Here is a 129,380-nt window from a genome sequence, read left to right as displayed (position 1 = left end):
CTCCAACTTCAGAAGCAAGAACGATGTAATTTTAAGTAACAACTAAGCTGTATGTATATTTTTTGTAATAGCACAACTACATAAATGACCGGGGGGGGGGGGGGGGGGGGGTAAACATTGCCTAAAATCGCAAGTCACAAGCTCTGTTGTTCGGGAAGCAAATACAAATATGATTTTATTTTTTAGTTTTTTATTTTTTATTTTATTTTTTGTGTTGTAAGAAAACTGGGATTGATGTCGATTTTGTAGTAATGAAAAAGACAAACTGGCACAAAATGCAACGGAAGTTTAAGCCGATATAGTCGTAATAAATTTAAGGTGGTAAAGAAGTGTTATTTTTTTTAGATGTAAGCATTATACCCAACAGTTATGGAGAGGATTTCAACAAATCACCAGATAACATGAAGCCACGTATAGCAAAAATAGTGTTTGCAAAATAATCCGTATAAGTTTAAATAAAATTTCAACACAATCTGCAAAACACTTAGTAAAAACAGATTACACAATATAAAATACTTAACAGTAAAATACTTAAAACCAGTAAACTACAGAAATTGAAAATGAACAGAAACAGTGTTGGAAGAATAAAAATATTTTCAGAATATAGTCGAGCCCACTTAGTTCAAAGTGTGCCCTTAAGGAAATTATTCCCCTCACAGTACTCGAGGTTGATGGAATATCCCCTCCCAGGATAGAACGATTATCTTACCAGAATACTAGTACTCCAAATTCAGGTAGCGGCGAACCACTCAACGGCAGTGTATCACACATAATAAAACAAGAGAGTTTTGGAGAGAAAGGTTTTTATTTTGTTTTTGAGCGCAGAAAATTCATTATGAATTCTGGAACAAATCAGGAATTTATAGCAGTTGGAGGTACTGATTCTGAATGTTTGCAACCATTCAGATCAGTCACCAGGTTTTTGGAGGGAAATTCGAAAATATCCGGGAAGAGAAAAACGGACCGGGTTGGTCACAAGTCGCGGGTCAGGGTCGATCCGCATTGGATGTTTTTTTTGGTTTTTTTTTCCCCTATTTAATTAAATAATTAATTAAATAATTAAAGAAAAGTTTGTCCAAAAAGATAATCAATCAATCGATCCAAATCCAAAGTCAAAGCCAAAGCCGAAGTCGAGCCGAGCGAGCCACGACGACGGCACGAGGGGTCCTTGCCCCCTCAACCCTTTTAGCGACTAGAGAAGGTGTAATGTAATATATATACACTTCTCTTTTTCCTATGTGGGACAAATGTTTTAACCAAAGCAAAAAGGACCTTTTACATTCCCTTCACTTTTCATCCCATCGTTTCCCATTCACCAATATCAAAACCCAACAATCCCCCACATGAATGGGGAATGGCCATAATATAAAAGAATGCGCGGACAAGTGTGATATACAAGCGAAGATTTGACTGCATCTGGATAAGTAGGTTTCCCTTTGAACTTTCCGTAGTGAACTTATATCAGATATACTCGATCAATCGGTAAATTTGATATCTTTGAACCGTCGAACTTTGTTGTATACCTAGACAACATAAGTCACACAATCAACCCTCAACCGTTTATGGTTCTCACGGTTGTGTTCGTTTCAGCCATGAACACCGCCTGGTTTCATGAGTGCATAGAGAATGGGCCTTCACTGTCATTCCCCTTTAAAGCGGCTTACACTTAACACTCACGTAGGTGATTTCTAAACATGTGGTCCTATATGTCACGCCCCGAACCATGGCCTGGACGTAACACGGCACTCGGTGCCTGACTGCATGTGACCGAGCGAACCACATGACTTGCTGAATCATCATGATGCATAACATAAGCGGAATATAACGTTAATGCATGATGAGCCTTTATAAAACATGGTAAGTCATAATACTTAATAAAATACTTGTTTAAACATAAGTGAGCCAAAATGGCTATACGACTCCAAATGTCTGACATGACATAACTGACTTGTCTAGTCTATGAAACCTCTATCATGAGTCTGACTGGAAAACATACTTACTGGGACAAGGCCCCCAGCATACCTTTAGATGCATAATTAATCATAAAATAAAAGTTGACTAAACCCCAAATGAGATGGGGCTCACCAATAAGCTGATACGAATGTTGTCCTACTGAGCAGATGTGTCGTCCTGTATATCAATACCTGCATCGTGAAATGCAGGCCCCCGGGCAATAAAAAGGGGACGTCAGCACATTGAATATACTGGTATGTAAAGCAACCGAGAGAAACAACATGGGACATAGAACAACATGATAAGAACTGAAACTGAAAACTTGGACATGAACATGTGCATGAGCATGAGTATATATATATTTATAACATGAGTAAAACATGATAAGTAGGGAGAGCATTTCATAAACCGACACATGATATCACCACGTGGATACGTGGAGTCTGGTACCTCGCCGGACCAGCAGAGCCCCTATACCTTGCCAGGGTATAAGGTAATAACGTACCTGATGGAACCATTCAGTGTGAAATTAAGGTATCGTCCTAACTGGGCGGAGCGATCCTTGTCCTATGGTGGCTACATAGTTTCAGGCTATCTGAGCCTTCTCGGTAATTCGTGCAACTCCCAAAAACATGAACATAATATAGTTGGCTAAAAAGCCCATGACTTTCGTGAATTTACTTGTACTTGTCTTGAAATCATGATTTCACGAAATAACTTGTAAACATGTTTTCATGAAATAGCTTGTAAACATGTACTTGATCATGAGAAATACAATAGTTCATAATCATATATTTGTAATTGACTTGAAAACATGCTTGTGATTTGTAAAATAAAACCATACAATTTCATATGAACATAATGAGAACATATGAGGAGGAATTCATGATTCATGGATTAAGCTAGGATCCCTAATGTCCATAATGGAAGATTAGGAAATACAATAACGAACATAGATACGGAATTCATGTACATGCATACATAATTACGGGCTACCAATATGTTGGGTTTAATGCCCTAGGATTTGAACTTCATAGATTTTACGAAACGGATCATGGGGAAGAACGTAGAGATTCCCACATGTGGATGGAAGTTCTACATACCTTAACTTCCCCGCTTTTGAGCGTATCACAATGCCCTTCAATCCCTTCAACTTCAATCTATAGCAATACAAGCCATAGGGATTCTATATTAGCAACAATATCCATGTTTTGTTCATCTAAGCATTTTATCAAACACTTAGTGGACATGAAGCTCTATAACCCTCATTAATGGTATTTTCTTCACCCAATCCCCATTCTATTAATTCTAGCTAATTCTACAATCTCAATTAGATGTAATTAACATAATTCTTCATCAACCATATGAATACAACAATCCCAAGTCAACAATCCAACAACTCTAGCATAGTTCATATAATTCTCTTCATCAAACCCAATTATTATTCTCCCAAGAATTCATCAATTCACAACCATAAATGATTAGAGAGTAGAAACATTACCTTTCAAGAGTAGTAATCACGAAATCAACATCCCCAAGTTCGATTCTTAGCTTAGAATGACGGCAACAACTTGTACTACACTTTATCCTTCACGAGCTTCGGGATTCGGGGCCTTAAACTTGGTTGATTCTCTACTTTCTCTCTCTAGCTCTCCTCTCTCTCACTTTCTCTCTCTAAAAATCTGAAATTTGTGGATATGGAGGCTGCTAGGGTTTTCATTTTCCTTAAATACTAAGGGGAAATGGGTTTGGCCCAACTTGAAAACGGGTTGGGACCTTTCTGTCTTACAACGTCCATATCTCCCTATCCCGATGTCTCCTGTGAACCCGCAACCTATGGTTGGAAAGGTATTTAAATTATCTACAACTTTCGTTCTTTGAGTTTTCCCAAATTCCCAATTTATGATAGGGTTATGGCCTCCCGAAGTCAGGTGACCCGAAACGTACATACGGACCAAGATACGGTCACTGTTACGGTCCCGTAACACAAAGGACGGACCGTAACTTGGTGAAAATTTCCAGTGAGGTTCTGGAAATTTTTGGTGTGTTACGGTCCACTGTTACGGCCCGTAACACGAAGTACGGCCCGTAACGTCACCGTTACGCTGGCAGAATTTCCAGCGAGCAGGCTTCAGTAAAATGGGCATAACTCTTTGCACAGATGTCCGTTTGACCCCCGTAAGATACCGTTGGAAAGATATTTCAAAGGGATACAACTTTCATCAAGGAAGTTTTCTCAAATTCCCAACGGATTTTCATGAAATTTTACTGGAAGGCAGACGTATCGAAAACTTAGCCGATTCTATAGGATTTCAAGTGCCTTACTATTAGCCATATTGAGACGATCATATCTCCTTGCTCCGATCTCTGATTGGCTTGGTCCTTACATCATTAGAAAGGTATTTCTACATACTACAACCTCATTGGTGTTTCTTTCCCAAATTCCAAACCGATCAAGGAGTTATCGCTGCCCGAAATAGGCCTATCAACCATTTTCGCAAAACGTTCAAACCTTTAGTGTTTCCACTAGAACTCTAATGATATGAGCTTAAACTTAGTTCCAAGATGCGGGGTGTTACACTATAGCCACATTATCTGGTCATACACTGCCAGATTTAGATAATCATTAAAAATCTTAATGCTTTATTAACTCATTAGCAAGCCATAAAATTTTATCCTTATTTCTGAACACTGTCTTCATCCGAGAATGGGTTGAGTTATTTGACAATGTTGAACCGTCAGTCACAACTTTGTTTGATCTCCTTGAACCTAGCTCTTGGGATCTCTAGTCTGCTAGGTAGAGTTACTGCCATGATGACTTGTCCTCGGCCTTAACTCCATTCTCATTGATGATCTACTAACTCCCTCTCTAGATAAGCCTTTTATAAGCGGATCCGCTACGTTATCTCTTGACTTTACATAGTTAATCGTGATAACTCCACTAGAGAGGAGTTGTCTAACGGTATTGTGTCTCCGTCGTATGTGATGAGATTTTCCGTTATACATTACGCTCCCTGCCCTACCTATTGCTGCTTGACTGTCACAATGTATACATATAGGAGTCAAAGGTTTGGGCCAGAATGGAATATCTTCTAAGAAATTTCGGAGCCATTCAGCTTCTTCACCGGCCTTGTCTAAAGCTATGAATTTAGATTCCATAGTGGAACGGGCGATGCAAGTCTGTTTGGATGATTTCCAAGACACTTCTCCACTCCCAATTGTGAAAACATATCCACTCGTGGATTTAACTTCAGACGATCCAGTGATCCAATTTGCATCACTATATCCCTCAATCACTTCGGGATATTTATTATAATGCAAAGCACAGTCTTGAGTATGTTTCAGATACCCTAAAACTCGTTTCATTTCCATCCAATGCGTGTGATTGGGATTACTTGTAAACCAACTCAGTTTGCTAATGGCACATGCTATATCTGGTTGTGTACAATTCATGATATACATCAGACTTCCCAACATTCTCTCATAGTCCCCTTGTGATTTACTTTCACCTTCATTCTTTTGAAGTGCGTAACTCACATCAATTGGAGTTCTGCAATCTTGAAATCCAAGTACTTGAACTTGTCAAGTACTTTCTCTATGTAGTGAGACTGTGATAATGATATACCTTGTGGAGTTCTATGAATTCTGATTCCTAGGATTACATCAGCAACTCCTAAGTCTTTCATGTCAAATTTGCTAGCCAGTATGCGCTTTGTAGCGTTTATATCTGCCATATCCTTTCTCATTATCAGCATGTCATCAACATACAAACAAATAATGACTTCGTGGCCTAGAGTGTTTTTAATGTAAACACATTTATCACAATCATTGATTTTAAAGCCATTTGCCAACATGGTTTGGTCAAATTTAGCATGTCATTGTTTGGGTGCTTGTTTAAGTCCATAAAACGACTTTACTAGTTTGCACACTTTCTTTTCTTTACCAGGAACCACAAAACCCTCGGGTTGTTCCATGTAAATTTATTCCTCCAAATCACCATTTAAGAAAGTTGTTTTAACGTCCATTTGGTGAATTTCAAGACCATACACGGCTGCCATAGCCACTAACACCCGAATGGACGTTATTCTTGTTACAGGCGAGTATGTGTCAAAATAATCAAGACCTTCTTTTTGTCTATAACCTTTGACCACAAGCCTTGCCTTATATTTGTCAATAGTGCCATCAGCTTTCATTTTCCTTTTAAAAATCCATTTAGAACCTAAAGGCTTGTTTCTAGGAGGAAGATCAACCACTTCCCATGTGTGGTTATCTAAGATTGATTGAATCTCACTATTGACTGTCTCTTTCCAAAATGTTGAATCAGGAGATGACATAGCCGCCTTGAAATTTTGAGGCTCATTTTCAAGCAGGAATGTCACAAAATCTAGACCGAATGAAGTAGATGTCCTTTGACGTTTGCTAGGGGCATTCTCCATTGGTTCTTCCCGTGGTCGTTTAAATCTTTCATTCGATGACTCGCATTCAATTTTATACGGATAGATGTTTTCAAAGAATTCAGCATTATCAGATTCAATTACCGCCTTGGATCTTCTTCGCTAGGGGCATTCTCCATTGGTTCTTCCCGTGGCTGTTTAAATCTTTCATTCGACCACTCGCATTCAATTTTATACGGATAGATGTTTTCAAAGAATTCAGCATTATCAGATTCAATTACCGTATTATTATGAATTTCGGGATTGTCAGAATCATGAACCAAAAATCTACATGTTTTACTGTTTATTGCATATCCAATGAAAACACAGTCCACGGTTTTTTATCCTATTTTCACCCTTTTGGGTAAAGGAACTTGTACCTTTGCTAGACACCCCCACACTTTAAAATATTTCAAGTTGGGTTTTCTTCCTTTCCATTTTTCATAAGGAATAGTGTGTGTTTTGTTGTGGAGTACTCTGTTGAGTATTCGGTTAGCTGTAAGGATAGCTTCCCCCCACAAATTCTGCGGTAAACTGGAATTGATTAGTAAAGCATTCATCATTTCTTTCAATGTCTGATTTTCCTTTCCGCAACTCCATTGGATTGTGGTGTGTAAGGGGCAGTAGTTTGATGGATGATTCCATATTCTAAACATATTTCTGCAAAAGGAGATTCGTATTCCCCACCCCTATCACTTCTAATCATTTTAATCTTTTTATTCAATTGATTTTCGACTTCATTCTTATATTGCTTAAATGCTTCTATTGCTTCATCCTTACTATTTAGCAAATAAACATAACAATATCGAGTGCAATCGTCAATAAAAGTTATGAAATACTTTTTCCCACCGCGAGATGGTATTGACTTCATATCACAAATGTCAGTGTGGATTAAGTCTAAAGGATTTGAATTCTTTTGAACAGACTTATACGAATGCTTAACAAACTTTGATTCAACACATATTTGACATTTAGATATATTACACTCAAATTTAGGCAATATTTCAAGAATGATTAATCATTTTTCGCAAGGTTTTGTAATTGACATGTCCTAAACGAACATGCCATAAATTATTTGACTCCAATAAGTATGAAGAAGCAGATTTTCCATTAATACTGTCAACAACCATTACATTAAGTTTGAAGAGGCCCTCGGTGAGGTAGCCCTTTCCTACAAACATGTCATTCTTACTAAGTACAAATTTATCACTAACCAGCACGCACTTAAACCCATTTTTCACGAGTAGTGCAGCTGAAACTAGGTTCTTCCTAATTGTTGGAATGTGCATGACGTTGTTGAGAGTCAGCACCTTTCTGGATGTCATTTTCAACAGAACCTTTCCATATCCTTCAACTTTGGCTGTTGCAGTATTTCCCATGTATAGCTCCTCTTCGGGTCCAGCGGGAGTGTAGGTTGCAAATGCTTCCTTAACGGCACACACATGTCGAGTGGCGCCAGAATCAAGCCACCACTCCTTTGGGTTACCAACCAGGCTGCACTCAGACAGCATTGCACACAGGTCATCAACATCTTCCACCATGTTTGCCTGACCCTTGTTTTTCTCTTTGTCCTTCTTGGGGGCACGACAGTCGGGAGCTTTATGGCCTGCTTTATCACAATTATAACAGTTGCCCTTGAACTTTTTCTTGTTAGGAACCTTCTCCTTTCCAGAAGGCCTCTTCCTTTTCTTGTTCTTTTTCGGAGCAGCATCTTCAACGACATTTGCCCCTTCAATCGGTGAACTCTTACGGTACCTCTTCTCAGCGATTTTGTTATCTCCCTCGATCTTGAGACGAATCACAAGATCCTCCAACTTCATTTCCTTTCTCTTGTGCTTAAGATAATTCTTGAAATCTTTCCATGAGGGCGGCAACTTCTCAATCATTGCAGCCACTTGGAACGCTTCATTCACTACCATACCTTCAGCAATAAGGTCATGGAAGATAAGTTGAAGCTCTTGAACTTGGGTCCCAACGGTTTTTCCATCCACCATTTTGTAGTCTAGGAATTTGGCAACCACAAACTTCTTCAAGCAAGCATCTTCGGTTTTGTACTTTTTTTCAAGCGCACTCCATAGTTCTTTGGAGGTCTTTACTGCACTGTAGACGTTGTACAAGTCATCTTCTAAGGCACTCAAAATGTAGCCTTTGCACAAAAAATCAGCATGTTTCCAAGCCTCAGTAACCATGAACATTTGGTTCTCAGGCATGTCGGCGGCAGGCACGGGAGGGTCCTCACTGGTGAACTTTTGCATGCCAAGGGTGGTAAGCCAAAAGAACATTCTTTGCTGCCATCCTTTAAAGTTGGCACCGGTGAACTTCGCAGGTTTCTCAGCCAGTGGCACAGCGGTACGGGTTGTAGGAGTAACCGCTAGTGAAATATTCGCAGAGGGAGTTCCAGTCGCAGAGGGAGTTCCAGTCTCAATTGCCATTATTTCTTTGTCACAGATCGACAAACTGTTTTAGTTAATAAAACCAGAATAGCATTTAAATCACAAACTTAAACGATGAAGATTTTATTTCTTCAAATCGCAGTATAATTATGATCTTTGGTAGTCCAACGAAGTTTTTATATCTTCGAGTCAGAATACTAATATTCATATGGAGTAGAAAACTACACAAGTTTTAATCTCCTTAAACAGAATACAAATTATAATATTATATTTAATTTCCTTAAGATTGTTTGCAAAATAATCTGTATAAGTTTAAATAAAGTTTCAACACAATCTGTAAAACACTTAGTAAAAATAGATTACACAGTATAAAATACTTAACAGTATAAAATACTTAACAGTAAAATACTTAAAACCAGTAAACTACAGAAACTGAAAATGAACAGAAACAGTGTTGGAAGAATAAAAATATTTTCAGAATATAATCGAGCCCACTTAGTTCAAAGTGTGTCCTTAAGGAAATTATTCCCCTCACAGTACTCGAGGTTGATGGAATATCCCCTCCCAGGATAGAACGATTATCTTACCAGAATAGTAGTACTCCAAATTCAGGTAGTGGCGAACCACTCAACGGCAGTGTATCACACAGAATAAAACAAGAGAGTTTTGGAGAGAAAGGTTTTTATTTTATTTTTTAGCGCAGAAAATTCATTATGAATTCTGGAATAAATCAGGAATTTATAGGAGTTGGAGGTACTGATTCTGAATGTTTACAACCATTTAGATCAGTCACCAGGTTTTTGGAGGGAAATTCAAAAATATCCAGGAAGAGAAAAACGGACCGGGTCGGTCACAAGTCGCGGGTCAGGGTCGATCCGCATTGGATGTTTTTTTTTGGTTTTTTTTTCCTATTTAATTAAATAAATAAATAATTAATTAAATAATTAAAGAAAAGTTTGTCCAAAAAGATAATCAAATCCGAAGTCGAGCCGAGCGACGAAGGCGCGAGAGGTCCTTGCCCCCTCAACCCTTTTAGCGACTAAAAAAGGTGTAATGTAATATATACACCTCTCTTTTCCTCTCTTTTTTCTATGTGGGACAAATGTTTTAACCAAAGTAAAAGGGACCATTTACATTCCCTTCACTTTTCAGCCCGTCATTTTCCATTCACCACTATCAAAACCCAACAAATAGTACTAATAGAAAGAGCTTGCTTCATTGGAGAATTTTCACAAACAGGTAGAGAATCAAATACTGAAGAAAGAACTAACAAAGTCATATACTTTGTGAACAGTCCAGATGTAGGGCAATTAAATACAATTACATTCAATAACTCATCCGATTTTTGTTTTCAGTTACGTAATAATATAATTCTCATTCTAGTGAAACACATAATGAATGACTAAAGTGAAGTGGGACAATGTGCCAGAGAAACAGCTATATAACCATTCTTTTTAATACTTGAACTTTCTAAGGCACCAACAGTCATTCTCCTCAAAAGTTTCAAAAAATTAACGACAGCGAGAATTAGATTAATCCGGTTGAACATTGATACTTGCTTGAGAAAACAGAGAAATCTAACATGCTAATAAGGAAGTGGTATAAGTTGATAAGCGCAGGCGATCACTTCCCAGCTGTCCATCCACGCGTTGGACTGTCAGTGCAAGCAGTCAGGCAAAGAACTGCGTTGTAAAACAGGGGCTGTAAGAACCTAATTATTAAAAGACCGATATACCCTCGGGACCCTGAGGTGCCTGCTTATGGCCGCTTATGTATTAGTATTAGTAGTAGATAGAAAAGGCAATTTGTCTATATTTGTTACTTTCGCGTTATTTCTTCGTTTACTTCTTGATTTCTTCTAAGTCCAAATAAATGAAAGCTTCCACGTGGGCAACTTATCATGGCTAATTTACTCAAGCTTTGAATGTGAGAAAAGTGAATACTTATCTCAATTTGATATAATGATTAAACGTTCCTTGATACTTAATTAACGGTAACTATAGTTCTCTTGCTGAGCTCATTGGCGGCTATCCCTATTCAAGCAAAGGTAAAATCCTACCCGCACCGGGTGTTTAAACCGGATCATACAACTTAGCATACTTGAAAGATTTAATGTAATTTTAAATTACATGTTAATTGACCATATGAAATGCATGAATTGACTTGGTGTAAATGCTAAGTGTGGATAAATTTTTACCATTCAATCAATTTATTGGACAAACTACTATCCAATGATTACATCCTTGTAATCTCTTTGATTGCCTTATCTATTTCTGGTTTTCTTATTTTCTTTTCATTGGACAAGTCTCGTAAACTAACTTTTAAGATTGAACTAGACTCAACGTTCAATTTTTTCATGGTATCAAATTGACGGAACCCCATGTGATTTCATACACGCTCCAACGCTCCAGTTAACCAGGCAAAGAATGTTACTTATAAATTATCCCACAGTAGTTGAGGGAAAGTCTTGGACAATTTTCCTGCTTGCGTTCTTCAGCGGCGCTCGCCAGATGTATCACTCATCCCGCTCCTAAGATAAGGAGTACTCTTGTGTGTTCAATCTTTACGGGAATGAACCGCATATGAGCTAACTTTTGTGGTCCATTTTCTTATCGTCGAAGAAGAGCACATTCACTGTAGTTACACGGAAATGATCAAATGCATTTCGGTTTCTGCCCAAACATAAAAACAATATAATGTTTAGTCGTCCAGGCCTTCCACAGCCACAAACCCACACCCCTCACATCTACACACAAACAAAACAAGTTGAATATATTTCCTGCATGTCACATTCCATTGAAAACAATCCATCAAAGGGCAAAACAAAAATTGAAAGATAAGGCAGACACAGATGTGAAGGTAGCCCACACCCACCAAAATCCTGAAAATGAGGCTCGCTCATACAGATGCAATCAGCAACACGTACCCAGAGAAGGGCAATAAGGCAAGCAATCAGACAAAAAGAGCAACATATCCAGGGCGAAGCTGAAGTTCTAGCTACGAGTTTGGCATAACCCATTAGCTTGGCCCAAAACCTTATATTTCTGTTAAGAAATCTACTTAATTGCAAATAACTTATTCAGAACTCAATAAGCTGCATTTTCTAATATTCAGAACCCATAACTAAAATTTTGGATCTTCCTCTGAACATATCAACCCTAATACAGCAAAAGCATATTTCTAGAGGCAGCTACCAGAACACTACTTAAACGACAAAACAAACTACAGGCAACTTCGAGCAGAAGTTTAATAAGTGGGGTTGGCCACGCGGATTTTCTCATGCCTAGCTATGTTCCTCTCTTTTAAAGATGAATTATGGAGTTTAATATTCAGGACTTCCAGTCATTTGTTAATTCTCCTTTTTAACAAGGAAAAGCTGTTGCTACAATATCCAACCTACATTGAAAAGTTGACATCAAGAACTTCAAGCAAGTTATCGCTTGCAAATTGCAATATTCCCTCTTCCAGAAGCATGTCTGCTTGTCAATTAAGTGACTCCTGCAAAAGCATTTGTTTCTAATTGCTCTAGCTCTACAATCAATAATGCCTGCTTTACTCAAAAAGAAAAGGGAAAAAAGGAGCTTTTACTACTGCATTGTTCAGTTTTAGCTATTTTTTCACTGAGAAGCTTAGCGTTCAAAAGCATTTTCTCAGCTTTCACATTTTGCTCTGAAATGAATCCACAAATAAGCCACTGTCTTGGTATTCTTCCACAGTAAATCAACATATAAGTGCTCTCGTGGCATCAACTTTTTTTTTTTAGATTATCCTCTTTTTGCGTTTCTCCATATTTGAAACTTAATAAAAGAAACTCACATGTATGGTTTTGTTGAATAGTGCTTTTAGTTACTGCAGTAATTTTCTTGTTAGAATAATAGGTAGATTAGTTATAGGGTGAGTCTACTTTATTTGAATTTAAAATTTTAGAAAGAGATTAGGTTGTTGAGTTTTATTAGGCTTTTTAAAATTGTTCTGCCGATTTTCTGCTATCAAGTTGGCTATTTAAAGCCCTCCTATGCTTAATAATTAATAAAATATAGAGAGACTTTTTCAATCGACACTTTCAAACCTTTTTGCGGCCCCATCTTTAGAAACCCAACAGTGGTATCAGAGCCTCATTGATTTTTAAACAATACCTTTTAACCCCGTGCCTATTTTCAACACAAAGGGCTATTTTCAATCAATATCAATTTTTTTTACTAATATCAGTTTTAATCTATTTTCAAACATGGCAAGCAGCAATCTCTCTGTCAATGCCCAACAAATCTTCACTAATGAAAACTATCAAATTTGATTAGTGAAGTTCAAGTGCTACTTTGAAACTTATGATTTATGGGATGTTGACATGTTGTGATAGGAAGAAAAATCCTTACAACAATTTTTTGCAAATCCTACAATTCTTCAAATTGAAAAACTTTCAAAAGAGCTTTTAAACAAAACAAGGTTATTGAGGGTTCTTTTTATGCACAAACCCAAAAAAAAAGAAAAAGAAAAAAGAAGAAGAAAATTCATGTCACAAAAGTGTGCAAATCCAGAGACGCTCAAAACAATCCTCAAGCACAAAAATAAAAGCAGAAATTGAGGAGGAGCAACTTTTTAAAATTGCAGCAACTGAAGCAAAGGAGTGTTGAATATTGCTTTTAGTTACTGCAGTAATTTTCTTGTTAGAATAATAGGTAGATTAGTTATAGAATGAGTCTACTTTATTTGAATTTAAAATTTTAAAAAGAGATTAGGTTGTTGAGTTTTATTAGGCTTCTTAAAATTGTTCAGCAGATTTTATGTTATCAAGTTGGCTATTTAAAGCCCTCCTATGCTTAATAAAATTATACAGAGACTTTTTCAATAACACTTTCAAACCTTTTTGCTGCCCCATCTTTTAAAAACCCAGCAGGTTTCTTCACCGGAATTTCAAACATTGCAGTGCTAAGGTTGCCGGCTTTATCAGGGAGGATAACTTTATTTCGGGCAGCATTACCAGTTTTTTTTTCCTTTCACTTTTTCCCTTTTATGGTTTCCAAGCTGAAAAAATAAACACGACCAACAACAACATACCCAATGTAATCCCAAAAGTGGGGTCTGGGAAGGGTAGGATGTACGCAGACCTTACCTCTACCTTGCTATTAATAAACAGGAAATGTACCCAGTCCGAAGTTAAACTTATGGCATATGCTTATCGCATATACGCTGATTCATCAGACTGAATGAGTCAGCTTCAAGAAGCTAAAGAAGGATATAATAGTAAGAATCAAGATATCAACCCCATCATGATCCATAATTACTAATATAACTCTTGCAAAGCTGCCTGATAGGATTCCCTCTCGTTCCTATCCAATCCCTCTCTTTCAGAAAAGCACAAACAAAACAAGCAAACAACAACAACTATGAATCAGTCCCAAACAAGTTGGGATTGACTATATGGATCCTCACTGCATCATTTAAGCACACACAGAAGAAGCCAAAATTATACAACAACAACATACCCTGTTGTTGTTGTTGTTGATCAGTTGGTGCCACGAAAAATGTGAAGCATATGATCCAGTTAATTCAAAAAAAAAAAAAAAAAAAGGAACAACTACGCGTGAGTCCCAAACAAGTTGGGGTCGGCTATATGAATCCCCACTTCTTTCACTCAAAGCTCATTTCATAACATCATCATACTAAATAATGCATAGTCAACTCATCAATTATTAGCAAGTCACGAGAAGCCATGATTCATAGCAAAACAACGAATCCTAAATTTGTATTAAGCCAGTCACCACATTCTGATTATTAACGATATAAGTTTCAACAAAGTTTTCATATAGAAAAAAGAAATGCCACTGTTTCATAGCATCTTCAGAAAGTACAAAAAGGAATCCAAAAGAACCAGAAAAATAAAAGGGAAGCAGTTAAATCTTGTACTTGGCTTTGGCTACCTCTGCTTCATTTGGGAAAAAACCCATGAGCCTGCCAGCAGAGTTCTGGTAAGCGTACATGAAACCACCCATTAGCCCAATCAAACCTCCGGTAACCATCGACGGCCCCCTAATCCCTGGCTTTATTCCTGCCCAAATTCCAAAACTTATCGGTAACATAGGGGATATTTAGCTTATGTGAAATAAATTAAAGTAAATATATAATTCTTAAGAAAAGATATACCATCGGATCTAATTGCATCTAACTTTTGATTGATCTTTGATTAACGTCAACGCTAACTTCTGAATTTTGCATAACTTTCAAACTAAAGCCATAGTTTTTTAGATTTTGGCTGTCTCCTTTATATTGTTTACTCAAATTCAAAGATAAACAGACTAAATTCTAAATCCAAGTCACTATATTATTTTTGGTGATAGAAGAACTATACACAACCTCGTTAACAATATAGTAGTTTAATTAGCAAAAGGAGGTATAATGATAAATAAATAGTGATAATCAAAATTAAGCTTACTTGATTCAAGGTAAGTTAACTTTGACCTCAATAGCAGAATTTTCCCAAACTAAATATTTTCTACGTGCATTTTAAATGCGACCAGGTAGCTAAAGGGGCTTACTTGAAATGCTAGTGTGAAGTTGTGTTGGGACGATCTGAGCATATTAATTATGCCTTGTTGATGATATATGTATGTTTTACATACTAGAAAAGCATAGTTTACCTCTGTATATATTGAAAGTTCATAGGCTTAATACATAGCTATCCCCTTAAACTTGCCACCATATTTCATTTAGATACTCAAACTAAGCCATGTTCAAATTGAACACCTTAACTCCTGATAAAGTGCTCCTCCAATTAAACATTTTCGGTTCAAATTTTCAAATCTTTTTGCGTATTTTTTCTTTCGTCTATTAGGTAGTTAAAGTTAACCACATAAAATTTTTCATTTCCTTTAATTATTCAATAAGCCGTAAAACCTCACGTGTTTTCTGCTTGAGGTTGATGCATATAATTAAAGGAGATAGATAGAGATATTTTACATGGTCAACTTACCTACCTAATAGACGAATGAAAGCACACGCAAAAGTTGTGTTATTTCATTTCAGCTAAGTATGTAGTAGAATAATTGATAGTAAGAAAGGAGATAAAAGTAGTTACCAGAGAGATAACCAACGGTAACGGAAATGCCGGTAATGGTGGTTAAACGGAGGTAATCGAGTGTGTTGAAATTGGCAACGGTTTTAGTAAACGGTGGGTTTCGATCTACAACCGGGTATTCGGGTTTTGCTGATGCTGTAATGTCTGTGTTCATCTTACTCTTTTCGGGTCACTCGCCGGTAACGGGTCACTAGGATGATTTTCGTCGATCGGGAAAAAGGGAAAAGCAAGTAAGTTCAGTTGATGTATATGTTTCGTCTTTGGTAATGGGCTGGCCCTTTTTGATCAATGAGGCCCATGATTCCATCTATCAGAGAACTCATGCACTCCAATAGCCCATTCATAAGGTAAAAATTTGGGAAAACAACACAAAATACATCTAAAATGTAAAATATTAACCGCCGGGCAATTCGCAAGTGGTCTTTAAATTTTGTCCATTATATTTGAAATCTTTAAATTTTGCCCTTCGGCTAAAATCCATGTGTTCCAGGTTCGAACCCCCACTCAGTCAAAAAATTTTAAAAAATTCGCAAGGCAGAGTTTAAATTTCGCTATGCCCCCACCGGCATACACTTGTTAAGGAATTACCAAAGTTATGTCGGACCTGGCATACTTATGCCTTATGGGCAGACTTGGCATAAGTATGCCGGGTCCGGCATAACTTTGGTAATTCCTTCACAAGTTTATGTCCGGTCCGACATACTTATGGGCAAACTTTTAGTTAAGCCTTAACTAAAAGTCATTTCCTAGTTATGCCCCATAAGGCATAACTTTTCCTTAAGACATAGACTTTGTCTTATAAGACAAATTTTTAGTTATGTCTTAAGGAAAAGTTCCACCTTATGGGGCTTACTTTTAGTTATGCCTTATGGGGCATACTTTTAGTTGTGCCTTAACTAAAAGTCTGCCCCATAAGGCATAACTAGGAAAAGACTTTTAGTTAAGGCTTAACTAAAAGTTTGCCCATTAAAAGATTGCTCATAAGTATGCCGGACCCGGCATAAACTTGTTAAGGATTTGCCAAAGTTATGCCGGACCCGGCATACTTATGCCCATTCTGCCCATAAGGCATGAGTATGTCGGGTCCGGTATAACTTTGGTAATTCCTTAATAAGTGTATGCCGGGTCAGGCATACACGCGACCCAAACCTTGCCTCGCAATTTTTTTTTTAATTTATGCTTGAGCGGGGGTTCGAACCTAGAACCTCATGATTTTTGCGTGAACGCTCAGGGTTGCAACACGAAGGGCAAAAATTAAAGACCAGCAATATGAGGGGCATAATTTAAAGACCACAAATATGAGGGGCAAAATTTAAAGACCACCCCAAAAGAAGGGCAATCCACGCAAAAAAATGTTAACCGCCCATACTAATTTCGCTTCTTACCCAACGGGCCTAAAACATTTACTTTGCGACTAATTGCTCAATATATTTATATATCATCATGGTATCATAGAGGACTAAGAGAAAGACTGAAGCAATCTTTCATGATACCATCACAATATATGTATATAAGATGATGATATCAGAGGTTCTTTTTTAGAAAAGTGTGTCTTTTGAATAAATGAACATGATACCATCTTAATATATTTATATACCATGTTGGTATCATAATTTTGGGGACATCTCGAGTAAATAGTTTTAGGGGCATGAAAGTAACAACATATGGACGGGTAATTATTTTATTTTCAGAGGACGACGACATTTTTTTCCAAAAAACTATGCCCGCTAGACATAAATTTGGTTTTGAAGAGTGAAATAAAGAGGACAAACCGTGCAATGTCTTCATCTATGATTATTGTACTCCGTCACTTGTCCACTTTTATCTTTGCACGTCCCTTAAGAATTAATAAACGAAGTATGTAGTTTGCTATAATATCCATATTAATTAGTGTATAGTTTTATTGGACTTGGAGAATGATTAGGAAATACGTAACTAATGTTAAGGGTAAAACAAGGAAAAAAAAGTTTGTATTTCCTTAATATGCTAAAGTAAACTAGTAAAAGTGAAAATTTATTTTTAATATAATAAATAAGTAAAAGTGAACGGAGGGAGTAATTGGTAGCGCATTCACAAGGTAAATGTTTCGCGGAAGGCCTCTTTGCACTCATTTTAATTTATAGTCGGGTTTTTCAAAATATTTAATTGGCAGTCATTGTACATGAACTTCAGTTGGTCCTAATCCGAATTCTATTGTACATTAAATATACAATAATGAAGTACTTATAATATTTGAATCGAAACCTATTAAACTATAAAAGTAACAACGCCATCAACTCGCGTATACAACAATTCATGGATGAAATAAAACATCATAAAAAATAACCATGAAAAAGTGTGTTTTAGATTTCGAATATAAGAAGTGAGTATAAATTAAGTGATTGTTATTGGATGAAAACATTAGCTATAATGAAAATTGATAGTTCAAACTTCATAAAAACTACTTTTAATTTCAAAAGTATATGTTTAAAATTTCAGACATACACGTTTCAAGTTTGATTTTGGTAAGCCAAACTTTATATGCGCATGTCAAAAGTTTGGCCGAATATTCGCTTGCACAAGCAATATGCTAAACTTCACATAAAATTTATAATTTCATACCCGAATTTTTGCAATTTCAATTTGAAACGACTAGACTTACAAAAATTTATGACCAACTCTACCATGGTTGTTGTGGACTGGTCCATAGTATTTAAGCATCTACTATGATCGAGAAGAGGTCATGGTCACCAAATTATTTCTCCGTTAATTACGGCGTAAAAGTAACAGCCATTTTCGATTCCTAAGGAGGTCACAAATCAATCAACCAAAATTAATTTTCTAGTAGGACCATTGATTGTAACATCTAATTACTTATGTCGAGCGGGTGATTAGATTAGATATCGAAGCTCAATATATGACCCCTTATATATATTAAAAAAGAGCCGGTTGGGCTCCTTTTTCGTCATCCAACCGGCTCCTTTTTCGTCGTCCTATATATGGGCCCCATATATATATTAAAAAACAACAACTAATATTAAAAAAAAAAAAAAATTGGGCTTCATATTAAACACCAACCAGTATTAAAAAAAAAAAAAAAAAAAAAAAATGGAACCCACCACATCCAAACTCACGGGAAAAAAAAAGTGGACCCCATATTAACAAAAATCAAGCAATATTAAAAAAAAAGTGAATCCCATATTAAAAAACAAACAATGTTAAAAAAAAAAAAAAGGTGCTTAGAAAATCAAACAATTAAATCAATAATGATAGATTCATTGTCACATGCGTATCAACCCATTAGTGGGAGCAAATGAAATTATTGTACAGCAACATACTTAAAATACTTATATATTAAAATAAGATAGAATTTAATTACTTTTTCATTTTTTTCTTACTCTAATAAATGTGAAAATAGATTAATGTCATAAAAGAAAAAATACTATTAAATGGAGATCAAATAATTAATAAGGTAAATTAGTGAAATTATAATTTTAACTGACGGTTCCTTAAAAAATCATGTAAAAAATAACATGACAAGTAAAATGAGTTAAACAAAAAATATTTATTAAAAATTAAAAAATAGAAGTTCTTTATGGACTCATATTAAACACCAACCAGTATTCAAAAAAACGAATAAAAAAAAAGTAGAACCCACCACATCCAAACTCACGGGGAAAAAAAGTGGACCCCATATTAACAAAATCAGGCAACATTAAAAAAAAAAGTGAATCCCATATTAAAAAAACAAACAATGTTAAAAAAAAAAAGGTCCTTAGAAAATCAAACAATTAAATCAATAATGATGGATTCATTGTCACATGCGTATCAACCCATTAGTGAGAGCAAATGAAATTATTGTACAACAACATACTTGAAATACTTATATAATAAAATAACATAGAATTTAGTTACTTTTTCATTTTTCCCTTACTCTAATAAATGTGAAAAGAGATTAATGTCATAAAAGAAAAAATAATATTAAATGGAGATCAAATAATTAATAACGTAAATTAATGAAATTATAATTCTAATTAACGTTTCCTTAAAAAAACGTGTAAAAAATAACATGACAGGTAAAATGAGTTAAACAAAAAATATTTACTGAAAATTATAAAATGGTAGTTCTTCATTTAAATAGAAAATCAAATTTCTACTTTGTTTCATTTTAAACATGTAAAATTAATATAATAATTTGAATTAGAATTATCCAAATCAAAATTTGATTAAAAAAAATTATATGTACTACTTTACTATTACTACTATATAAAAGATCCGATTTATAGAGGCAAGATCGTCGTCCGTGTTCGCTCCTACATTTTTATTTAAGGGCAAAAAAATCCTTTGTGGTCCCACCCACTTTTTTATTTAAGGGTAAAAAAATGACGTTTTATATTTTATATTACCAACTCTTCTAAAAGGTAGATAGAAATATTTTATTATATTTATATTTTTCTGCTATATAGAAGTATCGGTTTTACCCATGCTTCGTCGTCAGTCACTCTTAACAAAAAAAAAAGGTGGACCCCACCCCCTCCAAACTCATGAAAAAAAGGTGGACCCCACCCTCTCCAAACTCATGAAAAAAAAAAAGTGGATCCCATATTAAAAAAAAAAAAGGCAACATAAAAAATAAAAATAAAAACGTGCACCCCATATATTAAAAAATCAAACAATATTCATGTAATTTTCAAAGTATCCCCATCAAGTCAATAATAGTGGATTCATTGTCACATGCATATTAACCCATTAGTGAGACCAAATGAAATTATTGCAAGCAAAAAACATGGACCCCATATTATTACTTTTCTTCAAAATATTTAATTGTCGTATTGCTATTCCGCCATGTCATTTATTTGTTATGTTTACTAAAATAAATATACTTAAAATTTATATATTTAAAAAATAAGATACAATTTAATTACTTTTTTATTTTTATTCTGACTCTAATAAATGTGAAAAGAGATTAATATCAAATGAAGATCAAATAATGAATAAGGTAAATTAGTCAAATTCTAATTCTAATTCACGTTTCCTTAAAAAACCATGCAAAAGACAACATGACAAGTAAAATGAGCTAAACCGAGAATATTTACCAAAAATTAAAAAATAGCATTTTTTCGTTTAAATAGAAAATAAATTTCTACTTTGTTTCGTTTTAAACATGTAAAATTAATTTAATAATTTGAATTAGAATTATCCAAATCAAAATTTGATAAAAAATAATAAGTATTTTACACCTTTAAATTAATCGAATCAAAATTGAAAGTATTAACTGATGCTTAAATATTGCTATTATTTTATCTCAAAGAGAGGAAAATAATTTTCTTTTAAACGATTCTTCTCTTTTAAAAAGTATTAATAAATTTCCGTAGCAAACATGAATATAATAAAGTTTTAGATACGGAGCACAAATTACAATGTTATATTAATCGTATTTTGAACGCAGTGTGTGTGTGTATATATATATATATATTATCACTATCTAAACAGAACTACATATATATAGATACACTATAATCCGAAGTATTGGGCCCGTGCGCAGCACGGGCATAGGCCATCTAGTATCAATATATTCTAACAAATTGTAAATAACATGTTTTGTTTAACAAGTTACTAACTCGTCGTTGTAAAAAGTAATACTGTTTTAATGATAATTTATAATCATCTTTTAAATGATCTAATAGTGTGAAAGAAATTTCACACATTGTAGTAGTAAGCTCGCTCTTAACTAAATGAGGTTGGTGGCAACTGGAAATGTATAAGAATCTCAAAAAGTACTATAATGTAATTAAAATACTCGACATTAAGTAAAAAACTTAAGATTAACTGATTAAGGGAATACTCCCTCCAGGTAAATAAGAGTGTTCACTTTTTTTTGTTGGTTAAAAATAATTATCCACTTATCAAATCAAGAAATAATTAATCTTATTCTTTCAAAATTATCCGTATTTAATGTTAAGTGATCAAATCACAATACATATTTAATTAAGGATAATTTAGTTAAATTATTTATTTTTACTTAAGAATTAATATTTTTTAAACGATATGCAAATGACTAAATGAACACTTTTTTTAATAAACATCGTGCAGGCTTGGCATGGATGTTAGTACTTTTAAATCGGTGTTTCTTGTAATCAGTATCCTCTCTCTCCGTCTCCACAAACCAATCAAACACGGCAACCTCAATTTTACTTCATGCTAATGACCAACGTAACCTCACCTACCTAACCAAAAAAAAAAACATTTATAAGCATATGCCTGTCTGGCTATGAGAATTTTTAACTTTATTTGAAAATTAGTGTTTGGACATAAAAAATTTAAATATAACTTGAAGCTGTATTTGAAATTTGAAAAATAACTAAAATTTTATTTTCACCTTTTTACTTTCAATACTCCTATATTCAAACAACCTAGTAAAAGTTATAACGAAACACAACTCCAACTTCAGCTCTAATTTCAAAATTCCGAGAGAAGTGGAAAATATTTAATTTTCATGGCCAAACGCCTACTAATTTTTACACAAAACCAATGAAGATAGTACGTTATATGTCTTTGACATACACTATCAGTTAACCATGACTATAACTTGTATGTTTTATTACCGCAACTTATGCCGTAATTATGATATATATTCGATGTCATGAGTTTGTTTTTCCCTCTAACAACCCGAGGCGGAACTAAGAGATGCAAGAGATTCATTCGAAGTCCTTCACTGTAAGATTACCTTGTATATACAAACTAGTCATTTTTTTTTGCGCGGATTGCCCTTCTTTTGGGTGATCTTTAAATTTTGCCCCTCATATTTGTGGTCTTTAAATTATGCCCCTCATATTGCTGGTCTTTAATTTTTACCCTTCGCATTGCAACTCTAAGCTTTCACGCAGAAACCATGAGGTTCTGAGTTCGAACCCCCGCTCAAGCATAAATTAAAAAAAAAATTGCAAGACAAGGTTTGGGTCGCGTGTATGCCGGACCCGGCATATACTTGTTAAGGAATTACCAAATTTATGCCGGACCCGGCATACTCATGCCTTTATGGGCAGACTTGGCATTAGTATGCCGGGTCCGGCATAACTTTGGTAATTCCTTCACAAGTTTATGCCGGTGGGGGCATACTTTTAATGGGCAAACTTTTATGCCGGACCCGGCATAAACTTGTGAAGGAATTACCAAAGTTATGCCGGGTCCGGCATAAGTTTGGTAATTCCTTAATAAGTTTATGCTGGTGGGGGCATATTTTTAATAGGCAAACTTTTATGCCAGGACCCGGCATAAACTTGTGAAGGAATTACCAAAGTTATGTCGGACCCGGCATACTTATGCCAAGTCTGCCCATAAGTAATAAGTATGCCGGGTCCGGCATAACTTTGTTAATTCCTTCACAAGTGTATGCCGGTGGGGGTATAGCGAAATTTAAACTCTGCCTTCGATTTTTTTTTAAAATTTTGACTGTGTGGGGGTTCGAACCTGGAACCCATGGGGTTTAGCCGAAGGGCAAAATTTAAAGATTTCAAATATGAGGGACAAAATTTAAAGACCACTCCAAAAGAAGGGCAATTCTGCGAATTGCTCCAAACTAGTTGTCGGAGGCCCGTGCTAAGCCCGGGCCCAAACTCAAGATATAATAATAATATATAATTTCTTATCAATAAATATAATTTGTACCACATTTGTCTGCGAAATAATTAATTTAATGTAATTACAGTTAATCCTATCTTATTGATAAGTTTTTATAATTATTAAAGTTTTTTCGTCATATAATTGAATAATTTTTAAAGAAAAAGTTATTTATGAGAAAGCAAGTTTGGTAGGAAAATTAGCAAATATCAAAGGGATGCAAATGATTCAATATTCTATAAACATGATAAAGTATGTTTATTACAATTTGGCAAGATTATAAACTGAAAAATATTTTTGTATTTTTATAATTTTGTGAGATTGAGATTTTTAATTATAGATAGAAATAGATTTCTTTGGGTATTTATTTTGTGTGTTGAGGCTTTATGCTAGTTAAATGGGGGCGTTAACTTTATTTTTAGACGAAATTCAAGAAATAACCAAAATAATTTGGTGAACCTCAAGAATAATCGCATATTGACTAATGATGCTACCTTCATTTTCAACAATATACAAGACCATTGACTAATTTTACTTCACAGATTTGTAAGCACATGTGATTTCACTAAAGAAGCAAAATTTTAGAGGTTTAAAATAAATAGAGAGAAAAATAGGGAGAGAAAAATATGACATGAGATGCATGTTTAAATGTAAAATAAGACATAATAAATGCTTCAATTGAAAATAAAATTGGGTTCCAAAGTTACCTCAATTTTACCGGTCTAAGGAAAAATTAATAATGTAAAAGGTACTTAATGTCTTAATCTGATTTAAATTACATGGTGTTTTTAACTTGGACACACCCTTAAATAAATTACTCACCCCAAAAAGTAAAAAGTTTTTTTCTCTAAATTATCTATAATTAAATACTATCAATCTAATATGATTTCTTGATTATGTAAAAATTATATAAATAAGGGTAAATCTTGAAAAAAAAAATCTTGCTTGATTATATAAAAGAATATTTATTTCAAACTAAATATAAAAACTAAAACCATCATATATTATGGATCAAATGATTAATCTAATAAGCGGCAAGAAGAGATTTTTTTAAAAAGTTACACAACGCAACCAATTATAAAACCAGTATGGTGAGCACTATTATGTATAAATATTTTCCTTGTCGTAAGATCTTTAAATTTTACTCGAGTGGATAGAGTTTATAAGAAATACAACTTATTTTACAAGGTAAATCTCATAGTTATTTCTTTGAATAAATGAGTTTGGATTTATGAATTTCTTTTAAAAAGTGAACTTAAGATGTAAAGTTCATCAGCCTAATAGAGATAAAGAAAATTTAATGACAAAGTAAACAAAGCATAAAATTATTTATAAAAGTTAATATATTTATTATATATATAATTATAAAAATTATGCATATTGTGTTTACCGGGTTGACTTGATTTTTTCTTCGGTTTGTTTTTCATAAAACGAAATCAAACCAAATATTATCGATTTTTTAAAATTTAAAATCAAATCAAAACCCAAACAACTATCTATTTATTTAATCGATTTGATTCAATTTACGATTTGAATCGATTTTTAACCAAACCGTGAACACCCCTATCGACTTATAGTTTATCCCTCATTTTTAACCTCCAAATATCACGTGCAATTTCCTTCTTGGAAGAAGCTTTAGGTTTTTTATTAAGCCGTTTATTGTAGAACTTTGCTTCATATGTTGAAAAAAAAAATCCCTTAAAGCTATTAAAGTTTTACTAATATTACTTTTATAAAAACATAAACAAAGAAGAAAAGACCATGAAATGAAACCGATTAAAACAAAGAGATGGCAGACAATGGTTTGGCCGTCCACGTAGTTTATGTTTGGACTATATCGTGTTAAGCAACTATTTGCGTCTAATTTTTTAAAGTTACAAAGGACACCAATTATATATAAAAACCCATGAGGAAGTATCAGAAATGAATTAGGACAAAAATGAAAAAATGCAAGGAAATGTGAGCAGCCACGTGTAACACCCTTATTCGATGCTATGAGGATGTGAGGACGACAAAAACCTCACATCCTCACTTATATATAATAGTAATTTAAAAATATATAGAATTCCCTTGGCTATTTGTATCTTCTGTTATATTTTAAATCCCCATGATAGAAATCCTAGTTCCACCACTACTAACACCCATGCTGGCCTAAAATAATATGCACTCTATAACCATTTAACTTCTCAGATGAAGCAATTTATCCAACACAAAAAACAGAGACAAACTGAAACAAAATTCATGCCTGCACCTTGCAAGTAATGGATTTTCTTCCACAAAAGGAACATAAAAGATCCTGAACATATTTTTAGCACTATTCTCCTCCATCAACTAAAGTTAATATATATAACATTTTTTCCAAGGACAATGACCTCTGCCCTCTTTTCTAAGCCTAATATCTGCAAAAACCAGAGAAGAAAAAACTTTGAACATTCTTACATGTAAGCATTTGTGTATCATATTTCCTAATTTGCCAAGTTACGTTTGCCCGGCTACGTGGAGGATCTATTTCTGATATTCTCTATTCTTGCTATATGTACCACATCAGTGAAAAACTTCAACGTGCTGCCTTTGAAGTAGACTAGTATACCTAAATGTGTATCCGGACTTATAGAACTTCAGATACACTGCTCGTTACTGCAGATGCGAATGGACTGTCTGGCAGGTTGTCTGGTTGATTGCTGCATTAGTACAAAACAAAAAAGACCTAAAATGAGCCCAAGCGAAGTACACAGTTCAATTTGCCAAGATATATGAAGATTAAGTCAACAATGAGATTCGGAACATGAAAATGACTCACAAACCCCACGATTGGACAACCTAATCAGTAACCAAAACTGTCATGTTACAAACAAAAATTAATCGTGGACCTACCTTCGAACTATTTGACATACGTTTTGGACCTGTCTTCAGGAAAATTATGCAGTGACATAATGCGATGTAAATACTCTAGGATCTTTTGGAATGATATGACAGCAAATGGAAAGAGTAAAAACATCCTGACAATCATTTTTTTTTTTTGATAACTGTAGTGTCCAGGCCAGCTTGCGCGCACCTAGACTAATTCCACAGATCACCTGCTAGCTCCCACCAACACAAGTAGAGGTGGGCATAAATCACCGAAAACCCAATTCCCGAGCCAAACCGGGATTTACCCTGTTGAAGTTTGATTTATCGTGGACCAAATTTTGAAAGTTCAGTATTTGGTATCTACTTTCAACTACCGATTACCGAAATCGAATTTTGAAAATACCAAACCGAATAACGAACGCTCACCCCTAAGCACAAGTGCCGGATAACCCTGTCCACCAAGGCTGACATAGTTGGAAAGAAATCACCTAGTATTTTTGTCTTTTCTGAGATTTGAACCTGAGACCTCATGGTTCTTAAAACCCACTTCATTGACCACTAGGCCACACTCTTGGGTGCTCATTTTTTTCAACTTCTTAAAATCAGTTGCCAAGCAAGCAACATCAAAGTAAGAAGAGAGGACTTGTTATCAGATTTTAATCCAGAAAATACTGAGAGATAATGCAAATTCACTAGCATCAGAACCAATTTAATATAACACCAGTGCATACCTCTCGTCATCAGCATCATGGCTTCCTGAATACTTGAAGTTATCTTCATCCGAGGACCCGCTGTTCCGAACATCTAATAGATGGCTGGAACGTTCTGCTGACATTTGCAGTACAGAAAATTACTAAATAACTGAAGGTATGTATGTAGCTAAAGTAAATAACAACAAAAAGAGTGTATATACACACGTTGAGAAATGTTAAATTCGTCCATGGGAGGGCGAAAATAGGACAGACTGGCCATGGGTCTTCGCGATAATTGCAGCTGTGCAAGTCGCCTAGACTCGAGTTCAAGGACTTGCTCTTCCATTAAATGTTTCCTTAGCAGTCTGGGGGACTTAAATCCTGTTGGCAGTCCATGATATGTATTAGATAAAGAAAGCAAATGCAGAGAGCAGAAAAAAGCTGAATTTATAAAATGGCTTTACAGATATGAATGTTCATCCACAACGTTCAGGCAGTGACACACAGAATATTTTGTATGTTAGGTTTTTGGGTTTTTCCTTCCTATGTGGAATTGGATTAATAAAACCCAATCCAATTAGGTTTTTGGGTTTTCCCTTCCTATGTGGAATTGGATTAATAAAACCTAATCCAATTTGGACCAGACCAATTTTGCCCAAAATTTCCTCTATATATTAGGTCTTATTTTGAGAACACAAGAGTGAATTCATAGCAGCCATATAGAGAGAAAAACGTGAGAGAGAAAGCAGATTTTCGTCCAGAAATTTTCTGGTACAGCAGTCCGCTTTAAATTGCGTTTCCCGATTCGTTAACCGTTGGATCGTGCTGAAATTTGAACTGGGGGTTCTCAACATCTGGTTCTTCGAGACACTTTATGCTTCAAAGACTGGCAATAATAAGTTGTTCCTACTGAAACAATTGATGAGTATTAGATACAAAGAGGGTAGCCCTATTTCTGATCATATCAATGATTTTCAGGGTGTTCTTGATCAGCTGTCTGGAATGGGTGTCAAGTTTGATGAAGAAATACAGGGACTTTGGCTTCTTAATACTCTGCCAGACTCTTGGGAAACTCTTCGAGTTTCTTTGACTAATTCTGCTCCCAGTGATGGTGTAACTATGGAATATGCTAAGAGTGGTGTTTTGAATGAAGAGATGAGAAGAAGATCTCAAGTTTTGTCTTCTTCAACTTCACACTCAGATGTTTTGGTTACTTAAGACAGGGGGAGAAATAACTTCAAAGGTCAGAATGACAGAGGCAAAAGTAGAAGCAAGTCAAGATCATTCAGGTACAAGAATCTTACATGTGACTATTGTCACTTGAAAGGGCATATCAAGAAACATTGCTACAAGTTTAAGAGAGACCAGAAAAAGCAAAAGAAAGAAGGCGATAATGAAAATCGTGTCGCTGTTATTGCTGAAAATGATCTTCTTGTCGCTTGTGGTAAAAATGATATCAATATTGTTTGTGATGAGTCTACCTGGTTTGTGGATTTAGGTGCCACTTCTCATGTCACGCCAAAGAAGGAATTATTTTCTTTTTATACTCTGGGTAATTTTGAAAATTTACGAATGGGCAATAATAGTGAGGTTAAGGTACTTAGCATTGGCACAGTTTATTTGAAAAGTAAGGATGGTTCGAGGTTGGTTCTTAACAATGTCAAGCATGCTCCAGATGTTCGGCTGAATTTAATTTCTGTAAGAAAACTTGATGATGAGGGTTATGATCAAACCGTTAGTGGTGGCCAGTGGAAGCTAATTAGAGGTTCAATGGTTGTGGCTCGAGGTTACAAGATGTCTGACTTGTACTTATTTCAGGGCTCCATTTGTGGTGACTCAGTAAATTTAGTGGAGAATGATACTTCATCAGAATTATGGCATAGAAGGCTGAGTCATATGAGCGAGAAGGGGATTGATAACTTGGCTAAGAAGAATTTGCTTTCTGGAGTGAAACAAGCAAAGTTGTTCATTGCTTAGCCGGGAAACATAAAAGAGTTTCTTTTCAGAGTCATTCACCTTCAAGAAAGCTGGATTTGCTGGAGTTGGTACATTCTGATTTGTGTGGTCCTTTTAAAGTAAGCTCTCGTGGTGGTGCACTTTACTTTGTGAATTTTATTGATGATCATTCTCGCAAACTCTGGGTATTTCCTTTGAAGTCCAAGGATCAAGTACTTGATCTGTTCAAGACTTTTCAGGCCTTGGTTGAGAGACAGACAGGGAAGAAACTAAAATGCATCCGCTCAGACAATGGTGGTGAATACATTGGTCCCTTTGATAATTATTGTAGACAGCAGGGTATTCGGCATCAAAAAACTCCTCCAAAGACTCCTCAGTTAAATGGTTTAGCAGAGAGGATGAACAAAACTCTAGTTGAGAGGGTTAGATGTTTGCTTTCAGATGCTAAGCTACCAAATTCATTTTGGGCAGAAGCACTTAATACTGCTGCTTATGTTATCAATTTATCTCCTACTGTTGCTTTGGATGGTGATGTCCCTGATAGAATTTGGTTTGGTAAGGATGTCTCTTATGCTCATCTGAGAGTCTTCGGGTGTAAATGTGCATGTTCCTAAGGATGAGAGGTCAAAGCTGGAAGTTAAAACTAGGGAGTGTATCTTCATTGGTTATGGTTAAGACGAATTTGGCTATCGTTTCTATGATCCAGTTGAGAAGAAACTTGTTAAAAGCCGTGATGTTGTGTTCTTTGAAGACCAGACAATTGAAGATTTTGACAAAGCTGAGAAGGTTGATTTTCAGAGCAATGAAAGCTTAGTTAATGTTGATCCGGTTCCTGTGACTATTGCACCTGAAGAAAATCTTCAAAATAATGAAGATCAAGTTGATAATGAAGATAGTGATCATGTTCAGAATGACCAGCATGATGTTGTTGATGCTCCAGTGGAAGATGATGTGGTTGGCCAGCAACCAACTGCTATTGATGCTCCTGAGAGTTTTCTCAGAAGATCTATTAAAGAGAAAGTACCTTCATCTCGTTATTCTCCCAATGAGTTTGTACTCTTGACTGATGGGGGAGAACCTGAAAGTTTTGATGAGGCCATGGATAGTGAAGAAAAGGAAAGGTGGTTTGATGCTATGCAAGATGAGATTAAATCCTTGCATGATAATCATACATTTGATCTGGTTAAGCTTCCTACAGACAGAAAAACTTTGAAAAACAGGTGGGTTTTTAGGGTGAAACATGAAGATGGTAACCCAATTCCACGATACAAGGCTAGATTGGTTGTCAAGGGCTTTAATCAGAAGAAGGGAGTTGATTTTGATGAAATATTTTCTCCAGTTGTGAAGATGTCATTCATTCAGGTTGTCCTAGGCTTGGCTGCGAGACTAGATTTAGAGTGTTGCTTGATCGCCGGGATGGCAGTTTCCTCCACATAGTCGGGAGGGGGAGAATTGTTAGGTTTTTGGATTTTCCCTTCCTATGTGGAATTGGATTAATAAACCCAATCCAATTAGGTTTTTGGGTTTTCCCTTCCTATGTGGAATTGGATTAATAAAACTCAATCCAATTAGGTTTTTAGGTTTTCCCTTCCTATGTAGAATTGGATTAATAAAACCCAATCTAATTTGGACCAGGCCAATTTTGCCCAAAATTTCCTCTATATATAGGATCAATTTAGGTCTTATTTTGAGAACACAAGAGTGAATTCATAGCAGCCATATAGAGAGAAAAACGTGAGAGAGAAAGCAGATTTTCGTCCAGAAATTTTTTGCTACAGCAGTCCGCTTTAAATTGCGTTTCCCGATTCGTTAACCGTTGGATCGTGCTGAAATTTGAACTGGGGGTTCTCAACATCTGGTTCTTCGATTTCAACGGTGGAGATCGAATTTTGTGGTCTGTAGCTCCAGTTTTTGAGTACGAACAGTAGCTCATTTTTGGGGGCGATTTCTCTCCTTTCTTCACTAGTTTTGGTGTTATCTTTTATGAATTGTTGCTCCGTGCTTGGCTTTGTTGTTGTAGCCATTTGGAGAACATTGTTGTAACTCTTGTTGTTTATAGTGGAGCTTTTGTGGGCCGGAGGGCTGTGGATGTTTCCCCTTCACATTGAAAGGGTTTTACCACGTAAATTTGGTGTCTCTTCCATTCGATTTATTTTTGCTTGCTTTGCTATTTTATTGTTGGTATAGCTGCTGCCCGAATTTCCATTTGTGCTAGTGTTTATTGTCTTCTCTTGGTTCAAATAGTGTGGGAAGTTTCGACTTGGGTATTTCTTCCGCTATTACTTCGTCGTGCAATTTGGTTATTGTTTGTTTCTTCCTAACATTGTAAGCCGTGTTCGACATTTAGAGAAGTGAACAAATGAAATAGAAACATTAGTTTTTCAAAATTAGGGTCCTAAAATAGCTTATGTTATGCTGATCCTCTGCTATGTCGATTCTCAATTTGGTGGATATTAAAGGCTCGATTCTCTGCAGCATCTAAAATATTTGCAGACCAACGGATCCAGATTACTTTCCAACCAGTGACCTCTGCTAGGAAAACAACACTCTTGAACACTGCACTAGGAACATTGTTGGTCAAGTAGAGTCATTTTAAGTTACCTACACTTATTTGTTATTTTTTGCATATTATTTATATGTATATTTAGTAAAAAAATTCTATGAGGCAATAGGTGCATCCACCTTGCTAGAAGGATTAAAAAAAAAAAACCTCATTCAGTCTACAATTGAGCAAAATTTTAGGTGCAAATTCTTACTTGCATGACGCCCAGAATCAAAATCAGCATGCTGTAAGTGGTAAAATATCGATGACTCCAGCTTCTCCTGGTACTTCCTGCAGGAGAGGAAATAAGATTAGAAGAGAAGAAATATTGAGTTAAACAGGAATGATCATTGTGAACTAGTAGAAGTACATCATATCTACAATAAAAACTATATTCTCCGGTAATACCAAAATAGTAAAGACCAGTAATGATGAACAAAATGCAATAGTAGGAGTGGCAAACCGGCGGGTCGGATCTGATATGGGTGGGTCGAAAACGGGTTAAACAAAACGGATATAATATCTGCCCCGCCCGTATTTTACATGGATAAAAAATGGGTTAACCAACAGATAATATGGATATCCATATTATCCATGGCTTGACGAATAGTCAAGTGAGAACACAAGCTAAGAGCCAAAATAAGTTTAGACTCCGATAAAGCAAGAACTCATGAAAATAACAAGTGGACAAATAGCTATTGATGGATATCCATTTTTTTAGTAGATAATATGGATAATATCCATATTTGATCTATTTTTAAAAAGTTGGTTATCCAACCATATCTAATGGGGTCGGATTAGATGGTTACTTATTTTTTAAAACCATTTTGCTAGCCCTATGCAGGAGCAGTTCACTTCATAGCTACAAGAGAGTTCAAGGAAATGTAAGAAAAGAAGAAGCTAAATTGTTTGTGCAACACAAGGCTTCTCTTACTAAAGCATCCATAGAGTTACAAAGGCCATCGTATTCTAGCAATCTAGACGTGTCATAAGGTATTGGAGAATGATTAGAACCGATAGAGCATGTAAGAAAAGAGAGAGCCGTTATCCAGGTTGACTTCAATGAGTTCAACCAAGAGCCTATAAAAGTACCTTTCGGGTAGCTTTGGCTTCTCCCTATAAGGTTTGACAAGGACCCGAGCACCACATACATAATGTGGATTTCCTGTTGACAAAACCATTTTTACGGTATCCGCGCTGAAGAAGGTAACAAATCCAAACATCCGTTTCTGCTGACACGGCATTCTTACGTCTTGAACTGGCCCGAAAGTGCTGGAAACAAACACCAAAGATAATCAGAGAAGTATTGAATGCAAAATAAAAGGCAAAGCACATAAACGTCAAATGTTGGGTTGCATACTTGAAGTAATCAGAGACATCTTCCTCCGTAAAAGTGCTCTCAGCAGGGAATGTCAAATATATTTGACGTGAACCATTCACAATAGGACCGGGATCACTTCTTTCACCATGAGGGTCCATGTACCTTGATGCATCTTCAGCCAGTACTACAGAATGTTGTCCATGAGGCCTGTAACATAGCATCCAAACATATTAGAAATTACATACGATTGTTTGACTAAGGGAAAATGACAAAATGGTCCCTTATGCTTGAGGGTAGGTTCAAAATAGTCCATTAAGCATGCACTGAACGGTTTTGGTCCCTTAACTTAGTCAAAAGTTAACACTTTCAGTCTCCGTCAAATATTTAACAATATATGTTCGTTAGATTTGACAGAAAAAGTCGAAAAAGAGATTTAACCATAAACACCAACAAAGTCTCATCAAATCCTAAACTATGCAACTCAAAAAAATTGCACTAGACACTAAAAGATATTAAAAAGAACAGCAGAAATTACACCTCAAAAGTAGCACCACACTCCAGAAATAAATTAAAAATAGCATAAACTACAAAAATTGTACCTCTAAATGTGAATTCCCCATTATTTCCTTTCTTTTTTTTTATATATAGTTTCTTGCAGAAATGCAAGGTAAGGCTGCGTACAATAGACCCTTGTGGTCCGGCCCTTCCCCGGACCCCGCGCATAGCGGGAGCCTAGTGCACCGGGCTGCCCTTTTTGCCCTTTATAGTTTCCGTCACATCTAATAGACAGAGTTTGGTAAATATTTGACAGAGAGTAAAAGTCTTATCTTTTGACAAACTTAGAGGACCAAAACAGTTAAGGACATACTTAAGGGACTGCTTTGAACCTACCCTCAAACATAAGGGACAATTTTTGTCGTTTTCTCGTTTGACTAAATAAGCAAAAATGCAAGAGTCCAAGTAAAACACCTTTCAATAAGATGAACAAACTTCAATCGAGCAAGAAGCTTTGTCAAATTATAGCCAGCTTTACCATGTCTTTGGCTCTCGGTTAGATAACCTTCCGCTTGGAGAGTTCTCCCATACTTCTCATAATACATCATGGGCAGGGATGCAATTGAAACAGGATGCCCTTTCTTATATTTCAAGAGCTCCGTTATCTCTAGCTCTAATTTCTCTAGGGAACCAGGCGAAAGTACTTCGTCTTCATCACCATATTCACATATATTAGGGCCAATCATATGCGGGTAGCTCTCGGACAATGGATGACCGTGAAAGTACTGACAGCTGGTACCGTTTCTACAGAACCCCTTGTTGAAATAGTGGCAAGCCTTAACCGGAAATTTAAGTGGACTCAGAAAATTTCTGCTGCGCCTGATAAAGGCTGCTTCTGGATAGCAGTAATCACTTGGGTAATTCAAATTTTCAGAGTCCAATGTTTCTTCGTGCCGGAGGAACTGTTGCGGAGGCTCATAGACGGAGTAAGGAGTTTCAGTTAAATAAGCCGATGAAAATGAACATGGTGAAAGAGGTGAAAGGTGTGAAAACTGTAGTACAGGATCTGCTATACTGACTGGACTAATAGAAGGATTGCGAAATGCTGGAGTTGAGTTTAGTTTAAGTGCATCTTTTGCTTTTTGGATCACGTTGTGAATTAAGGTATCAGGGCCTAATGCTAATCGAATCATTTCTTGATCGGGATAGTCTTGCAAGTAAATATAGCCAATAATCTTCCTTGTAACATGTTCAGGTTCAACTCTCATGATTCTTTCATGCACAAGTCTCGCTGCCTCAAAAGGGTCCATTGCAGCGAGCTACTGTATCATGTGTAACAAAAAGCAAAAAGAGGCTGTTATAAGGGATACCATGTACAAGCCAAATAACGGTACACCAAATGATCATAGGAAGCAACACAAGCAAGCCAACAATGAGTGTCTAATACCATATATAGCTGTTATATTTACATAATATCTCAACCAACAGAGAACATTACATATGAGCTAACACTGCTATGCTATGGAGTACCGTAAACAAAGGTAGATGAAGTGTATTTTTTCATGACCAAGGTGGTTGGACTGTACTACCTATGGGTTCAACCGAACTAGTGGCAGGATGTTCACTAAGGGGACTCAAAATATAAAGAAGTAACCACACGAATAATTCATGGGGATTCAACATATAGTATATATATAATAATTTTTTTTACCTACCTAAATCCAGCGAAGTGGTGTCAATTTGGATTAAGTGGCTCCACCACTAAGATGAACCGAGTATTTTGACAATAGATATATATGCGAAAAACTACTAAAATTTCAACAAAATATTGTCTACTTAACCATTCTAAAAACCTTAAGGTTCAACTACATTTTCAAAGTTGGAACCTTTTTTTTTTTTCTTTTTCGGAATGGGAGAATAATTAAAATTAGAACATAATCAGTTCATGTTAAAAGATGACTTCTTTAACAGAGTAGTTGAAACAGGAACAACAAAGGCTGCTTCTATTCCACTAGTATATTAATCAACCATTTTCATAATAGGAGATGAAGAAAACTGGAAATGACAGAAAGAAAAAACTGGTACACTACCAAGGGAAGAAAACACACTATAATCTTTAAGAATTATTTTCTTAAAATTTGGCCAAAGAAATTGTCAAATATCAAACATCACTCAAGCACCTGAATCTAGATAATTTTGAACAAGGGAGACAAGCAAAATCTTTTTATTTTTTTTCTTCAGATTTTTGAAGAGTCCAAAAGGAGAATAATACTACACACATAATAACACACTGACAAAAATTAAAGTCTTGACAAGTGTAAAATTAAATGGAGAAACAAGAATGGCAAAAAACTGAATAAATAAACAAGAAAAAAAGAGGAGATTCAACATACCCTTATAGGGAAAAAAAGAACTTTCTTTGTTTAGAAACTGAACAGTCAGAGTAAATCAGACATATATGCTTTCATCACTCCTTGAAGAATGTTTTACAGAAACAACACCTTTTTTAACACTCTGGCAAGTTGCAACTGCTTGCTTTCATCACTACAAATACACTGGGATAAAGTGCTGACTGATTCAAAAAAGAAAAATCTTGTTTTTATTTTTATTTTTGTTTTTTACGGGAATTAGAAAATCACTTTTGTGATAAGTATGGTTTTGAAATCCAGCTAGCAGTTACCAACCCAAATTTTTTTCCTAGATTTACGAAGGTTGAGTACAGCTAAAAATCATGTAACGTTACAAAATTACCCCCACCACCATAATGAACTTCTTTTTTATTTTTATTTTTGGGGAAAGATAATTATCCATTAGACAACTTTCGGAGATTCCAATGTTTAGAGAGAGTAAAAAAAGCAGATGCATTGTCTTTTGTCCCACCCCGTGGTTTGGTCTCTTCTTTGGATCAATTTGATTTTTATTTGGTTCAAATTACACAATATGGGATGGTTTGATTCTTGGATTAAATTATTTCCGGATTATAGCTCTGCAATTATAATTTTTGACTGATTTTTTTGATTCGGGAGATGGGATAAAATAATTTTAAATTTGATAGGATAAGGTGGATATTCAAAATTAAGTTTGTAATTAAATTTATACCGTGTTTGGTTGATGGTATAAATCATTTCTGAGAAAAATTTATGTCGTCAATGAAATATAATATAAATATAATTTTAAACTTAATACTGAGATATTCACCTTATCCCAAGTACCAAAAAACCCAATAATCTTTTATTTCAACGGTTCTATCTCTTTCTCTCTCTCATTTTTTTTTTTTTTTTGTGCGCTTGTGTTATGTAGAGGCCCCTAATATTATAATTTTAAAAATAAGACACGTTAATAACGATAATTTGATGACATAAAATTACCTAAATGAAGGTTATAATGATTGTCCAATAAAGTATCATCAATTGTCTAAAGTGTTCAGCTATTTGACATTCTAGAAGATAGAATGTGCAGAATAAGGATAAAGATTATTGTCGTGTAAACTTAGTTGGAATTCCGTTCTAACTAAAGATTCTTCAATGGCAGGAAAATTAGGAACGGAAGGCTTTAAGGGGGCCATAAATATAGGTTGTTGAAATCTTCTTGTGTTACAAAAATACAAAATAAAGTAGTGGGTATTAGGAGCTTAGTGCACCGAGTATCCTTAAATAACGGATTTGGAAAGATAATCTTTTGTGCCAACTACAAATAACAACAATAACATATACAAAGTAATGTCATAATGACGTTTAGAAAGGGTAGAGTGTACGCAGACTTTATCCCTACCCCGTAGAGATAGACGAATAGACCCGACTCGAGTAAAGCATTTCAAAACAATTTGAAAAAGAGAATACATAAATGAAAGCAGTAACAACAACGAATAAATGCGATACGAAAAGCGGTACATAGCATTCAGAAAAAGGAACAGTAACAACAACAAAATAATGCGACAACCGAAACACAAGAAACACAGGTGCTAACAAAAAATCAAGAATAAGAAACTACGAAAATAGCGCAAATACTACTAATAAGAAAGCAGGTAAATATACAATCACCAGCCCTATCCAATAGGAAAGCGAGAGAACGTACAACTACCAACTAACCTTCCACCATAATCTGCGACCTCTAAAACCCTCCTATGTAAGGTCATGTACTCAGTAAGCTCAAGATATGACATGTCCTGTCGAAGCACCTCCCCCGAATACTTTTTCGACCTACCTCTACCTCTCCTTACACTCACCATTACCAACCTCTACCTCTCCTTACAACCACCATTACCAACGTCTCACGTCTTCTTACTCAGGCATTTATGCTGCTTCTCTTCACAAGGCCAAACCATCTCGGTTTCACTTTCCTCATTGTTGTGACAACTGCCAATGGACAACTTTTTCCAGAAGTAGAAGTGTACAAATAGAACAGCCCCACAGGCATATGCCCAAATTGCTATTGTTGGCCCCCAATTATGAATAAAGTCGTGTTCACACTTCCAGCCCATTTGGGGACACAACTGGCCAACTGGGGACTAGTAGGGTCTCTGAAACCATTCATGTGGTTTTTGGCCCAATTGGCAAAACGATCCTCGACTTTCATTTCTATCATAATCCTAGTGTTGGAACTCTGTACAATTTCAACTATTTTTATGAGGTTTTTCGAGCCGAGGGTCTATCGGAAACAGTCTTTCTACCTTCGCAAGGTATAGGTAAGATCTGCGTACACACTACTATCCCCAGACCCCCACTTGTGGAATTACATTGGGTTTGTTATTGTTGTTGTATTTATTACTTCCTACTAGCACATATATTGGATAATTATGTTCATCAAGGCTAGGACAGATGAAAAGAAATTACATAGATTTTTTGCCTACTTTATGATTTGAATGATTCATGAGCATTATTGGCCACTAAACCACAATCTTAGATGCTTGACTTGCATTTTCTTCCGCACTTGATTTGAAAGTGTCATTTTTACCATTTTTGTCAACTTCGAAACTTTCCCTCCTAATTTTTTCTACCTTTTTATGCTTATACTTCTTCCATATCCGAATCTTTAAACTTACGCTTCCTTCCATATGTTGTATTAATTGACTTATGTGTTTCAGCAATTACAATAACTGCAGTAACAGGAAAATTGATGCTATTACCAACAAATGAAAAAGGTAAAAATGTTTTGGCATGAATGCATAGTCCTTACAGAGCAACTTAATAGCACTTCTCTTGGATATAGTTATTAAAAAATAAATAAATTTATAGTTTCATTTTGAGAAATAACAATATCCTCCAGTTAACAAAATTTAAATAGTGGCATCAAAATAGGACACTTGCGCACTTGTGCGGATGCCGCTTATTTTTTGTCAATTTTTTACGCGGATTGTCCCTCAAAGGCGCTGCTCTTTAATTTTTGTCTTTCGCTTAAAAAAGTGATTGAAAATACTTTGAGAATTTGGGTTTGAACCGCGCTTAGTTTAAAAAAAAAAATGCAAGGCAAGGCTTAGTGAAAATTCTGCCTTAATGCCTTAAGGTAAAATTTCGCAAGGTAATTTTTTTTTTTACTCTGCTGGGATTCTACAGAACTTAGGCTTTAAGGCCAAATTTTTGCCCGAATAGACCTAATTTGCTAAGAAATTCTGTCTTGCATTTTTTTTTATACTCTGCTGAGGTTCGAACCCAGAATTCTAGAGGTACTTTCAGCCCCTTAAAGTGTCGAAGGGCAAAATTAAAGACCAGCAATTTGAGGGGCAATATTTAAAAACCACCCCTAAATATGAACATTTGTGCGAATACCTATATTTTGTTACAAGGAGGGTCATTTGCACGATTTCCCTTCAAAGGCACCGGTCTTTAATTTTTTCTCCTCAAATTAGTGGTCTTTAATTTTTACCCTTCGCCTAATATCATGAGGTTTGGGGTTCGAATCCCAACTGAGTCAAAAAAAATCGGAAGTCAGAGTTTCATAGCAAAGTTAAGCCTATTCGGGCCAAAGTTAGGCCTTAAGGCAGAATTTTGTAAAATTCTAACTGAATAAAAAAAAATAGCCTTAATGCAAACCTCTACATTAAGGTAGAGTTTTGCCTTCCAGGTTGAAGGCAAAACTCTACCTTAGGGCAGAGTTTGCCTTAAACTCTGCCTGATCAGATAGAGTTTCAAACTTTGCTTCAAGGCAGAGTTTTGCCTCAAACTCTGTTTGAAGGTAGCAAAACTCTACCTGATCAGGTAGAGTTTGAAGCAAAACTTTGCCTTGCGAATCCAAACTCTACCCTGCGATTTTATTTTTATTTTTGACTAAGCGGGGGTTCGAACCCGAAACCAAGGGATTTTTAGTGAAGGGCAAAAATTAAAGATCTGTGCCTTTGAAGGGCATTCCGCACAAAAAAATGTTACAAGGAAGTTGCTTAATCTAGTTTAGGAAACTGGTCATACTTTCAGGGGCAATTCGCAGGAATGCCCCTTATTCAGGGTGGTCTTTAATTTTTTCCTTTCGCCTAGAATACCCTAAGCTTTCGGATTTGAACCCCGGCTCAGGCATAAAAATAAAATAAAAAAATCTCAAGGCAAGGCTTTTGGACAAGTCTGCCTTATATGACATAGGTTGCCTTGAGGCATAACTAAAGTTCTGCCGGATCCGGCAGAGGTTTCCTTATAAGACAGACTTTTAGTTATGCCTTAAGGCAACCTATGCCGCATAAGGCAGACTTTTCCCAAAGCTTTGCCGTGCAATTTTTTTTTTTTTGACTGAGTAAGGTTCGAACCCAGAACCTCGGAGTATTTTCGGCCTTTTTTTAAGCGAAAGACAAAAATTAAAGACCAGCAATTTGGGAGGCAAAAATTAAAGACCGCCCCAAAAGAAAACAATCTGCGCAAGAAAATGCACTTTCAGGCTCTGGCCCATTACTTAGTGGGCCAAGATCAGGATTGGGCTTTAACCATTTCATTTCGTTCCAAAACTCATTTTATTACAAATAGATTGATTTAAGTTCGTTGTTTAACTTTTATCCTCATTTAAATACCCAAATACGAACCTCTGATTTTTATTTGACTTAGAACTATGATCGATAATTGAAAAATAAGTTAAAGCTTTTGATTTAGTGTAAGTATCAAGTGTTTGGATAAATATTATTTTATCACTTCCTATGTAAAGAGTTCGTGGACTAGGTTAGTTGAAATAACCATCACTCAAAGCGCCCCCTCCCCCCCCCCCCCCCTCTTTCCTACCCCCCCCCCCCCACACACAGATATATATATATATATATATATATATATATATATTAGTTTCTTGGTGACTAATTAATGATTTGCTATGACAAATGACCTATCAACAATCTTCACAATTATATAGTATGGTTTGTCTTCACTCTTCACACAGCTTGCTTTGCGCATGACCTTAACATGCATGCTTTAGAATTAACTATCCATCCTCATTCTGTAATTTTTTTCAAAAAATTTTGAGGTCAACACACACAAGCACATACATGGCAAGAAATTTCCACGCTTCTTACTTGTGAACTTGCAAGAATAAAAGATGTATATAAATAGTACTAAATAATATACATGCATTTTGTGCTATCCATCAATATGTATATCATCATGTACATATATAGTAATTAACATACATGCATTTTGTGCTATAAGTCAATATGTATATCATCATGATCTGAGGTCTCATTAGTTATGATCATTCCGTTACTTCAACTAATTAAACTGATTAATCAACAAGTACTTCAGAGTTTTAACTTACACTGAATCAAGAAGCACGTTACTATATAATTTCTTTATAGTTACACTTTATTGACCAGAGTCTCGAACTCAATAAGCAAAAACAAGAAAAGAAAATCAACACGAATAAGACAAAACAATCACTCATGTCTAGTGGTGGTGTATGTGGACCCTGTATTTTTTATTTTTGTGACTTAATCCCAGAATTTCAACTTTAAAACTGTTTGTTATTATATGTAGTTTCGCGGAAATTATCAATGGAATTAGTTAAACAGAAATTTGAAGGGACATTAATTCCATCCTTTTTGGCCCTACATCTTTGGAAAATCTTATTGAATATCTGAAGTTTAGATTTGCCAAGGTCAGGGACCACCACATTCTAATTTAGTCAAAATAAATCTAGAATCAGGAGAGCATATATATAGTATTGAACAAATTGGAAAAAATTAGAGAATGTATGTCGTTATCACCGGCAACCTCTGCTTCTATCGCTGTCAATGTTTTTCCACTTCTCTTTTTCCTGTTACTATACTAAATCATTACTCCCTCCGTCCCATAATAAGTGTCACCTTAATAAAAAATACCTATATTAAGAAGTCAATAATATAATGTGAAGTTTACCAAATTACCCCTATATAACAAAAATTAAGTATTTTTACCTTTTGATTAGAGCATGCACAAGAAGTAAACCTTTTGACATTGGGAAAACAATACCAAGTTACTAAGTGGCTTTTCCAATCATCATTTAGATGTTACTTTATTGTCTAAGGCTAGAATTGAAAAAAACTAGTCAATTTATGTCTTGATTTCCTAAGGTGACACTTATTATGAGACAATTTTTTTTAGCTAAAGCGACGCTTATTATGAGACAGGGGGAGTAATTTGCATTTTCGTTCTTCATTTCCCTCCATATATATACATGTTAAAGAAATGATCTTGGTTAGACTCAACCGCTGCCAAAGGCTAGCTCAAAAGCTAAGGATTGCCAAGCCATATAAAGAGATCACTCACCCTTTTTTCATCCGGACTACCATGAACTATCATAAGTGATGGGACCCGCGCTTCACGGGTCAGTTTTGGACGGAGCTCTTTCCACGCAGACTCTTCAACATCACCATTCCCTCACACCCAGGGCTGAACATCTGGAGCATGGGTAATTTAATATGAGGGTCTAATATCGGGAAAAAGGAACTTGGTGCGCTAGTATATTCACCTAACTCAGCCCCAAAAGCTAGCTCAAGAGATGAGGACAACCCAAGCCATATAAAGAGAGCACTCATCCTTTTTTCATCTGACGTGAGACTGTTCAATAATACCTAATAAGATTTACTCCCTCTGTCCCAATTTATGTGATAAGACTTTCCTTTTTAGTCTGTCCCAAAAAAGAATGATACATTTTCTTATTTGACAATAATTTACATTTAACGTTTAACGAGATGATTTATAGCCACACTAATATCTTTGACTTGTTTTAGACCACAAGATTCAAAACTCTTCCTTTATCTCTTAAATTTCGTGTCCACTCAAACTATATCACATAAATGGGACGAAGGGAACAATATTATTTCGGAACTTTGAAGCCCTCATCACTATATGTGACTTTTTTTTTTATTAATCCGTTTTAAAAATACGATACACAATTCTATATTAATATTCCTCACATCCCAATTTATGTGATACATTTTCCTTTTTAGTTTGTCAAAAAAAGAATGATAAATTTCTATATTTAGAAATAATTTAACTTAAAACTTTCCCGTTTACCCTTAATGAAATGATTTAGAACCACAAGTATTCATGATTTATTCTAGACCATAAATTTCAAAAGTCTTTCTTTGTTTCTTAAACTTCGTGTCTAGTCAAATTATATCACATAAATTGAGACGGAGAAAGTATTATTTAACTTTACACTTTCTATATACTTCATCATTTATCAGAATCTTATCATATCTTTAATATCACAAGTTTCATAATTTTTTAAACTTTGTATCGGTACATAAATTGAAAAAGGAGTATCATTATTCTCATCTATTTTGGTCCTAAAGAAAGTGGAGAAGAATGAAGCAGCTACCCTCCCCCTTTATATGTCCATTTGGCCTGACAATTAAACATGAACAAGAAGTCGCCTCTATACTTCTATTTTTTTTTTTCAAGACATTTAAGATTTAAAACTGGAAGTACTTTAATTTTGTATTCCTTTTGCGTGCATTGCAGTGGTAGGATTTGATACGTTTCCAAAAAAATAATAATAAGTGAGTAGGATTTGATAAAGACATACGTTTTCAGTTGAAATGGAGATCTTCTTTTTAATTCTTTTTCTTTGTCATGAGTTGAATTGGAGAAAGTCTTGGTCGCCGTTTTATAAGAGCAATTCTTATGGATCGGCGATGCTGATTCCTCAAAATCACTTTTTAATTCTAGAAGGTGAAACTACTACTACGTGTATTTTGGAGAAAGCTCACAGAAATTCTTCCTTTCCTCAAAAATTATTTTCTTGTAAACTTCTCGTCTCTTAGATTTTACTCATATCTACAAAATTGAATTTTATTAAAGTATGTGACCAGTTTTTTAAACGTGTAAGCTGTTAGAGAGAACGTACTTTAATTACTTAATTATATTATGTCTAAACGTGCTCTCTCATTTATGAGTCTGTTTCTTTTTAGTGGGTCAAATACATGAACTTAGAACTTTGCCTATTTTGATTACATATTGAAATATGTGATTATCTCATCTGAAATTTAAACGAGACCACACTTTTAAAGTGCTAAATTAGATTATGTTTGAGCAACTTTTAACCTATCACGTCATGGTACTTTTGTATTTACCAGATCACCAACTAAAACTTATCATAAGATTTATCTATACCAAATAAGCAATACCGCAATGTAAATTGTTACGTTGTCACTACATAGAATTTAAACTCTCGAATCTAAGTACTTATTTAAATAACTAATTAATTAAGGCGTGTCAAACTCCTATTATTTATTTGTTTGTGATATTTCACTTTCAACAATTCATGAAACAAGAAATGAATAAAAAAACTTATGATTGCATCAACTACAAGAAAGACTTCATGATAGTAAGAATATGAGGCCTCAACACCCATCAACTGGGATCTGATTTTATTGTCGTTATACTTACTTCCATTTCATTTAGTTAGTAAAACTTTAACTCTTATACAACTTCTCTTCGTTTCTCTTCCACTTTCCTCCAATAAGCCAATTAGAAGAAGCCTTAAACCCACCCACCTATTCTCATTTACACATCAACCAAACTCTTTCACCAACACAAATTAGACAAGATTGTTGTACACATGACTACTGAGACCATATCTAACTTCTCAATTAGTGTAGAGCAATTAGCAGATCCTCAAAATTTTAGCATTCAACAACTATATCATGCACTCGAAACAAATCCAAATTCAGGCATATTGGGTGATTCAAACGATCTCTATCGTCGTCGTAAATCATTTGGTTCAAATAATAACTTCTCTTCTTCTTCTATCACCAAAAAAAGTTTTCACAAATTAACACTTGAAGCATTCAAAGACACTACTATTATCCTTCTTCTTTGTTGTGCCACGCTTTCTCTAGTGATCGGTATCAAGAGTAACGGTCTACAAGAAGGAATATTCGATGTTGCTATAATCTTCCTGCCAATTTTTTTTGTCGTTAATTTTAGTGTTACTTTCAGATTTTTCAAGGCTAGATGGATATCGAAGAAGATAATGTTACGTAAAAACAAGGTAATTCGTGTTCTTAGACACCAACAACTTCAACAAATTCCGACTTCTGAATTAGTTGTTGGCGATATTGTGTTCTTGGAATCAGGTGATGAGGTTCCTGCTGATGGAATTTTGATTCAGGGAAGCTCATTCAAGTTCGATGATGGTATAAGTAATTTACCACACGAACGGATACACCATGTTTTGTTTAATCGTATAAAGTTAGTGGAAGGCAACTGCATGTGTCTGGTGACTGCAGTTGGAGAAAACACCGAGAGAATCAAATTGATGAAACGAGTGACGCATTTCCAACATGATGGTCATGAGTCAAAACTTCATCGTTCAATTGATGAAATGAGCTCATTTTTGGATAAACTATGTTTGAGTTTATCTTTGATCTTTCTTGTAGTGCAAGTTTTTCGATGTTTGTTGTGGAACAAGTCATGGTGTTGTGATAAAGATCGTGATCCTAAGGGTGTGAAGAACACAGTGGAGGAACTAATGAACGAGGCCACGAAATACATGAGGAGGAAGAGAGGTAGCAATGGCACCAGTAAGGTTAATGGCTTGATGGCTACGCTTTGTATTTTGGTGTTTTCATTAAAAGATGTATTATCTTTAGGGATATTCATTATTCTTCTATATGCATCGAAGGATTTCAAAAAGAGCCATCAAATCATAGTTCATAAGCTTCCATCTTGTGCTAATGGAGCCCTTGTTACCACCCTGTGCCTCAGCAAAACACCTGAATTTGTTTTGAACTTTACGACATTGGCGGATCTATGGATTGGTTTTGAGAAAATCAAGAACATGTCTGCAGTCAGTGGTGGAGCTAAAGGTAAAATAAGGGTTCAATCGAATCCCCCTTCATTAGAAAAGTTAATTACTCTATGAAGTAGGGTAAAAATATACATACTCCCTCCATTTCAATTTATATGAACTTTTTCCAAGTACGAGGGTCAAACTTTATAACTTTGACCGTAAATTTTGACTTAGATTTTTTCAAGTTTGTAAAAATAAAATTATATATTTAGAAACTAGGAGTTCATAATAAGTGTCATAAGTCATGATAATTTATAATTCAAATAATTTAGGAAAAACATAAGAAAAATGTGGTCAAAGAACCGCCTCGTAAACTCTCCAAATAGTAATAGGTTCACATAAATTGAAACAGAGGGAGTATTACTTATATGTGTATATAAATTGTTGAATTCATGTTAAGGTTAAGTTCTAGCTAGGTATAATATTTAGAATTTTTGAATTTGCTTGTTAATTAAGATTTCTAGCTCCGCCGCTAATCGCAGATATTGCTGAGGAAGTCCTGAATACGTTGCGCGAAGGAATTTGCATGAACATAATTGGTGGTGGTATAGATGAGGATGCACTTCTTATTTGGGCTGAGAAAGTACTTGTTGGCAATATTGAAGATTTGCATGGAAGTTGTACCATCGTAAACCATGAAAATCGCAATCCTTGCAAAGGACTATGTGGGGTGCTATTAAAGAGAAACAAAGAAGATGGAGAATTTTTGCATGTGCATTGGAAAGGAGAACCAAAGCTAGTTTTATCTATGTGTTCGCATTATTTTGATATTAACGGTACCATGCAAACCCTAGATGAGGAAAAACGAGGGTTGTTCAATAGAAAAATCGCGACCGATGGAGTTCATGGATTTGGTTTTGCTTATAAACGAGTTATAAGACGAGAAGAAGACAGAGAAAATTACCCCGTTGATACTGAAGAATATGGTACTATTATCGCGGAAGATGGCTTGAGTTTTTTAGGGATCGTGGTAATAAAGAATCCATATTCAACTGAGTTGAGGCGAACTATTGAAGTGTGTCGAAAATCCGGAATTGAGATCAAGTTAATGGTGGAGGATGATTTGAATACTGCAAGATTAATGGCTCTTAATTCTGGTATTTTAAGAGTTGAAGAAGATTTACAAGGATCCATAATTGAAGCTACTGAATTTAGAAGATGCCCAAAAGAAGCCCAAATTAGTATGTGTCACAAAATTAAAGTAATGGCCAATAGTTATCCAGCCGATAAACTCCTTTTGGTACGTTGCTTGAGAAAGTGGGGTGGACACGTGGCAGCAACGGGTACGTCTATTAGAGATTTGCCATCTCTAAAAGAAGCTGATGTTGGGATTTTCGTTGGTGAAAACTGCGCCGATTTGGCTAAAGATGATGCTGATATTACTGTCGTTGACTCAAATCTTGGTAAGATCCCAACCATTCTAATCTTTGGCAGGTATGTATATATACGCTATACCAATTAGTTGAGATTAAATTTTCATCATGTTAGTATATATATTCACCAATAACTTTAAGACGGATGTTACTTTTTGGAATCTTTTCTCTAGCTAGTACAGAATTTTTTATACCCGTAGAAAGTACAGTGAATCCTATCTTTTCTGCCTCAATTTACATAATGACATTTTCTTTTTAGTCTGCTTAAAAAATAGTAATATCTTTATATATTTAGTAATAATTTAATGTTAAATCTTTCGTATTATCTATTATTAATAAGATGATTTATAGTCACACATATATCTATAACTTATTTTAGACTACAAGTTTCACAAGTCATTTTTATTACGTCGGCATGAGATGAATTTAATTGGAGAAAATAACATCCGACTCCAACTTGTTTTCAACTGAGAGGTAGTTTTTGTTATTGTAGGTACATATGCACAAATCTTGAGAAGTTCATACTGTTGCAATTGGTACTCAACATTTCTGCCTTCACTTCAAACTTTGTTCTCTTAATTTACAACCCCACAAGTGATCAAGATCAACAATTGACAACAATTCATTTGTTGTGGATAAATCTAATCATAGAAAATTTTGGTGCCTTGTTTTTGGCAATCATAACATCAGCCATAAAGCCTCATGAGTCGGAAGTTGATCAAATCATGTTGAATTATTCGAAGCCGGCGACTAATTATGGCACGGGTGAACCTATTGTAATCGAGAACATGTTAAGGAATATAGCTGTTCAATCTATGTTACAAGCTACACTTGTACTGATGCTTGCCATGAAGGGGAAATCAATTTTTCGCGTCGATGAGGCATCGTTGAGTACCATGATCTTCAATATTTATGTGCTATGCCAAGTTTTTTTATTGATCATCAGTGCCATTGAGATCACAAAGACAAGAATTTCAAAAGAGAATATCATCAGAAGGAGAAAATGGTTGTTTATGGCTAGTTGTGTAATTATAGGGATCATGTTTGCTTTACAAGTTATATTAGTCCAGATTATGTCAAAAATTGATCATTGGAAAAAATTAGGAATTAAACAGTGGTCCTTTTGTATAGGAACTGCAGCTCTATCTTTGCCTATACACTACGCTGCAAAAATGATTTCTAGTGCCATGCAAAGTTTCTTAATTTTATTTAAGAATGTATTTATGTGTTTACTAGTAAAAATTATGTATAGAAATTTGTAAGTACTTACTAGCCAATATTCTTGATATTTTTTTTCCTGTACTTATGCTAGAACGAAAAGAGAGTTCGATATTAAATTGATGATATTTGGTTAAAACTTAAAGTATATTTGAACTAAGGGTGTCAACCGGTTCCAACCGGAACCGGACCGGGAACCGGTTAGGAAACCGGCCGGTTCCGGTTCCAAAACCGGAACCGCCTAACCGGTTCCGGTTTAACCGGTTCCGGTTTACCGGTTTTAAAGTCCAAACCGGAACCGGTCCGGTTTGGATTGCTTAAAATTTTTTATTTTTTTTGTTTTTTGTATTATATATATATTATAGTATTTATTTGTATATTGTAGGTATATTTACATATGTTATACAACTTTATAATTAAAGTTTAAATATTTACTGACTAACAGCCTAACAGCATGTCAGCAATACAGAATAGTGCTTTTCGTACACATATATATGTATAACTTACATATACTTATATATATGTACGTATAACTTAATATATATATACTATATGTACTTATATATATGTACTATATACTCTATATACTTATATATATGTATAACTTAATATATATACTATAATATACTTATATATATGTATAACTTAATATATATACTATATATACTTACTATATACTATATATAGGTATAGCTTAATATATATATATAGGTATAACTTAATATATATACTATATATACTTATATATACTTAATATATATACTATATATATTTATATAATATATATACTTATATACTATATATACTTATATATGTGTATAACTTAATATATATAGTATATATACTATATATACTTATATATATGTACTATATACTATATATACTTACTTATATACTATATACACTTACTTATATATACTATATATACTTACTTATATACTATATATACTATATATACTTGTATATATGTACTATATACTATATATACTTACTTATATACTATATACACTTACTTATATATATAAGTATATATATGTGTATAACTTAATATATATAGTATATATACTTATATATATGTACTATATACTATATATACTTACTTATATACTATATATACTATATATACTTATATACTATATATACTTATATATGTGTATAACTTAATATATATAGTATATATACTATATATACTTATATATATGTACTATATACTATATATACTTACTTATATACTATATATACTATATATACTTATATACTTACTTGTATATATGTACTATATACTATATATACTTACTTATATACTATATATACTATATATACTTATATACTATATATACTTATATATGTGTATAGCTTAATATATATAGTATATATACTATATATACTTATATATATGTACTATATACTATATATACTTGTATATATGTACTATATACTATATATACTTACTTGTATATATGTACTATATACTATATATACTTACTTGTATATATGTACTATATACTATATATACTTACTTATATACTATATATACTATATATACTTATATACTATATATACTATTTTTTCTATATATACTTATATATGTTTAAGTATACTATATAACTTAATATACTTATAAGTATATTCTTAGTATATTTTAGGTATATTCCTAACTTAATAAAAGTAAAAATATGAACACAAGTAAATAGAAGAAAGCTCAATGAGCCATATATTTTATTCATTCTTGGATAACATTTATTTGCAAGTTGTATTTTTTTTTAACTTGCAAATAATACATGAGTTGTACAAAAATAGTAGAATAATAAAATCACCAATTTTGAACCATTTCGTTAATTTCCCCCACATCATATTCGGTCATGGAAATATCTTCAAAGTCTTCCATTTGGTCCGGTCCACTAGCTATCAAATCTTCAATTTCTTCCTCTTCGCCTTCCTCCGCTTCTGAGTTTTGGTTGCGTCGCTCCGATCTAATCCAATCTCGAATGCACACTAGTACTTGCAAGCTAAAGCCGGATAATGAATGTCTATGGTCTCCAATTTGTTGTCTTCCTTGGCTAAATGCGCTCTCCGAAGCCACGATTGATACTTGAACCGTAAGGATATCTCGAGCCATTCTTGAAAGTACCGGATAGCTTGCCTTGTACTTCTTCCACCATGCTAAGACGTCCAAGTCATCCTTGATATCCACATTTGGCTGCATCAAATAAAAGTTATATTCATCAAAGTTTGCAGTAGAAGAAAAAGTTGGTTGTGAATGTAAAACTTTTAAACCCGACAAGCCCTTTTTGCTACTCTGAGAAGTAGTAGGGCGTGGAGCAACGGGTGTAGCACGTTCTTCCAAACTAGAATAATGAGTAAAAACTTTTCTAAACTCATCATCAATAGCGAGATCGGCTTCAGCTAAAGATGGTTGAACTCCCTCTTCAATTTCTAAAAATGTATAAATTTGACTAACCAAATTTTTAGTATAAGACACTTTTAAACAAGGATTTAAAAGGGAACCCAATATAAATAAAGTTGGGATGGGAAAAAAATACTTCTTAAATTTGATTATCATTTCAAAAATAGCCACTTGATAATCGGGTTTGTATTTATACTCTTGTAAAACTCTAGCTATTTCCGCTAAGTAGGCTAAAATTCCGGTTACCGTGGGATAGAATTGTCTAGAAAAAGCAAGAGTTGCATTATAAAAAATTTCTAAGAGTTCAATACATTCTTTAACATCTTCCAATGCCTAAAAGTTAACCAATCCTCACTATCAATATTATATTTGTTGTGAACTTGTTGTATGGGAATCCTATACTCATATGCTTGTTGTAGCATAATGTAAGTGTAGTTCCACCTAGTCTCAATTTCTACTTGAATTTTCCTAGGTCTAAGGTTATTTTCCACACAAACATTCTTAAAATCTCTAATTCTTCCCCTATTAGCATTACAAAAAAGAAACGCAACAGCATTTCTAACTTTTTGAACAGAATCATCAAAATGCATAAGATCATCTTTAACAATTAAATTTAAAATGTGACAACTACATCTTACATGAAAAATATTTCTTAGAGGAGGGTTTATTTCTCTTTTTAAAAGACCAATTGCCTTTGTATTATTAGAAGCATTATCTAAAGCAATACAAAGTGTTTTTCTATAAATGTTAAAATATCTCATTATAGTAGACATTGAATCGGCTAAAATTTTTCCATCGTGACGACCTTTTCCTTCATCGTATAAAAAAGCTATAATTCTTTTTTGCATAACCAGTTGCCATCAACCGAGTGACATGTAATAGCAAAAAAATCTAAATGGTTAATATTAAGACCCAAATCAGCGGTAAGACAAACATTATAATTTAAAGAATTAAATACATGGCGCAAATAAAATCTATATTTTTTTAAACAAATCTATAACATCGGCTCTACAAGTACTTCTAGGAATACCCTCAAATAACGGGTTATAACAACGTTGAATGTAAGTAACAAATCCCAAACCCGAGGGAAAGGAAAATGGTAAACAATCATAAGCTACCATTTTAGCTATTTCTACGCGTTCTTTTTTCTTGTCATACTTAAAATTTCTACCGGTTCGTGGGTCTATCGTCATTTGAATCCCCCCCAGATTTGAACCCGTTTGCTCTTCCCAAATATCCATATGTTTGGTTCTCATATGACCATTTAGTGTACCCGTTCCACCATCCTTACCAGTTCCTTGCTTAAAACTAAATACTTGTCCACATAGGGTACACGTAGCTGTTTGGTTTTCCCTATTCTTAATCATAAATTTCCAAACTTTAGCTGTTGCCTTACGAGTTCTAGGCGGTTTATCTTGTGTATGTGATTGTTCAGGACATGTATCTCCTATGGGATTTTCGGGGGGTTGTGTTTCATCATCATCATCTAAGTCTTCATTAAAAGTGTCGGTAAAATGTTGTTGCATTGCCTCATGACCTAAAAGTGGATTATTTCCACCAACATCAATACCTAAATTAGGTGTTTCTTCTACAAATGTTTCCTCATTAAGCGCACCCCTAACAGTACGACTACTACTACCGACACCACGTCTAAATCTCTTTGACATTATTAAATAGAATTAATTTAAATCACAAGAAAATAAATTACAACAAATTAAATTGCGTAAATTAAATTGCGTAAATTAAATTGCGAAAAATAAATTGCGAAAAATAAATTGCTAGAATTAAATTGCGAAAAATAAAGATAGAGTTGGAACGAAGGTACCAAATTACCGGATTAATTTCCAACAAAGTGAAGGCGGCTAGAATTGCAAATCCACCAAAGCTACTTCGGATTGTTGCAAAATCACCAACTCCACCAACAATATTATAATTGCAAAATTAATAATTGAAAGTTGAAAATATAATAAGACTTTGTGGCTAATTATTGCAAAGTAACTATAATTGAGAGAAAGATGAAGAAGAGTGAATTGATGTGAATTAAAATGAAAATGAAGAAGGGTTTATATAGGGGTGGGGATGGGTTAAAGTGTTAAAAAAAAAAAATTGGGGGCCAAAAATTAAAAATCTGACCGTTTGGCAACGACCATTTTTGCAAATGGACCGTTGCCAACGGTCCATTTAAGGCCCAACGGCTCTTTCAGTTTTTTTTTTTTTTTTTTTTTTTTTTTTTAATTTTCACCGGTTAAACCGGTCCGGTTTCGATTTCCAGAATATTGGAACCAGACCGGTAAACCATTACACGGTTAACCGGTTAACCGATTCTACCGGTTCCGGTTTAACCGGTCCGGTTACCGGTTAAAACCGGTAATGGCAAACCGGTTGCCAGGCTTAATTTGAACTACCAAAAGGTCGCAATCATCCCAATTTTGGCTCATCAAGTAATCAAAAGGTGAATCTTTGAACAGCCTAAAGGGTTGCAATCATAGGAAATGGCATATCGAACAATAAATTAGGAAATATACATGTGTCCCGTGCTCATTTCCATGTAAGTTTCTCCATTGACTTTGGAAATGTTGGGATATATATAGTATCCACCTTTTAGTTTGACCTGATGGTTAGTGCAGCGCAACTACTACTACATTTGACATTTAAGAACACTATCCGAAGATTTTGACTCGGGATTTACATTCAAATTTAAGTAAAGAATGCAATAAACTCATGCATTTATTGTTTCTTTGCAATATCATGGTTGTCCTCGCTTTCAGCCATAACAAAATTGTTGGAATCATCCTCGCGTTCAGCCATAACAAAATTGTTGGAATGGTCATCCTCATCTCTCCTCTCCATAAAAGAGATGTCGTGATTGTTTCGATCTGAACCTCCATTACTTTTCCGCTTCCTAGTCATTATTTTGGGAACGAGGCGTGTAACCTCATTAGTTTCCATTTCTACATCATCACTGATCCGTTCAAATCGAACAGCACTGACCTTTCTGGCATTCCTTGCTAATATCTGCACCAAATTTTGATGAGATCAGCTGCCAACTAAATATCTACTTATTGTCAAATTCTTCAGTCGGCTAAGTTCATGGAAAACGACAGCAGCTTCAATTTAAGAAGATAGTTGAAGCTTTCAGTGTCGGTCCATTCATGGTGATTCAAATCAAGCCACACAGGGTTTAAGTGCACAGCAATAATATTCACCAACCACAAGGAAAAGTAGTGGGAGGGAGGGGGTCAGAAACCTGAATAAGAAAAAAGTTGACTTAAGGAAAAGCAAAACTAAAAATTTATTTTGAAATTCGGTCAACCTCAGGGCTTTGAATTAGTGGTTAGAGCGCATCGCGTGATGCGCATGGCATATGTTCCGAACGTTGCCGCAGACAAACACCATGTATTTAAGTGGAGAAGGTAGGGTGAGGGTGGGGGTGGGGGGCAATTAGCCACAGAGTTTTGAACCGCGCGCCACTGCCCCTCCGGGTTTTCTCGGTTATCAGGAGAAAGAAAAAAGCAAGAAAAAAATTCTATACAAGAAGCAGTTACTATTTTTTTCCTGAAAGAAACATTTGAAAGCAATTCAGTATAAGCTTTTCCTATTCATTTCACTAAGCTAAAGCTCAATCGGTTACCGTATATCAGACGAGAAGATATGACATCTATGCACACACATTACGATAAAAAGCAGCTGGTGATGTCAGGTAACAAAGCAGTTTCCCTAGTTAAAAAAAATAAAAATTTAACTATAAAAGCAGTAACACCTTGGTTATTTTCAACTAAACCAGAAACCTGAGGATTCACCCAAAAAAAAAAAAAAAATCTAAAGTAAGGCACATTACCCTCTGTCGGCAGGAATTTTTATTTCCTTTTCTGAAAAAGGGAGTTCTGTTAAAATGTTACTGATCGAACCTTGAAATCTAATCCAAGTTGTATGGCTGGAGTACTCATTCGTAGCACATTTACTAGCTCCAATTAAATAACTACCACATATAAGAGCTCGTATGTAGTGGTGGAATACACAAAAATTTCTGAGCATACCTCAAGCTTAAAAATTTGGTTCTTCTCATTTTGGTCTGCTCGATCAGATTCTGTGCCATTGTAATTGTTGTTCTCGTCTTCATTTCCCCTTTCCAGTATAACCCTAATCGTCTCACCCGTCCTTGGAATATATCAAAATGCTTCACAGACAAAACCAGAGACTGTCTCATACTGATGGTCCTGATACGGATTAAAGGAAAGACGTCAATTAGTCGGACAATTCTAGAATGATTAGCAGAAAATTTAACTCTTCGAAGAATAGTACACCTCTGGCATTTTAATATTGAGATCTTCAGAGAGCTGGTCAATCGAGGTGTTTGCATCAACATCGTATATTCCCTCAGCCCGCATGACAATATAGCCAGTTTTTTTCTGGATTTCCTCCTGTCACACAACAAGAATAGATATATAAACAGATATTCTTCCCCATTTCTAGAATACATAGGTCACCTATCATAACAACACCTAAATATCATTGCTAGTACAGTATCGGGGTTACAATTCATTTACTCTTCAAAAATATTTACTATTTGGAAAGAGGGACTCAGAAGTCTTACTTTTGAATCATTTTCGTCAAAGATTTCATCAACAATTTCCTCGACCACATCTTCAAGGGTTACAATCTGTTTCATAGGAGAGATAAAGAAAGATAATGTGAAGAAGACATTATTTTGGACAATTAAATAATAGATACACAGTGGATAAGAAATTTTGATAGAATTAACAAAGCGCTACAACCAAGGAACAGAAAAGATAAGAGAGAATACTTACTCCAATGGTTCCTCCATATTCATTAAGAACAACAGCCATGTGTACTTTTCTGATCCGGAACTCTCTAAGAAGGTTCCACACGGACATAGAATCTGCATTTTTATAAGATTATTGTTTGCCTCCTTGGGTAATATATTGTGTACAAAGAAAACAAGAGCACAATGTATGCAATTTAATTTATAAGCATGAAGTATTTTTAAATTACCGGGAACAAAGTACGCAAGTTTATGTATAATAAATTTTTTTACCTACCTAAATCCAGAGAAGTGTCAATTTGGATTAAGTGGCTCCACCACTAAGATGAACCGAGTATTTTGACAATAGATATATATGTGAAACACTACTAAAATTTCAACAAAATATTGTCTACTTAACCACTCTAAAAACCTTAAGGTTCAACTACATTTTCAAAGTTGGAACTTTTTTTTTTTTTCTTTTTCGGAACGGGAGAATAATTAAAATTAGAACATACTCAGTTCATGTTAAAAGATGGCTTCTTTAACAGAGTAGTTGAAACAGGAACAACAAAGGCTGCTTCTATTCCACTTGTATATTAATCAACCATTTTCATAATAGGAGATGAAGAAAACTGGAAATGACAGAAAGAAAAAACTGGTACACTACTAAGGGAAGAAAACACACTATAATCTTTAAGAAATTATTTTCTTAAAATTTGGCCAAAGAAATTGTCAAATATCACTCAAGCCCGTGAATCTAGATAATTTTGAACAAGGGAGACAAGCAAAATTTTTTTTTTTTGGCTTAATACGCAGATGGACCCTTAAATTTGACATGTTTTGTAAGATAGGCATATAAACTTATAAGGTGACTAGATAGACACTTAAACTTACTCAAAGTGTATTTTTCAAGTTTTTCAGTTGTTTTGAAAAACAAAAACTATATTTTTCAAACACTCACAATTTTCATGACCAAACAAGCCCTAAATATATCACAAAATATTTTTTTTAAAATGCAAAAATAAGGCAAACGCATAGACATGAGACTATAAATGTGCACTTAAACCAATAAATACTCGCTAATCGCAATTTTGCAGCTTTCAATTAACTCGATTTTTTTTTTTACACTTGAATAATTAAAAAACAATAACTTTAACCAATAAAAATCCTTAAAAAAAGAAATTTCAAATTAAGAAATTTCTTTTTTTTAAGGATTTTCTTCTCAGCTTTACAATTTTCTTAATTTGAAATTTCTTTTACACTTGAAATACTGAACTTAAAAATTTCTTAATTTGAAATTTCTTTTTTTAAGAATTTTTATTGGTTAAAGTTATTATTTTTTAATTATTCAAGTGTAAAAAAAAATCCGAGTTAATTGAAAGCTGCAAAATTGCGATTAGCGAGTATTTATTGGTTTAAGTGCACATTTATAGTCTCATGTATATGCGTTTGCCTTATTTTTGCATTTTAAAAAAAATATTTTGTGATATATTTAGGGCTTGTTTGGCCATGAAAATTGTGAGTGTTTGAAAAATATAGTTTTTGTTTTCAAAACAACTGAAAAACTTGAAAAATACACTTTGAGTAAGTTTAAGTGTCTATCTGGTCACCTTATAAGTTTATATGTCTATCTTACAAAACATGCCAAGTTTAAGGGTCCATCAAGTATTAAGCCTTTTTTTTTTCTTCAGATTTTTGAAGAGTCCAAAAGGAGAATAATACTACACACATAAATAACACACTGACAAAAATTACAGTCTTGACAAGTGTAAAAGTAAATGGAGATACAAGAATGGCAAAAAACTGAATAAATAAACAAGAAAAAAAGAGGAGATTCAACATACCCTTATAGGGAAAAAAAAGAACTTTCTTTGTTTAGAAACTGAACAGTCAAGAGTAAATCAGACATATATGCTTTCATCACTATTTGAAGAATGTTTCACAGAAACAACACCTTTTTTAACACTGTTGCAAGTTGCAACTGCTTGCTTTCATCACTTCAAATACACTGGGCTATAGTGCGGACTGATTCAAAAAAGAAAAATCTCAGTTTTTATTTTTTATTTTTTACGGGAAATAGAAAATCACTTTTGTGATAAGTATGGTTTTGAAATCCAGCTAGCAGTTACCAACCCAAATTTTTTTCCTAGATTTACGACGGTTGAGGACAGCTAAAAATCACGTAACTTTACTGAATTACCCCCACTACCATAATGAACTTTTTTTCTTTTTTCTTTTTTCTTTTTTCTTTTTGGGGAAAGATAATTATCCATTAGACAACTTTCGGAGATTCCAATGTTCAGGAAGAGTAAAAAAGCATATGCATTGTCTTTTGTCCCACCCCATGGTTTGGTCTCTTCCTTGGATCATTTTGATTTTGGCTTAACACATAGTTAACCCTTTAAACTCGCCAGAATACTTTATATAGATATTCGGACTTTTAATAAAGTGTTTCAATTATATATTTTTAATTTAAATTGTAGACTTATTTTATATATTTTTTCATTCGTCTATTAGATAGTTAAGTTATTTACATAAAAATCTTCTTTAATTATACGCATCAATCTCAAGGAAAAAATGTATGGGTTTACAGTAGATAATATATTTTATGTGGTTAACTTAATCACCTAATAGACGAATGAAAACACTCACAGTGTCACACTGAAAGTGTCTAATTGAAACACTTTATCAGAAGTTAAAGTGTTTAATTAGAACATGACTTAGTTCGAGCGCCTAAATAAAATATCTTGATTAGTTTAAGGGTTACCTATCTATTAAGCCTTTTGATTTTATTTGGTTCAACTTATACAATATCATCTTCTATTTCAACAGTTCTCTCTATCTTTGTGCGCGTGTTATGTAGAGGCTTAATATTATAATTTTAAAAATAAGACACGTTAATAACGATAATTTGATGACATAAAAGTTACCTAAAGATTTACCAATAAAATATGATCAATTGTCTAATGTGTTCAAATATTTAACATTCTAGAAGATAGAATGTGCAGCATAAAGATAAATATTATCGTTCTATAAACTTGGTTGGATTCCGTTCTAACTAGAGATTCTTGTGGATCCAATGGCAGGAGGGCTTTAAGGAGGCCAAAAATATAGGTTGTTGAAATCTTCTTCTCTTACAGAAATACAAATTAAAGTAGTGGGTATTAGTAGCTTAGTGCACCGAGTATCCTTTAAAAACGGATTTGGAAAGTGGAGCATTTTCTTGTGCCAACTGCAAATAACAATAACAATAACGATAACATAACCCGATATAATCCCACAATGAGATTTAGGAAGGGTAGAGTGTACGCAAACTTTATTTCTACCTCATAGAGATAAGAAGTTGTTTTCGAATTGACCTGGCTCGGGTAAAGCATATCAAAGCAGTTTGAAAAAGAAAATAAGGAAATGAAAGCAGTAACAACAATGAATAAATGTGATATGGAAAGCAATACATAACATTCAAAAAAAGGAACAGTTACAACAACGAAATATATAATGCGATAACCGAAACACGTGTGGTAACAAAAAACAAAGAACAAGAAACTACGAGAATATTGCAAATACTACTGGTAAGAAAGGAGGTACAAATAGAATTACAAGCCTATCCAGCAAAAAACGAGAGAACATACTACTATCAACTGTTGGAAATAATAATTCAAAATTGTTGGAAACCAAAACTAGTTAGGATTTATAGTCAAATTATTATAGGAATAGGTTTTTCTGTGTTGAGTTAAAGTAGGTTTCATACTATCATAAATAGGGGTGTCCCAAGCTATTTTCATAATAAGAGAAAATAAGAGAGAATACGAGATATTGTAGAGATTCATAAAGTCTATCTATAAAATAATTTTCCTACACCAACCAACCTTCTACCTAATCCGCGATTTCCAAACCCTCTTATCTAAGGTCATGTCCTCGGTAAGTTCAACATATGTCATGTCTTGTCAATCACCTCCCCAAATACTTTTCGGTCTACCTCTACTTCTCCTTATATTCATCATTGCCAGCCTCTCACACCTTCTTAATGGGGCATTTATATTTATCCTCTTCACAAGACCAGACCATCTCAACCTCACTTTTCTCATCGTTGTGCCAACTGCCAATGGACACTTTTGCAGAAGTAGAAAGACTCATTTGGTACGAGGGATAAGGATAAATAGTCACGAAATTATATTTGAGATGAGTTTATCTCACGTTTGGTTGGGATAAAATCACGATATAACTAATCCCGGTGTTAGTTATTCCGGAATTGTAGTGTTATTTTATTCCTATAAAAAGGCGAAATAACTAATCCCAAGATAAGTTATCCTGAAATAACTTGTTTTCAACCAAACGACCTGAAGTGTACAAATAGAACAGCCCCACACAGCCACAGGCATATGCCCAATTTGCAATTGTTGGCAAATGAGCCCAATTATGGATAATGTGATGTTCACACTTCCAGCCCTTTGTGGGCACAACTGGCCAACGGGGGACTAGTAGGGTCTCATATTTAGGGGTGGACATGGTACGATATGATTCGGTATTTAAAATTTCAGTACGATAATTTTGATTTTTGATTTCTAAAAATACTATATCATTACCGTACCAAATTAATTCGGTATGGTTTGGTATTTTAAAGTTCGGTTTCGGTATTTTACGGTACGGTAAATCGGTACCATAGTTTATCCGACTTCGACTTACATATACTCATATCGTGGAGAATTATGACTTCCGCTACTTAAGAAACGTCTCAATTATTATGTACTAAACACCTTACACATGTAAAAATTTCAAAGGAAAATACAAGCAAGCAATCCCCTTCGTAAATCAATTACACAAAAAATACATTTAAATCAAGATGGAGTAGTCAAAGTTCCAACGTTTAAACAATTAGTTTTCTAATAATACTAGTTTATATATTTGTTAGTATTATAATACTAATATATACGAATTGTATATGTAATTATATAGTTCGGTATTTCGGTATTTTCTTTATGAATACCGAATACCGTACCGAATATCAAACTTTTTAAAAATGCATACCATATACCGTACCAAATACCATAATACCGAAACAACGATATAAAAAATTTCTATTTTGATATGGTAATCGATATTTACCATACCATGCCCACCCCTACTCATATCCGAGTCCATTCATGTGGTTATTGGTACAATTGGCAAAAGGATCCTCTTCAATTCTGTCGTAATCTAGTGTTCAAATTAACTTGCGCACATTTCAACTATTTCTATGAGGTACTTGTTACTTTCTATCAGTATAAATATTGGATAACTCTGTTTATCAAGGCTTGGATAGATGAAACGAAATTATCTAGTTTTTTTGCGTTCGTTATGATTTGAACGTGAAATCTTATGATTCACAACCATTTCATTGACCACTCGGCCGCATACTTGAATGCTTGACTTGCATTAGTTGCATTTGAAAGTGTCATTTTTACCATTTTTGTCAACTTCGAAACTTCCCTCCTAAACTTTTTAGATTTTTATATTTTTACTTCTTCTATTCACGAATCTCAAAACTCTTTTTATTCCTTCCATATATTGTAATTGACTTATGTGTTTCAACAATTTTTTTTTTTTTTTTTTTTTTTTTTTTTTATGTGTTTCAACAATTACAATATCTGCTGTAACAGGAAAATGTATGCTTTTACCAACAAATGAAAAAAGAAAAAAATGATTTAGCAGAATGCATAGTCCTTACTGAGCACCTTAATAGCACTTCTCTTAGTTACAGTTAATTAAAAATAATAATAAATTTATAGTTCCATAGTGAGAAATACCAATTTTCTCAATTTTTTATAGGATTTTTTTTTTTTGATTTTTTATAGGATTATTTGCACCGTATGACCTTTTTTTAGGCCACTCATGAAAGCCTGTTCCTCTTGGCCTAGTGAGATAAATTTTGCTTTTAAAAGTAGTATAGTTAAATAAATGTTTCTTTCACAAACAAATTTTACCACAAGACTTATAGGAGCAAAATTTAAATATTGGCAACAAAATAGGACACTTGCTTTAGTTAATCTAGTTTAAGAAATTAGTCATACTTCATTTTTTGGGCGGATTGTCCTTCAAAGGCATTGGTTTTGTCCCTCAAATTGTTGGTCTTTAATTTTTGGCTTTCACCTAAAAATTCATGGGTTCCGCGTTCGAACTCCCGCTCAATAAAAAATTTTAAAAAAATTCGCAAGGCAGAGTTTTCGATTCAAACTCTACCTTAAGGGACAAAAGTTTACCTTAAGGCAAACCTCTGCCTCAAGCCTATTTTGCTACAAACCTCTTCCTTGCAATTTTTTTTTTATGAAGCCGGAATTCGAATCTAGAACCTCGGAGTATTAGACGAAAGACAAAAATTAAAGACAAGCAATTTGAGCGACAAGAATTAAAGACCACCCCTGTATAAGGTCAATCGTTCAAATTGCCCGTCATACTTTCAGGCTCTGGCCCACTTACCATCACTAAGTGGGCCAAGATCAGGATTGTGGGCTTTATCCATTTTGTTTCGTTCATTTGCACTTTTGATCCTATCTGGTATTCAATTTTAGTCCTTCAAAGTAGAACTTATGTCTAGCAGGTTATAAGTACTTAAAAGGCGCAGGCGTAAGTTATTAATATTATGATGCTTAAGTATGCCCCTTCAGGCATAAGTTCGATTTTGAAAGACAAAGATTAATGACCACATCATTTGAACCACACCATTTGAAGGGAAAAACTTAAAGATCGGTACAACATCAAAAGTGCAAATGACCAGCCCATTTGAAGCGCAAGAATTAAAGACCAACCCATTTGAAGGTCAAACCATGCAATTACTTCAAGCTCATTTCATTCTTGGTGATTTGTACAAAGAGATTGATTTAAGTTCGTCGTTTAATCCTCATTTAAATACCCAAATTTGAACCACTGATTTTTATTTGACTTAGAACTATGATCGATCATTGAACAATAAATTAAATTTTTAATTTAGTGTAAATATCATGTGCGGATAAATAGTTATCTTTCACTTCTTGTGTAAAGAGTTCGTGGACTAGGTTAGTTGAAACTTGAAATAACCATGTATATAATATGGTTTGTCTTCACACTTCACACAGCTTGCTCATGACCTTAACATGCATATTTTAGAATTAGTTGTCCATCCTTGTCATTTTGTAATTTTTTTTAAAGTTTTGAGGTCAACACACATAAGCACATGCATGTGGCAAGAAATTTCCACGCTTCCTACTTGTGAACCTGCAAGAATAAAAGATGAATATATTAATTAATAGGCTTAATACATAGAGAACTCCTCAAATTTGCCAGCTAATTTTATTTAGATACTTGAATTAAGACTTGTCCAATTGAGTACTTGAACACATGATAATTATTTTTATTAGACACTTTCGATTTAAATTTTGAAAAAACTTTTACGCGAGTTATCAAACATCTATTAGGTAGATAAGTTAACCACTTAAAATTATATATATATATATATTTATATATTTTTATTTTTATTATTTTTTTTAACTATACACAACAGCGTCAATGGGAACAGACCTGATCAGGTTTTATAGCTTACTAAAGCTAATGTGTATGTATTACGCCTATTTAGTATGCATGCATTTTGTGGTATCAATTTGGTATGTATATATATATATATATATATTTATTTATTTTAACTATACACAACAGCGTCAATGGGAACAAACCTGATCAGGTTTTATAGCTTACTAAAGCTAATGTGTATGTATTACGCCCATTTAGTATGCATGCATTTTGTGGTATCAATATGGTATGTTCATGTTTTATAGCTTGTTGAAGCTAATGCGTATGCATCACTATTAAGACTAATTAATATACATGCATTTTGTGGTATCAATATATTATATATGTGTATATATATCATCATGATGTGAGGTCTCAGGAGTCGTGATCAATACGTTACTTCAATTTTAATTTCTTTTTTGATTTTCCGTGTCCGACACTCATATTGGAACCCAGTTATATCTGATTCGCGCCGCATAGAGCCCATTTTGCTGGAAGCAGGATTTTTTCATACCAAGGGCTCAAACCCAAGACTTCTGATTAAGGGAGGAACAACCCCATCTAGTGCACCACCTCCTTTTGTGGTTACTTCAACTAAGTAAACTGATAACTGATTAATCAACAAGCAGGGGCAGATCTATTAAGGAGGGAGTGCCATGCCACCCGCACATCTCGATCAAAATCTCGTATATATATACAAATTATTATCAATAGACAAAGTGGCACTTGTAATACAAACGGCTGTTTTGGTGCCACTGGCACAGGCATGCATGATCCCCCAGCGCTTGGGTTCGAATCTGGCGGGCCTAATTTCGGTCTCATTTTTCCTTGTTTCTTTTTTCTTCCTATTTTGCTTCTTCTTTTCTTTCTTTCTTTTTCTTTATTTGCTGCTAACTCTTTTTTCCTTATGAGCTCTCTCTTATGAGTTACTCCTACTATTGACTTATTATATTTTATTAATTCTTAGTTCTGTTTTATAGTCCATACTTCTTCTATCCCAATTTATGTGATATTTTTCACTTCTCGAAATTTAAATTTCTAAATTTTTCGAAATAAAATTTACATATTTGAAAATTAGGTAAAACATACTATAAGTCACAATAATTAATAATTTTTAAAATATTAAAAAGGCATATGAAAAAATTACGATAAAAACACAACTCGTTTGACTCTTGAAATCTTAACATAATCTACAATGAGTTCTAGTTTTAGTTGTCTATCCTTGAGTCAGACAATAGCTCAAGACTATGAAAATTCGTCGAGGACAATTATAATAAATAATACATTTTTGTTGATATAGTAATACTATTAAAGTTATATGCTTTGTTCAAAGTCATTTTAATTATTAATTATTTTGTTTAGTGGATTTGTTTATCTAAATCGAAGAGACGAATAACCCGAAGCGTAGCTAAAACAAATTCAAGTCGAAACCTAAAATAATGAGGCAGTCAGTTTGTCTGTATAACCCGAAAAGATGAATACCCGAGCGAAGTTCAAAATAGTTCAAGTCGTTCTCTAAAATAGTATAGCACTCGGAATCTCAAAATTCTGGATCCACCTCTGTCAACAATTACCGTAGAGTTTTAGCTTACACTGAATCAACAAGTACGTTACTACTACATAATTTCTATAGTTACACTTTATTGACCAGATTCTCAAACTCCATTAAGAAAACAAGAAAAGAAAATCAAAAGTTAAGACACGTATAAGACAAAAAAATTAACGCATGTCTACTGGTGGTGCATCTACGTGGACCCTGTATTTCTTTTGTAACTTAATCCCAGAATGTCAACTTTAAAACTGCTTGTTATTACATGTAGTTTCCTGTAGTTTCCAATATATATATATATATATATATATATAGTTTCCTGGAAATTATCAATGGAACTGAAAATTGGAAGTGTATCAGAAATTGAAGGGACATAAATTCCATCTTTTTTGGCCCTACATCTTTGGAAAAATCTTATTGAATATCTAAAGTCTAGAATTCCCAAGGCCAAGGACCACCATATTCTAATTTAGTCAAAATTTTTGTATATTATACTATATAGAAGAGCCGGTTGGCTCAACTTTTCCGTCCTCCGTTCCAACTTTTTAAAAACAAATTATAGGCCCCATATATATTAAACAATAACTAATATTTTTAAAAAATGTGGGCCCCATATTAAACACTAACCCGTATTAAAAAAAAAAAGAGAAGAAAAAAAAGTTGAACCCACCACCTCCAAACTCATGCAAAAAAAAAAAAGTGGACCCCGTATTAACAAAATTAAGCAATATTCGGTTGGCTCAACTTTTTCGTTGTCCGTTCCAATTTTTAAAAAAAATTGTGGGCCCCATATATATTAAACAACAACTAATATTAAAATAAATAAATGTGGGCCCCATATTAAACACCAACCAGTATTAAAAAAAAAAAAAAAAAAAAGTTGAACCCACCACCTCCAAACTCACGGGGAAAAAAAAGTGGACCCCATATTAACAAAATCAAGCAATATTCAAAAAAAAAAAAAGTGAATCCCATATTAAGAAAACAAACAATGTTAAAAACAAAGTGCATCTTATATTAAAAAATCAAACAATTAAATCAATAATGATGGATTCATTGCCACATCCCACATGCGTATCAACCCATTACAGGGAGCAAATGAAATTATTGTACAACAACGTACTTAAAATACTTATATATTAAAATAAGATAGAATTTAATAACTTTTTCATTTTTTCCTTACTCTAATAAATGTGAAAAGAGATTAATGTCATAAAAGAAAAAATAATATTAAATGGAGATCAAATAATTAATAAGGTAAATTAGTGAGATTATAATTCTAATTGACGTTTCCTTAAAAAACCGTGTAAAAAATAATTTGACAAGTAAAATGAGTTAAACAAAAAATATTTACTAAAAATTAAAAAATAGAAGTTCTTCATTTAAATAGAAAATCAAATTTCTACTTTGTTTCATTTTAAACATGTAAAATTAATATAATAATTTGAATTAGAATTATTCAAATCAAAATTTGATAAAAAAATTATATATATTACTTTACTATTACTACTATATAGAAGAGCCGGTTTATAGAGGCAAGATCGTCGTCTCTGTTCGCTCCTACATTTTTATTTAAGGACAAAAAAATCCTTTGTGGTCCCACCCACTTTTTTATTTAAGGGCAAAAAAATGACGTTTTATACTTTATATTACCAATTCTTCTAAAAAGGAGATAGAAATACTTTATTATATTTCTATTTTTCTAATATATAGAAGCATCGGTTTACCCATGCTTCGTCGTCAGTCACTCTTAAAAAAAAAAAAAAAGTGGACCCCACACTAAAACGCTAAGCAATATTAAAAAAAAAAAGAAAAAAAAGGTGGACCCCACCCTCTCCAAACTCATGAAAAAAAAGTGGACCCCACCTTCTTCAAACTCATGAAAAAAAAAGTGGACTCCATATTAAAAAAAAAGGCAACATAAAAAAAAAAAAAAAGTGCACCCCATATATTAAAAAATCAAACAAGATTCATGTAATTCCCAAAGTATCCCCATCAAGTCAATAATAGTGGATTCATTGCCACATGCATATTAACTCATTAGTGGGAGCAAATGAAATTATTGCACAACAAAAAACATGGACCCCATATTATTACTTTTCTGCAAAATATTTAATTGTTGTATTTGCTATTCCGCCATGTCATTTATTTGTTATATTTACTAAAATAAATATACTTAAAATATATATATTTAAGAAATAAGATACAATTTAATTACTTTTTTATTTTTATTCTTACTCTAATAAATGTGAAAAGAGATTAATATCAAATGAAGATCAAATAATGAATAAGGTAAATTAGTCAAATTATAATTTTAATTCGTGTTTCCTTAAAAAACCATGCAAAAGACAACATGACAAGTAAAATGAGCTAAACCGAGAATATTTACCAAAAATTAAAAAATAGCATTTCTTCGTTTAAATAGAAAATCAATTTCTACTTTGTTTCGTTTTAAACATGTAAAATTAATTTAATAATTTGAATTAGAATTATCCAAATCAAAATTTGATAAAAAATAATAAGTATTTTACACCTTTAAATTAATCGAATTAAAATTGAAATTATCAACTGATGCTTAAATATTGCTATTATTTTATCTCAAAGAGAGGAAAATAGTTTTCTTTTAAACAAGTCTTCTCTTTTAAAAAGTATTAATAAATTTTTGTAGCAAACACGAATATAATAAAGTTTTAGATTCGGAGCACAAACTACAATGTTATATTAATCGTATTTTGAACATAGGATGTATACATAAAAATAGTACAAACTTATGTATGTTTATTATATATATATATATATATATATATATATATATATATATATATATATATATATATTAATATTATATTATCACTATCTAAACACAACTACACATATATAAATAACTATATATATATATATATGTGTTAGGCGCACAGCCATATGCCATCTTGCAATTATAGAATAAGTGGGAACATGCATATAGTGTTGAGCAAATTGGAAAAAATTAGAGCAAGTATGTCATTATCACCGGCAACTTATGCTTCTATCGCTATCAATGTTTTTACTTGTCTTTTTCCTGTTACAATACTAAATAATTAATTTGCATTTTCGTTATTCATTTCCCCCTCTCTCTCTATATATATATATACTTGTTAAAGAAATGAATTTAAACTCAATCGCTGAAAGCTAGCTCAAAAGGTAAGGATTGCCAAGTTATATAAAGAGATCACTCATCCTTTTTTCATCTGATCGGACTCCAATCTTCAACACCACTACCCCCTCACACCCAGGGATGAACATCTAGAGAATGAGTAATTTAATACGGGGGCCCAACATCGTAAAATAAGAATTTGGATGAATCGTGCGATAATATAATGGTCTAACTCAACCCAAAAGCTAGTTCAAGAATTGAGAAGAATGAAGCAGCTAGCTTCCCCTTTATATGTCCATTTAGCATGTCAATTAAACATGAACAAGAAGTCGCCTCTATACTTCTATTTTTGTCAAAAAAAATAAAGACATTTAGATTTCAAATTGGAAGTACTTTTATGGAGTGTTTCTTTTGCGTGCATTGAAGTGGTAGGATTTGATACGTATCCAAAAAACTAATAATAAGTGAGTAGGATTTGATAAAGACATACACTTTCAGTTGAAATGGAGCTCTTCTTTTTAATTCTTTTTCTTTCTCATGAGTTGAATTGGAGAAAGTCTTGGTCGTTTTATGAGAGCAATTCTTATGGAGATGCTGATGCCTCAAAATCACATTTTAATTCTAGTTTTGCTAGCTACTACGTGTCTTTGGAGAAAGCTCACAGAAATTCTCCCTTTCATCAAAGATCATTTTCTTGTAAACTTCTAGTCATTAATTAGCTGACCTCTTGAGCTGATTAAGTTATAGTATAATTTGTTAGGGTTTGTCCTGAATTTTCTATCTTATTTGGATTCTACTATAATTGTGTTTTACTTTAAAAAGAATTTCTTGGTAGAAAAGGTTTTCTTTGTGGAAAAGGACTCTACCATATTTATCCTTTTTCATGGAGGAGAAATTTTAGACTTTTATAAATTGAAGATTTATTCTTCTAATTCACAAAAAACAATAGCATCCACAATGTAGTCATTTAGAGAGTATACTTTATGGGGAGATTATTCTCCCCATAGTTTTTAATGCTTTCTTTTAAATTAGGGTTTTAATATGTAAGTCACTTGATCAAACCATATTATAATATTATGCTTTTTAGTATATTTTCTTTGTTGTCTGATTTATCGTCGTTTAAGGTTTGCAATTATTAGCTTCCGCATGACGCCCTGATTATTTCGATCACAACAAGTAGTATCAGAGCCAATGGTTCAACGATGTTGAAGGTACGTTCAAGGTGGATCAGTTCAAGTTGCAACCAACTCGACGATAATGAAGATTTTTGTCCAAAAAAAAAAAAAAAGATATCTGGAGTACTACACGTGGAGATAATTTTCAATCATATTTTCAACAAATCTTGCTACTACATACTTTAAAAACAAAAATAATTTTCAACTCATACTTACTTTTAACGTATGAGCTCAAATTTTTAACTCTAATGTACTTTAAACGCTTGGGTCAATTTCAACCCATGTTCACTTTTAACACATGTCCTCCACTTTCAACCTGTGCTCACTTTTAAAGCACAAGAATCAAACTTTCAACCATACTAACTTTTAACCATGACAAGCATCAGTGATCAAAACTATGTGAAGATGGAGAATCAAGATTATTTTGCCAGAAAATTCAGGCCAAGGGGAGATTTGTTAGGGTTTACCCTGAATTTTCTACCTTATTTTGATTCACAAAAAATAATAGCATCCACAATGTAGTTGTTTAGAGAGTCTTATTTATGGGGAGATTATTCTCTCCGTAGTTTTTAATGTTTTCTTTCAAATTAGGGTTTTAATATGTAGGTCAGTTGACCAAACCATATTATAATATTATGCTTTTTTTTATATTTTCTTTGTTGTCTGATTTATTATCGTTTAAGGTTTGTAATTATTAGCTTCCGCATGACGCCCTGATTATTTCGATCCCAACACAATTGTCTCTTAGATTTTACTCATATGTACAAAATTGAATTTTATTGAAGTATGCGACCATTTTTTTAAACGTTTAAGCTGTTACAGAGAACGTACTTTAGCTACTTAATTATATTATGTCTCAGCGTGCTTTCTCACATATGAGTGTTTCTTTTTAATGGGTCAAACACATGAACTTTGAACTTTGCCTGTTCTGGTTACATACTGAAATATGTGACCATCTCATCTGAAATTTAAACTGTTCAGGAGACCACACTTTTAAAGTACTAAATTAGATTATGTTTGAGAAACTTTTAACCGATCACATCATGTTACTTATTTATTACCAGATCACCAACTAATACTATCTATACCAAATAAGCAATATGACAATGTAAATTGTTACGTTGTCACTATATAGAATTTAAACTCTCTTACCTAGCTAAGTACTTAAATAACTAATTAATTAAGGTGTGTTAAACTCCTACTATTATTTATTTATTTATTTGTGATATATTTCACTTTCAACAATTCAAGAAACAAGGAATCGATAAAGAACGTATGAATGCATTGACTATAAGAAAAGACTTCATGATAGCAAATATGGGGCCTGAACACCCATCAACTAGAATCCGATTTTATTCTCGCTTGTCTAACTATATATTACTCTTATACAACTTCTCTTTGTTTCTCTTCCGCTTTCCTCCAATAAGCCAATTAGAAGAAGCCTTAACCCCACCCACCTATCCTCATTTACACATCAACCAAACTCTTTCAAGAACACAATTAGACAAGATTGTTGTACACATGACTGATGAGACCATCTCTAACTTCTCAATTAGTATAGAGCAACTAGCAGATCCTCAAAATTTTAGCATTCAACAACTATTTCATGCACTCCAAACAAATCAAACTTCAGGCATATTAGGTGATTCTAACGATCTCTATCGTCGTCGCAAATCATTTGGTTCCAACAATAACTTCTCCCCTTCTTCCATCACCAAAAAAAGTTTTCACAAATTAATACTTGAAGCATTCAACGACACTACTATTATCCTTCTCCTTTGTTGCGCCACGCTCTCTCTAGTGATCGGTATCAAGAGTAACGGTCTACAAGAAGGAATATTCGATGCTGCTATAATCTTCCTGCCAATTTGTTTCGTTTTAAACTTTGGCGTTACTTATAGATTTTTCAAGGCCAGATGGATAACGAAGCAGAGAATGTCACGTAAAAAGAAGGTAGTTCATGTTCTTAGATACCAACAACTTCAGCAAATTCCGACTTCTGAATTAGTTGTTGGCGATATTGTGTTCTTGGAATCAGGTGACGAGGTTCCTGCTGATGGAGTTTTGATTCAGGGAAACTCATACAAGTTCGATGATGGTATAAGTAATTTACCACACAAACGGATACACCATGTTTTGTTTAATCGTACAAAGTTAGTGGAAGGCAACTGCATGTGTCTGGTGACTGCAGTTGGAGAAAACACTGAGAGAATCAAATTGATGAAACGAGTGACGCGTTTCCAAAATGATGGTCATGAGTCAAAACTTCATCGTGCAATTGATGAAATGAGCTCATTTTTGGATAAACTATGGTTGATTTTATCTTTGATCTTTCTTGTAGTGCAAGTTTTTCGATGTTTGTTGTGGAACAAGTCATGGTGTTGTGATAAAGATCGCGATCCTAAGGGTGTGAAAACCACAGTGGAGGAAATAATGAACGAGGCCACGAAATACATGAGGAGGAAGAGAGGTGGAAATGGCACCAATAAGGTTAATGGCTTGGTGGCTATGCTTTGTATTTTGGTGTTTTCATTAAAAGATGGATTATCTTTAGGGATATTCATTATTCTTCTATATGCATCGAAGGATTTCAAAAAGAGCCATCAAATCATAGTTCATAAGCTTCCATCTTGTGCTAATGGAGCCCTTGTTACCACCCTGTGCCTCAGCAAAACACCTGAATTTGTTTTGAACTTTACGACGTTGGCGGATCTATGGATTGGTTTCGAGAAAATCAAGAACATGTCTGCAGTCAGTGGCGGAGCTAAAGGTAAAAATAAGGGTTCAATCGAATCCCCTATCATTAGAAAAGTTAATTACTCTATGAAGTAGCGTAAAAATATACAAGAGAACATGAAATTAGCTAGGAGATTTGTCGGTAATTCCTAGCTAATCCGTCGCTAAATAGCTCATCGCTAATCAGATTTTATTATAATCGGTCGCTAATCTGTAGCTAATTGAGATTAGCATGAGATTTTTCTGTTTAGCTAGGAATTTTTGTCTGTCGCTAATTCCTTGTTTTCTAGTAGTTATACTCCCTCCATTTCAATTTATGTAAACTTTGTCCAATTACGAGGGTCAAACTTTATAACTTTGACCGTAAATTTTGACATAGATTTTTCAAGTTTGTAAAAATAAACTTTATATATTTAGAAACTAGGAGTACATAGTAAGAACGATAACTATAAGTCATAATAATTTATAATTCAAATAATTTAGGAAAAACATAAGAAAAACGTGGTCAAAGAACCGCCTCGTAAATTCTCCAAACAGTAATAGGTTCACATAAATTGAAACAGAGGAAGTATTACTTATAAACTTATATGTGTATATAAATTGTGGAGTGTGTGTATATAAACTCTTGAATCCCGGCTAAGGGTAAGCTCTAGCAAAGTATAATATTTTGAATTTTTGAATTTGCTTGTTAATTAAAATTTCTGGCTCCGCCACTGATTACAGATATTGCTGAGGAAGTCCTGAATACGTTGCGCGAAGGAATTTGCATGAACATAATTGGTGGTGTTGTAGATGAGGATGCACTTCTTATTTGGGCTGAGAAAGTACTTGTTGGCAATATTGAAGAATTGCATGGAAGTTGTACCATCGTAAGCCATGAAAATCGTAATCCTTGCAAAGGATTATGTGGGGTGCTATTAAAGAGAAACAAAGAAGATGGAGAATCTTTGCATGTGCATTGGAAAGGAGAACCAAAGCTAGTTTTATCTATGTGTTCGCATTATTTTGATATTAATGGTACCATGCAAACCCTAGATGAGGAAAAAAGAGAGTTGTTCAATGGAAAAATCGCGACCAATGGAGTTCATGGTTATGGTTTTGCTTATAAACGAGTTATAAGACGGGAAGAAGAGAGAGAAAATTACCCCGTTGATACTGAAGAAAATGGTACTATTATCGCAAAAGATGGCTTGAGTTTTTTAGGGATCGTGGTAATAAAGAATCCATATTCAACTGAGTTGAGGGGAACGATTGAAGTGTGTAGAGAATTTGGAGTTGAGATCAAGTTAATGGTGGATGATGACTTGAATACTGCAAGACTAATGGCTCTTAATTCTGGAATTTTAAGAGTTGAAGAAGATTTACAAGGAGCCATAATTGAAGCTGCTGAATTTAGAAGCAGCCCAAAAGAAGCCCAAATTAGTATGTGTCACAATATTAAAGTAATGGCCAATAGTTGTCCAGCTGATAAACTCCTTTTGGTACATTGCTTGAGAAAAAGGGGCGGACACGTGGCATCAACTAGTACGTCTATTAGAGATTTTCCATCTCTAAAAGAAGCTGATGTTGGAATTTTCGTCGGTGAAAGCTGTGCGAACTTGGCTAAAGAAGATGCGGATATTATTGTCGTTGACTCAAACTTCGGCAAGATCCCAACCATAATAACCTTGGGCAGGTATGTATATATACGCTACACCAATCAGTTGAGATTAATTATATATTCATCACATTTTCATCATGTTAGTATAAACGTTTATATAGTATAACTTTAGGTCGTATGCTTTTTTGGAATCTTTTCTCTAGCTAGTAGAGATTGTTTATAACCATAGAAAGTATAGATAACTCCTGCTTTCTTTATCTCAATTTATGTGATGACATTTTCTGTTTAGTCTGCTTAAAAAAAATAACATGATGACATTTTCTGTTTAGTCTACTTAAAAAGAATAACATTTTTTTATATTAAATTTTTCGTATTATTCTTAATGAGATGATTTATAGTCATACATATATCTATGACTTGTTTTAGATTACAAGTTTCACAAATCATTTTTACTTTCTTAAACAACATGCTCAATCAAACATCCTCACATAAATTGGACGGAGAAACTAGGAAGTACTATACTTTTCATTTCTATTTTCTACTATTACTTGGCCTGAGATAAATTTAATTGAAGAAAATATAACATCCGAGCCCAACTTGTTTTTGACTGAGAGGTAGTTTTTGTTATTGTAGGTACGTATGCACAAATCTTGAGAAGTTCATACAATTGCAATTGGTACTCAATATTTCTGCCTTCACTTCAAACTTTGTTCTCTTATTTTACAACTCCACAAGTGATCAAGATCAACAATTGACACATATTCAGTTGTTGTGCTTAAATCTAATAATGGAAATTCTTGGTGCCTTGTTTTTGGCAATCATAACATCAGCCATAAAGCCTCATGAGTCGGAAGTTGATCAAATCATGTTGAATTATTCGAAGCTGACGACAAATTATGGCACGGGTGCACCTATTGTAATCAAGAACATGTTAAGGAACATAGCTGTTCAATCTATATTACAAGCTACACTTTTATTGATGCTTTCCATGAAAGGAAAATCCATTTTTCGCGTCGATGAGGCATCGTTGAGTACCATGATCTTCAACATTTATGTGCTATGCCAAGTTTTTTTATTGATCATCAGTGCTATTGAGATCACAAGGACAAGAATTTCCACAGGGAATATCATCAGAAGGAGGAAATGGTTGTTTATGGCTAGTTGTCTAATTTTAGGGATTATTTTGTTTTGCAAGTTATATTAATTCAGATTATGTCAAAGATTGATCATAGGGGAAAATTAGGAATTAAACAGTGGTCCTTTTGTATAGGAACTGCAGCTCTATCTTTGCCTATACACTATGCTGCAAAAATGATTTCTAGTGCCATGCAAAGTTTCTTAATTCTGTTTAAGAATGTATTTATGTGTTTACTTGTAAAAGTTATGTACAGAAATTTGTAATTAAGTACTTACTAGCCAATATTCTTTATTTCTTTTTTAACCCCCCTAACATTTAAGGGTTGGGAAACGATACCCCCTCTAAATATTGAATGGGAACGATAACCCCCTTATACAATATTTTCTAGTATTTTTTTTTGAATAAAGATATTTTTTCTTTTTCTTTCTAGAATTAAACACATGAAAACATATAACTCTTATTAATGTCACATTCACCCATTCCGTTGAAAATAATATACTTCTTTTAGGATGTAACAACTACTTAGAATAATCTGTTAATAAATTTCAAGCTATGTGAGATTCGTTTTACCTGCATGCGTATTAAAGTTTTGAGTTTTAATTGCACATCAACGGTCTACCTAACTTCTCCCTCTAACATTACCTTTGGGTAATCTATGAATTCTCTCATTAACCTCTTCCATTGTTCTATTGAACACCAAAAAAAAAAAAAAAAAACTCAAGGCAAAAAAGAACTTTTCAGGTACTTTTCTTGATCAGCTTAAGCTTGTGTTTTCCTCCTTTTTGAGGAGTTTAAGCTAAGAATCAATTTTACTTACTCCCTTAACATTTATATGTTGAAAAATACAATACCTCCTTCACATGTTGAATGAGAATGGTAACCCCCTTATGCAATATTTGTCAGTGTGACTTTTCATTTTTTGAATAACAATATTTTTTCTAGAAATATACAAAAATATATAACTCCTATTTATTAGACTTAAGTTGCCCATACTTTTGCATAAACATAAGCACTCAAATAAGATGCCAATTGATTTCGTCTAACCAAGCATTTCGTCCATAACCTTCAAAGAATTTCTTATATAAATATAATTAGAATTTTTTTTTCATGTAGAATAAAACTCAGATTGATTTTTCAGATAAGATAAAAAAACTGCTTGGCTCATCTAATCGATCTTGAAAATAAAAAGATATGCTTAAACAATCGATTTATGTGGAAATTGTTGTGAAACATATTTTAGCGGATGAAATTAATTATTATTATACAAAATAGTCATAGATGACCCAAAGGTAATTAGAGAGTGAAATTAGGTAGACTGTTGATGTGCAATTAAAATCCAAAAGTTTAATGCGCATGAAGGTAAAACGAACACCACATAGTTTGAAATTTATTAACAGATTATTCCAGGTAGCTGTTATATCATAAAAGAAGTATATTATTTTTCAACGAAATAAGTGAATGAGACAATAATAAGAATTACTTATATTTTAATTCTAGAAAGAAAAAAGAAAAGAGATCTTGCTCAAAAAAAGAAATTTTTTATCAAAAAATATTACATAAGGGAGTTATCGTTCTCATTCAATATTTGAAGGGGTATCATTTCTCAATCTTTAAATGTTACAAGGATAAAGTGGCATTTACTCTTAAATTGATGATACTTGGCTAAACGTATCTTTGAACTATCTAAAGGTCGCAATCATGGGAAAATATCATGGTATATCAAGCAATTAATTAGGAAAAATATATATATTTACGCGTCCTATGCTCATTTCCAGGTAAGTTCTCCATTGACTTCGGAATTGTTTATACCGAACTAGTATCGACCTTTTGTTTTATAAAGAGACAAAAAAAAATTAGAGGCGGAAAAATTATAATCAACAACCATGGTTATTATTATATAACAACAAATATTACTCTCTCAATCTAAGTGTCTTATTCTTCTTTTTTGCCAGTTTAACAAAAAGTTGCTTTATAGGTTTGGTAAATTTATAATTCCTACATTCTAGCTAGTGTGTTTAAAATTACAAGATTCAAAGCGTATTTTAATACTTTACATACCTCTTAGAATTATTAGATACTTAAAATGAAATGGAGGGGTAGTACTTTCTCACTTTCTGATTCCTTTTGTTTCTCTTGTCAGTCTTTCGTGTAGTCTAATTGGAGCAAGTAAAAGGGGCCGGTAATACTATATTATATACTTGATGATAAGGATTAACGAAAGATTGGACGCTTAACAGATGTTTTATTTAATTTTTTGGCCAACCAAAAGAAGCAACAAATATATGTAGATATATGGTCCTACGCTTTGCGTGGTGACTGCTAATTAAGTACCAGTAGTACTATTACCTGATAGCAAGGATTGATGAAGTGACGGATTAAGAACAATGATCGTATTAAACAAATTTAAATTGGAAAACTATTAGTCTTTACTTGTTTTTTAGTATTTGGTTTCCTTTGCTTTTTCTTCACTTTTATTTAATTATAGGAAGTAGTTGATTTTGAAAAGAAAAAAAAAATTACTAGAGGACATGGAGGATGATGCATGAATGGACGTATATATTACTACTATATATAAGAGCAAACTTAGGGACTTTTGTAGTCCTCACAAGAATTTTTAATTTTTTTAAAAAAAATTTAATTAATTACTTTTAGGTCCTAATCTTATTTATTTAAGTTAATTTTTTATTTTTTTTATTTTTAAGGTCTACTTTTCAAAAGCTATCGAACCTCCTACCCCATTTTTCATGTTCTTTGGTTTTATGTTTGCTGCTCGATATCCGCATTTGAGCCCAATTAATCCAGATAATTCGCACTGTATCGCGCCTATTTAGGGGAAGCGCTCCCTCCAAAGATTTTTTCCATATCCACGTTCGAAGCCCTAATCCCTAATTAAGGGAGGAGCAACTCCATCCGCTGCACAAATTAAATTATGTATTTGTCTTAAAAGTTCATTAACTATGTATAGATTATTTATTTAGAACTAAATAACTTCAGAAAATTAGGATACATAACTTGTAAATGTCAAATTCTGGCTCCACATTTAAATTGAAGTAAATAATTTCATCAAAATGGAAGTTAAAATATTAAAGGAGTGGAATGAAAATTTTGCTTTCATATATTGAAAATATACTTCTATGAAATTTAATTATTACTAACGTAATTAACCACTTGTGGGACTACAATGGGTATATGGTTGTTGTACACTTGTACTAACACAAATTATATTTTTTTAATTAAAATATCTACTTTTATCTCTTGAGTTTGGGTCCGGGCTTAGCACGATCTCACATAACTAGTATATATATATATATATACACACAACCTTACTTGATATAAAAATCTTATACTAAATCTAATTGTTAATCTTTCATTCCTTTGTCTTTTGTAGGCAACCGCTCGAGAGCGCTCGTGGCATTTGCGAAAGGACACAATTAAGACTTTAGTCTTTGGTAGGTAGTTAAAATTATTCCGAAATTATAATTTCGGGACTAATTTATCCCACCTTTTAAGATTATTTATACCATCTAAAGATGGTATAAAATAATCCCGGGATAAGTGGGATAAGGTGGGATATCCCACCCTTAGGATTATGCTTCATTTTGTACCGTGTTTGATACGAGGTATAAATTTATCCCAGGATAAATTTATACCTCCTATCAAACACGGTACAAAAAATTAGTGTTGGATATCCCAGCCTATACCATACACTAAACGACCCCTAGTAGTTTGTCTCTCACTATTAATATTTTAAAACAAACTCTCAATTCTTAGTTATATTACTCCTCCGCATGAAAAAGAGTGTCCACTTTACCTTTATTTTTTGGTCCAAAGAGTATTCACTTACCAATACAAGAAAAAATTAACCTGATTTTTTCAAATTTGTCCTTATTAAATGTTAAGTAACCAAATCCCAATACCTATTTAACTAGGAGTAATTTAGTCAAATTACCTTTTTGTCTAGAAGTTAGTATTTTCTTAAGGGATGTGCAAATGGTTAAGAGCCCGTTTGGCTTAGCTTATAAGTTGCTGAAAAGAGCTTATAAGCTGTTTTCAATTTTTTTGAGTGTTTGACTGGACAATTTATAAGCCATTTTATGCTTAAAATAAGGCCAAAAAAATAATTGGGCCAATTTGACTTAGCTTAAAAAAATAGTTTATAAACTGAAAACAGCTTATAAGCCAAAAAAAAAATTAAGATACAACTTACAAGCTGCTTTTTTTAAGCCCATCCAAACAGGCTCTAAGTGGACATTCTCTTTGATCCCCGGGGAGTTGCATTTAATTGTCCATAATGATTATTTTTGTTAAAATGATATAGCCAATAATAATTTTACATCATGTGATACGTAAGAATGGACGAGGCAGAGGCCGTACAAGCAAAACACATTGAACCCCACAATATCCCATTTTCCTTCTTCTGCTTACTTCTTTTCAGTGTTTTTTTTTTTTTTTTAAATTATTATTATTTTAATGTATTCATGAATATAATACTCTCTTCGGATAAAAAAAAAAGAGTTCACTTAGAATTTTTTTTATCAAAAAAAATGTCTACTTAGCAAATCAAGAAATAATTCACCTTTTTCTTTCAAAATCTCCCTTGTTTACATATTCCTAAAAGTCTTTTATTACTCCAATTTTCTATGATATCATTAAATAGGTTGAACATTTGGTTATTCCAAGTTTGACTACTATTCAATTTTTTTACATTTTACGTTTTTTTCACAGATTTCAAATTTGGCTCACTTATGGTTTGGTCTAGGCATTTAAATTTATTCAAGGCATGTGATGATCAAGGGTCTTATAAATTTCATTTTTTATGCTTTGTACTTATGTAAAAGAAAATTAAACGAGTTAAATTTGGTAAGTGGTGTTAGTTGGAGCACTTTTAACTTGTCCATAAACGAGTTAACGAAGAAAATAATGGAGTGTTCTTTTAATAATTGCAATATGTTCATACTAGTTAATGTTAAGTATTGAGTGATCAAATTCTAATGTTTCAACTTAATATTCATGGAAATCTTAATTAGAGGTAATTTAATCAATTTACATACTTTTTTCTTTGAGTGAGTAGTTCTTAAGAGGTGTGCAAATGACTAAGTATTTTTTTTTTTTTATCCGGAACGAGTAATATCTTAAAAGTTTATAGTGTAAACCTTCGTGTGGGGTTCAGCCGCCACCACCACCATTCTTTTTCACTGAATTTTCTAATCAGCATCACAACACAATAATGCGTTAAGCAAATTGTTAATGTTGAGTTTGGTATAGAATTGTCAATTTGTCATATGAGAAGTAGACATGCGCAATAATAGCAAGGAATTGGCGGGTTCGACAAGCACGCAACTCCCGCTAGAATATTTTTTTCTTAGTCCTAAGTGTTACAATCATTAGATACTAAAAGCAAAAATAATGTTAGCATTTAAAATTCATATAGACACATATTGGACCTTTACAATTTGAACAGGGAAAAATAAGTGTGTTATATTAGATTTTTGACCAAATACATGTGCAGCCCCTCAAATTTTTTTTTTTTTTTCATTTAAACACTTAAATTTGACTTTGTTCCTATTGAAACTCATTTATGAGTGTGCCTATTGAACACAAATCTCCCCATTTTAAACAGGCTAAGGTCCGTGAGTCTCACTTCTTGTTGATCTGGCAAATACAACCAGTAAGAAAAAGACACGTCATGAAAGAGAAATGCCAAACTTTGAAGGAAAAAACAGAAGAAAGTGAACGGAGTATGCCGGAAAATAATTCCGGCAAGGTGGAGGAGAATTTGACGGGCAAAGAAAATCATATATCAATTTTTTTTCCGATGAACTCCATTTAGCCGTTTTTATCGCCTTACCTACTTCTTCTACCAACATTAAAATTTAATCATCCTCGTAAGTTTAGCCATTTTTGTCGCCTCACCTTTAGGCTTTAGCTTCCTTACCCATTTGTTGCAAACAAAAGAAAAATAAGAAGTGGGTACGAAAAAACAAAAAAGATATGTTTATGTTTCTTTCTTATGGTTTTTTTTGCAGGGGGTTGAGGATTTGAAGAAGAAGAAATTGGCTGGACATCTGAACGAGAATGGAGTTGAAAAACAAAGAGGCCAGAAATGAATTATTCTGGTGAAACTTTATTTTTTTTTGTCCATTTACGCACCTAAATTCGTGTGGGAGACACACAGGTTGCCATGTCATCAAGATGTGTTTAATGGGTATACTTTGGTATAGTTTAAGTGTTCAATTGGTTATTGACTTATGTTTAAGTGTCTAAATAGAAAATATGGATAAGTTTAAGGAGCCACATATGTATTAAGCCCAGATTTTTTATATGTAACTATAAAGATTTCTTGTGAAAAAGAAAACAACAACAACAACCCAGTGAAATTCCACAACGTGGGGTCTGGAGAGAGTAGAGTGTACGCAGACTTAACTCCTACTAAGGTAGGACGGCTGTTTCTGAAAGACCCTCGGCTCAATAGAAAGCATAAAAAAGGTCAGATAAGGTCAGAAAATTATTTTGTAAAAGGCTACAAAACCAATTGATCTGTTAAATATTCTTAGTGTTAAAATCCATAATTATTTAACAATATGGGTTCAAAAGTATCATTCGGTGCAATTCTAATGGATTTTTACATTAATTTATGCTTCATCCTCATATAACCATGAACTTGATCTGGAGGAAATTAAGTAGGCGCCTGGAGAATCTAGAGAATTTGAATAGACGAAAATGAACCTTCAAATCTCTTACGTGTGAAAATAAAAATCTCTTGTAAAAAAAACATAAACAAAAAATAAATTTGTAAAGCACAAAAAAAACCGATTAACCATAATAAAGGAAATGGATTACTATGGATTAAAAAAAAAAAACATACTAGACTAGGTATGGGATTCAAAAACTATAAGCAAAATACATTCTTTACATCCAGCTTAAGACACCTCTTTCACCCTAAATGCACAAGGATAACATAATCAGGTCGAACTATGTGACATTGACATTGCATAATAGCAACTGACACTTGACAAAAGTACTTGGGCAAAACAACCTTTTCCAGTATGGAACTTGAACACCATTCAAAAACTGAACCGGCATTTACATTCAAATTTAAGTAAAGAATGCAATAACTCATGGAATTATTGTTTATTTGCAATATCATGGTTGTCCTCGCGTTCAGCCATAACAAAATTGTTGGAATGGTCATCCTCATGATCTCTGCTCTCCATAAAAGAGATGTCGTTGTGATTGTTTCGATCTGAACCTCCATTACTTTTCCGCTTCCTAGTCATAATTTTGGGAACGAGGCGTGTTACCTCATTGGTCTCTATTTCTACATCATCGCTTATCCGTTCAAACCGAACAGCACTGACCTTTCTAGCATTCCCTGCTAATATCTGCACCAAATATTGACAAGATCACCTGCCAACTAAATATCTGCTTATTCTAAAAACTCTACAATTGGCTAAGTTCATGGAAAGCGACAGCAGCTTGAATTTAAGAAGGTAATTGAAGATTTCAATGTCAGTCCATTCATGGTAATTCAAATAAAGCCACACAAGGGTTAAAGTGCACAACAATAATATTCACCAACCGCAAGAAGAAGTAGAGGGAGGGAGGGGGTCAGGTACCCGAATAAGAAAAAAGTTGACAAGGAAAAGCAACTAATTTTTTATTTTGAAATTCGGTCAACCTCAGGGCTTTGATCTAGTGGTTAGAGCGCAGCGCGTGATTTGTGGGTTAGGCATATGGCATATATTACGAACATTGCCACAGACAAAACACCATGTATTTAAGGGGAGAAGGGTAGAGGTCAGGGATTTCTTGGTTATCAGGAGGAAAAAAAAAAAAATCTACTCAAGATGCAACTTTATTTTTCCTGAAAGAAATATTTGAAAGCAACTCAGCAGTCAGCATAAGCTTTTCCTATTCATAGCACCAACCTAAAGCTCAACCAGTTACTGTATGACAGATGAGGACATATATTGCCTCTGCCCACAAATTAAGATAAAAAAGCAGCTAGTGATGTCAGGTAACAAAGCAGTTTCCCCAAAAAAAAAACTCAATTAACTATAAAAGCAGCAACACCTTGGTTATTTTCAAAACTAGACCAGAAACCTGAGGGTTCACACAAAAAAAAAAAAAAAATTAAAGTTCCAGAAAAGGCACATTACCCTCTTTGGGCAGAAACTTCTATTTCCTTTTCTAAAGAAAAGGGAGTTCTTTAAAATGTTATTGATCTAACTCTGAAATTTAATCCAAGTTGTAAGGCTGAAGTACTCATTTGTAGCACATTTATTAGCTCCAATTAAATAACTACCACATACAAGAGCTCGTGTGTAGTGGTGGAATACACAAAAATTTCTGAGCATACCTCAAGCTTAAAATTTTGGTTCTTCTCATTTTGGTCTGCTCGATCAGATTCTGTGCTGTTGTAATTGTTGTCCGTCTCCATTTCCCCTTTCCAGTATAACCTTAATCGTCTCACCTGTCCTTGGAATATATCCAAATGCTTCACAGACAAAACCAGAGACTGTCTCATACTGATGGTCCTGATACGGATTAAAGGAAAGATGTCAATGAGTGGGACATTCTAGAATGATTAGCATTAGTTGCAGGCAGTTTTCCACTACCAAAATCATGCTAACACAAGCAGACATAATAATTATTTGCAGAACGAGAGGCTTGACAGCTCGAATTAAGTTATTTTATGTTTCTGCTCAAAAAGGAGAAAAAGAAAATTCAAGAGCCCCAAAGCCCCTTCTGTTCTTAAACGGTGAAATGAACAAAAGGGTCCACATAACTACTCCTGACTAAATCCGGACTGCCAAAGGAGATGTGATTCACATCCATTTCTGGACATGTCAGCATTAGGGACTATGAGTTGCTAAATTACTGGTATGGTTATAGCTAGCAGTTAAATGTAGTTTTTAGGCAGAAAATTTAACTCTTAGAAGAATAGTACACCTCTGGCATTTTAATATTGAGATCTTCAGAGAGCTGGTCAATGGAGGTGTTTGCATCAACATCGTATATTCCTTCAGCCCGCATGACGATATAGCCAGTTTTTTTTTTTTCTGGATTTCCTCCTGTCACACAACAAGAAAAGATATATAAACAAATATACTTCCACACACTAATGATACTCTAGAATACATAGGTCACCTATCATAACACTTAAATATCATTGCTAGTACAGTATCGGGGTTACAATTCATTTACTCTTAAAAATATTTACTATATGGAAAGAGGGACTCATAAGTCTTACTTTTGAATCATTTTCGTCAAAGATTTCACCAACAATCTCCTCGACCACATCTTCAAGGGTTACAATCTGTTTCATAGGAGAGATAAAGATACCGTGAAGAAGACATTATTTTGGATAATTATATAGTAGATAAATAGCGGATAAGAAATTTTGATAGAATTAACAAAGCACTACAACCAAGAAACAGAAAAGATAAGAGAGAATACTTACTCCAATTGTTCCTCCATATTCATTAAGAACAACAGCCATGTGTACCTTTCTGATCCGGAACTCTCTAAGAAGGTTCCACACTGACATAGAATCTGCATTATTATTAAGATTAGGGGATTGTGTGCCTCCTTGGGTAATATCTTGTGCGCAAAGAAAACAAGAGCATAATGTATGCAATTTAGTTTGTAAGCATAAAGCATGAAATATTTTTAAATTACCGGGAACAAAGTATGCAGGTTTATGTGCCATATCTCCCACAATAGAACTTTCCCGCATTTCTCCCTTCAAAATCAAAGAGAATTTTCTGCATACTATGAGATTTATGTGTACAATTAGAAATAATACCACTACAATTTGGAAAGAGGCTGGCTGAAGTTGTAGATACTAGACCTTTTGTACATAATCTAGGAGATCCATAGCATATGCAATGCCAACGATATTATCTATACGTTGCTGAAAAACAGGCACCCTGAAAATTCATGGATAAACTCTTTTAGCACCTTTTGAAGGAAACTTCTTTTCTATGCAAAAAGAAAAAAGAAGTAATGATAAGTCTAATAGACCTGGAGTACTGATGTTTCACCCACAAACTATTGAAATCAACTAATGTTGCACTGGCATCGATTGCAACATCATCAACAAGAGGTGTCATTACCTCTCTTACATGAGTATCTTTTATCTCCAACACATTTTTCAATCATATCCTGCAAGAGGAGAGAGAAATTAAGGGGTCGTTTGGTTTAAGTTTTGGGAGATATAATTTTCACATAAAAACCAGCATAAGTCTACACAATGTTTGGTTGAGATTTCAGGAGATTTAGTTTCCACTTAAAAATCAACATTAGTTAATACAACATTTGGTTGCTCCTTTAATTGTTTTCCTCATAAATAATACCTGCATAAGTATTGCGGGAATCAATGTGTTATTTTTGTGAGATAGAATGTGGAATACGAATACGGGTATTAAATGGAATAAAAAGCTAAAATGGCAAGTAGTAAGACAATATTTATTTTGTTTAAAAAGTAAAAACATATTTTAAATTATACACTGTATTAATATGTACTACATCAAAATAAACATTCAACAAGAAATAATCCTTGCATTCCTAATCCATGCATTACAATCCCTACATAACTAATTTTGCCTGCGAAACTCTGCCTTAGGGCAGAATTTTGCCTTCAATACTCTGCCTTAAGGCAAAATTTCGCAGGCAAAACTCTGCCTTAAGGCAGAATTTTGAAGCTCAAAACTCTACCTTAAGATAGAGTTTGAAACTCTGCCTGAAGCAGGCAAAATTTTACCTGCAGGCTTAACTTTGGCCCGAATAGGCCTAAGTTTGCTATAAAAATCTATCTTGCGATTTTTTTTTTTAACTGAACCAGGGTTCCAACCCCAAATCTCGTGGTATTAGGCGAAGGGCAAAAATTAAAGACCACCAATTTAAGGGACAAAAATTAAAGACCGCCCCAAAATAAGGACATTCCCGCAAATTGCCCGTTTAGGAAATTGGTCATACTTTCAGGCTCTGGCCCATTACTTAGTGGGCCAAGATCAGGATTGGGCTTTAACCATTTCATTTCGACCTAAAACTCATTTTATTACAAATAGATTGATTTAAGTTCGTTGTTTAACTTTTATCCTCATTTAAACACCCAAATACGAACCACTGATTTTTATTTGACTTAGAACTATGATCGATAATTGAAAAATAAGTTAAATGTTTTGATTTAGTGTAAGTGTCAAGTGTTTGGATAAATTATACTATCATCCCTTGTGTAAAGAGTTCGTGAAATAACCATCACTCAAAGCGAAACGCACCCCCCCAAACACCCCCCGGCCACATATATATATATATATATATATATATATATATATATATATTAGCTTCTTGGTGACTAATTAATGACTAGCTATGACAAATGACCTATTGACAATCTTCACAATTATATAGTATGGTTTGTCTTCACCCTTCACACAACTTGCTTTGCTCATGACCTTAGCATGCATGTTTTAGAATGACCTTAGCATGCATGTTTTAGAATTAACTGCCATCCTCATTCTGTAATTTTTTTAAAATTTTTGAGGTCAACACACATAAGCACATGCATGGCAAGAAATTTCCACGCTTACTTCGCTTACTTGTGATTTGTGAACTTGCAAGAATAAAAGATGTATATAAATAGTACTAAATAATATACATGCATTTTGTGCTATCCATCAATATGTATATCATCATGTACATATATAGTAATTAACATACATGCATTTTGTGCTATATATATATATATATATATATATATATATATCATGATCTGAGGTCTCATTAGTATTGATCATTACGTTACTTCAACTAAACTTACACTGAATCAACAAGTACGTTACTATATAATTTCTTTATAGTTGCACTTTATTGACCAGTGTCTCGAACTCAATAAACAAAAACAAGAAAAGAAAATCAACACCAATAAGACAAGAAACTCACGCATGTCTGGTGGTGGTGTACGTGGACCCTGTATTTTTTCTTTTTTATGACTTAATCCCAGAATTCCAACTTTAAAACTGTTGGTTATTATATGTAGTTTCCTGGAAATTATCAATGGAATTGAAAATTGGAATTAGTTAAACAGAAATTTGAAGGGACATTAATTCCATCCTTTTTGGCCCTACATCTTTAGAAAATCTTATTGAATATCTGAGGTCTATATTTCCCAAGGCCAAGGACCACCACATTCTTATTTAGTCAAAATAAATCTAGAATAAGGGGAACGTATGCTTCTATCGCTATGAATGTTTTTCCACTTCTCTTTTTCCTGTTACTATACTAAATCATTAATTTGCATTTTCGTTCTTTATTTCCCTCCATATATATATACATGTTAGACACAACCGCTGCCAAAGGCTAGCTCAAAAGCTAATGATTGTCAAACCATATAAAGGGATCACTCATCATTTTTTCATCCAGACTATCACGATCTATCATAAGTGACTGAGACCAGCGCTTCACGGGTCAGTTTTCGACGGAGCTCTTTCCACTCAGACTCTTCAACACAGTGGCGGAGCCAGGAACTTGGTGAAGGGTGTTCAAATTTTCTTCTCACTTGTGTTAAGGGTGTGCAAAATTAAATATATATTCATAGTAGCTAACATTTAACCTATGTACACCGCATAATTTTTTGACGAAAGGCGTGCACTTGACCACCCTTCGCCGAAGGTGGCTCCGTCCATGCTTCAACACCACCATCCCCTCACACCCAGGGCTGAACATCTGGAGCGTGGGTAGTTTAATATGGGGTCTAATATCGGGAAACAAGAATTTGGTGCGCTAGAATATTGACCTAACTCAGCCTGAAAAGCTAGCTCAAGAGGTGAGGATTGCATGCCCAAGCCATATATATAAAGAGACCATTCTTCCTTTTTTCATCTGACGTGAGACTCTTCAACAATACCTAATAAGTTTTACTCCCTCTGTCCCAATTTATGTGATAAGACTTTTTCTTTTTAGTCTTTCCCTAAAAGAATGATTCATTTTCTTATTTGACAATAATTAACTTTAAACTTTACCTTTTACATTTAACGAAATGATTTATAGCCACACAAATATATTTGACTTGTTTTAGACCACAAGATTCAAAAGTCTTACTTTATCTCTTAAACTTCGTGTCCACTCAAACTATATCACATAAATGGGACAGAGGGAGTAACATTATTTTGGAACTTTGAGGCCCTCATCACTGTATGTGACTTTTTATTTTTATTGTAATTAATCCGTTTTAAAAAAATCGACACACAATTCTATATTAATACCCCCCATGTCTCAATTTATGTGATACATTTTTCTTTTTAGTTTGTCAAAAAAAGAATGATATATTTCGATATTTAAAAATAATTTAACTTAAAACTTCCCCATTTACCCGTAATGAAAAGATTTAGAACCACACAAATATTCATGACTTATTCTAGACCACAAATTTCAAAATCTTCCTTTATTTTTTAAACTTCGTGCCTAGTCAAATTATATCACATAAATTGACACGAAGGAAGTATTATTAACTTTGCACTTTCTATATACTTCATCATTTATGAGAAACTTATCATATCTTTAATATCACAAGTTTCATAGTTTTTTAAACTTTGTATCGGTACATAAATTGAAAAAGGAATATCACTATTCTCATCTATTTTGGTCCAAAAGAAAGTGGAGAAGAATGAAGCAGCTACCCTCCCCCTTTATATGTCCATTTGCCATGTCAATTAAACATGAAAAAGAAGTCGCCTCTATACTTCTAATTTTTTTTAAGACATTTAGATTAAAACTGGAAGTACTTTTGTATTCCTTTTGCGTGCATTGCAGTGGTAGGATTTGATACGTTTCCAAAAAAATAACAATAAGTGAGTAGGATTTGATAAAGGCATACGTTTTCAGTTGAAATGGAGATCTTCTTGAAAGAGATTAATTCCGTGATTATTCTCATTGATTGAGTTGGTAAATATACCATCGTTACAATGTCCTATTAGGATACAAACTATACTAACCTAAAATAGAAGATTTACAAAATATTCTTTTACTACATATTTACACTATTTATCACACCCCCGCAGTCGAACGGGAGGTTTACGAACGCTGAGACTGTCCCGAAAATCTTCAAATAAGACCTGTGGCAGTCCTTTAGTGAAAATATCGGTGAGCTGATATCGGGACGGAACATGAAGGACACGGACGTGGCCGCACGCCACCTTTTCACGAACAAAATGTATATCCATCTCAGTGTGCTTGGTGCGCTGATGTTGGACTGGATTTCCTGACAGGTAAATGGCACTGACATTATCACAATAAACTAAAGTAGCCTTAGGGATAGGACAATGTAGTTCCAAGAGGAGGTTACGTATCCAGCATGATTCAGAGACAACATTAGCAACCCCCCTATATTCTGCTTCCGCACTAGAGCGGGAAAGAGTAGGTTGGCGCTTAGATGACCAGGATATCAAATTATCTCCCAAAAACACGCAATAACCCGACGTCGAGCGTCTGGTGTCTGGACATCCCCCCAATCAGCATCAGTGTATGAAACCAAATCAGTAACTGAAGATGAGTAGAGATGCAAACCATGATCAAGAGTACCCTGAATATACCGAATAACCCGCTTAAGAGCAAGCATATGCGTATCTCGTGGAGCATGCATATGAAGACAAATCTGTTGTACGGCATAAGAAATATCCGGTCTGGTGAAGGTAAGATACTGAAGAGCACCTGCAAGGCTCCGGAAATGAGTGGGATCGTCACACAGATCGCCAGAAGAGGCACTGACCTTCGGTTTAGTGTCAACCAGAGTGGAAGAAGGCTTACACGAGGACATTCCTGCACGTTCAATAATGTCCGTAGCATAACTTCGTTGTGATAGAAACATACCACCCTTGTGACGGGTCACCGCAATGCCAAGAAAATAGTTCAAAGGACCTAAGTCCTTCATAGCAAATTCTGAGCCAAGAAGGCCCATAATAGAACAGCGGAGAGCATCTGAAGAAGCAGTAAGAATAATATCATCCACATATAGTAAAAGGTAAGCCAAGTGGTGCCCTTTGCGATAGATGAACAAGGAGTGGTCAGACCTGCTATTAGCAAAACCAATGGAAGAAACAAAGTCAGCAAATCTTTTATACCAAGCTCTCGGTGCCTATTTAAGCCCATATAAGGACTTGCGCAACAAACACACATAATCGGGATGAGATGGGTCTCTAAAACCCATAGGCTGATGCATATAAACCGTCTCCTTGAGCTCGCCATGAAGAAATGCATTTTTGACATCCAACTGATGAATGGGCCAATGTTTAGATAGAGCTAGACTTAAGACAGTGCGGATCGTTGCTGGCTTCACGACCGGACTGAAAGTCTCACCACAATCAATGCCAACCTGCTGTGTTTTGCCATCACCTACAAGACGGGCTTTATGCCTCTCAAAATCACCATTAGACTTTTCTTTATGAGTAAAAATCCACATAGACCGAATAACATTCACATTAGGTGGACGGGGTACCAACTCCCACGTCTTATTTTTAATAAGAGCATCATATTCATCATCCATGGCCAATTTCCAATTCGGGTCACGTAGCGCATCCAACGGTTTACGAGGTATGGGGGACTTGGTAACCGCCGCATGTAGATTAAATGGGTGCTTGGGTTTGAAAATCCCGCGCTGACTACGAGTGACCATGCGTGTGTGGGTATTGGGCTGGACAGGTGGAAAACGGAAATTGAGTCTCATCAAATAAAACGTGACGACAAATAATGATTTTATTTGAGGATAAATCAAAACATTTGTAGCCACGATGGTTTGGTGGATATCCCAAAAAGACACATGGAGTTGACCGAGGGTGCAACTTGTGAATAGTAGTAGACGGAAAAAGGGGATAACATAAACACCCAAAGACTCGGAGATGAGAATAAGATGGTTTCCGTTGGTAAAGGACCTCTAAAGGTGATTTGTGACCCAATAGCTTACTTGGTAAAATATTAATGAGATACATCGCCATTTGCAATGCATGATGCCAAAAAGACGGAGGAATGGAGGCATGAGCAAGAAGAGTCCGGATGACATTATTTAGTGAACGAATTTTTCTTTCTGCTTTCCCATTTTGAGAGGACGTATGAGGACACGAAAGACGGAAAGACATCCCATTGGATGCACAAAATTTTCCGAATTGACTATTAGTATATTCCCTCCCATTATCACATTGGACATTCTTGATAGGACGTTCAAATTGAGTAAGAATATGGGTCTTAAAATCCATGAATTTTGAGTAAACATCAGATTTTCTAGCCAAAGGGAAAGTCCACAAATAGTTGGTAAAATCATCCAAAAACAGAACATAATAACGATGGCCCATAGAACTCAAAATTGAGAAGTCCACAAATCACTATGAATAATGTCAAATGGAAACAAAGTTTCGGAAATAGAACTAGCAAATGGCAACTTAACATGTTTACCAAGAACGCAAGAATGACAAATACTAGATGAACTAGAACTATTACATTCAATGCTTTTATTACGCCTAAGAAAATCCAAAATAGAAGCTCCCGGGTGGCCCAAACGATCATGCCAACGGGTAGAAGACAAGGCATCAAAAGTCGACGGTGAATTGGTGGAAAATTTGAAGGTGGACAATGGAAGAGATTAATCTATTTATCACTTCTTTTTAATTCTTTTTCTTTCTCATGAGTTGAATTGGAGAAAGTCTTGGTCGTTTTATGAGAGCAATTCTTATGGAGATGCTGATGCCTCAAAATCACATTTTAATTCTAGTCTTGCATACTACTACGTCTCTTTGGAGAAAGCTCACAGAAATTCTCCCTTTCCTCAAAGATCATTTTCTTGTAAACTTCTAGTCATTAATTAACTGACCTCTTGAGCTAATTAAGTTATAGTACAATTGTCTCTTAGATTTTACTCATATGTACAAAATTGAATTTTATTGAAGTACGCGACCATTTGTTTAAACGTTTAAGCTGTTAGAGAGAACATACTTTATCTACTTAATTATATTATGTCTCAACGTGCTCTCTCACACATGCGTATGTTTCTTTTTAATGGGTCAAACACATGAACTTAGAACTTTGCTTGTTCTGATTAAATACAGAAATATGTGACCATCTCATCTGAAATTTAAACTATTCAGGAGACCACACTTTTAAAGTACTAAATTGGATTATGTTTGAGCAACTTTTAACCTATCACATCATGTTACTTTTTTATTAACCAGATCACCAACTAATACTTATCATAAGATTTATCTATACCAAAAAAACAATACGAAAATGTAAATTGTTACGTTGTCACTACATAGAATTTAAACTCTCTTCCCTAACTATGTACTTAAATAACTAATTAATTAAGGTGTGTTAAACTCCTATTATTTATTTATTTGTGATATTTCACTTTCAACAATTCATTAAACAAGGAATGATAAAAAATTTATGATTGCATCAAATACAAAAAAAAGACTTCATGATAGTAAATATGGGACCTCTACACCCATCAACTAGTATCCGATTTTATTCTCGTTATACTTACATCCATTTCATTTACTTAGTAAAGCTTTCTAACTGTATATTACTTTTATACAACTTCTCTTTGTTTCTCTTCCACTTTCCTCCAATAAGCCAATTAGAAGAAGCCTTAAACCCACCCACCTATTCTCATTTACACATTAACCAAACTCTTTCAACAACACAAATTAGACAAGATTGTTGTACACATGACTGATGAGACCATATCTAACTTCTCAATTAGTGTAGAGCAATTAGCAGATCCTCAAAATTTTAGCATTCAACAACTATTTCATGCACTTGAAACAAATCCAACTTCAGGCATATTGGGTGATTCAAACGATCTCTATCGTCGTCGTAAATCACTTGGTTCAAATAATAACTTCTCTTCTTCTTCTATCACCAAAAAAAGTTTTCACAAATTAACACTTGAAGCATTTAAAGACACTACTATTATCCTTCTTCTTTGTTGTGCCGTGCTTTCTCTAGTGATCGGTATCAAGAGTAACGGTCTACAAGAAGGAATATTCGATGCTGCTATAATCTTCCTGCCAATTTGTTTCGTTTTAAACTTTGGCGTTACTTATAGATTTTTCAAGGCTAGATGGATATCGAAGAAGAGAATGTCACGTAAAAAGAAGGTAATTCGTGTTCTTAGACACCAACAACTTCAACAAATTCCGACTTCTGAATTAGTTGTTGGCGATATTGTGTTCTTGGAATCAGGTGATGAGGTTCCTGCTGATGGAATTTTGATTCAGGGAAACTCATTCAAGTTCGATGATGATATAAGTAATTTACCACACGAACGGATACACCATGTTTTGTTTAATCGTACAAAGTTAGTGGAAGGCAACTGCATGTGTCTGGTGACTGCAGTTGGAGAAAACAGCGAGAGAATCAAATTGATGAAACGAGTGACGCATTTCCAAAATGATGGTCATGAGTCAAAACTTCATCGTTCAATTGATGAAATGAGCTCATTTTTGGATAAACTATGTTTGAGTTTATCTTTGATCTTTCTTGTAGTGCAAGTTTTTCGATGTTTGTTGTGGAAGAAGTCATGGTGTTGTGATAAAGATCGGGATCCTAAGGGTGTGAAGAACACAGTGGAGGATATAATGAACGAGGCCACGAAATACATGAGGAGGAAGAGAGGTGGCAATGGTACCAGTAAGGTTAATGGCTTGGTGGCTATGCTTTGTATTTTGGTGTTTTCATTAAAAGATGTATTATCTTTAGGGATATTCATTATTCTTCTATATGCATCGAAGGATTTCAAAAAGAGCCATCAAATCATAGTTCATAAGCTTCCATCTTGTGCTAATGGAGCCCTTGTTACCACCCTGTGCCTCAGCAAAACACCTGAATTTGTTTTGAACTTTACGACATTGGCGGATCTATGGATTGGTTTCGAGAAAATCAAGAACACGTCTGCAATCAGTGGCGGAGCTAAAGGTAAAATAAGGGTTCAATCGAATCCCCCATCATTAGAAAAGTTAATTACTCTATGAAGTAGGGTAAAATATATATACTCTCTCCGTTTCAATTTATGTGAACTTTTTCCAAGTACGAGGGTCAAACTTTATAACTTTGATCGTAAATTTTGACATAGAGTTTTCAAATTTGTAAAAATAACATTTATATATTTAGAAACTAGGAGTTCATAATAAGTGCTATAAGTCATGATAATTTATAATTCAAATAATTTAGGAAAAACATAAGAAAAACGTGGTCAAAGAACCATCTCGTAAACTCTCCAAATAGTAACAAGTTCACATAAATTGAAACAAAGGGAGTATTACTTATATGTGTATATAAATTGTGGAGTGTGTGTATATAAACTGTTGAATCCATGTGAAGGTTAAGTTCTAGCTAGGTATAATATTTAGAATTTTTGAATTTGCTTTTTAATTAAGATTTCTAGCTCCACCGCTAATTGCAGATATTGCTGAGGAAGTCCTGAATACGTTGCGCGAAGGAATTTGCATGAACATAATTGGTGGTGGTGTAGATGAGGATGCACTTCTTATTTGGGCTGAGAAAGTACTTGTTGGCAATATTGAAGATTTGCATGGAAGTTGTACCATCCTAAACCATGAAAATCGTAATCCTCGCAAAGGACTATGTGGGGTGCTATTAAAGAGAAACAAAGAAGATGGAGAATTTTTGCATGTGCATTGGAAAGGAGAACCAAAGCTAGTTCTATCTATGTGTTCGCATTATTTTGATATTAACGGTACCATGCAAACCCTAGATGAGGAAAAACGAGAGTTGTTCAATGGAAAAATCGCGACCGATGGAGTTCATGGATTTGGTTTTGCTTATAAACGAGTTATAAGACGAGAAAAAGAAAGAGAAAATTACCCCGTTGATACTGAAGAATATGGTACTATTATCGCGAAAGATGGCTTGAGTTTTTTAGGAATCGTGGTAATAAAGAATCCATATTCAACTGAGTTAAGGCGAACCATTGAAGTGTGTCGAAAATCCGGAATTGAGATCAAGTTAATGGTGGATGATGATTTGAATACTGCAAGATTAATGGCTCTTAATTCTGGTATTTTAAGAGTTGAAGAAGATTTGCAAGGATCCATAATTGAAGCTACTGAATTTAGAAGATGCCCAAATGAAGCCCAAATTAGTATGTGTCACAAAATTAAAGTAATGGCCAATAGTTCTCCAGCCGATAAACTCCTTTTGGTACATTGCTTGAGAAAGTGGGGTGGACACGTGGCAGCAACGGGTACGTCTATTAGAGATTTGCCATCTCTAAAAGAAGCTGATGTTGGGATTTTCGTCGGTGAAAACTGCGCGGACTTGGTTAAAGGTGATGCTGATATTACTGTCGTTGACTCAAATCTTGGTAAGATCCCAACCATTCTAATCTTGGGCAGGTATGTATATATACGCTATACCAATTAGTTGAGATTAAATTTTCATCATGTTAGTATATATATTTACCAATAACTTTAAGACGTATATTACTCTTTGGAATCTTTTCTCTAGCTAGTGCAGAATTTTTACACCCGTAGAAAGTACAGTAAATCGTATTTTTTCTGCCTCAATTTACGTAATGATATTTTCTTTTTAGTTTGCTTAAAAAAGAGTAACACCTTTATATATTTAGCAATAATTTAATGTTAAATTTTTCGTATTACCTACTCTTAATAAGATGACTTATAGTCACACATATATCTATAACTTATTTTAGACTACAAGTTTCACAAGTCATTTTTATTTTCTTAAACTTCGTGCTCAATCGAACATTCTCACATAAATTGAACGGGAGAATTAGGAATTACTATACTTTTCATTTTTATTTTCTATTACGTCGGCATGAGATGAATTTAATTGGAGAAAATAACATCAGACTCCAACTTGTTTTTTTACTGAGAGGTAGTTTTTGTTATTGTAGGTACATATGCACAAATCTTGAGAAGTTCATACAGTTGCAATTGGTAGTCAACATTTCTGCCTTCACTTCAAACTTTGTTCTCTTAATTTACAACCCCACAAGTGATCAAGATCAACAATTGACAACAATTCAGTTGTTGTGGATAAATCTAATTATAGAAATTTTTGGTGCCTTGTTTTTGGCAATCATAACATCAGCCATAAAGCCTCATGAGTCGGAAGTTGATCAAATCATGTTGAATTATTCGAAGCCGACGACAAATTATGGCACGGGTGCACCTATTGTAATCGAGAACATGTTAAGGAACATAGCTGTTCAATCTATGTTACAAGCTACACTTTTATTGATGCTTTCCATGATGGGAAAATCAATTTTTCGCGTCGACGAGGCATCGTTGAGTACCATGATCTTCAATATTTATGTACTATGCCAAGTTTTTTTATTGGTCATCAGTGCCATTGAGATTACAAAGACGGGAATTTCAAAAGAGAATATCATCAGAAGGAGAAAATGGTTGTTTATGGTTAGTTGTGTAATTATAGGGATTATGTTTGCTTTACAAGTTATATTAGTCCAGATTATGTCAAAGATTGATTATTGGAAAAAATTAGGAATTAAACTGTGGTCCGTTTGTATAGGAACTGCAGCTCTATCTTTGCCTATACACTATGCTGCAAAAATGATTTCTAGTGCCATGCAAAGTTTCTTAATTTTATTTAAGAATGTATTTATGTGTTTACTGGTAAAAATTATGTATAGAAATTTGTAAGTACTTACTAGCCAATATTCTTGATTTTTCCCCCCCTGTAGTTATGCTAGAATGAAAAGATAGTTCGATATTAAATTGATGATATTTGGTTAAAACTTAAAAGTATCTTTGAACTACCAAAAGGTCGCAATCATCCTAATTTTGGCTCATCAAGTAATCAAAAGGTGAATCTTTGAACAGCCTAAAGGTTGCAATCATAGGAAATGGCATATCGAAAAATAAATTAGGAAATATATATGTTTCCCGTGCTCATTTCCATGTAAGTTTCTCCATTGACTTTGGAAATGTTGTGATATATATAGTATCGACATTTTAGTTTGAAAAAAAAAAAAAAAAAAAGGGATTAGCTAGAGGTGGAAAAATGGTATATAATCACCTAACAATATTAATTTTTTATTATAATAGAGTTTAAGTTATACGTATAAAATATAAGTGTAAAATATTTTCTATACTATCAGGTCATCCAAAGAATACTTACAAATAAATATGAAATTCGTAATTTTTAAAATAAAATAGATTCCCCACTATAAAGGTAAAAATAATCTAATAGTGTAAAATTTCATACACTACTAATAATGTCTATAACTTAAAATTCATTACTACAATATAATACTAAGAGTTGGTAGTACTTCTGTTTTCTTTTCTTTTTATTGTGCCATTCTTTCGAGTATTCTAATTGGAGCAAGTAAAAGGGGAGTAAGGAAAGACTGGATGCCAAACAGATTTTTTATTGAACTTTTCGTGGCAAACCAAATATAGCAATAATTATGTACATATGGTCCTATGCTTTGCGTGCTAACTGTAAGTGGTAAGTACCAGTCACAGTATTATATTTGATGACAAGGGTTGGTGAAGTGATTGATCGTGTTAAACAAATTTAAATTGGAAAACTTAATCATTCTTCACTTATTTTATTGCAGTATCTTTTTCTTCAATTTTATTTAAAATTACAGGACGTAGTTGATTTTGCAAAAGAAAATTAGTTGAGATGAATCATGAACCATGAACCATGCTACAGCCTTAATATAGAAGTTTATACTAAATCCAATTGTTAACACTAAATCCAATTGTTAATCTTTTCATTCCTTTGTCTTTTCTAGGCAACAACTCAAGGAGTCAAGGGGTGCTCGTGGCATTTGCGAAAGGACAAAGTTACAACTTTAGTAGCTTGCTGCCACCATAAGGGACCGTTTGGTTCAAGGAATTAGGTGAGTTATCCTGATTCAAATTTTGGAATTAAAATTTATCCTACATTTGGTGGGAGATATTAACTAAAATTGGTATTATTGATATAATTCATCTCTTATGGAAGGTGGAATAAGTTATCCAGTTTATAGTCCTAGAATTATAATTCCGGGATATCCGAATTTTAAATCAAATGACCCCTAAAGAGTTTAAAACAAAGGTATTAACCACTAAGGAGTGAAATGAGATGATCAAGATTGCTTCTCAAGAATTTCCAGACAGAGAGCATTTTATTTTTAATAGTAGTCTTGCCCGGTATATTCGAATAACTAATCATTAGCCTTGTGACCCTCAGTCATAGTAAATTTTATTTTAGGTGACCCCTATTCTTTAGAAATGATGCTAATTCGATGGATTGTTAATATAGTATTTCAATAATAATAAAAATAACAAAACAACAACAGTATGATTCTTACCTTCAAGACAAATGCAAATTCCAAATAAGTTTTTACGTTTATGATAGGCGTACCCCTCAACTTTTCTCATCCTTTTAAAGGATAGGACGCTACTCAGTTATCTTTCGTTAAATTAAAAACATTATAAAAGGTCAATAGGATAACTTTATAACTTAGAAATTTACACAGCATAGTTCGGATTGAAAACTGCTTTGTCAAAGTGATTCGAGCAGCTACAGTCTCGCAGGAGTATGCTAACTTTCGAAAATTTAACAAAATTAATGGATTCCTATGATCGACAAAAACATAATACTAACAGGTATAAGACTAAGAACCATACGCAAAATACATTATTTACGCCTTCCCCTCCTTCCTCAGGACCACCAAAAGACCTCGTTTACCTGATGGTTAGTGCAGCGCAACTACTACTACATTTGACATTTAAGAACACTATCCGAAGACTTTGACACGGGATTTACATTCAAATTTAAGTAAAGAATGCAATAAACTCATGCATTTATTGTTTCTTTGCAATATCATGGTTGTCCTCGCTTTCAGCCATAACAAAATTGTTGGAATCATCCTCGCGTTCAGCCATAACAAAATTGTTGGAATGGTCATCCTCATCTCTCCTCTCCATAAAAGAGATGTCGTTGTGATTGTTTCGATCTGAACCTCCATTACTTTTCCGCTTCCTAGTCATTATTTTGGGAACGAGGCGTGTAACCTCATTAGTTTCCATTTCTACATCATCACTGATCCGTTCAAATCGAACAGCACTGACCTTTCTGGCATTCCCTGCTAATATCTGCACCAAATTTTGAAGAGATCAGCTGCCAACTAAATATCTACTTATTGTCAAATTCTTCAGTCGGCTAAGTTCATGGAAAACGATAGCAGCTTCAATTTAAGAAGATAGTTGAAGCTTTCAGTGTCGGTCCATTCATGGTAATTCAAATCAAGCCACACAGGGTTTAAGTGCACAGCAATAATATTCACCAACCACAAGGAAAAGTAGTGGGAGGGAGGGGGTCAGAAACCTGAATAAGAAAAAAGTTGACTTAAGGAAAAGCAAAACTAAAAATTTATTTTGAAATTCGGTCAACCTCAGGGCTTTGAATTAGTGGTCAGAGCGCATCGCGTGATGCGCATGGCATATGTTCCGAATGTTGCCGCAGACAAACACCATGTATTTAAGTGGAGAAGGTAGGGTGGGGGTGGGGGTGGGGGTGGGGGTGGGGGGTGGGGGGCAATTAGCCACAGAGTTTTGAACCGCGCGCCACTGCCCCTCCGGGTTTTCTTGGTTATCAGGAGAAAGAAAAAAGCAAGAAAAAAATTCTACACAAGAAGCAGTTACTATTTTTTTCCTGAAAGAAACATTTGAAAGCAACTCAGTATAAGCTTTTCCTATTCATTTCACCAAGCTAAAGCTCAATCGGTTACTGCATATCAGACGAGAAGATATGACATCTATGCACACACATTACGATAAAAAGCAGCTGGTGATGTCAGGTAACAAAGCAGTTTCCCTAGTAAAAAAAAAAAATTAACTATAAAAGCAGTAACACCTTGGTTGTTTTCAACTAAACCAGAAACCTGAGGATTCACCCAAAAAAAAAAAAAAAATTCTAAAGTAAGGCACATTACCCTCTGTCGGCAGGAATTTTTATTTCCTTTTCTGAAAAAGGGAGTTCAGTTAACATGTTACTGATCGAACCTTGAAATCTAATCCAAGTTGTATGGCTGGAGTACTCATTCGTAGCACATTTACTATCTCCAATTAAATAACTACCACATATAAGAGCTCATATGTAGTGGTGGAATACACAAAAATTTCTGAGCATACCTCAAGCTTAAAAATTTGGTTCTTCTCATTTTGGTCTGCTCGATCAGATTCTGTGCCATTGTAATTGTTGTCCTCGTCTTCATTTCCCCTTTCCAGTATAACCCTAATCGTCTCACCCGTCCTTGGAATATATCCAAATGCTTCACAGACAAAACCAGAGACTGTCTCATACTGATGGTCCTGATACGGATTAAAGGAAAGACGTCAATTAGTCGGACAATTCTAGAATGATTAGCAGAAAATTTAACTCTTCGAAGAATAGTACACCTCTGGCATTTTAATATTGAGATCTTCAGAGAGCTGGTCAATCGAGGTGTTTGCATCAACATCGTATATTCCCTCAGCCCGCATGACAATATAGCCAGTTTTTTTCTGGATTTCCTCCTGTCACACAACAAGAATAGATATATAAACAGATATTCTTCCCCATTTCTAGAATACATAGGTCACCTATCATAACAACACCTAAATATCATTGCTAGTACAGTATCGGGGTTACAATTCATTTACTCTTCAAAAATATTTACTATTTGGAAAGAGGAACTCAGAAGTCTTACTTTTGAATCATTTTCGTCAAAGATTTCACCAACAATTTCCTCGACCACATCTTCAAGGGTTACAATCTGTTTCATAGGAGAGATAAAGAAAGATAATGTGAAGAAGACATTATTTTGGACAATTAAATAATAGATACACAGTGGATAAGAAATTTTGATAGAATTAACAAAGCGCTACAACCAAGAAACAGAAGAGATAAGAGAGAATACTTACTCCAATGGTTCCTCCATATTCATTAAGAACAACAGCCATGTGCACTTTTCTGATCCGGAACTCTCTAAGAAGGTTCCACACGGACATAGAATCTGCATTTTTACAAGATTATTGTTTGCCTCCTTGGGTAATATATTGTGTACAAAGAAAACAAGAGCACGATGTATGCAATTTAATTTATAAGCATGAAGTATTTTTAAATTACCGGGAACAAAGTACGCAGGTTTATGTGCCATATCTCCCACAATAGAACTTTCCAGCATTTCTCCCTTCAAAATCAAAGAGAATTTTCTGCAAACTATGAGATTTATGTGTACAATTAGAAATAATACCACTACAATTTTGAAAGAGGCTGGCTGAAGTTGTAGATACTAGACCTTTTGTACATAATCTAGGAGATCCATAGCATATGCAATGCCAACGATATTATCTATACGTTGCTCAAAAACAGGCACCCTGAAAATTCATGGATAAACTCTTTTAGCACCTTTTGAAGGAAACTTCTTTTCTATGCAAAAAGAAAAAAGAAGTAATGATAAGTCTAATAGACCTGGAGTACTGATGTGTCACCCACAAACTATTGAAATCAACTAATGTTGCACTGGCATCGATTGCAACAACATCAACAAGAGGTGTCATTACCTCTCTGACATGAGTATCTTTTATCTCCAACACATTTTCAATCATATCCTGCAAGAGGAGAGAGAAATTAAGGGGTCGTTTGGTTTAAGTTTTGGGAGATATAATTTTCACATAAAAACCAGCATAAGTCTACACAATGTTTGGTTGAGATTTCAGGAGATTTAGTTTCCACTTAAAAATCAACATTAGTTAATACAACATTTGGTTGCTCCTTTAATTGTTTTCCTCATAAATAATACCTGCATAAGTTATGTGGGAATCAATGTATTATTTTTGTGAGATAGAATGTGGAATACGAATACGGGTTATTAAACGGAATAAAAGGCTAAAATGACAGTAGTAAGACAATATTTATTTTGTTTAAAAAGTAAATACATATTTTAAATTATACACTGCATTAATATGTAATATATCAAAATAAACATTCAACAAGAAATAATCCCTGCATTACTAATCCATGCATTACAATCCCTACATAACTAATCCCTGCATTACTTATCCCTTCATAACTTGTTTTTAAACCAAACAAAGCTTGATACTTGTGTCTGCGAAATTCTGAAGATTGCATTCCCGCAGTTGCCTCTAAAAAGAATGAGAATTAATTTTTCGAAAGGAAAGGCGATAAACTGATTGTACTACAAAATACTAAATCTTACTAACCGATTAGTCAGTTACAAAAGCCACCTACTTAGCATGGAAATCAACAAATTCAAGGATATTCGGACAAGTATGTTCAATCATCCTCTGTACTTAGTCCCCTATGAAACGCACCTTGTATGGACTTAAAGAGGGTGTTTTGGTGTTAAAAGCTGCTCAAATCAACTTTTAAGCACTTTTTGGCTTATTTTAGTGTTTAGTAAGGACCAGAACTGCTTAATAGCCAAGTGCTTTTAAGCTCCACAAAAAAAAAAAAAATCAAAAGCCATAAGTTAGGGATACCGAATTCATGATACAAAAGTGGTAGCTGTGTTTCAAACCCCAAATTCATTTTTTGGCCAAGGGAAACAAAGTTGTAAAAGGTTGAAGATACTCATTGAGGCAAAATCTAACCAAGCCCTCCTCCTCCAGAAAAGACAAGCCAAGACACAAAGCACAGGCTTTCGCACCATGCATAGAGCAAATGTAACATTTGAGGGCATGACTAAGGTGACGCATAGAAGGAAAACAAGATGAAAAAAAAAATTCCCCAATGTAACGACCCGTTTGGTCGTTATAGTGCTTTTGACCCATTTATCCCGGTTGACTCTTCCCCGAGCCCGGTTAGTATGATTTTGACCCGCGGGGATGGGTGACACAATTCCCGAGGTAATCGGGCAAGTTTTATTGTGACTTATAGGAATTAGAACCTTAAAGTGAAAAAAAACCGTTGACCAATATTTGACTTTTGAGTAAACAGACCTTTTTCAGAAATCTGTTGATTCCGTAAGGTCAGGAGGGTCAATTATGACTTGGTAGGTTATTCAGTTCGGTTCCCGAGACACTCGGGGGCGTTTTGGGCTTTGGGTTGGAAAGTTGGTTTTCTTGGCCATTGTGGGTTGACCCAGTCAATTAGACCTCTGATGGGAATTCTGAGACCATTAGTGAGTCTGTAGCGGGTTTTTATGTATGTGTGCATATCCGTTTTGTATTTGGGAGGTCTCGGCTGATTGTCGGGATTTGGGGGGAACTTGGTGGAAAACTAGAAATTACTGGTTTCTGATGTCTCGCCCCAGCAAAGCTGGGTGCGCCCCAGCGGACTCGCCTCAGCGAGGCTTGGTCCACCGGCGCGGAAGTTGTGGATTCTATAGAAATCCGCCCCAGCAGATGGTATTCTGCTGAGGCGAATCCGCGGCGGCGGGACTTCTTCCGCTGGAGTGGAAGACGCTATTCCAGATTCATTAAATGCCTAAGTTAAACCCTTCATTTCCCATTCCCAAAAATTATTTCTCCACAGTGTCTCAAGGGCGATTGAAGTGTTTCTGAGTGGATTCTTCTTAGGGTAAGTCTCTTCCAGCTTGTTATCCATTATTTACCTTTCCAAAGTTTGAAGCTATGGTGGAAATCCAGAAAGCTAGTTGAAGAAGATATGTCTCAACCTTAATTTTGTTATTTGAATTTTAGGCTTCAAACGTGAGATTGATTGATGAATTTGTCTAATCTAAGCATGGAATTGCATTAATTGGTAACCAATAGGCTTGAATCTTCCATTTGAGTTAAGAAATTGAATAAGGAAAAGCTAGGGTTTATGCCTAATTTGGGGTTTTTGCCTTGAACGATGAAATTGATTAATACTTGAGCTAAATTAGCAATTGGAGAGTAGAATTGAACTGTAGAACGTTGGGTTACCAACTCCATCTTTAATTCCATCTTTGAAATGCCCGTTTTACCCTTGTGGGCCCGATTTCCCTCTTTTCCTTAGTTGATTTTGATTCAAACGAATGTATAGCAATATGGGTATCGTTATTCCCCGTTTCTAACTTAGATTTCGATAATGACTAGACTATGAGTATTCAGAGGCTCTTCGGAAGGGCAAGGCTCACATTTGAGGGTTCGTGGCACCAGTTCGGCATCGGCATCGACGTAGGTTACAACTTACCTTTCATTTAGACTCCAATTAGTAAGGCAAATGTAGAAGTTAGATATTGACGGTGAAAGCATGCTAGGCCTTTGGGTATGGAGTTGGGATGGAATTCTATTAGGTTGGTTGTTGTTGATTGTGGGCTTGTCGCCTTGTTGTTATGGTTGGGCTTGTTGCCTTGTTGTTGTGATTGGGCTTGTCACCTTATTTGCTATGTTGTGACATGCTTATGTATTCATCTCTCTTTATAATGGCGCTTATCATCAAAAGAGGAAGAATTATGACATTAGGCTTGAATTTGATGGGTGCTTATGATAAGACACGGATGAGATTCTTTTTACGATTTATTGTCGATTATGATATCGTGTATGGCATACATACTCATTTTCCCATGATACATTGATGTGAACATTATGACTTGGTACTGATGATGATAAGGGACAAAATGGAACATTTTGGTGACAAAAGACTTAATTGTGAGGTGTACTTGTGATAAGGCACGACTGAGATCTTGATTATGATTTACTGACGATAACGATATTGTTCAAGATTTGATACAACTTATGGTGTTTGTGATGTTCATAGCATATTCATTTGCATTGATTGCACTGATTCCTCTTCCTGCATTCGTACATTATGGAAATGGTTCGGAATTGATTGATGAAAGACTTATGGTAAATATGAAAGAAAATGTTTCAAAGCCCGATGGGAAATGGTTCCGGGAGATATGTTGTGAAATGATATGGTTCTCATACTCCGATGGGAAAGTGTTTCGGATGTAGTGAGAGGTACATGGACGCCATGGGTCCCCCGTGGGTCATGACTGGTGAGACATCGATATTCCGTCCGGAGCATGTGTGTATAGGTTTGAGGTATTTGGCCAATGCATTGCATTGCACATCATTACATTTCATCCCATATCATCATATGGCTCTTTTATTTATGATTTGGTATGGTTTGTTTGAATTGTTGTTGTGGTAAAGATCTGATTATTGACCGGACTAAATGGTGGATTAGTGACTGTACCTAGGTTCAGGACTTGGATTTGAGATTCTTGAGACTTGGCAGACTTGTGGTTTAGGAGCTTCACCTAGGCTTATGACGTGAACAATTGAGTTTCCGTGTGACTTCTGTGTGGGTGGAACTCCTTGATTATTGTGATGATATGATTCCTGAGTATACTTGATTGCTTATCTGCCTACTTGTTGATTTCTTTCTTCATATATGTGAACTAATTGTTGTCGGCCTATGATCCCTACCAGTACATAGTGTTTGTGTTGATGCTACCTTGTTGCCCCCTTTTCTGGGTGCAGAGTTTGCTACAGGTTACCCTCCAAGCCCTTGAGAGTGTTTTCCCTGAGGCTGTGCTATCTAAGTTTCCAGGGTGAGCTATGTTTCCGATCTGCTACCTGAAAGACTCTTCACTTTTAGATATTTGTCCCTTGTTATTATTCAGATATTGATACTTAGTAGCTCTTGTACTGCGACTTGACCAGATTCCTTGGTAGTTGTTGTACTTCCGCACTTATATAATTTTACGTGATATTGAGACTGCTTGGTATTTCTATTTTCTTCCGCAAGTTCATTTTGAATGTTGATTAAGGAAAGGGTTCGCCCGCGAGGAGGGTTAGTGTGGGTGCCCGCTCGACCCACAAATTGGGTCGTGACAGCCAATTTCTTTTTCAAGGTTTGATGTTGTGTTTGTTTAATAGTTTTTTCCAAACAAACATCATAGCGTAACAACTCTTCATCACTGTTCAGTCCTATACTTCGTTGTCTCTAAAGGCAGTAAAATAAAATGATACACTTGTAAGTTGCTCCATTGACTTCCAAGTTCCAACTATGTAACCATGAATCTACAATATTAGCATGCAAGATAAGAACAGAATACAGATAGTGCTAAAATAGTGCTCATCCAAATAGACATGAACTCACCTGCTCTTCCTCCTCAATTGCGCCACTTAACTCCGCCCCACGAAGCATCAACTTCAATTCATCCTCAGTGACCAATGGTTCACTAGAACACCAAAATGAATATAAAAACTAATGACACAATTTAAAGTTTTGGGCAAAAATGGGAATGACGTAAAATGATGTAGAATCAATGCTGGATTTCTTAGATGGGCTAGAGCGGTTTACCAAATAAGATGTGCATGTGAACTTACCATATTCAGTATTACATAAAACACTAGAAATAGCAAAGAAGAGCATGTTCAGTAAATACAGCTCACAAAAATATAAAATTACGACATACATATTCCACCTGAAAAAATATTAGAAAAGATTTTGACTTATGATCACCATACCTACTGCCTTTCAAGCGGAGGAGTTTTAGCATTCCCATTGATAGATATGTCACAACTCTTCCAACTGGATATAGTATCAAGGAAAGCCATGCAACTGGCCTAACCTAGAGGCATTTCAAATCAGATTCCATCTAAAGATGTTTCGAGCATGATCAGCTAATCCATTAATAATTTTTGGTTCCAACCAAGGGTTCAACTTACCACAAACCTAGCAACTTCTGTGGCATTGTGAACCGCAATGCTTTTTGGAGTAATTTCCGTTAGTAGAAGGATCGCGACCTTGCAGAATAGAAAGAAAAAAGGTAGTTAGGTTCGCAAAACAAGCAGAATATTGCATTGGCATTTGATACAAGTCAAAAAAGGCCACAAGAGTGGTCTGAGTTCATTCAATTTCCAGTTAGGATTTTTAGAGCTTTTATCACAGGAGCAAATTAGAACTTTTAAACAAGTCAATGGATGAAATCAGACTACTTTGAGTTTTTTTTTTTTTTTTTTTTTTTTTTTTTTTTTTTTTTTTGAGAAAGGTAACAATAGACTCATTTCAGAATTAGACTTTGCATCTGTCTTGAACCCATCAAGCACATGCTTATTGCCTAAACAGATAAGGAAAACATATGTGTATGGAAAAACCCAACATTAAGAATAAGGGAGAATAACACTTTTGGTCCCTCAACTATTGGTAAATTCTGATTTTGGTCCTTGAAATATATGACTTGGCACATCTAACCTTCAATTAATTAAAATATGTGCTATTGGTCCCTTTATATAGGAAATATGTCATATTTGGACTAGATTTAGATGTATATTATCCTCAAATAAGTAACACTACAAATTTAATATAACACATGGATAATTAAACGGTCGAACAGTTAATAATTCTGAAATTTTGTGAATTAATAAGCAACGGGATCAAAAGTGCACATTTCTGTCAGATTTTACAAGGACTAAAATCAGAATAGATCAATAACTAAGGAACCAAAAGTCCAATTAACCCTAAGAATAAAGTAGATGGAACATGACATACCGTCATAACTCCCGTTGCTGCACTCACACCAGCTTCACCAAATACGGCAGTTGCAGCCTCAGTAACTAATGCTGTAGCTGCAATATTGACAACGCTGCACACACAAACCAAATCTAAAATAAGGAATAATCTTCAATTACAAGTGGAGAAAACAATATTAAGTCATGATTACAACATTAAATGAGCAGTACGTTGTTCCAATGAGTATAGTTGTAAGGAATCGAGTAACATCACTCCTCAACATTTTGAAGACTCCTTCATTGTCAGATTCTTTTTCAGCTAACTCTCGTACCTAACATTTATAAGCAGAAACAACTAATTGCATTAATAGGCAAGTAAAATGGATATGCAAACAGTGAAAGAAAAAGCTCCACCTTTTTAAATGATAGAGAAGAAAGAAAAGTATCCTGAAGGCAGAGTACTAGAAAGAAAAAGCTTTCTCATGCACCTAGTCAATTTTCTGTATGAAAGCTTAGAAGTTGCTTAAAACAAAAGTGAATACTCAGCGGTTTGGCAGTAGTTAAGTCCATGTAAAAGCTAACCAAAGTCTATTTTTACTCTTTTATGCCCTTATAATCTCAAAATTCAGTGGCAGGTATCCCGTGGAACTAGTTGAGGTGCACACAAGTTGGCCTGGGCACCATGGTTATCCCAAAAAAAATCTCAAAACTCAGAAACAGCAACTGCGAGCATAACCCCTCTAGAATGCTTTGTATTACATTTGACCTTCCTCATACACAATGCTTCGCACTAGTTCACATTTCTACCAACTAGTGGCAAAGTGTTATTTTAATCTAAGTTGCTCGGACTCTCCAAAATGGCTGCCGCATCCGTGTCGGATCCTCCAAAAATGCACTACTTTTGGAGGATCCGACACGTACCCGTCGACATTTTTGAAGAGTCCGAGTAACATAGATTTTAATTTCAAGGAGCATTATTTTAGAGTGCTATGTTTTATATTAATGGACAGCCATGAAGCTTTCTTTCATACGTTTAGACTGGTATTTCTTACTTCTATTTTTTTTTTTTTTTGGGTCAAGTCAAGAGTTTCATTAATAATGCACCACGAAGGAGTTGTGTACATCTAGACTGTTTTAATCTATTCTCTCGTATTTTGTTATTTATCAGCACTAGTTCTTTATTCTTTTTAAGCTAACCTGCTTCATTTTGCAACAACATCATATAACCTTGTACAACTGAGAGAAGCATAATCATTTCTAGCCTATTTGACCAAGCTTCCAAAATCTACTTATTTTGGGAAGTGCTTTTTGTCCGAAGTCGAAAAGTACTTTTAGAGAGTAGCAGTTTTTGTTTGTCTAATTCATTTGAAGTTAACCTTTGCCAATATTAGAGCAATACTTTGTGCATAGTCAATCTTCCAAAAGCAAAGCTACTTGTTTTAGTTTTTTGAAAAACATCTTCTGCTACTACTTAAAAAAACATATTTTTTCCCTAAAAGCTTGGCCTAACACCTCAACTTTCTCAATTAAGTGCTTTTTCAAAAGTAAAAAGAACACTTTTAGCTTCCCAAAAGCTTGAGTATTCAATATACTAGGATTAATACAAAAAGCTTTTGTTTGTTAAACCAAACCAAGGAACATATATGTAACAGCAGCTAGAAACCCAATGCCACTCTTAAAAGGGGGATCTTTACACAAATAGCCGGCCGAATTCACTGTTTACTTTTCCTAACCGGTATACATAGATTATACACATATTATACATGAATTACACATCTATTATACATATTTAAGCAGTTGGGTGTGCGGCTATTTAGATAAATTCTTCTTAATTCTATTGAATAACACAAATGCATAAGCAAAGTAGGTACCTTCCACGGCCAAAGCGTAGTTATTGATGTCTCAGCCATTGAGAAAAATGCAGAGAGACTAAGAAGTGCTGCAAGAACTAAACCTTGTTCTTTAAACATCTTAAGAACCTGCAAAACTGTAGGCCAATAACTCCTTAAAAGAGCCAAACCCTGTTCTAAAACTCCATTTCCCACATTTAAAACCTCTTCAACAGCAAGCACTCTTTGACACCCAATTCCAAAAACCCCACATATTGCAGCAACCAAAATCAACCCCCTTTTTAGCACAGAATGTACTTCTAAAGATGAATCTTGAACATTCTGAAACACCCCATTTATACCATTTCTACTAAAATTACACCTGGAATTGTAAAAAAGATTGAATTTTGAAGCAACCCCACATATTGCAGCAACTAAAATCAACCTTTTTTTAAGCAAAAAATGCACAAATGGTAATTTTAAACTTGACCCAAATGAATCTTGAGTATTTTGAAACTCCCCATTTGGTTCTTGAACAGATAGACAACAAATCCTAGTACTAAAATTACACTTGGGATTGTAATAAAGATTGAAATTTGAAGCAACCCCACATGAGTAATGAAGGTTTTTGGGAGATAATTTAATGGGGATTCTTAATTGACGAGTATATATGCCTGCATATGAACGTTTATTATAAGTAGTGATAAATGAAGATGGATTAAAAACACCAGCATTCATTTTAACTGTAAAATTAACAGAGCAAAATAATTTGTGGGTTTTTGGAGAATTGAGGTTTTTGTGGAGTTTGAAAAGATGAAATTGGTTTCATTTTGTTCTCGTGTACGAGCTCACCTGCCAATGAATTTTCATTTGTTTATTTTAGGCTACATTTCGAATAAACAAGCTTACTACGCTACTTTAAGCAAGTTGCAGGTTATGAAATGACTGGTTTAGCCATCATAGGACTGGTAATTCTCTGTATACCATAGGCAGCTCCCTGTTTGCTGTGAATATTCCTTTATTTTTATTTGCTTCCTTATAAATTTAAGGTCAACATTATATTTTGGAAAAAGGGTCAAAAATATCCCCTCTATTTTGGAGAAAAGGTTAAAAATATCCCTCATTACAAATTTAGGTCAAAATACTCATTCCATCATTAAAGTTTTTAAATATACTCATGTCTTAACGGAAATTCCCAACATAATTAAACTCGACCCAACTAAATAAAAACCCATATGGGTTACCCGCTCCTGTGCCTAGTGACTCTAGACGTAGTACTCGGGAACAAGTTGATAGCATATGGATTTTTTTATTTAGTTGGGTCGGGTTTAAATGGAGCAGGTCTAAAAATGAAATCGGGTTATGTTGGGAATTTCCGTTAAGACGAGGGTATATTTGAAAATTTTACTGACGGGAGGGGTATTTTTTATCCAAATTTGTATTAGAGGATATATTTAGCTCTTTTTCCAACGTAGAGGGGGCATTTTTAACCATTTTCCCTTATATTTTATTATTCCCTCCGTCACAATTTATATGATATTTTTTATTTTTTAAGAGCTAATTTGACTAAACTTTGAAGGTAAATTGTATTAGACTAACTCAGTATTTTAAGAGTAAATTTATATATTTGAAAAGTAGTTGTATAAGCTACAGCTTTTCTCATATCAATTTGGTGAAAAAATACATCTTAAAATGTTGGTCAAAATTCATACAGTTGGAATCTCAGGAAGCAGAAAGCATCACATAAATTCGAACAGAGGTAGTATAATTTTTAAACATCTCTTTCATATTTTTTAACTTTAATTTTATGGTAATTTTTACTTGGTCACTATTGGTACAAAAATTCTACATGTAATCTAGATAGAAGAATAAAAAAAAGGCAGCGGGTGCACTAAGCTCCCGCTATGCGCTGGGTCCAGAAAAGGACTGGACCATAAGTATCTATTGCATGCAGTCTTACCTTACATTTCTGCAAGAGGATATTTTGACTCGTGCCTAGTACATCATGCTATTTTATTAACGTGATAAAAATAATATAAATTTTGAGCTCATAAATATTTTTCTCATTTTATGTTATATTCTATCTCTATTACAAAAAGATAGGAAGTCTTTTTGTTCACTATGGATAATGATACATTAACAACTAGTCTTAAGATCAATGAATTTTTCTTTGATACAAAATTATGAGAAAAGCACCAAAAAGAGTCAAAATACAAAAGATGGTTAAAATATTATACATATTGTAAATATATTATTGGTGGATGTCCACCAAGTAAAAGTGGCTACCAAGTTTATATATTAGATGTCACTATGTAAAAGTGGCCACCAAGTTTATAGATTAATGCTTGGATATCAAGACTATCTTGGAGAGCAAGATTATTTCTCAGTCATCAAAATTTTTGGCCACTGGGTTTCCTCCTATACTTTGCCATCAAGGATGTTGAGTCACCAAAAATCTTGGCCACTACGTGTCCTCTAATTACTTGGCCATCTAGGATTTTTACTTCTATAAATATGAGGCCATATGTTTTGTAACATATAACATAAGCAATACACAATCTTACTCTCTCTATATATTTCTCCCGTGTATTTATTTTATAGTCTTTATTTTATAACAATACATATATTCATTTGATATAACCAGTAGTGACTAGTGAGTAGTTGTCTCACTTTTTTTTCCCACCTAGTGCTTGGAATTCGTCGCATCGAGGAGTTACCTCGTCTCTCACCCTAACCGCTAATTAGGGATAAATTGTGAATGAAAATCAACCCACTTGAGAGTCGTCAAAGGAGTTTATTGTAAACGTGTGTCATTTAGCTTGTATAGAAAAGTTCCACACTCGTAATTTCACTTTCAATTCTACACAAAAAGGTTACTTCTTTTATCCCGAAAGAGCAAAATCCGTGCACTCTTAACTAACTAATCACTTGACTCAACATACATTCAAATTATTGTAAACACAGGTTACGTAGAAATCTTCCACATCAAAAAGTCTTAACAAAAACAAATGCCACTTCACAATCAATAATTCAATATTGCACCTATGGATTAACTTTCCCTGCCATAAATTGATGCAGTTTCCCTCAAGCCACGGGCATGAGCTGCATTTCGCATGTTCTTGTTCAAGCTATGTCACTTAGTTTTCATCATCATCATCATCGTTGTGTTAACATGATTAACGAAGATTAGTGTTGAAGTCTCATGTGTCTGAAAGGTTCTCAAAACTTGAATTTGATCTCATACTATACTCAGCCACGAGCTTGGCAAATAACGAGGATTCGTTCTCTAACAACCTGCCTGGAGTGTCATATTCAGCAATGAGCCCTGCAAGTATAGGGGAAAAAAGAAGAAGTAAATACCAAGAATTTCCACCTCCGTTTGCTCCAAAAATGCAAATGTTAATTCTTACCATGTTCTAATAGCAGGACCATGTCACTATCAAGCACGGACGTAATCCTATGAGCAATAGTTATAACCGTGGAATCAGTAAAATGTAGTCTTAGAGTTTGCTGAATTAGATTATCAGTTGCAGTGTCGACAGATGCTGTAGCCTCGTCTAGGACAAGGACTTTGCTTTTTTTGAGTAGCACACGGCCAAGACAGACCAGCTGCCTTTGGCCAACGCTCCAGTTTTCTCCATTCTCGGATACTGCGGCAATCCAAAAGAATATAAATATCACAGCTTTAAAAATGAAAATCATCGGAACATCATGCGGTTCTAACCTGTAGAATATAATTTGCCGTCCTTCTTCCTAACTTCATCTCCTAGCTGACACTTGTCAAGCGCCTGAAGCATAAAATTAAATAAAGTTTCTCAATAAATAAAAGTTTTCATTTTCATTTTCATATGTGAAATAAATATTCTAGAAATAGGCAAGACCAAGTTGTTACCTCCCAAATTTGTTCATCTGAATGCTCTTCAAGTGGATCTAGGTTGCTGCGTACAGTCCCCTCAAACATAGTTGGATCCTGTGGAATTATACTCAATCTAGACCGTAGATCGTGCAGACCAATTGAGGAAATGTTGGTACCATCTATTTTTATTTGTCCAGCAACAGGATCAACTATGCGGAAGAGGGTCTGTATTAGAGTCGATTTACCACTACCTGTCCGACCAACAATTCCAGTCTTCTTCCCACCAAAGAAAGTGCATGTAAGGCCTCGCAACACGAGAGGCATGTGAGGAGCATATCGGACCTATAAAGTTTTCAGATATATTATCAAACACATACAACAAATTAACAATAAAACCAGAGAATAACTCAATTTACCTGAAGATTGCTAAAATCAACCTCTCCACAAGATGGCCAATTAGGATCTGGTCTGTTAGACTCTATGATAAGAGGAGGTTCACTTGGAAGAGCAGTATACTGAAGTATTCTTTCAACAGAAATAATTTTATTTTCCATCATACAAAGATTCCATACAACCCAAGCTTGAAGTACGTTCAGATTAAGTCCGTATGTAACAGCTAAGCCAGCAACACCTGTAAAGCAGAAACAAGGAGAAAATACGTGTGAGATGTACTCTTTAGAACGAGGGATAATTGCACTTTGGTCCCTCCATGAATTCCGGTTTTGGTCCTTGTAATATTTTGGTAAGCACATTTAACCTTCAACTAACTAAAATATGTGTTTTCGATCCCTTCATATAAGAAGTATGTGATATTTAGCATATTTTTAGAACTATATAACCCTCAAATATGGAGTAACAGAAAAAATTTAACATAATACATCAATAATAGAATGGTTTAGCACTTAATTTGTGAACATCCATAGTGTGAGGGATCAAAAGTGCACACATCAATTAAGTGAAACATGCAGAAATCACAAGGACTAAAGTTAGAATTTATCGATATCTGAGGGGCTAAAAGTGCTAAAATCCCTTAGAACTATTTAACCAATTTCAAGGAAGGAAAACCTGATGAAGATAGAGTACTTACTCGGATCAATTGTTCCAACAGGAAGAGATATCAAGAAAATCAGGGAGAAAGCAAAAGTGATGAGAGATAACATATCCAAACGCATGCAAAGCCACTCCATCGCAGCAGCTGTGTGAAACTTAGGCCGAGAATAATTGTCTATCAATTTCATACTTGCATACTGGAATCTAGATTCCTGATCGAAACTTCTAATTGTGCTTGATCCTGAAATTGTCTCGGCAAAGTGCTGTATTATTGGAGCTTTGCATGTTCCGTTTAGACGTGCCAGTTCTCGTGCCGAAGGTATGTAATATTGCTGCAATTAAACAAAACCCTTCCACCACTTAAATATAATTCATGTTTATAAACGTCGCTAAAGTTATAAATTCAATTTGTGAAAGAGCATAAAGGAAACGAAAAAAGGCAAAATAGCAACCTCCAACCAGATGCAAATTGCAATGACCGGAATAAAGACAATGAAGACCTGCCATGCGACTTGTGACATTACTGCAATAATGCCTATAAGCTGTATTATTGTGAAGGCAAATGATCCAACTTGAAACGGAATGTTCAGATCAATAGCACTTTGATCTGTCGATGCCTGTTGTCATACCAAAGCACATTTCAGCAAATTTCGAAGTTACGTGCTAGGTAATTTTAAATAATATTCATTGGTCATGTAAAGAAAGATTGACATTAATAAGCAAGAAGGGATAAGTAAAGAAATGTAATCATTGACTTACTCTATTTAGAATCCGCCCACTGGGTGTCGCATCGAAGAATGACATTGGAGCACGGAAAATGCAAAGATGCATTTTATGGAAAAGCAATGAGGCTGTCTTATATCCAGCGGTAACAAGAAGCATGGATCTAGCGAAGATGCACAAAGCACTTACAATTCCTAAAGCAACATATACGATGATGAGAGTAGAACCACCAACAGGAGGTGGGTCACTCTTCGAGACGGGGGTTGCCCAAGCCATCCAATAATTGCTTCCAATTTGAAGGATCTGGAAACCAGTTTGTGCCAACAGTACAACTGGCACAAGAGCACCTCCATATGCAGTTGTTATATATTTCCAGTAAACTGAAATACCGACACTGCCCTTCTCTCTTTCTTCCTCCTGAACAATTTGTCCCTTTGGTCCAACAATATCATCAACTTTACCATTTTGGCCATCTGAAGCCGCCTTATTATCCTGCACATTTGTACTATCACCAATCATTCCACTACTTTCCTCACTCTTCCTCAATGCTTCTCCCTTAACTGTGTCAATTGCTGTTAAAGCGTCTTGGTGAGCACCCACAAGTTCCATGAAATCACTACCTAATTTGAGAAGATCGTTGTATTTCCCAGCTTGACTGATCTTTCCATCTTTCATGACCTGAAGAGAAATATCATATCAAATGAGGTAAGTCTATGAACATTAAACAAACACTAATTAGTTGAGGAACTAAAAGGAAAGAGTACCAAGATCAAATCCGCAGCAGGCAAAAACTCCACTTGATGAGTAACATATAAAACTGTTTTTGAATTCAATAGCCCCATTATACATTCCTGCAATTAAACGATAGGTCAATCAAGGGTTTCAGCCATGGTTCATACATATCTTCAGAGAGCAAAGGCTAAAATGCATCAAGTGCGAAATTAAAGCATATGAAAGAACTTACATTGAAGAGATGGGTTCCGGTATGAGCATCCACAGCACTGAACGGATCATCGAACAGGTAAACATCAGCATCCTGGTACAGAGCACGCGCAATCTGTATTCTCTGCTTCTGTCCACCGCTCAAATTTATGCCTCTCTCACCTATGACTGTTTGATCACCAAACGAAAGAATTTCCAGGTCTTTCTTTAAGGAGCACGCTTCAAGAACTTTATCATACTTCTCCCTCTGCATCTCTTTACCAAATAATATGTTCTCCTCTATCTTTCCACTCTGTATCCAGGGTGATTGCGCAACGTAAGCTTTCGTTCCACCGAGTTTAATATTCCCTGATAACTTCGGCATCTCCCCTAAAATGCTAGAGAGTAAGCTTGATTTTCCTGAACCAACAGTACCACAAACGGCAACTCTCATGCCATTAAGCACTTTAAGATTTACATCCTTCAGAAGTGGAGTGGAGGAGGACGGGTCCCACGCGAAGTTCCCATCAACAATCTCAACTGCTATATCAGAGCTACCTTTCGGAAGCTTCTCGATGACATCAGGCTGCAAGTCATCAAGAGAAAGGAAAGACGCAATACGATCAAGAGAAACTTTGGTTTGAGCAATCATTGAAATCGTATCCGGGAGATTGTAGATTGGCTCTTGAAGAATTCTAAATGTCGCGAGTGCAGACAATATCTTCCCGGATTCAAGCGGGATTCCCATAAGCATTGCAGCACCGAAAGTCGTCACGGAAATAAATGTAGGAGAAACCCAAAAGACAAAAGTAGTCATAGCTGATGTGTACAAATACTTCTTCAACCATCCCGCCTCGGTACTTCTGAGGTCTAAAATCCTAGACAAAAACTTCATCTCCCAAGCTTGAAGTTTAAGTATTCTCATATTCCTTAAGACTTCAGATGTAGCCTTCATTCTTTTATCTTTCGATTCCATGAGTTTCTCTTGAAACTTCTCCTGCAAACTTCCTAAAGGAATGTTTAGCAACATTACTAGTATTGAAGCAACAAACGCCGCAATTGCAGCAAGGCCGAGATTTTTATAGAGTATCACTAAGGCAAGACCGACTTCTATTATCACCATCCAGGGATCATGCATATACCAACCGAAATCACCAATCCTCTCTGCATCAACTGTCATAAAATTGATAATCTCTCCACTAGTGTGGCTTTGCTTCGACTGACAAGAAAGGGTTAAACCTTTATTGTAGATTTTAGCAACCAGTGCTGCCCGTGCCCGATAACCTCCCTGTTGCACCTTAAAAAACCAATGCCTTTGTGATAAACACTCTATCAACTTTGCAACAAAGAATGCAGCGACCAAGACATAACCTTCATTATCAAAGTCTCGTTTTCCGTTTAGATACTGAACTAAGGTATCGATGAGGTACGGGCCAACGTAAGAAGCCAAAGAGTAAATCAGCACGAAGAATGCTGATAACACTATTTCCTTCCACGCGGTGAAAATCAAAGCCTTCACCAGCATAAGGGTAGTCACACGGTTACAATCGCCGCGGGCCCCACCTACGGATTCTAGTTTTTCTCTAAAAACTGGAAAAGTCCCTCTAACACTATCATTAACATCAAGCTGAGGAACATCCTCAAGGTCTAATGTTTTCTTGTAGCCAACAGAAATAAGGGGACCCATCCAAGAGAAAGTAAAGAGACTAAAAATGTTAGCATTGGCATAAGGAGTCACAGTTTGATCCCCAGTAGACTTTTTTGAGTCTATACCATTCAATAGAGGTTCCTCAAGCATATTTTCCTCACTTTCTTTTTTAACAATAAACCCCACAAAGCAGAAAAATAAACCCATAATAGTGAAAACAACATCAGATACCCAAAATTGAGTTGGCAAAGATTGGTGCTTTTTGCCATAAACAAGGTCTATAACTAGGCAACAACAAGAAACAGAAAAGAAAATCCCCCACCAAACTCTTAAAACAAAAGGGTATCTGTTTTCACCTGAATTAATCAACTGTGTGTGCAAGAAAACAGATATAGACGACCAAGCTAGAAACTTTAATGCAAAATCTGAAAGGGTTATAATTTTTTCATCTGACCAACCAGTTGTATACCAATAAAAATGAGTTAACAAACATAACAAAAAACTAAAGATGGCAAGACCTATTGAACAAAACAAGGTTGGTTTATAGTACATGAACCTAACATTCCTCCTAGTACTATGTTTGTTGCCAACATTATTATCCTTCCTTATTTTTTTCCAAACCCATAATCCAAGAATTACAAGGAATAATCCTAGGTGAAAAGAACAACTAATGACTCGTAAGAAAATTGGGTTTAAGATGGATTTATCAACACCCACATACCTCAAAGACATGCCCTTAAACATATTTGCAAATTCCATGATTTTTTTTTTTTTTTGAAGTTTTGAAGTTTTGGAGGTTCCAGGTTAAGTTTTTAAGGGACACGTTTAGTTTTCTTTGAAAGTTGTGTCTCCTGATATGTATTATGGGCTGTGTAGCTTATGAGTCCTTATGGGACAGGTATATATACTGGTTTGTTTTTGGATTTTGATTTTAAAAAATTCCCACTTTGATTTGATTGATTAATTATTGTGTGCGTTTGTGGGAAAAGAAAAAAAGGTGATGGAAAATAGGAAGAAAGAGAGACAAGTCAAAGTTGTGTTTGCTTTGGTTGAGGATTTACGTGGTGGCCAAGGCTAGAGTGAGACAAGTGGGAAGAAGAAAATACAAGTCTTCCTTTTTTGTTTTATTTGCTGAATTTTCGAGGGACATTGACTCGATTAATTCAGGTTCGTGTCACACGTCCTATATGGTCACAACATTTAACTGGGTGGGTTATGTTGCAAGTTGGGTGGGTTTTTTTGCTGAATGATCGAGTTAAATAAGGGGTTAAATTTTATTTTGACTAAATTTAATTTGTGAGAATAAATATCCACGTTGGCACCTCGTGGGATAATAAAGGTGGAGACATGGGAACTAACGGTGCATGAGCAAATATGACCCTAGAGTTGAATGGGAAGGACAAATCTATCAAAATGTATAAAATAATTTAAATATAGCTCTTTTTTGAGATTACAAGGGTAAATATGACCCTTTTTTGCTACTCCCTCCGGATCAAATAAAGTGTTCTCTTAGCCTTTTTTTCTTGGGTAAAAAAAGTGTTCACTTATCAAATCAAGAAAGAATTAATTTTGGTTTTCCAGATTTGCCCCTATTAAGTGTTATATGATCAAATCTCAATGCTTATTTAATTAGAAATAATTTATAAATTACTTATTTTTGTGAGTTAGTATTTTTTTAAAGAGTGTGCAAATAACTAAATGGACTCTTTCTTTTTTATCCGGAGGGAGTATAATATATCGAGTAAAATCTTACCTTCACCCGAAAGGGGAAAAAAGTAAAGGAAAGTAAAAAAAAAAAAAGGGGGCCAGGGGATTTCGCAGGAATCACGGCTGCACATTGGAGATACATAGAGCCGTCAAAATGGTCTTAGCACTTGAGGCCAGCCCAGCCTAGCCCTCTATAAAGGTAGGATTGGGCTAAGATTATTTAAGCCCGTTTAAACTGAGGCTTATGACTAAGAATTCTAACTTATGACTTTTGGCTTATTGTTATTTTTTTGGTTTACAAACAAATGCTTAAATGTACTTTTTTATTTTACCCAAACATTACAAAAGTGCTTAAAAGCTATTTCGGCTTAAAAACACCTAAAATAAGTCAATCCAAACAGGCTCTTAATGTGTTTTTCTTTTGTCCATACAAGTGAATTAATTCAACAAGGACCAGCAATATCATAGTGCAGTCTTGCAGCCACAACTTTTCTGCTCACATTTCTTTTTATCCTTGACGCTTTGAGCTAGTGGAAAGATGAGGTCCTAACCTAAGTATTTTAAAAGTCTTATAAGGATAAGACAGCCTTAACTAGTATGATATTATTAAATTCCCAAAAATATGAACAGTTTTGTGAAATAGTCAAAATTTTATAAATTATTTAATTTTCAAAATAATCTAATTTATGGACAATGAGTTACTACTTTGTAAGTCCCGTTTGCTTTTCAGATTAAGATGTTTGAATTTAAATGCAGTGATAATTCGTTGTTACTTTGATGGTGAACTGAGGTGATGGTTGTACGATGAAGTCTAGAAATAATAGCTTGCGGCGAAGGGGATTGTTGATGGTGGTTGGCAGAAATGGTAATGGCGGTTGAGTAATTGAGGGTGGAGAATTAGCGGTGGTTGGTTACGGCGAGTAATGGTAGAGGTGATTGATGGTTATTAATAGTGGATGGTACTGGTCAGTTGTGCAATCAAAATTGATAGGTATTTAATAGTGGTAACTAATATAGTGGTTATGCATGTAGCATATGACAAAAAAAGTCACGGCGGAAAAAAAAAACGCAAAATCACTAAATTTTTTCAAATTTTGCACAAAATTTGAATAATTTAACGTATTAACATCAAATAGCTTGAGACTCAAAAATAATGATAAAATAAAACAAAAAAACACACAGGTGTAATCCCACAGATTAATGAATCAGGGAGGAATCTTCCCAATGGGCATTGCTCAGCGCCTTTGAAACATTGAAACTACTATTGCTCACTTTTTTGGTACACAACTGCTTTTTATTCTGCTTTTTCTTAATCCTATGTGTTTTAAAACATCTTATAGTACTTATAATTTCATTCTCATAATTATAATGTACGTCCTTATTATCATGCGATATTAGAAATTCAATGTTTCGATCAGTTCAAATTTTCGCACCATATCGAACTTAATAAAGAGAGAAGTGCTCTCTATAAATATATATATTCTTTCATATGAGTAGTTATTTATTTTCTGTCGAACACGAGTTATAAATAACCAACCAGAATTATAGCTACCAACAATATTTTAAACTTCTTACTTCATCACATTGCGGATTGACAAAAACAAGGAGGCCTGATCAAGAAAAAATTTCGTTCGTGATTAATTTGTATCAGTACTTTATTATCTTGTGGTTGTTACTACGTACATTTCCATAATTGTTGTGTTTATGCTTTATTTGAGCCGAAGATTTATTGGAAACAATTTCTCTACTTGTACAAGATAGAGCTACCCTTTCTAGAGCCCCACTTATAATATTACACTGAATATATTATTGTTGTTGATTAATTTATACTACTATTAATTTTTCTTGACGATCAAGTAAATTACAACATAAAGATTAGTGAGAGGGCGTGTGGGGTTGGACATTGCGGCCCACGGCCAAACCAGTGAAGTGGCCCCCTATTGCCTCAATAATTTTAAAAAGTAAGGTAGTTTTTTCATCAAAACTCAAAATCAAAGTGAACAATTATAACCAAAAACTTTGTCTACATATAAAAAAGGAGCATCTTGGTGAATATCCGACAAATGAAAGTGAAATGATCGGCCTAGTGCAAAAATGACGATGCACCAACAAAACAAAAAAAGTCCATGCGTGTTTGACTAGTGTGGCTATAAATTTAAGGAAATCAATAGTATATGATGCATTCTTTTTCTTTTTATCAATTTCGATACCATGTGATCAAATTAATTTAGATTCATGTCGCATAAAATTTTATTAAAAATGCAAAAAAGAAAAGAGAAAAAAAAAAGGATCCAGAAGTTTTTCCAGTGAGATAGTCATATAGAGTGAAGAGTGGTCAGTTGAGCATCCTTTATGGAAAAATTATGTATTTTCTGTCTTAATTAAAACACTTCTTTTTGTTTCTCCGAAAAAGAATGACACATTTCTACATTTAGTTCAACTAATTTAACTTTAAGCTCTTCACTTTGCGATTTAGGTAATTGATTATTTCCAATTACGTAAATCAATAGTTCAAACCGCACTCAAAGGTAGGGCAGAAACAATGGTATCTCCAATTATTATCTCCAATTATGACCCCTCTGGGATGTAAAATATATCACAAATATTTATGGCTTGCTTAGACTACAAGTTTCAAAAGTCTTCCGTCCATTCTTAAATTTTGTGCCTAGTTAAACACCATCACATAAATTGAGATAGAGAAAGCTCTGAGTAGATAGAAAATTATAATATCGGTCAATTTTTTTTTAATTATTTTTTTGCATATATTAAATCTTGAATACTCTTAACGAAATTTATAATTTCGCGAATGAGTTTTTCCATTTCTATGATTCGAATCCCGAGACTTTAAAGTGTGATAATTTGTTATAACAACATAATGAAATATACAAATAGTGTAAAATTCTTCAATCTATGAAATCCTAGTTGTTTATTTAACTCTACATATGCAACATATAATGATGCCCCTGATTTTCTCCTTGAAAAATGACATTTTCAGATCATGTGAACAAGCATCTTGTTAACGGGAGTGGAAAAGTCAGCATTGGGATGTGAGTGTCGACCAAGAAATGAATTAACTCTTATTTTATCCCTTTCTTCTGAAGATACTAGACGGTCTATGCCCGTGCGCAACACTTTAGATTATAATATATCTCTGTATGTGTAGTTGTGTTTAGATAGTGATAATATATATATATATATACTATGTTCAAAATATGATTAATATAACATTATAGTTTGTGCTTCGTATTTAAAACTTTATTATATTAGTGTTTGCTACGAATACAAAATGGGCAAAAATTTATTAATATTTTTTAAAAGAGAAGACTTGTTTAAAAGGAAACTATTTTCCTCTCTTTGAGATAAAACGATAGCAATATTTAAGCATCAGTTGATACTTTCAATTTTAATTCGATTAATTTAAAGATGTAAAATACTTATTATTTTTTTATCAAATTTTGATTTGGATAATTCTAATTCAAATTATTCAATTAATTTTACATGTTTAAAACGAAACAAAGTAGAAATTGATTTTCTATTTAAACGAAGAAATACTATTTTAAAATTTTTGATAAATATTCTCGGTTTAGCTCATTTTAGTTGTCATGTTGTCTTTTGCATGATTATTTAAGAAAACGTCGATTAGAATTATAATTTGACTAATTTACCTTATTCATTATTTGATCTCCATTTGATTATTTTTTTTACGACATGAATCTCTTTTCACATTTATTAGAGTAACAATAAAAATGAAAAAGTAATTAAATTCTATCTTATTTTAAAATATAAATATTTTAAGTATATTTATTTTAGTAAACAGAACAAATAAATGAAATGGCGGAATAGCAAACCATACAATTTTCTTTCTTTTTTTATATTAGCCTGAGATCTAATCTAAATATTAAACTGTTGTATTTGCTCCCACTAATAATGGATTGATACGCATGTGGCAATGAATCCATCATTATTGACTTAATGGGATACTTTGGAAATTACATGAATATTGTTTGGTTTTTTAATATGGAGTGCACTTTTCATTTTGGACATTATTAATTTGCACTATTTTTATGCATATATATATGTACTATGTTCAAAACACGATTAATATAACATTGTAGTTTGTACTCCGTATCTAAAACTTTAGTATATTAGTGTTTACTACGAATACAAAGTCTGCACTTTTTTTTTTTTAATATGGGGCTCACTTTTTTTGTTTTGTTTTTGATATTGCTTGATTTTGTTAATATGGGGTGCACTTTTTTTACAGTGAGTTTGGAGATAGTGGATTCCACTTTTTATATTTTTTTATATTGCTTAATATGTTTAGTATGAGGTCCACCCTTTATGGGGTGCACTTTTTGTTTTTTTTGGATATTATTAATTTGTACTATTTTTATGCATATAATATATATATATATACATATACATATACTATATTCAAAACACGATTAATATAACATTGTAGTTTGTGCTCCGTATCTAAAACTTTATTATATTAGTGTTTGCTACGAATACGAAGCCAACACTTTTTTTTAACATTATATTTTTTTTAATATGGGGTTCACTTTTTTTTTTCTTTTGATATTGCTTGATTTTGATAATATAGGGTCCACTTTTTTTTCCCATGAGTTTGGAGATGGTGAATTTCATTTTTTTTCTTTTTTTTTATTGCTCAGTGTTATTTAGTATGGGGCTCACTTTTTTTTTTAAGGGACAACGGACGACGAAGCATGGGTCTAAACCCATGCTTTATATAGTTTTTTATTTTATTTTATTGCTTGGTGTTATTTAGTATGGGGCTGTCACACCCCAATATCCCTAGGGTGTGATGGGCACCCGACCCTTGCCTAGGGTCGAGCGAACCCTTAGACTCTTGCTGCACATAAAATCACATCAAACTTTTTAAATCAAACAAGGTAAAATACATAGTAAATTTTTTTGAAATATTCTTTCTCATAGCTTCCAAGCCGAAAAAAAATCTATGATCATACAAAATTCAGTGCATAACACAAACCGACACATCGGCTGACGGAGCCGCTTACAAATTGACAACCAATACCGACGACGCTGTCTGCAAAGTCTCTAACATAATCCCGAAAGCATAACATACAAACTCTGACTCGGCAGCACTCCGGGAACAAATGGAGCTTGCCATCTGCACTGGAACATCTTCTATACTGTCTTCAACTCACCTGGGAGTACCTGCGCGGCATGAAACGCAGCCCCCGAAGAAGAGGGTGTCAGTACGAAAAATGTACTGAGTATGTAAAGCGGAAATATAACAAATATAATCATAGTCCGAACCAGAAGTGCAGAGATATAGCGGACAGAATCACCATACGGACCAGGGCACAGAATATGGCTGACATAATCGTAATCAGAGTCAGAGGTACAGAAGTGTAACAGACTGAATCATAGTCTGAATCAGATTTCCGGAAGTGTAACAGACGGAGTCATAATCCAGATCAGGCATACAGAAGCGTAACAGACAGAATCATGCATGCAGAGTCATAAGCATATACAGATACAGATAGCATATATATCAGGTCCCGGAAGACAAATACGGCAATCAGAATGCCAAACTGCTTTGCTTTCTTTTGAAAAACATTTCCGTCTCATACACACAGAAAATCAAACACACAATTACCGCGGCCAAAAGTCCAGCGGTCACTATCACACATACCGCGACCAAGTACCCAGCGGTTAACATCTTAAACCCGACATACCGCGGTCAGGGGTCCAGCGGTCAATGTCGCAGATACCGCGGTCAGGAGTCCAGCGGTCAATATCACAAATCCGGCATACCGTGGTCAGGGGTCCAGCGGTCGATATCACATAATGCGCACAATAATATAACCGGCCCGGGACTTGGCAAAAGAGGTAATAACAGAATGCCAAGTTTATTACTTTCCAAACATAAATCACACATGCCAGGATCATGCATCACACAAGATTCATATATGCCAAAATCGTATATCAAAAAAATACCGAAGGTACGTAACTTATCCAGAATATCAGAATAAGATTTCCAGAAACGTTCCAGATGTCAAAAATATTTTATAAGACTCATAAAGGTAGCCATAACACTTATCGCATAGTAAACAAAATAATAACCAAAAGCTACCCGTGAATTCCGGACAGAAATGAGTTAGCTAAAGCCATACAGAAAGTATCAGGATTTGTGGGCCCACCTTGGGCCGAACCGAGGTGGCGTACGTAAATTATGGATCATATGTCTTATGGAGTCATCCGTGAGAGTTTTAGGGCGTTCCGACTTCATTTGTGAAAGTTGGATACATATAGGTCATTTTGCCGACGAAATGTTAAGAAACCAATTCAATCCCATTAAATGAAATGGAGCCAATTTCAATCTCGGATTTCTAGGAACAGGGTCGTATTTAAGGCTCGCGGCCGAGCCTATTATGTTTAGAACATGCCAAAGAATGAAGGGCAAAACTTTACATACCTTAGATGCGCCTTACGCTCGCTCAAATCCAATTTCCATTTCGCCCAAAATCTACAAATGGTCATATTTACCAATTGTCAATAGTAAGACTTTTAACATTCAAATCTTTAATTCACCACGTGTCTACAAAAATTTGGGCAGCATTTCCCCTATAATTTCGCTGCCCCGAGAATATAACTCGGCTCAAAATATTAACAACCAAACCAACAACAATACCCACAACACCAACAATCATTATAAAACACAATATAGCATAACTAATCTTCTTTCCAACATAATGCAACAACTTCCAAACTAACTTCGCACTTCCAAACTAATATCAATGTTTTCATATCCATTTACTAATTTAAGACCATTCAAACATAGGCCAAGAACATTCCAAGCAATCTATGCAACATTCAACAATTCTATCAATTCCATATTCCACCCGAAATTCCTACATACACAACAAAACTACCACGACGCATTTTCTACTTTCAAATTCATAATCAACAACAACAATCCACACTTTAACAACTTCATTTCCATAATATCATAAAATCATATTAAAATGACATAATCTTCTACAATCAATTTCAATGCCAACGGACGAATTTATATCGCTATTTTCCCGTTCTAATCCGTTAAAACTTTAAATAAACTTGTTAGCAATGAAAAGGAACCTTATCCATACCTTAAGCATTCAGCCACCACGTTATCACTCTCCTCCTTGGTTGATTTTTAGCTCAAATTGAAGACAACGCAGCGTACAACATTTTCCCCTTCATGGGCTTCGGGATTCGGGGCTCAGATTTCGATCAAAATTGGTTTTTTCTTCTCTAAAACTCTTTTTCTCTCTCTCCCCCTAGCCCACTGACCTTTCTGACTTAAAACGTCCATATCTCCTTATTCCGACGTCACCTTGGAACCCACGACTTATGGTTGGAAAGCTAATTCAATTATCTACAACTTCTATTTCTTGGTATTTTTCCAAATTCCAAACTTATAATACCGTTTTTGCCCCTAGAAGTCAGATCACCCGAAAACGTTTTCTTAAAAATATTCGTTTGGAGGACTTCCACTTTGATTTGGCCCAAGGGTCCTTCTTGAGTTTTGTTTAACTTCACATATGTGATTCATATGACTTTTCAGATGTCTCAAAAAAATCTCGATGTGCGGGCCCCACCTCAGCAAATAATCTGACGTTCAAAAATACGGGATATAACAGGGGCCCACCTTTTTGGACATTATAAGTTTGCACTATTTTTATATATAATATATATATATATATACACACACACACACACACACACACATATATATATATATATATACTATGTTCAAAACACGATTGATATAACATTGTAATTTGTGCTCCGTATCTAAAACTTTATTATATTAGTGTTTGCTACGAATATAAAGTCTGCACTTTTTTTTTTGACATTTTTTATTTTTTTAATATGAGATTCACTTTTTTTTTTTTTTTTTTTTTATATATATTGCTTGATTTTGTCAATATGGGATACTATGTTCAAAACACGATTAATATAATATTGTAGTTTGTGCTCCGTATTTAAAACTTTATTATATTAGTGTTTGCTAATATGGGGTGCACTTTTTTGGACATTATTAATTTGCACTATTTTTTTAATATTAGTTGTTGTTTAATAGATATGGGGCCCACAATTTTTTATTAAATTTTAACGGATATATATATATATATATATATATTAGAATTATGGGGCCCATAATTTTATATATATATATATTTGAATTATGGGGCCCACAATTTTTTTGGATTTTTTTTGACATTGTTTGTTTTTTTAATATGAGATTCACTTTTTATTTTTTATTTTTATTTTTTATATATATTGCTTGATTTTGTCAATATGGGATACTATGTTCAAAACACGATTAATATAATATTATAGTTTGTGCTCCGTATTTAAAACTTTATTATATTAGTGTTTGCTAATATGGGGTGCACTTTTTAGGACATTATTAATTTGCACTATTTTTTTAATATTAGTTGTTGTTTAATAGATATGGGGCCCGCAATTTTTTTATTAAATTTTAACGGATATATATATATATATATTAGAATTATGGGGCCCACAATTATATATATATATATTTGAAGTATGGGGCCTATAATTTTTTTGGTTTTTTTTTGACATTGTTTGTTTTTTTTAATATGAGATTCACTTTTTTTAATATATTGCTTGATTTTGTCAATATGGGATATTATGTTCAAAACACGATTAATATAACATTGTAGTTTGTGCTTCGTATTTAAAACTTTATTATATTAGTGTTTACTACGAATACGCACATGGTAATGAATCCATCATTATTGACTTAATGAGATACTGTGAAAATTACATGAATATTGTTTGATTTTTTAATATGGGGTGCAATTTTTTTGTGGACATTATTAATTTGCACTATTTTTTTAACATTAGTTGTTGTTTAATATATATGGGGCCCACAATTTTTTTTTTATTAAATTGGAACGGATATATATATATATATTAGAATTATGGGGCCCATAATTTTTTCACAACTTTTTTGTTTTATTAAATTGGAACGGATATATATATTAGAATTATGGGGCCCACAATTTTTTTTAAATATTAATTGTTATTTAATATATATGGGGCTCATTATTTAATATATATGGGGCTCATAATTTTTTTTTATATTAGTTGTTTTGTTTAATATATATGGATGGAGCTCACAATTTTTTTTTTAAATTAATTTAGAAATGGACGACGAAAATGAGTACATTGAAAACGGACGACGAAAGTGAGTTGGACTCACGCTTCTTAATAGTAGTAAAAATCTTGACTAAGGACCAAAAAGGCCAGCTGAGCTTGATTTGAGACTATAAATATTATAATTCGAGGAAGCCAGTAACGAGGTATGGCTGTTGTCACAACTCAGAAAATGCACCAAAACTAAGATTACGGTCCAATAGGGTAGAGATCATACAATTAATTGAATCCTTTTTCTTAGAATGTTATACTATATAATTAAAAAAAAAAATTATATTTATATAGAACTTTGTATCCAATTAACATAACATAAGAGAAATAAAAGTTCAAATTTCAGAAGTCTCATTTTTTTTTAATTCACTCGTCAAATTTCTAGTTCCGTTTAGTCCACACATTTTAGACTAGACTCGCTCCGGTCCAAAATAATTGAGGATTTAGTCTCTAAAAGTATAATTGAGGTTTAGTCTATCAAAAAGGTATTTTAGTCTTTTTTTTAATTTATCCTTGACACATTCTTAATTCAATGAACAAATCTAATGCTTGTTATAGTTTCAAAAACCCTCTTAACTAAGGGTACTTTAGTCAATATACCTTCTTATCTATATTTATCTATCTATCTACATATAATAAAAGCACAAATAATTTTCGCTAAATGTTGAACGACCAAAACAAATGACTTTTATATCCCTAATTATTTATATTAATTTTAACAAGAACTGATAAAAAAAGGACACAATTGAAAATACACATTAGAAATAAAGAGTTTGCAGGAGTAATGAACTCAACCGTGGCAAAGACTAGAATTATGAATGGACACGAATTGCTTTATTGCAAGAGATTGTGAAGGAATCTAATTTAACTTTTCATTTATAATTTAATAAATTTTGTTAACTTAGAATTTTGATAATTCACTACCGTCACAGACATCTACAAGTTTGTAAAGGACTCAAAGTCCATGTCCACTATTAAAATCTGATATCACCATACGTATCTACATGATTTTAGGAACCACTTTTGAAGTATTTTAAATATTGTATATTGTCTTCATGTTCTGTTTTCTATTTAGTTTTATAGAATAATTTTAAACTTGGTGCTGCTATTTTTAATATTGAACGATTTTGGTTTTGTTTTGTGTTTTCCAGCTGCAAACAACTGCAAGCCAAAGAGAGGAAGATGTAGTTTTTATGGCCAGTAGACTTAATTTGTTGCGGTCGGCGTTCTCTCATAGGCATCAGACTCTTGTAAGTATATTAAAGCCTCATTTGTTTTCATTAAGATTAAGACGTCTGAATTTGAACGCACATCTAAATGATTAAGATGTTGTCTCTAGATCTAAACACTGAATAATTAAGACTGTTTATTTTTCAACATCTGAATGTGCATAATATATTTATTTAAACATAATAAATATACAATTCAAATAAAAATGTAACTAAATAAAAATTTAATAAAATAAAATTATTATTTGACAAAAAAAATTATTATTTGACAAAAAAATGAAACATTTATGTTCGCTAGTGATGGTGGAGATGCTTTGTAGTGGTGGTGGGTGGGGTCAGTGTGTGGTGGTGGGTTAGGTGGGGTAGGTACGGTAGGGGTGGTATGTGGGTGGTGGTGGTGTGATGGGTTTAGGGTAGGGGTGGTGGTTGGGGGTAAGGTAGGTGGGTGGTGGGGGTTGGGATAGTGGTGGTGGTAAGTGGGGGGGCCGGGGGGAAAGGGGATGGTGGGTTTTGTGGGTGGTGGTGGGAGGGTTAGGGGGAGGGGTGGTGGGTTTTGTGGGTGGTGGTGGGAGGGTTAGGGGGAGGGGTGGTGGTGGTAGGGTGAGGAGGGTGAT

The 129,380-nt window shown here is 34.3% G+C and overlaps 7 protein-coding genes and 1 pseudogene across 17 annotated transcripts; 3 read left to right on the top strand and 5 right to left on the bottom strand.

The window, feature by feature from the left end:
- Positions 1-14,493: 14,493 nt before the first annotated feature.
- On the bottom strand, positions 14,494-16,122 carry LOC132617910 (NADH-ubiquinone oxidoreductase 20.9 kDa subunit-like). The gene is made up of 2 exons (XM_060332976.1): positions 15,852-16,122; positions 14,494-14,825 (listed from the first exon to the last, which is right to left on the bottom strand). The coding sequence occupies exons 1-2, from the start codon at positions 16,003-16,005 to the stop codon at positions 14,671-14,673; spliced, it is 309 nt and encodes a 102-aa protein (XP_060188959.1). The 5' UTR covers positions 16,006-16,122; the 3' UTR covers positions 14,494-14,670.
- A 9,556-nt stretch (positions 16,123-25,678) lies between these two features.
- Positions 25,679-57,344, bottom strand: LOC132617116 (zinc finger CCCH domain-containing protein 18-like). Of its 8 annotated transcripts, none has more exons than XM_060332024.1 (8): positions 57,261-57,344; positions 33,781-34,628; positions 32,851-33,018; positions 32,583-32,762; positions 31,705-31,781; positions 27,218-27,373; positions 27,032-27,128; positions 25,679-26,131 (listed from the first exon to the last, which is right to left on the bottom strand). In XM_060332024.1, exons 2-8 carry the CDS (start codon positions 34,614-34,616, stop codon positions 26,059-26,061), a joined length of 1,587 nt encoding a protein of 528 aa, XP_060188007.1. In that variant the 5' UTR covers positions 34,617-34,628; positions 57,261-57,344; the 3' UTR covers positions 25,679-26,058. The 8 variants fall into 8 exon arrangements, with proteins under 8 accessions (XP_060188007.1, XP_060188011.1, XP_060188008.1 ...); XM_060332028.1 differs by lacking the exon at positions 57,261-57,344 and adding an exon at positions 57,151-57,175; XM_060332025.1 differs by lacking the exon at positions 57,261-57,344 and adding an exon at positions 35,700-36,151 and having other exon boundaries at positions 33,781-34,625.
- LOC132617951 (calcium-transporting ATPase 12, plasma membrane-type-like) lies at positions 44,186-47,625 on the top strand. Its single transcript, XM_060333016.1, has 3 exons — positions 44,186-45,559; positions 46,026-46,946; positions 47,410-47,625. Exons 1-3 carry the CDS (start codon positions 44,311-44,313, stop codon positions 47,493-47,495), a joined length of 2,256 nt encoding a protein of 751 aa, XP_060188999.1. The 5' UTR covers positions 44,186-44,310; the 3' UTR covers positions 47,496-47,625.
- Positions 53,133-109,330, bottom strand: LOC132617115 (putative DUF21 domain-containing protein At3g13070, chloroplastic). Of its 3 annotated transcripts, none has more exons than XR_009573600.1 (14): positions 108,468-109,330; positions 106,828-106,928; positions 106,637-106,730; positions 105,814-105,891; positions 105,613-105,716; positions 105,242-105,323; positions 100,658-100,797; positions 100,485-100,563; positions 100,313-100,376; positions 55,350-55,441; positions 55,136-55,201; positions 54,846-54,962; positions 54,579-54,758; positions 53,133-53,556 (listed from the first exon to the last, which is right to left on the bottom strand). XR_009573600.1 is itself a non-coding variant. In XM_060332021.1 (14 exons), exons 1-14 carry the CDS (start codon positions 109,161-109,163, stop codon positions 98,008-98,010), a joined length of 2,184 nt encoding a protein of 727 aa, XP_060188004.1. In that variant the 5' UTR covers positions 109,164-109,324; the 3' UTR covers positions 97,633-98,007. The 3 variants fall into 3 exon arrangements, 2 of the variants coding, with proteins under 2 accessions (XP_060188005.1, XP_060188004.1); XM_060332021.1 differs by lacking the exons at positions 53,133-53,556; positions 54,579-54,758; positions 54,846-54,962; positions 55,136-55,201; positions 55,350-55,441 and adding exons at positions 97,633-98,298; positions 99,337-99,516; positions 99,604-99,720; positions 99,894-99,959; positions 100,108-100,199 and having other exon boundaries at positions 108,468-109,324; XM_060332022.1 differs by lacking the exon at positions 53,133-53,556 and having other exon boundaries at positions 54,353-54,758.
- Positions 70,121-74,501, top strand: LOC132618141 (calcium-transporting ATPase 12, plasma membrane-type-like; annotated as a pseudogene).
- On the bottom strand, positions 80,649-84,576 carry LOC132617117 (putative DUF21 domain-containing protein At3g13070, chloroplastic). Of its 2 annotated transcripts, none has more exons than XM_060332031.1 (8): positions 84,185-84,576; positions 84,012-84,090; positions 83,840-83,903; positions 83,622-83,713; positions 83,412-83,477; positions 83,111-83,232; positions 82,518-82,695; positions 80,649-81,540 (listed from the first exon to the last, which is right to left on the bottom strand). In XM_060332031.1, exons 1-8 carry the CDS (start codon positions 84,271-84,273, stop codon positions 81,283-81,285), a joined length of 948 nt encoding a protein of 315 aa, XP_060188014.1. In that variant the 5' UTR covers positions 84,274-84,576; the 3' UTR covers positions 80,649-81,282. The 2 variants fall into 2 exon arrangements, with proteins under 2 accessions (XP_060188014.1, XP_060188015.1); XM_060332032.1 differs by having other exon boundaries at positions 83,840-83,932; positions 84,185-84,241.
- Positions 91,873-97,033, top strand: LOC132616522 (calcium-transporting ATPase 12, plasma membrane-type-like). Its single transcript, XM_060330974.1, has 4 exons — positions 91,873-93,121; positions 93,609-94,560; positions 95,082-95,782; positions 96,951-97,033. Exons 1-4 carry the CDS (start codon positions 91,873-91,875, stop codon positions 97,031-97,033), a joined length of 2,985 nt encoding a protein of 994 aa, XP_060186957.1.
- A 1,869-nt stretch (positions 109,331-111,199) lies between the features above and the next one.
- On the bottom strand, positions 111,200-117,599 carry LOC132619127 (ABC transporter C family member 3-like). Its single transcript, XM_060334084.1, has 10 exons — positions 115,019-117,599; positions 114,819-114,905; positions 114,091-114,732; positions 113,784-113,948; positions 113,369-113,663; positions 112,698-112,912; positions 112,318-112,623; positions 112,150-112,213; positions 111,836-112,075; positions 111,200-111,750 (listed from the first exon to the last, which is right to left on the bottom strand). The coding sequence occupies exons 1-10, from the start codon at positions 117,380-117,382 to the stop codon at positions 111,626-111,628; spliced, it is 4,503 nt and encodes a 1,500-aa protein (XP_060190067.1). The 5' UTR covers positions 117,383-117,599; the 3' UTR covers positions 111,200-111,625.
- Positions 117,600-129,380: the final 11,781 nt, after the last annotated feature.

This window comes from Lycium barbarum, chromosome 11 (assembly GCF_019175385.1).
Source record: "Lycium barbarum isolate Lr01 chromosome 11, ASM1917538v2, whole genome shotgun sequence".
Classification (NCBI taxonomy): domain Eukaryota; kingdom Viridiplantae; phylum Streptophyta; class Magnoliopsida; order Solanales; family Solanaceae; genus Lycium; species Lycium barbarum.
This window is presented reverse-complemented; position numbering and strand designations above follow the sequence as displayed.

Bases quoted from the DNA above. Each gene is read 5' to 3' on its own strand.
- LOC132617910 (XM_060332976.1), bottom strand. From the start codon at position 16,005: ATGAACACAGACATTACAGCATCAGCAAAACCCGAATACCCGGTTGTA. The intron at 14,826-15,851 runs GTAACTACTTTT...GAATTTGGGCAG, and splicing joins TACCGTTGGTTATCTCTCTG to GAATAAAGCCAGGGATTAGG.
- LOC132617116 (XM_060332024.1), bottom strand. From the start codon at position 34,616: ATGGACCCTTTTGAGGCAGCGAGACTTGTGCATGAAAGAATCATGAGA. The intron at 27,374-31,704 runs GTAAGAATTTGC...GACTGCCAACAG, and splicing joins TGATTCTGGGCGTCATGCAA to GATTTAAGTCCCCCAGACTG. The intron at 27,129-27,217 runs GTGTGTATATAC...TGCAAATGTCAG, and splicing joins CGAATTTAACATTTCTCAAC to CAGAACGTTCCAGCCATCTA.
- LOC132617951 (XM_060333016.1), top strand. From the start codon at position 44,311: ATGACTACTGAGACCATATCTAACTTCTCAATTAGTGTAGAGCAATTA. The intron at 45,560-46,025 runs GTAAAATAAGGG...CGCTAATCGCAG, and splicing joins AGTCAGTGGTGGAGCTAAAG to ATATTGCTGAGGAAGTCCTG. The intron at 46,947-47,409 runs GTAAGATCCCAA...TTGTTATTGTAG, and splicing joins TGTCGTTGACTCAAATCTTG to GTACATATGCACAAATCTTG.
- LOC132617117 (XM_060332031.1), bottom strand. From the start codon at position 84,273: ATGACACCTCTTGTTGATGATGTTGCAATCGATGCCAGTGCAACATTA. The intron at 83,478-83,621 runs GTAAGTATTCTC...CCTATGAAACAG, and splicing joins AATATGGAGGAACAATTGGA to ATTGTAACCCTTGAAGATGT. The intron at 82,696-83,110 runs GTGTACTATTCT...AATCCGTATCAG, and splicing joins TCAATATTAAAATGCCAGAG to GACCATCAGTATGAGACAGT.
- LOC132616522 (XM_060330974.1), top strand. From the start codon at position 91,873: ATGACTGATGAGACCATATCTAACTTCTCAATTAGTGTAGAGCAATTA. The intron at 93,122-93,608 runs GTAAAATAAGGG...CGCTAATTGCAG, and splicing joins AATCAGTGGCGGAGCTAAAG to ATATTGCTGAGGAAGTCCTG. The intron at 94,561-95,081 runs GTATGTATATAT...TTGTTATTGTAG, and splicing joins ACCATTCTAATCTTGGGCAG to GTACATATGCACAAATCTTG.
- LOC132617115 (XM_060332021.1), bottom strand. From the start codon at position 109,163: ATGAATGCTGGTGTTTTTAATCCATCTTCATTTATCACTACTTATAAT. The intron at 106,929-108,467 runs GTACCTACTTTG...TATAAATGTTAG, and splicing joins CTACGCTTTGGCCGTGGAAG to GTACGAGAGTTAGCTGAAAA. The intron at 100,798-105,241 runs GTGAGTTCATGT...CTCCTCTTGCAG, and splicing joins CAATTGAGGAGGAAGAGCAG to GATATGATTGAAAATGTGTT.
- LOC132619127 (XM_060334084.1), bottom strand. From the start codon at position 117,382: ATGGAATTTGCAAATATGTTTAAGGGCATGTCTTTGAGGTATGTGGGT. The intron at 114,733-114,818 runs GTACTCTTTCCT...ATTTCTCTTCAG, and splicing joins CTGCTGCGGATTTGATCTTG to GTCATGAAAGATGGAAAGAT. The intron at 112,076-112,149 runs GTTAGAACCGCA...GGATTGCCGCAG, and splicing joins CGGCAAATTATATTCTACAG to TATCCGAGAATGGAGAAAAC.